At 46.7% G+C, this 142,781-nt stretch overlaps 4 protein-coding genes across 14 annotated transcripts in view; 2 read left to right on the top strand and 2 right to left on the bottom strand.

Annotated features, from left to right (window-relative positions):
* The first annotated feature begins 34,756 nt into the window (after window positions 1–34,756).
* Ercc6l (ERCC excision repair 6 like, spindle assembly checkpoint helicase) lies at window positions 34,757–58,547 on the top strand. Its single transcript, XM_006996050.4, has 2 exons — window positions 34,757–34,945; window positions 54,625–58,547. The coding sequence occupies exons 1-2, from the start codon at window positions 34,878–34,880 to the stop codon at window positions 58,304–58,306; spliced, it is 3,750 nt and encodes a 1,249-aa protein (XP_006996112.1). The 5' UTR covers window positions 34,757–34,877; the 3' UTR covers window positions 58,307–58,547.
* Window positions 58,548–70,284: 11,737 nt separating this feature from the next.
* Pin4 (peptidylprolyl cis/trans isomerase, NIMA-interacting 4) lies at window positions 70,285–78,797 on the bottom strand. Its single transcript, XM_006996051.4, has 4 exons — window positions 78,647–78,797; window positions 76,553–76,626; window positions 71,141–71,260; window positions 70,285–70,466 (listed from the first exon to the last, which is right to left on the bottom strand). Exons 1-4 carry the CDS (start codon window positions 78,687–78,689, stop codon window positions 70,308–70,310), a joined length of 396 nt encoding a protein of 131 aa, XP_006996113.1. The 5' UTR covers window positions 78,690–78,797; the 3' UTR covers window positions 70,285–70,307.
* Window positions 78,798–111,801: 33,004 nt separating this feature from the next.
* Nhsl2 (NHS like 2) overlaps window positions 111,802–142,781 on the bottom strand; it is a 254,154-nt gene continuing 223,174 nt past the window's right edge. For 5 of the 11 annotated variants that reach the window (XM_015989442.3, XM_015989443.3, XM_076561838.1 and 2 more), the window contains 7 exons: window positions 128,947–129,102; window positions 126,911–127,038; window positions 126,426–126,618; window positions 124,081–124,212; window positions 120,602–122,938; window positions 118,465–118,597; window positions 111,802–117,674 (listed from right to left, as the gene is read on the bottom strand). In XM_015989442.3, coding sequence (XP_015844928.1) covers window positions 117,353–117,674; window positions 118,465–118,597; window positions 120,602–122,938; window positions 124,081–124,212; window positions 126,426–126,618; window positions 126,911–127,038; window positions 128,947–129,102 — 3,401 coding nt within the window. In that variant the 3' untranslated portion in view covers window positions 111,802–117,352. The remainder of the gene's footprint in view (window positions 117,675–118,464; window positions 118,598–120,601; window positions 122,939–124,080; window positions 124,213–126,425; window positions 126,619–126,910; window positions 127,039–128,946; window positions 129,103–142,781) is intronic. The other 6 variants (XM_015989444.3, XM_076561840.1, XM_076561841.1 and 3 more) reach the window with 2 other exon arrangements.
* On the top strand, window positions 129,099–133,615 carry Rtl5 (retrotransposon Gag like 5). The gene is made up of 2 exons (XM_015989445.3): window positions 129,099–132,813; window positions 133,235–133,615. The coding sequence occupies exon 1, from the start codon at window positions 129,563–129,565 to the stop codon at window positions 131,321–131,323; it is 1,761 nt and encodes a 586-aa protein (XP_015844931.1). The 5' UTR covers window positions 129,099–129,562; the 3' UTR covers window positions 131,324–132,813; window positions 133,235–133,615.

Consider the following 142,781-nt stretch of genomic DNA (forward strand, 5'->3'; position numbering starts at 1 on the left):
CACGCTGGGCTCAAACTTGCTATACAATTGAGGATGACCTTGAGTTTCTGATCCTCTTTCCTCCACCACCCAGGTGCTGGAACTGTAGATATGCACCACCATACCATACCCAGTACATGTGATGCTTGGAACTGAATCCAGGGCTTTGTGCATGCTAGGCAAGCACTCTACCAACTAAATGACCTATGTCCCCAACAAAAGACAAATTACTACGGAACTATACTCCCAGGTTCCAGCCCTCCTTTTCCTCTTTATTTTGAGAGAGAGTCTCAATAATATCCAAAATTGTCCAAACTGACCTTAGACATACTCTGTAGCAGTATCTTAGTTTCTTTGCTCATCGTGGTGATAAAATACTGTTACAAAAAGCAAATTAAGGGAGAAAAGGTTTCTTTTACTTCACAGTTCAAGGTACAGGCCATCATGGCAGGGAACTTAAGCAGTTGGAACTTAAGGAGAAGCAGCTGGTCATATCATACCCACCATCCAAAACAGGGAGGGATGAACATATTCATCGTTTGCTGTTCAGCTCTTTCTCCACTTACACAGTTCACTGGCCCAGTTAGGGAATGGTGTTTCCCACAGTGAGTGAATCTTCCCACTTCAATTCATACAATCAAGATCACCCCCACAGGCCCCCACAGGCCCCCACAGGCCCCTCTCTCAGATGATACTAGATTCTATCAAGTTGATAACACCATCACAAGTCTACCCCATAAAAATGGGCATCCAAACACATCACTTCTAATCCATAACCTTTCACCTTTGTCCCCACAGGGTTATGATCATGCTATAATATAAAATTAATTCACTCCAACTTTAACAGTCTATATAACCTTAACAATTCCAAAAGTTGCTGGGCAGCGGTGGCTCACGCCTTTAATCCCAGCACTTGGGAGGCAGAGGCAGGTGGATCTCAGTGAGTTCGAGACCAGCCTGGTCTACAGAGCGAGTTCCAGGACAGCCAAGGCTACACAGCATGTCTGAAACAAAAATAAGACAAAAAGTAAAACAACAAAGATACAGATGTTGGAAGTTCACACATTTTCAATGACGTAAACAACTTCTTTGCTGTACCAGTTTTTAAACACTGTAACAGTGTTTCCTTAATTTTTGTACATTCATGTTGTAATGGCTACAAAAGACATACACTTATTATGTTGTTTGGCTTTTTTGGTTCAGTTTGGTTTTTGTTTTGCTTTTTTTTTAAGACAGAGTCTCGGGCAGCCCAAGCTGACCCCAAACTTGATATGATGTAGCCAAGGATGACTCCTGATTCTCCTTCCATGTTGGGCCACTATGACCAGAGACAACGGCAATGCAGTCTTCCTCTGTAGCCCAGGATGGCCTTTAATTCACAATCCTCTTGTCCTAGCCTCCCAAATACTGAGATTACAGACATACACCAGTGTGCTTAACCATAACACACTTCACATCTAATCTTTTTTTTTTTCTTTTTGATTTTTTGAAACAGGGTTTCTCTGTGTCTGGAACTCACTCTGTAGACCAGGCTGGCCTTGAACTCACAGAGATCCGCCTGCCTCTGCCTCCCGAGGGCTGGGACTAAAGGCATGTGCCACCACCCCACTCTAATATGCACATTTAACATTCTCTCCATCACGTCCTCCTAGAGCAGTGCTTCTCAACCTTCCTAATGCTGCGACCCTAACAATACAGCTCCTCATGTTGTGGTGACCCCCAAACATAAAATTATTTTTGTTGCTACTTCATAACTGTAAGTTTGCTACTGTTATGAGTCCTAATGTAAATATCTGTGTTTTCTGATGGTCTTTGGTAACCTCTGTGAAAGTGTCAAAAGACTCACCCAGAAGTGGGTATGACCCGAAGTTTGAGAACTGCTGTTCTTGATAATTAGCCAAGCACTGATTTATAATGTTTGGCAGCTACAGGTATGATTTCATTAAACAGGGCGTTGGGAATAGACCCCTGTGGCACCATGCTCTAGCAACCTTGAGGGCATGGATTATAGTAAACTATAGCATCATAAATATGAAGTGATGAGGGCTGTTTTTACTTGTATTGGTTTTGGTGCTGGGTCTTTGGTCCGTTTGGTTTTTGCTTGGTTGGTTTTTTGTATACGGGCTGAGCTCAGGTCCTCATTCATGTTAAGCACGTGCCCTACCAGCTGGGCCTCACACTCAACTCCAGGAAATAACGTGTTCAGTATTTAATGTCTTCGTGTTTAGTGTAATTTACTTAATCTTAAGTTTGTCTATTCAAAACTTTTTAAATGTCCCTAATATTTTTAGCATGATAATAGCTGTTTCTAAACCAGTGATTGTCATTTTTTTTTAAAAAAATAGGGTCTCACTATGTAGCCCTGGCTGACCTAGAACTCAAAGAGATTTCCTGCCTCTTCATCCTAAGTGTTGAGGTTAAAGGTATGGATCACCATGGCTGGAGACTGAAAAATTAAGTTGTCTCTGCCAGTCTGGTACAAGCCTGTTGTGGTACACTGTACTACCAGGCTACAAGGGCTATCTTGGTCCTGTCCAAGTGTGCTATCTCAGTACCTTTTAGGAGGGTCCTCCTCTTCTACCTGGCCCATAGAGCTCTATAGAAAGCAAAGCTACTTCATCTGACCCCAGGCCAGTCTCTCCTCTACAGTATGGTCCCATCCTCAGCCTGAATCCTGTTACTTGCTCTTAAACACCTCTTGGTTCAAAGGCATTGACTATTCAGTCAAAACCAAATTCCCTGGGCTTCTTGCAAGACCACTTCTTTTTTGTTTGTTTGTATTTTTTTGAGACAGGGTTTCTCTGTGTAGTTTTGGTGCCTGTCCTGGATCTCTCTCTATAGACTGAGCTATGCAGACTCTCCCTGGAGTGCTAGCATCAAAGGCGTGCACCACCACCGCCCAGCCTGCAAGACCACTTCTTTTACAGTGGCCCTAAGCTACTTATCTGTTGAATGACTACACAGGAACTCCCAATTCATAGCTCACTACTACATCTTTCTTTTTCATAAGATTTATTGTTTTTTTCTTTTTTTCCAGAGCTGAGGACCAAACCCAGGGCCTTGTGCTTACTAGGCAAGCGCTCTACCACTGAGCTAAATCCCCAACCCCTGAGATTTATTTTAATGCTTTAATTATGTACATGTTTGTAAGTCTGTGTGAATATATCATAAATATATCATTTTCTCCCCCATCCCATTTTCAATGACCCTTCTATTCCTGTAGTTGTTGACTTTTTCTTTTTTCTTTTCTTTATTTCACCCCTTTTCTTATATTTCCTTGCATTTATTTACTAATTTATTTATTTTGCAACAGAGTCTCACCATGTAGCTCTGGCTGGCCTAGAACTTGATATGTAGACCAGGCTCAAGTGATCCACTGGCCTCTGCCTCCTGAATGCTAGGATTAAAAGAGTGCACTACCACACCTAGCACCCTCCGTTTCTTTCTTTCTTTCTTTCTTTCTTTCTTTCTTTCTTTCTTTCTTTCTTTCTTTCTTTCTTTCTTTCTTTCTTTCTTTCTTTCTTTCTTTCTTTCTTTTGTCAGGGTCTCACCCTGTAGTCCAGGCTGACTTTGAACTTGTGGTTCTCCTATCTCCCTGCCTTCCAGGTTTTACAAGTGTATAGCATCATGCCTGGCTCCTAACTTTCCTTTAGGCTCCCCAGTTCACCCTGTCCCCTTCTTTCTTCAGCTTTTTGGACACCTTTCCCTTCAGGAACAGTTTTTCTTCACTCTGCTCTCCTGCCTACCGTCTTCCCTAACTTTGCAGCTGACTCTCAACTGTCCTTCAGACTTCAGTTGAGATGCTGCTTAGTCTGGCAAATCTCTGGAAAATTAGGAGCCCATATGCACTGTTTCCTGCTCTTCCAACACATATGACAACTGTCTGCTTAGCTTGGTACATGCCTGTAATCCTAGCACTTAAGAGATGAAGGCAGGGAGATCAGAAATTCTGAGAACAAACTTGGCAACTTAGAGAGTTCAAGGCCAGGCTAGGCTACAACCCAAACTATTTAACAAAATCCACCCCCCCAAAAAGTCTGTCTCCCCTGAGTGACTGTGAGGTCTATAAGATCAATGTCATCCACAGCTTTGTACCAAGCACTTGCCCAGTCACTGGATCTGAGCAGAGGAGTTTGTGAGTGAATGAATGAATGAGAGGTACATCCTGAATTTTCCCTAGAAGTTTCCCCTCCATCTGTCTGTTTTCCTTACTGTGCCGCCGCCGCCAGTACTTTCTTGCCGCTGAAAACAAAAACAGAAATCCATAGTTTTTACTTGTGCTTAAGGGGACATAGTTGGAAAATGTCACCTTCTGAAATTGGAACTAATAGAATCAGGATTGAATAGATGAGATCAGCCATCTGCAAAATAATCCACTTTAAGAGTTGTTTGTAAATATGATACCACTGAGACAAGGGTGCTTTTTCTGTCTCTGTGGTGATCCGTGTGTTGCTGCAGGCTGGGAACCTGGCAGATATAAAGAAAGTGATAATGTCAATCAATTGTAACCAGATTGCAAGTGATATTGCTGTACAAACAGGACAGCCTGTGTCCATATGGGGGCTTGAAGAGAAGTGAGCCAAAGAACACATTTTCCATGTTCGATTATCAGTGAGTACTATGTGCAGCCCTTTTTGTAGCTTACAAAGCATGGCTGAGTATGTTACCTCAGAATCTCCAAGTAACACAATCTCCAAGAAGATTCCAAAAGAAAGCCATTTTACAGATTAAAAAAAAGTCCACTGCTGGGCAGTGGTGACACATGCCTTTAATCCCAGCACTCGGGAGGCAGAGGCAAGCAGACCTTTGTAAATTCAAGGCCAGTCAGGTCTACAGAGTGAATTCCAGGCCAGTCAAGGCTACACAGAGAAACAAAACAAAACAAATGTCCACCCCTTCACTAAGAGTGAGAGTGTTACAAACTCAAGGACAGAAATACCTCTGGAGGGTTGGGAATGTGTCTCAATGGAAGAGTACTTGCCTAGCATGCATGAGGTCCTGAGTTTGATCCCCAGAACATAACTTGGGTGTGGTAGTATACACCTATAATCCTAGCACTTGGTGGAGGATTTTATGTAGCTTCATCCTCAGCTACATAAAATGTTTGAGGTCAGTCTTAGCTGCTTGCAATCCTCTCTCACACATAATTATATATAATATCTGGGCAGATACAAGAAGTTCTCAGAGTGATCAGGTAGTCAACCCATCCACTTTTGTTCAATCTCACTTTGTCATGCTTGGGGCTTTGAAGAAGCTTGCCTTAGGGCCTAGGACCCCTTGAAGGGAGGTGGAGTTAGAGAGAACACCGCTCACTGCCAAGTGGATCTTTTGTTCATTCAGCAAACATTGATGGGTTTATGGACCCAGCAGAGTGCTTAGAATTCCAATATGGTGGCAAATAATTCACAGGGTTCCTAGCTGGTTCAGTGGCACATATCTGCAGTCCCAGCTACTCTGGAGGTTGAGGCTGGAGGATCCCTCGAGCCTAGGAGTTTGAGATTAGTCTAGCTAACACAGAAAGACCCCATCTAAAGAAAATAAAGCAAGATATCCAACTCCTTATTCAACCGATGACCAGAATTCCAAGGGGCCAAGAAGGAAATGATTACAATATAGTGCAGGAGATGCTCTGTGAAGAAAAGCTTGTGTGTGGGACCCACAGACTGGCCATCTCCACTAGTCTGGGGTAGGCTCTTAGCAAGACAAAAAGGGGCTGCAGGAATCAGCCAATGGTGCAAGAAAGGTGTTCCAGGAAGAGAAGAGATGATGAGAAGGTCTGGGGAGAGAGAGACTGTGACAAGTCAGTGAAGGGAAAGGGCTGGAGAAGCGAAGTCAGAGAGAGAATCACAAGACCCAAGTAATATCAGAACGACTTCCTCCTAGTAACAGGTTACACGACAAAAGAACAAGAGCTATCTTGTTAAAATCCTCATCACTAGTCTACTAAATCAATACTGACTTATCTTACTAGTCTTGAGAATTTTATTTACACAATTATTTTTTCTTTTCTTTTTTTCCACTTTCATTTTCATTTTTGTTTTTGAGACAAAGTCTAAATATGTAGCCTTGGCTGGCCTGGGACTCACTATGTAGACCAGGCTGGTTTGAAACTCAGAGACAGCCACCTGCCTCTGCCTCCAAAGTGCTGGGCTGGGATTAAGGGTATGCCATAATGCCTGGCCCCTGCTAGGTTTGAAATAAGCAGAGGTAACTGACAGCATATTATTAAGGTGTGTGATTGCCAAAGCTGGCATGTGTTGTGTGTGTGTATTCCTGTGGTTCAAGTCACCCCTGAGGCCGAGGTAGGAGGAGCCCATGAGTTTGGTGTCAGCCTCAACAACATACTCGGATACTGTCTCAAAAAGAAAAATGTCTCCAGGAAACTGAGAGTATAGATCAGAAATAGAGTGAGCATATGCCTAAAATTTGCTAGGCCTGGGTCTCAATCCCCAGTACTGCAAAATAGTAAAACAAAAATCCTTGCTATGAGGTGTTGCTGAATATTACTTTAACTAGACAAAGATGTATTACATTTGTTTATGCTGAGTTTGTTTAGCTATGTAGAGATGTGTTACATTTGTTTATGATTCATTTGTCCTATGATGTAAAGATGTGTTGCTGTTTCACCTTGCCTGCCTAAGACACCTGATTGGTCTAATAAAAAAGCTGAACGGCAAATAGCTAGGCAGTGGAGGGATAGGCAGGGCTGGCGGGCACAGAGATTAAGTAGGAAGAGGGATCTAGGCTCGAGAAAAAACGGAGAACAAGAGAGAAAGAGAGGGAGATGCCTGGAGCCAGCCTGGCAGCCACCAGCCAACCAGATATGGAGTAGGACATACAGAATGAAAGGTTAAAAAGCCCTGAGGCAAACAGTAGATGAAGAGAAACAGGTTAATTTAAGCTATAAGAGCTAGCGGGACAAGCCTAAGCTAAGGCCGAGCATTCATAACTAATAATAAGTCTCCGTGTCATGACTGGAGGGCTGGCAGTGTGAGAAAGCCTGCTACAATGAGGTGGCTGGCCTGGCATCAGAACCAAATTTTCAATGGACTCCAGAAGCCATCCTCTAAGTTTGTCTAACGGTACAGCACCTCATCACACAAGTATAGGAATGTGGATTTAAATAAAGCCATCAAAGGATTTTGGGTCAAAGAATCAACATTCAAATTTTGTTCTAAAACTCACTCTGGCTGCCGAGTAGGGGAGAGGCCAGAAGGAGAGAAGAGACGTAGTGAAGGCGGCAGAGGTCTGTGTCTTGGACAGCTGGGCCTTGGACTAGGTAAGCAGTCCGGAGGGTGAAGAGACAAGGGTGACACACACACAGCAGAAGTCACAGGACTTGGTACCTGATAGGATGTGAAGAGTGAGGGCAAGGAAACAGGAGGCCTACTCCCAGCATCCTGGCTTCAAGAAAGGGACAAATGATTCCCGGGTATATGGAGAACTCTTTCAATCCCAATACTCAGGAATGTGAGGCAGGCCTGTGCTACACAGTGAGACTCTGCCTCAAAAATAAACAGATAAATGGATGTGCAGGCTAGTTTTAGGTCAACTTGACCCAAGCTAGTCATCTGAGAGGAGGGAACCACAGTTGAGAAAATGCCTCCAGAAGATCAAACTGTAGGCAAGCTGTGGCTATTTTTTCCTTCCTTCCTTCCTTCCTTCCTTCCTTCCTTCCTTCCTTCCTTCCTCCCTCCCTCCCTCCCTCCCTCCCTCCCTCCCTCCCTCCCTCCCTCCCTCCCTCCCTTTCTTCCTTTCTTTCTTTTTTCTCAAGATAGGGTTTTTTTTTTTTGTGTAGCCCTGCTGGCCTGGAACTCAGAGATCTCCCTGCCTCTGTCTCCTGACTGCTGGGATTAAAGGTGTGTGCCACCACTGCCCAACTGCTATTTTCTTAATTAGTGATTGATGGGGGAGGGCCCAGCCCATTATGGGTGGTCCTGGGTTCTATAAGAAAGCAGGCTGAGCAAACCATGAGGAGTAAGCCGGTAAGAAGCATTCTTCCATGGCCTCTGCTTCAGCTCCTGTCTCCAGGTTTGAGCTTTGAGCCAGGTGATGGTGGCACATGCCTTTAATCCCAGCACTCTGGAGGCAGAGGCAGGAGGATCTCTGTGAGTCTGAGGCCAATCTGGTCTACATAGCAAGATTGAGAACCCTGCCTCAAAAAAGGCAAAAAATGCAAAATAAAAACACACAAATAAAGACAAGCGTAGTGAGTGGTACATGCCTTTATCTCACCACTCAGGAGGCAGAGACAGGTGGATCCTGTCCAACAAGGGTAGGTTTGGCCCTTTATGGCTTCCAAATCCATTCTCCAATCTGACTGCTCAATAAAAACACTCAAGGAATTTGTATAAAGCAGGGAAAATAACCAAAATGCTTTGGGATATAATACAATTACTGCTATTTTAAAGATTCTATCAAAGTATTTACTCATCAGAAGAGAACTTTGAGCTTGATTCCCCTTTCTTCAATTTGACCAGTTTTGACATTGTGTCACATCATGGTAGTTGTGTACTAACTGTGGAGAGTGTTAGGCCTCAAACCCAGGACAAACAGCTGAGGTGCCTATTTGACATATCAAAGTGGACCTGGCCACCAGGCTCTCCCAGCATCCCTCGGTCCCTACCTGTTACAGGTTATGACTGGCATACTCCACCCTCTACTCTGAACTCTCCAGCCCAGGGGCTGGGCTGCCCTTCCCCCATCTGCCCTTCCCTGTATCATCCAGCCATTTTGGTTCCCTGGTCCTTTGTCTCTTGGCCAGGTTGCCCCTCTTGGTCGGCAGCTCCTCTCCTCTCTTCCTTCCCCACCTCTCCTCACATAGCCCAGCTAGAACTCTCCCAGATGTCTCTGCCTCCAGCTCTGCTCTCCCTTTTATCTATAATCAACTTTCTCCTCTGTTATACCTGGGACCAGTCCTGTTCGTTCCTTTGTATTTCTTTTTTTTTTTTCAGGGAAGGAGTAGAAGAGCAAGGTAAAAAATACATTTTTGTTGTTGTTATTGTTTTTAAAAATATTATTTGTTGTTCTAGGCAGTGTTGGCGCACTCCTTTAATTCCAGCACTTGGGAGGCAGAGGCAGGCGGATCTCTGTGAGTTTGAGGCCAGCCTGGTCTATACAGAGAAACCTCATCTTGAAAAATCAAATACACACACACACACACACACACACAGAGAGAGAGAGAGAGAGAGAGAGAGAGAGAGAGAGAGAGAGAGAGAGAGAATTTATTATTATTATTGTATGTGAATGAATATGTGTGCATGATGTATGTGGGAACACATGCCATAAACACATGTGTGGAAGTCAGAAGGCATGGAGTCAGTTCTCTCTTTCACCTTTATGTGAATTCTGAGGCTCAAACCCAGGTCACCAAGCTTGCTTAATTCAGTAATTGTCTACACCCGTGAAGCTTTTCTTGCTACCCCAGCTTGGTTTCTGAGACACTCTCACTCTGTAGACCAGACTGGACTCAAGCTTGCAGTGATTTTCCTGCCTCTGCCTCGAAGATGCTGAGATTACAGGTGTGCCTACCACACCCAGCAAAGTCCCTAAGTCCTAGTGTCAGAAAATCCCATGGGAGCCTGCCATTGAGCCTGGGAAAGGGGACTCATTTACATTCTTTTTTGCAGAGGTAGAAAAGGCGGCCTGGGGCGAGACAAGTCTGAGGTTACAGAACAAACGGGAATGAGGCAGGATAAAAATCTAGACAGTCTGACGTCAGATAACCTGGGGCAGAGGGGTTGGCGCGTGCAGTTCGAGAGGAAAGTCATGTCTCCTCGGTGGGGGACCTAAAGGTACTAAAGGTCAGAGAGACTCAGGCTTCTGTGCAATAAGCAGGAGCTGAGAGTGAGCAGCGTGCGGCCCGGGGCGGTTCAGGTCAGAACACAAAGATAGTTCTCAAAGCCTCTGCCCTGGGGGCTGTATGTTTGCAATTAGTATGTCTATGGCTGGTGGGAGAAGGTCCCCCCGAGTCTGGAGTCAACCCAGATATTTGTTGTGAGTCTACACAGTGATAACCTCTGCAGCTTCTCAGCCTGAGAATCTGCCCTGCCATAATTACAACTAGCTTCCTCGTGTAACTCGGAGGGCTTCAAAGGTCTTCCTGGCCAGGCCTGGTCCAAAGCAGAGCTGGGGAGGGGGGCAGCAAAAGCCTGGCTTCCCAATCAACCTTCAACCTTCCATTGGGGCCCTTTGCTTGCACGATGTAAGGATTCTGTCCTTAATTACGTCCCAGCCTGCGACGGCGTCCCAGCCTAAAAAGCGGGCGTGCCCTCTCTGTGCCCTCTTTCCGCACTGTCTCCCTTATTCTCCCCGCTCTGCGCAGTTTCTCTCTCTCTCTCTCTCTCTCTCTCTCTCTCTCTCTCTCTCTCTCTCTCTCTCTCTCTCTCTCTCTCTCTCTCTCCTCCCTCCCTCCCTCCCTCCCTCCCTTCTTCTCTCCCCCTCTCTCTCCCAATCGTGATTCTTCCACCACCGCAGCATCCAGTAGTTGGCATGGCTGCCGCCACCGCCGCTTAACCAACACACGTGACTTTGGGTGTGTCAGACTTTCTTCACACCCAGGAACTCCATGTCCTCACGCAGTCCCTCCAGAGAAAGGTCTTCCACAAGGCCTGTTCGCATGCCCACTGGTTTCATCTCCCCTGCCTGGGAGAAAGATAACCCCCTTTACACCTCTTCTCTGCCTAACAGAGCCCCACTCATCCTTCTACACGCAGCTCCACCCAGAAGCTTCTCCAGCCGCCTCCCACAGGGGAGGTCAAGAAGGCAGGCAGCAAGGGCTTAGAAACACCTAGTTTATGCCAGCTGTCCAACTGGGGTTTTTATGTAATCATCTCATTAAATCTTCATAAACTAGCAGAGAAGTCCACACCTGAGTCTCAGTAGACAGAGGCTGAGATGGGAGGATCCTTTGAGGCCAACTTGGGCAACATAAGACACATTTCAAAAGCAAAAAGAATTCCTCACAACTGTCAATGCAACAACACCCCACAGCTCTCATCTGAAAGGGAACAAGAAGATAGTTTATTCTGGAGCCATTTTGAGTGACCATAGTACGGGAACACAGATTTAGGCTACCCCAAATTCCATGTTCCAATGGGGAGCAGCAGGGTTTTTGTAGTTTTACAGAACAGAGAAAGTCATAAATCAAGGCAAATATGAAATACACTGGTGGGGAGCTGGAAAGACAGCTCAGCACTTAAGAGCGTGGGCTGCTCTTCCAGAGGTCCTGAGTTCAATTCCCAGCAACCACATGGTGGCTCCCAACCATCTATAATGGGATCTGATGCCCTCTTCTGTCATGCAGGTATGCATGCAAATAGAGCACTCATACACATAAAATACATAAATAATACATCTTTAAAATACATTGGTGGGAGTATGGGCATGGTGGCGCATACCTTTAATCCCAGCACTTGCATGGCAGAGGTAGGAGGATCTCTGTGAGTCTGAGGCCAGCCTGGTCTACAAGCAAGTTCTAAGACAGCCAGGCTATATAGAGAAACTGTCAAAAAAAATACATTGTTGGTACATGAAAGGCAGATAAATAGAGATGGGAGAAGCCTTTTTTTTTTTTGAGACAGGGATTCTCTGTGTAGTTTTGGTGCCTGTCCTGGATCTCCCTGTGCCTCCCAAGTGGTGGGATTAAAGGCATGTGCCACCACCACCCAGCGGGAGAAGCCTTTCTATAGGCACAGAATACTATCTGTGGTAGTTTGAATGTATTTGGCCCCCATAATCTCATAGGGAGTGGCACTATTAGGAGGTGTGGCCTTGTTGGAGTAGGTGTGGTCTTGTTCGAGGAAGTGTCACTTTGGAGGCAGGCTTTGAGGTCTCATATATGCTCAAGCTACTCCCAGTGAGACAGTTCACTTCCTCATGCCTGTACAATGTAGAACTCTCAGCTACTACTCCAGCACCATGTCTGCCTGCACACTGCCATGCTCCCCATCATGATGATAATGGACCGAACCTCTGAAACTGTAAGTGAGCCACACCAATCAAATGTTTTCTTTAGCTAGGCGGCGGTAGTGCACGCCTTTAATCCCAGCACTTGGGAGGCAGAGCCAGGCAGATCTCTGTGAGTTCAAGGCCAGCCTGGTCTACAGAGTGAGTTCCAGGACAGGCACCAAAACTATACAAGAGAAACCCTGTCTCGAAAAAAACAAAACAAACAAAAAAAAATGTTTTCTTTATAGGGGTTGCCATGGTCATCTCTATGAGTTCCAGGACAGGATCCAAAGCTACACAGAGAAACCCTCTCTGAAAAAAACAAAAACAAAAACAAAAACCTGCCATGCTCATGGTGTCTCTTCACAGCAACAGAAACTCTAAGACACAATCTGACGGCATTCTTAGCTTTTGAATTGGTTGAAGTTAGTTACCTGCTGGGGGGAGAGGCAAGGAATGGCTAGTCTCTGGTCCTGCAAAATTCTCTAAATTAAATTAAATTAATTTAATTTAATCCCCTGTGGGCATTCACTATGTTTCCTTATAAAAGGCAGGCCTTGTACACCTCCCATCTCTCCTTTCTCTTTCCTTTCTTCCTCCCCAGGGACTGGTCCCTGACCCCTTCCCTCAATAAACCTCTTATGTGGGCCCTGTTGTATGGCGTGACTCCTTCCCGCCGTTTTTTTAAAGTACAACACTATATAATGAGTATCTGCCTCAATTAAAAACAAAAACAAACAAACAAACCACAGGCCAAAGTGGGTCACTGCCCCATTCTCAACTCTGCAAGGGCTCTCACTGGGAGTGTAGTATAAATTCCTCTGTCCACTCAGATCGCTTTGGTGAGCCAGTCTTCCGCCTTCATACTTCTTCTTCATCTTCTTCTTCTTCTTTTTTTTTTTTTTTTTTTTTTTTTTTTTTTTTTTTTTTTGGTTTTTCGAGACAGGGTTTCTCTGTGTAGCTTTCTGCCTGTCCTGGAACTCACTCTGTAGCTCAGGCTGGCCTCGAACTCACAGAGATCCGCCTGGCTCTGCCTCCCGAGTGCTGGGATTAAAGGTGTGTGTCACCACTGCCCGGCTGCCTTTCTACTTCTTTCTCCCTTTTACTCCAGATGGACTGGGTTCCTTGCCTGTCCAACCCAACATGACTCTCTTGCCTCGGGGCTTTTGTACCTAGTGCTTCTGCCTGGAACACCGTTAGAAAGCTGTGCGCTTGCTCACTCACTGCTTTCTTTCTTCTTCTTTCCTGTTTTTTGAGATAGGGTTTCTCTACATAGCCCTGGCCATCCTGGAACTTGCTACATCGTAGACCAGGCTGGCCTCGAACTCACAGAGATCCACCCATCTGGGGATTAAAAATGCTGGGATTAAATGTGTGTGACCCCAGGCCCAATGTCTCTTATTGCTTTCAACCCTTCATTTGAATGACACCTACTTGGTAAATCCTGCCCCATCCTCCAGGACCAGTGTGCAGCCTGCATCCCACCAGCACAGTCTATTTTCCTGCCCTTCTCACCAACTGCGATGGTTTATTTGATCTGTCAACTTGACAACACCACAGGGAAGACAGCAAAAAGAATTCGAAACTAGGTCTCATGTTACCCAACTCGGCCTCATTCTCACTGTTTAGCTGACCCCAAACTCCTGACTCCCCTGCCACCACCTCCCAGGTCTTCGATGACAAGCATTTGCCTGGCTCTAGAAACTTGGTTAAATATTATTTCTGGGTGTCTATGAAGCACCCAGAATGATAGAAACACTTGAATTGGTAAGGCTGGAGGTATTAACTCAGAAGCAGGACCCTGGTCCTGAGGCCCTGGATTCAATCTTCAGTTTTGTTAAAAAAGAAAAAGAAAGAAAGAAAAAAAAGAACGAAAAAAGAAAAGCATACTTGAATTAGCAGAATAAATAAAGCGGATCACTCTAGCTGATGTGAGTAGGCCTCCCTCCCTCAGTCCCTTGAAGGTCTGAGTATAACAGTCAAGGGCTGAGAAGAAAGAATACCTTTTGTTTTGTTGAGGTGGGGTCTTGATATGTTACCCAGGCTGGTTGAACTTTTCTGGTTTTTTTGTTTGACTGATTTGCTGAGACAGGGTTTCTCTGTATAGGTTTGGCTGTCCTAGAACTAGCTCTGTAGACCAGGCTGGCCTCGAACTTACAGAGATCCACCTGCCTTTGCTCCCGAGTGCTGGGATTAAGGTGTTCATCGCCACCACCCAGCAAACGTTTCTTCTTCTTTCTTAGACAAGGTCCCAATATTGTAGCCCCTGGATGGCCTAGAACTTTTTATGTAGACAGGCTGGCCTAGAAGTCAGAGGTCTACTACCGAGTTATGTGTATATGTGTGTGAGGGTTAGTGTGCCCACATACATGCCAGGTGCTCGTGGAAGCCAGAAGAGAATATCAGATATCAGATTCCCTGGAGCTAGAGTTACAGGCGTGAGCTGCACTCTGAGTGCTGGGGACTGAACCAGTCTCCTGAAAGAGCAGCAAGTTTAACTGCTTAACTCCTTCCTTCCTCCCTCCCTCCCTCCCTCCCTCCCTCCCTCCCTCCCTTCCTTCCTTCCTTCCTTCCTCTATCCAAGATAGGGTCTCATTATCTAGCCCTGGTTGACCTGGAACACTATGTAGGCAGGCTGCCTCTGCTTCCCAAGCACTGTGATTAAAGGCCTGTGCTACCACACCTGGCCCCTGGTTACAGCTCTTGAGTCTCTCTCTGCCATGTATGCCTGTGAACCACGGGCATGCAGTGCTCGGAGAGGCCAGAAGAGGGCATCAGACCCAGTTGTGAGCCACCACGCAGGTGCTGGGAACTCGACCTGGGTTCTCCAGAAGAGCAGTCAGTTTTTTGTAAGCACTGAGGCATCTCTTCACTCCCTGCTGTTGCCTCTCGAGTGACAGAATTATAGGTGCATGCCAGCATGCTTGTCAGAATTCCTTTTCTCTGTCTGACTTCAAGCTGTGGCATCCATCTTCTCTGCCTTTAATTGGGACTTAAACTGGAACTAGACCATGGGTCTGGCTGGTCTCCCAACTGCCAACTGCAGATCTTGTTCTCAGTCTCTAAAACCGGTTGAGTTTGGGACTGGTGAGATAGTTGGGTACTTAGGAGCACTTGTTCTGGCAGAGGACCCAGATTTGGTTCCCAGCACCCATGTGGCAGCTCACAACCATCTATAACTCCAGTTCCAGGGGATCTGATGCCCTCTTCTGACCTCTGTGGGTACCAAGGCACACACATAGCGCACAGACCCATATACAGGCAAAACACCCATACACATGTAATAAAAATAAATAAATCTTAAAACAATATTTCTTAATTGGCTGAGTCCATTCCTTATAGTAAGAGGGTTAGGTGTGTGCTGCCACTGGGCTGGTTCTGGGTCGCTAGAGAATGTGGATGAACACATCTGACACTGTTTTACTTTTATAATTTGTCCCTCCCTCCACTTAAAGTAAGCTTCATGACGGTGGAAATTCTGTTTTGTTCACTGCTACATCCTTAACACAATGTCTGCCACATAGTAGGTGCTCAATAAGTAACTATCGAAGATGGGTGTGCTGGCTCACACTTGTAATACCAGCCACAAGTTTGAAGTCAGCCTGGGCTATGTAGTGATTCCAGGCCAGCCTGGGCTATGGGAAGAAGTTGTTTGTTTTGTTTTGTTTTTTTTCAAGACAGGGTTTCTCTGTATAACAGCCCTGGCTGTCCTGGAATCCCTCTGTAGACCAGGTTGGCCTCGAACTCACAGAGATTCACCTGCCTCTGCCTCCTGAGTGCTGGGATTAAAGGAGTGTGCCACCACTGCCTGGCTGGGAAGAACCTTGTTTGTTTGTTTGTTTATTTGTTTTTCTCCAGGAGCTGAGGACCGAACCCAGGGCCTTGCGCTTGCTAGGCAAGCACTCGACCACTGAGCTAAATCCCCAACCCCAAGGGAAGAACCTTCTTAAAAGACAAAATTCCAAACCAAAAACCAACTAAGTAAATAAACCCTGACTGAATGAACATAGTCCTCTGACAGGAGCTTTCTCTACAGCTCACTCTCACAGGAAGCTATGAGTCATGCAATGGGCAAGAGCTGACATTCCCTGGCTCTGCAATCCCAGTGCCAAGCAAAGTGCCCCCTACCATAGGGGCCCAGTATGTAATAAAGGAAATGCTATGCTTGTCCAAAAGAACATTCCAGTTTCCAGACAAACAGGACGGAGGAGCCCTCTTCAGTGTCTGAGCCACCCCCGCCCCCCACCGCCTGAACCCCTCCCTGAAGCGCCCACCCTGGCAGGGCCACTCGTCTAGGACATCTACTTCCCTCTCTTCTCCAAGTCCTTTCCCTCCCCCTAGCTCCTGCTTCTCACCTGTCTGGGTACAGGCTATTATCTGGGAGGCGGCGGCGGCGGCGACTGCTGCTGCTGGTAAATTGGAAGTTGTTTTGCTCAGGGCTATGTCTCACAGGGGTCCATTTGCATGCTTTCTGGCATTTCTGACATTCCAGGGAAATGACCTAGCAGCTGCCTGGGCTCCGCGAGTGCATGAGAGATCGGGCAGGGAGCTGGGGTGCTCCTGGACTAACTAATAGGACAAAGGCAGCAAGGAGGCCATTGCTCCTTGTCACCTCACCGGCCCCAGCTTCTCTGTCGGTGTCAGTCTGGGGGTCGAAATGAGGTCTGGGATAGTTTGCAAAACAAGGGCCTGCTAGCATTATAATAGGTAGTCATCACCGCAGCTACCATTTCCCTGGAGCTGCCTTCTCTGCATCTCTCAGCTTTCTGCCTCATCACAGCCTGCCATTGTAGCACAGCAGGAGCAAGGCCCCTGCTAGCTCTCTCCTATTCTGCACAAAACCACCACCATTGGAACATCTTTTAGGGACAAGGCCCACAGAGACAACCTCAAGCTCATCCTGCGGGGGCGAGCCACTGATCAAATTCTATTCACTCTGCCTTCCGGTTGTTCAGATCTGCTGGGATGAGGCCAGCTGGAATTAGTGACAAATTTGAAGCAGAGAATATTGACAAAGAGGTGCTGTTTTATTGCCTGCAATGACTCACTGTTTAATTCAAAGGCGATAATTTCCAAGGCAGCTCTCCTAGTCAAGGAGGGCCTCAGTTAGTGAATAGGTATGACTGTGCTAATCACTCAGCCAGATCCAGACCTTAAGACTAAAATCAGCTTTGTTCCCTTCAAGGAGCTGAAAAATAACCCTTCCATCTCCAACCCCTTCTTCCTTCTCCAAATCGGAGAGCCTTGTTGGAAGACTTTGAAAACGAGACAGCACCCGAACCAAGTATGTCTTGCTCCAATCACTCTGTACCAGAACTCTAAGTAGGCTATATAGCCCAGGATGGCTTTGTACTCCGACAATCCTTTTGCTTCAGCCCCCTGTGTGTTGGGATAACAGGTATGTGCCATCACGCCAGGCTAAGATTTATATGTTTTAACGTTAGGAATCGAACCCAAGACCTTACACGTGCTAAATGAGTATTCTACCTCTCAACCTAGATTCTTAGCCCTGGGAAAAAAATTTAAAGTATCTTTGCTCAGGCCCTACCTCTAGGGATTTTGATTTAGTCAGGGATGGGACCCTGATATTTTTTTAAATTGAGGTATAATTTAGATTAAAAAAAATGCATAGGTCTTAAGTGCCTGTCCTGGCTGCTTTTGTTAGTCATCTGAGAGGAGAGAGACTCAACTGAGAAAATGCCTCCACAGAATCTGTCTGTGAGCAAGCCTGTAGAGCATTTCTTAATTGGTAATTGATGTGGAAAAGCCCAGCCCATTATGGGAGGGGTCACCCCTGGGCTGCTGGTCCTGGGTTCTTTAAGAAAGCAGGCCGAGGGAGCTATAAGGAGCAAGCCAGAAAGCAGCACGCATGCTTTTGTCAGCTCCTGCCTTCAGGTTCCCATCCAGCTGGAGTTCCCCGTCCGTGGCTTCCTTCATTGGACTGTGGTTCCGGACATGTAAGCCGATAAACCCTTCCTCCCCAAGATGCTTTTGGTCATGGCGTTTCATCACAGCAACAGTAACCCTAATTAAGACAGTGTCCCAGTACAAACATCCCCATTGCTCTAGCTGCTTCGCCTGACCCCTGCCAAAGACAACCTCCATAGTGAGTTCCATTAGGGATTCATATTGATTGTTCTTAGACTTCTTAGAAACCAAATCAAGCAGTGGTAACATCTGGAGACTGGCCTATCTCACTTAGTATAGTGCCTCTGAGATTCATCCAAATCATTGCACTGATCAAGCAGTTCATTCTTTTTTGATGAGTGGCATTCCTTTGTGTGTTTTTTTTTTGTTGTTATTTGGGTTTGTTTGTTTTTGCTGTTGCTATAATGATATAATGAAATACCCGAACCTATGTAATATATATACATAGGTATATATATATATTACATAGGTATATATTACTTTTTTTTTTTTTGGTGACAGGCTTTCACTATTAGCCCTGGCTGTCCTGGAACTTGCTATATAAACCAGGCTGGCCTCAATCTCATAGAGATCCATCTGCCTCTACCTCCCAAGTGCTGGGAATAAAGCCATGTGCCACTATTCTTGGCATAAATCTATGTAATTTATAAAGTAAAGTAGGCTTCTGGGGTACACACCTGTAGTCCCAGCACTCAGGAGGCTCAGGAAAGAAGAGCTCAAGTTCAGGGTCAGCCTGGGATACATAAGATTTTTGTCAAAAGTGAGGGAGGAGGAGTGAGACCAACAGACTGTTTTGGTTCATGAGTCTAGAGCTTGGGAAGTCCAAAAGAGCAGGGCCAGCATCTGCCCAGCTTTTTGTGAGGATCTTGTATTCCTCAACTCATGGCAGAAAGTCGAAGGGTAAGAGTGGGTATGGGAGAGACAAAATCTAACGGCAACTTTGCTGGACAGAAAAGCAATTGCGTGCTAACTAGTCCCATACCCCACAAAAGTTAAGAGTTCACTTGGGTGTGGATTCCTCATGAAGAAGAGCACATCCCTTGATTCAAATGCTTAGATGATTCACCACCCCTCAATACCATCAAGAATCAAGGCCTCAACATCAGCTTCAAACCACTGCATGCGGACATGCCAAGGTATAACCCACATATTCAGGGACACTTTGGGCTGTTCTCAGATTTTGGCTATCAGAAATAAAGTTGCTGTAAATATTCTTGAGTAAAATCAGAAGATTTACATTTAATTTTTGAGACTGCCAGTTTCCAAAGAGATCATACCAATTTAGACTTCCACCAGTAAAATAACAAAATTACAGATGTGCACCTTTGCCCAAACTTGGTATTATCTGGTTTTCATGTTTTGTTTGTTTGTTTGGTTGGTTTTTTGACATAGTTTTGAGATAGGGCTACCCTGTAGTCTAGTCTGGCCTGTATCTTACTATGTAGCCTAGGCTGACCTCAAACTGGCAATTCTCCTGCTTCAGCATCCCAAGGCCTGGAATTAAAGGCAAGGCCTGGAATTATAGATATTGAGACACCATGCCCGGCCTTCACTATAGTTTTAAATTACATTTCTCTAAGACTAACTATTATGATAGATATTTCATGTGTTTATCAACCGCTCATTTTTTTCATAAGGTATCTATTCCAGTCATTTGCTCATATTTTGGGCTACAATTTTATTATTGGTTTCCAGGAGCTCTTTATAAATGCCATTGTGTATTGATCCTTTGACAGACAATTTTGTATTATAATTATTGAAGATCTCTAGTGGGGCTGGGGAGGTGGCTCAGTGGTTAAGAGTGTGCACTGCTCTTGCAGAAGACCTGAGTTCAATTCCCAGCACCCATGTCAGGCAGCTCCCAACTGCCTGTAACTCCAACTCTGAGGAATCCAACACCTCTGGCTCCCAAGAGCACCTGCAAACACACACACACACACACACACACACACACACACACACACACACACACACACACAGAGAGAGAGAGAGACAGACAGACAGACAGACAGACAATAAAAATAAATTTTTAGCTGGGCGGTGGTGGCGCACGCCTGTAATCCCAGCACTCGGGAGGCAGAGGCAGGTGGATCTCTGTGAGTTTGAGGCCAGCCTGGTCTACAAAGTGAGTTCCAGGAAAGGCGCAAAGCTACACAGAGAAACCCTGTCTTGAAACCACCACCACCCCACCCCCCAAAAAAAGAAAAGAAAAAAGAAAAAAATCTTTAAAAAAAAGATCTCTAGTGAAAGAAGCTGGGTATGGTGGCACATGCCTTTAATCACTGGAAGAAGCAGGCAGATCTCTGTGAGTTTGAGACTACCCTGGTCTACATATCAAGTTTCAGGCCAGCCACAGCTACACACGAAGTTCCTATCTAAAAAAGAAAAGATCTCTAGCACACCTACTATGAATCTGAGGTTGAAAATCCCTGGCAAGGAGCTGGAGAGATGGCTCAGAGGTTAAGAACACTGACTGTTCTTCCAGAGGTCCTGAGTTTAATTCCCAGCAACCACATGGTGGCTCACAACCATCTAGAATGAGATCTGGTGCCCTCTTCTGGCCTATAGTCATATGTGCAGGCAGAATACTGTATACATAATAAACAAACAAACAAACAAATAAATCTTTAAAAAAGGGGGGGCGGGAGGGTGGAGAACAAGGGAATCCGTGGCTGCTATGTAAAATTAAATTAAATTATAAAGTTAAAAAAAAGAAAAGAAAACAAAATTCCTGGCAACTTAAGATCAGCTCCAGAAGCTCTCTACTTTCATGGGTTCCAAATCTATCTCCTCAGGCTGTCTGTTCACTGAAAGGCATGATCATTATTTTCTTGCCACCTGGGTATCTGGTCTCATTGAGTCTGCCAGACACTGCTGTATGACCTTACACAAGGTGACTCACCTCTGTCTGAACCTTGCTTCCTTCATCTGGTAAAGGACACACTGATTCTGGGAAAAAGCCTTCCATCAAACAGCTGTTCATACCACATCACTTTTTGAAAGGGATGCTGAGAGGTGTGGTTCTGGGATCTCCCTGCTCTGGGCCCTGCCATACTGTAAATACCCCCTGGTGCCAGCTGTGTGCCTTTGCTCTATACCTGCAGAGACCTAGACTGGCCACGGTCCTGGCTGTGGTGTTCTCACCCTGCCTTGATGAATTTGAACATAACATCCCAAGGGCCCCGGGCTCTTTAAGCTCAGAACAGATGGCTAACAAGCCAGTTCTCTAGGACATACAGTCCCAGACTCAGATCCAGGCAGGGGGCCAAAGCCTTCAAAGGCTCTAGAAAAGCTTACCCCTCATCCCATTTCCCTCCCCCAGTTGTCTCTGAGAGCTCAGAGTTTTACTCTAAGCTGCTCTCAGTGCCAGTGAGGAAGCAGGAAGAAAAACAAACATCAAGATTAGGTGCCTATGTGGAGGGAGGGTTCTCCACCGGAGAGAAACCAAAAAAAAGCTTATGACATTCCCATGAGTGTCTGTGGACTAGGAAGACGGGATTCTGGGTACTTGGTGTCCACCAACACCAGGCAATGGCTGGAGCTACCCATCTTGCAGCCAAGTATGGGTGGTTCTGTCCCAGATCTAGGAAGGAAACAGAAGGATGTCTGTAGCTTGATTTTTTCGCCTTGCCCACTGTCCGGACAAATCTCTGTCACCCGCCAGTCCCACAGCCGCTCAGACCCAACCAAATAAACACAGACACTTATATTGCTTGCAAACCGCATGGCCGTGGCAGGCTTCCTGCTAACTGTCCTTATCTTGCTAACTGTGCTTTTATCTTAAATTGATCCATTTCCATACATCTATACCTTGCCATGTGGCTGGTGGCTTACTGGCGTCTTCACATGCTGCTGGTCATGGCGGCGGCTGCAGCCTCTTTGGTCATTGCGGCGGCTGCAGCCTCTTTGGTCATTGCGGCGGCTGCAGCGTCTCCTTCTGCCTTTCTGTCCTTTTATCCTGCCTAGCCACGGCCGATCAGGTTTTATTTATTAACCAATCAAAGCAACTTGACATACAGACCATCCCCCAGCACAGCCAAGTGCAGACCATCTCAAACACCTGCACTCAGGCCCATGGTCCTAATCATCCTCTATACGGACCTGCTGGGTAACGCCACAAGGAACCTGAGAATGGGCTCCCACAGGACATACAGAACATCCCACAGCACTTCCCCTTTCTTTTTTTTTTTTTTAAAGGAAGGTTTTAACTTTTACACATCTCCAAAGTTAGCTTGGTATATTTGGGAATTTGGGCGTAGCTTCTCTTAACTACTTCCTGCTGGAGGGGGGCGCTGTATCTTATGGGGATGCAAAGAAAATTTTAGGATCATGGAGTAGTCCGTGAGACCGTATCGTCTGAGCCAGTTGCCTTGAAATGATTCTGGATGTTGGATCATCTGGGCCATGGTGTCATCGGAGACCTTCAGGTGGTCTTGGCTGGTCAAACCTGATGTATCTTAATCTGGAACAAATCCATAGCCTCTGGCTTTCTGTAGAGACAAAAACAGAGTCTCCTTTCCAAAGTAACACATCCTTATATCCAAATTTTAAAGTCAAGATATCTTTAATATATACATATTGGTTTAACTCAACATCTTTTACGATCAAATGTTTTTCTGCAGTTAAAAATCCCAAAGACAATATAATCCAAACTCTCTGTGTGATATCCATTTTTACATGGCTTATTAAGTCTCAGAAATAGTGGGTCTACACTTTTATCCAAGCAGTGTGTAGCCCAGAAACCTCCTTTTTTGTTTTGTACTAGCAAAGGCTAAATCCGCCACGCAGCTTAATGTTCCATTTGCAGAGGCCTCATTCCCGCCATACTGCAGGTCAAGCGCACACGCCAGGAACCCGCCAGTAACTCAAACCGGCGGCTGCCGCTCATTTGAGAAAGAGAATTAGGAACTGTGGGGCGTTTACCTACGTCACCGTTCCTGGAGAACTTACCGACGTCACCGCTCCGTGTGTTGAGTTCTGAATCCTCTTTACCACCACTCGAGGATTCTTCTCAGATCACACTTTATTGGAGCGCCTCTTGGTTAAGGGACTTTGTCTTTAGTATTTTTTTTTTCATAACACCGGTCTTTATCCCTGTTCATTTGTCCTTTTTCTTTAGTCCCTTTTTTTTTTTTTTCTTCCCTTTTTTTCTTTAACCCCTTTTTTTTCTTTAGCCCCAAGTTCGGGCGCCAAATGTAGCTTGATTTTTTCGCCTTGCCCACTGTCCGGACAAATCTCTGTCACCCGCCAGTCCCACAGCCGCTCAGACCCAACCAAATAAACACAGACACTTATATTGCTTGCAAACCGCATGGCCGTGGCAGGCTTCCTGCTAACTGTCCTTATCTTGCTAACTGTGCTTTTATCTTAAATTGATCCATTTCCATACATCTATACCTTGCCATGTGGCTGGTGGCTTACTGGCGTCTTCACATGCTGCTGGTCATGGCGGCGGCTGCAGCCTCTTTGGTCATTGCGGCGGCTGCAGCCTCTTTGGTCATTGCGGCGGCTGCAGCCTCTTTGGTCATTGCGGCGGCTGCAGCGTCTCCTTCTGCCTTTCTGTCCTTTTATCCTGCCTAGCCACGGCCGATCAGGTTTTATTTATTAACCAATCAAAGCAACTTGACATACAGACCATCCCCCAGCACAGCCAAGTGCAGACCATCTCAAACACCTGCACTCAGGCCCATGGTCCTAATCATCCTCTATACGGACCTGCTGGGTAACGCCACAAGGAACCTGAGAATGGGCTCCCACAGGACATACAGAACATCCCACAGCAGATGTCCTGATCCTGGGTGTAACTCACTCTTCTGCACTACCTCCAGCGCCACCTTGAGGCAGGCCTAAGAGGGAGATGGGGTAGTACTGGCAATGGCCAGAATGGGCAGGTGCTGCCCTGCCCCATTCCTGTCTCCATTATGGCTTTGAACGTGTCAAACCCACCCAAGGTTTTATTCTGACCCTAACATGGTGCCCCCTGCTTCCTTGGTGGAGTAAGATGCTGAAAAATCATCCATTTTTTTCATTTCATCTAACACATTTGCTGATATGCTACTATACACATAGTTCTGTGCTAGGCCAACACTTTGAAAAGAAGAGCTAAACCTCCACAGAGCTCTCTTGACCATGGGGGAAGGGTGGATATAAGTTACCAGGCAGCTATAGTCCATGGAATCTATCCATGTAATAAAAGCAGGATGTGGGGGTTACGGGGGAGGACTCTTGGGAAGGAAGAGGGAAGGGAGTTCTTGGAAGGGAGAACTGAGTGAATAGGAGATGCTAGGGAGACAAGGAAGAGTCCAGGAATAGGAATAGTGTGAGAAGGCCCAGAGGAAAGCTGAGCAGCTGCAGACACTCAGCTTGAGCAGAGTGTGGGCATATGTGTGTACGGGGTGGGAAGGAGTGTGCCATGAGGGAGGAGAGCTTGGTGGAAGCACTTGTAAGTCGTAATGAGAAGGCAGGACTTGATCGTGAAGGCTGGGAAAGCTGAGACGAGGGCAAGATTTGATCCCTCTAGTTTCTGGGAGATCCGACAGTGGAGAAAAGGTACAAACAGAAACTGCAACACCAATCAGTGCTCCACTACAGTGGAGGCTTGGGATGCAGCTCACTGCTGGAGCAATTGCTAGCATGTGTACTACCCTGGGCTTCCCCTCCAGTAACAAACACCCACACACACATATGTGAGCCACATAGTGAGATCCTGTCTCCAAAACCTGTCTTAGTAGTAGAGTACTTGCTTAGCAGGCAGAAAGCCCATAGTTGGATCCCCAGCACTGAAACAAACTAAGACCACTTAGACTGGGGACCTTGTAGCACATCCTGTAATCCCAGCACTTGGGAGGTAGAGTCAGGAGGACTGAGGGCTTCGGGCCAGCCAAGATGGCTGCAGTGGTCCAGGGAAGTGATGATGGTGGCTTAGAGCAGCATGGTGGCGGTGGAGATGGGGAGAATTGGTTGGTTGGACTGGGTATGTGTTTTAGAGGTAGAGCCCCAAAACCTTCCAGATTTGTTGAATGTGAGTGGAGAAAGGACAGGAAAGTCTCCAGGATGCCTCTCAGTTCCTTCCCCTCTCTCTTCTTTCCTTCCCTGTGTTGTGAATGGAAGCCAGGACCTTTTGCACTTTAGGTAAATCCCTACCAAACACGGAGCCACACCGACAGCCCTGCTCCTCTGTCTGTTATGGAGAACTGAGACGCCGTAGTGCTGTTCATGGAGATGAGGAATATTGAGGGAGGATATCTATCTAGTGGAGGATGGGATATGGATTCAGTGTCATGCTGGATTTGAGTTTCTGAGATGACATTATCTTATAGCCAACTTGTCAATGAGGTCTGAAACTCAGGAGAGGATGAACAGACGGAGTTCTGAGGTCTTGGGAGTGAGTGACTAGCCCAGAGTGGAGGACACCATGCCCTGGATAGGGACACTTTCCTATGAAGGGTTCCTTACCCTTCGGCACCCGGTTCACATCCAGCCCTGGAAGGCAGATTGAGGAGGCACTTGCATTAGTTAGAATTCTCTAAAGGAACAGAACTGGGGCTGCAGAGATGGCTCATCAGTTCAGAGCACTGGCTGCTCTTCCAGAGGTCCTGAGTCCAATTCCCAGCACGCACATGGTGGCTCCCAACCACCTATAATGGGATCCAATGCCTTCTTCTGGCATTCGGGCACACGTGCAAACGGAGCACTCATACACATAAAATACAAAAAGTAAGTCTTGAAGAGGGAAAGCAGGCTAAAAGTAGCAGAAGTCCCTTCTTCCAGGTCCTTTGATGTGGGTTGCCAGCAGAAGATATGACCCAGATTTAGGTTGATCTTCCCACTTCAAATGACCTAACCAAGAAAGCCCCTCACAGGCATGCCCAGCTGCTTGGATTTTAGTTGATTTCAGATGCAGTCAAATTGACAACCAAGATTAGCCAGCACAGCAAAGACGCTGCAAAGACCCCGCAGGAAATCCTCCTGGTTTCCTCCTTTACCCTCATTCCTATCATTCTGGCTGCTGAGCTGACTTGAGTTTGGAATAAGAAAGAATTCATCCAACCCAAGGGGCCAAGCCCACTTCCATTCTCAGGAAATTCAGTTTATGCCTCCCCCTGCTGGCAGAGTTGGAAATGACTTGCAGCTGGGGTCCTCACTTGAGCCTTTTTTTTTTTCTTTCTTTCTTTTTTTTGGTATTTTCAAGACAGGGTTTCTCTGTGTAGTTTTGGTGCCTGTCCTGGAACTCACTCTGTAGCCCATGCTGGCCTGGAACTCACAGAGATCCGCCTGGCTCTGCCTCCTGAGTGCTGGAATTAAAGGCATGCGCCACCACCGCCCGGCTGAGCTTTTTCTTCACCCTCCTGAGAAACCCTCTTGTGGGGCGGACCTTTAATCCTAGTACTCGCTGGCAGAGACAGGCAGATCTTTGTGAGTTTGTAGGCCAACCTGGTCTACACAGTGAGCTCCAGGCCAGTTGGGGCTACATGGTAAAACCTTGTCTTAAAACAAACAAACAAGCCGGGCGGTGGTGGCGCACGCCTTTAATCCCAGCACTCGGGAGGCAGAGGCAGGCGGATCTCTGTGAGTTCGAGGCCAGCCTGGCTACCAAGTGAGCTCCAGGAAAGGCGCAAAGCTACGCACAGAAACCCTGTCTCGAAAAACCAAAAACCAAAAAACAAAAACAAACAAACAAACAAAAAACATCAGTCCTTCCTATCCATTCTTTTAGAACCCCACCTACTTTACAAGAACACTAGCTAGAAATAGTGACAGCTAACTGATTATGTGGAAGCATAATTTAAACTCCTAATTTTTAAAATAATTTTTCTTGTTTTTTAGTTTTTCAAGACAGGGTTTCTCTGTGTAGCTCTGGCTGTCCTGGAACTCACTCTGTAGACCAGGCTGGCCTCAAACTCAGAGATCCGCCTGGCTCTGCCTCCTGAGTGCTGGGATTAAAAGGCATGCACTACCACCACCCAGCAAGGTAACTGTTTTAAAAAATGGTTTGATTTGATTTCTGGGTTAGGTATATGTATCTGTGTTGGTAGTTGAGCATCAGTGCAGGTACCCATAGAGGCCAGAAGAGGGTGATTGGATCGCCTGGAGCTGGAGTTACAAGAAGTTGTGAGCAGCCCGAAGTGGGGGCTGGGTACCCTCAACTTTGGGTCTTTGGCAAGAGCAGCAAGGGCTTGTAACCATCTAAGCCATCTCTCTGGGCCCCCATCATTTTCTTTTTTGTCCTTCCAAACTCATTCCATTCCTTGGCCATGAAGGCTTAATTTCTTCTTTAGAGCTAGCTCCAAAAACTTTCTCTTGTGCTGCCCTTGGTGGTATATGCCTTTAATCCCAAGCACCCCAGAGGCAGGCAGATTTCTGTGAATTCCAGGCCAGGCCAGTCTTCATAGTGAATCCCAGGCTATATCCACGGCTACATAATGACAAAACAAAAGCCTCCTTTGGTCTTAGTCCCCAAGAGTAGTATTTTGCTGACACTTAACTTTGCCTTCTGCTTCTTCATATGCAGGGAGCCATGAACTATGCTGGAAGAGTTCTGACAGTCTCAGAACCCAGGCTGGAGTCTAGTTCTGCTTCTGAGCCTTCATGGAGTCTGTCAGTTCTCACATGTTTGTGTGGTTATTGTTTTTTACTGGGACATATTGTCCTAGATGAGGTTTGTGTTGATTGATGAGGTGACAGGTGTACCTGCCATGTCTCATTCTTTTTTTTTTTCTTTCCGGAGCTAAGGACCAAACCCAGGGCCTTGCACTTGCTAGACAAGCGCTCTACCACTGAGCTAAATCTCTGAAAGCAATGACCTGCCTTGCCTACCACTTTATCCCAGCACCTAAGGTCCTTGCTTGCTGCTTGCTAAAGGCTCACCACAAAATTGTTGAACAAATGAATTTGTAAAGGGATGAATGAATCCTTGTCTTTGCCCGTCATCATCACCACCACCACCACCACCACCACCACCACCACCACCACCACCACCACCTCCCTCTTCTTAAAGGATGAGATTATTCATTCTCGATTATGGCCTTAGAGGTTGCACAGTCCATGCTTGCCTGGACAGAACATCATGATGGTGGCAGTGTGTGGCAGAAGAGGTTTTCACCTTGTAGTGGACAGGAAGCAGAGAGGAAAAATTTTTTAAAACCATTATTCTCTTGCAGTGCTGGGGATTGAACCCAGGGCCTCACACATGCTAGGCAAGGAAAACAGCTTGGACCTGCTCTAGGTTCCTCTACAGTGTACAGAACTAACTGTAGTTTCCAGGCTGTGCCTCGCCTTCAGTTACTCCATTTTAAGAATGAGTGCCAAGGCAGAATGACGCTACATCTTGTTTAGACAAATCAACCTCCATTTGCTGACACAACAGGAACACAAACTGACAAATAATTTATTTGTACCAATAAATAATCACACCTGTTAATATAGCAAACCCTGTAAAATACACTAGACACAGGAGTGTACCAATCACACAAGATATAACCCCACTATCTGGGACTATAAAGAAAAGAAAGTACTGTAAGAATGAGACATGGCAGGGTTGGGGATGTAGCTCAGTGGTAGAGTATTTGCCTAGCAAGCTCAAGGCTCTGGGTTTGGTCCTCAGCTCCGGGGGGGGGGGGGGGGGGGGGGGGGAATGAGACATGGCAGGTACACCTGTCACCTGGTCAATCAACACAAGCCTCATCTAGGACAATTGTCACAGTAAAGGACCTTTGCCATGGTACCCTGGTTTTTGTTTCCCTTACCTGTGACACATAGCACATTGTAGATTGATACTCCAAACATCCTGCCATGCTTTGCATGGTGGCTCGTGCCTATAATCTCAAGAGGAATGCCATGAGTTCAGGGCCAGCCTGATTACCAAGTGAGTACCAGGCTAGCTAGAGCTACACAGCATGTCAAAAAAATTATATCAATAATAAAGAGACTGGAGTGAAAGAAGCTGTGATTACTAACAGCCATGACTAACAAGTAAAATCAGGAGTACTTGCTGAATTAAAGCCAGCACAATTTCCATAACTTGTCATTAAATAACTCTGACATTGTACAAACACATCAACATGGCTAGATTTCTGATACAGCTCACTTAATACACCAGGTAAATGCTCAACCCCCACGTACAATGCCAGGCTCCCATATTTTAGGAGACAAGTCTCATTATGGAGCTCAGGCCAGCCTGGCATTCTTTTTGGAGTTCAGCCTGGCCTGGAACTCTTGGTCCTCCCGCCTCACTTTCCTGCGTGCTGTGATGGCAGGCATGTGATGCTGCGCCTGGCTTCCTCTGCTCTCTGTAGCTAACTAGTGGAGAGTCTAGAGAACTCAGTTGTATAGTCATTCCCTCACATGGTCTGCTCCTCAGATTAGATCACTGCACGAAAAGAAGCAAGGGGCTGGGGATGTAGCTCAGGCAGTCAGGTGCTTGCCTAGCATACACAAAGATCTGGGTTCGAGCCTCAACACCAGAGATAACTAGCTGTGGTAGTACACACCTGTAATCCCAGCACCTGGAAGGTGGAGGCAGGAAGCTCGGAAGTTTCAGGTCATCTTCAGCTACATAATTTTCAAGGACAGTCTGGGTTTTGTGAGATCTTGTCTCAAAAAAACAAAAACGAAACAAAACACAAAAGGGTGGATGAGATGGCTTAGTCGGGAGAGGCGCTTGTCACCTGAGTCCCTGGAACTCAACATGGTGGAAGGGAAGAACTGACTCCTGCAAGTTATCCTCTGACTGGCCTGTACCATGAGCCCACCACAAACACACCTGCCACCCCTAAATAAAGAAATAAATATGTTAAAATGATTTTTTTTTTTTTTTGGTTTTGCAAGATAGGATTTCTCTGTGTAACAGCCCTGGCTGTCCTGGAACTCGCTCTGTAGACCAGGCTAGTCTTGAACTCACAAAGATCCACCTGCCTCTGCTTCTTGAATGCTGGGATCAAAGGTGTGCGCCACCACTGCCTGGCTTTAAATGATTTTAAAATGCCAAAAAAAAAACAAAAACAAAAAACAAAAACAAAAACAAAAAACAGACTGCCTGAGTTATTTTTTAAAAAAATGTGTTTTTTTGGAAGAGAAGTCCTAAGGCCTGTCAAAACCCCTTAGGATTATTTGTTTTGTTTTGAGATAGAGTCTCATGTAGCTGAGGATGACCTTGATCTCTGGTCTTCCTACTTGTACCTCCCAGGTGTTGAGGCCACGTATGTACATCACCACACCTAGGTTTATGTGAAGGCTGGAGCTCAAACCCCGGGCCCTGGGTACTAGGCCAGCACTGAAACAACTGAGCCATAGTCTCAGCCCATGAATTTGTTTAACTCTTCTGTGCTTCAGTTTCTCATCTGTAATGGGATGATGGGAATAACAATGTCCAGACAGGAAGAAGCAGCTTAGCACAGATAGAGTGGGTACATCAGGGCCTGGCCAGCACTGCTGCTCTTCCTCTGCCTCGTCTATTTCACATTCTGAACTCTCCCACTAAGCCTCATTATCTTATTTCCGTTCTGTGAGCCGAGGTGACTCAGTGCAATTTGCAGATTAGATAATTTTTTTAAAAGGACTGTGTTACAGAACTCTTCAAACACACTCAGAAGTCCAGAGAAGAGGATCACAGAACTCTGTAAGGAGCCCCAGAAATTATCAACAATCTTTGTTTACCCCTCTCTCTTTTTTAAAATTAATTAATTTTCATTTATTTATTATGTACACAGAAGAGGGTGCCAGATCTCATTACAGATGGCTGTGAGCCACCATGTGGGTGCTGGGAATTGAACTCAGCACCTCTGGAAGAGCAGTCGGTGCTCTTAACCTCTGAGCCATCTCTCCAGCCCCTACCCCTCTTTTTAATGTAAGTTCCAGGATCCTATCATTTTGCCTAAAAATAACCCAATATGCTTCAAACAGATAAGGTTTTTTTTTAAATACCATTATCACACTAATAATTATTATTATCTAATTAATAATAATTAGAGAGATCTTTTCTTTTCTTTTTTCTTTTTTCACAAATGGGTCTCACTGTGTAGACCTGGTTGGCCTTCAATTTACAGAGGTTCACCTGCCTCTGCATACCAAGGGCTGGGATTAAAGGCATGCGCCACTATGCCCAGTTTAGGGAGAGCTTTTCTTTCTTTCATTCTTTCTTCTTATTTCTTTTCTTTTTCTTGTTTGAGACAGGGCTTCTCTGTTTAACCCTGGCTGTCCTGGAACTCATTCTGTAGCCCAGGCTGGCCTCAAACTCAGAGATCCGCCTGCCTCTGCCTCCCAAATGCTGGGATTAAAGGTGTGCGCCACCGAAGCCCAGCTAGGGAAAAGCTTTTCAAACCCCATTCCCTTGGGGCAACAGGAACCCTTGATTCATTGTAGATGTAGAAAAGGGGATAGCCCTGAGAGTTAATGTATGCAAAGTGCTTTGAATAGTACCGGTCACGTGACAATGGGATACAGAACTGTTATTAGGACTCTTTTATCCATTCTAAGTTCCCCCTCGAACTGTCTTACTTCTGGCTTCTGAGTGAGGATAACCAATACAGGAGATACAGGAGAGGATTTAGAGCTTTAGTGAGGAGTTCCTTGAAGCATTGGAGCCCTCAGGCGAGCAACTGGGACTCTGGAAGGCACTAGAAATGGCCCAAAGGAAGCAGCAAGGTTGGGGGATGTAGCTCAGTGGAAGAGGCTTGCCTAGCAGCATGTACCACCACTCGGAGTTTGACCCCAGTACTCTCTGACAAAACCCAGGAAGCAGCAAGTACAAGGCTTTGAGGGAAAGGGGAACCCCCTCCCCAAGCAGAGTGACAATGGCCTGAGAAAATCCAGTCACACAGAAAGGCACTGATGACTTGAGTCTGATCCCCAGAACGCACATGGAGGAAAGAGAACCACGTCCTGCAAAGTTCTCCTGTGACCTTTACACATATGCTATGGCATGGGCGGGGGCGCGCGCGTGCGCGCGCGCGCACACACACACACACACACACACACACACACACACACACACACCCCAAGCAAATAAATGGAAATATGTTTTTGTTATATTTGAGACTGGGTTTCTCTATGCAGTCCAGCTTTCCTGGAACTCCCTAAGTATACCAGGCTGGTCTTGAACTCAGAGGTCCTCCTGCCTCCCCAGTGCTGGCATTAAAGATGTGCATCACCATATGTGGTATGTAAATGTTTTTAAAGTTTAACAGACAAAGGGAGGGTTAGGCCTTCTTCCTTCTCATTGACAGAGCCTTTGGGGATCACTTTGAGCTAGGAAGGCAGATCTGCAGTGGCTGCCCCTTTACATATACGGAGGGGCGGCCACTACAGTAGCAACTAGGAACCTGCTTTGCTTCTTGAATTCTGCAGGGCTATAACTGACAATGGAAGAGCCCCAATCAAAGCACAGCTAGAAACCTAGAAACGGCCTCCCTTAGACTCCATATGACGATCTCTGTTTGGAGATAGGATATCATTATGCAGTACAGGTTGGTCATCTTTTGGGGTCCATTGAAATTTGTTGCAGTTCTGGAAACTCAGAAGTTCAAAATCAGAGACATGGTAAGATTGGTGTGGTAAAGGGGGATCCCTCTCCTTCCAAGATGCTGCCTATCTACTTCATCCTCGGCTGGGGAGGGAATGCTGTGATACCACATGGCAGAAAAGCAAATAAGGCCCATTAGAGGCTTCCAGACTTTTCATAAGGCACTAAACTATTCAAGAGGGTCGAGCCCTTATAACTTAATCATGCCCCAAAGGTTTCACTTCCTAACCTCCATCACAGGGAATTTCAATACATAATTTTTCTGGGGATTCAACCAGAATTGAGGTAGCACACCTCAGGAAAAGATGTGATTCAAACACTTCCCCAGGGTAAAGAAGCCTCCTCCAACCAGCTCACTCACCTCATTTCTCAGAACTCTCCTTTGCAGCAATGGACAGTGTGACGGGTTTGAAAGAGCACACACTTACATCCATATCAACTCAGTAACAAACTCTGCCTCTGCAATTTCCGAGTTTGGGATTCTGAGGTAAAGTCGCCTTATTTCCTGTAGCATATTTCCACAAAAAAGGGACTAGCAAAACATTAAAGGGCCTCTTAATAGAGAAACTGAACTCACAAACATGAGTTCAAATCCTTCAAGCTGGATGTATGGCATGAGCCTGGGATCCCAGCACTCACAGGACTCCAGCAGGAAGATTAAGAGCTTGAGGCCAGCCTGGGCTACAGAGTGAGACCCTACCGCACTAAAAAACAAACAAACAAACAAAAAAACTAGTACTTAGAAGCAAAGCCTAACACAGTGGCACACACTTGTTAATTTAATACTAAAGAGGCTGAGGAAATAAGATTTGAGTGATTGAGACCAGCTCTGGCTACATAGTAAGATTCTATATAAGTATATAAAAACCATCCCAGCATGGTGGCACAGGCCTTTAATCCCAGCACTTGGGAGACAGAGGCAGGCAGACCTTTACGAGTTCAAGGCCAGCCTGGTCTACATAGTGAGTTCCAGGACAGCCAGGGCTATGTAGAGAACAAGTTTCAAAAAACAAAACAAAAATCATATAAGCAAAAAAAAATAAATAGCCCATATTCTCTAAGATCTCTTTTGCTTCCTAATGATCTATGACATTTATTAAAAAGTCTCAAATCCTCAGGACAGACAGTAATAGGAATCCTCAGGACAGACAGTAATAGGACTGTTCCGTTGGAATCATGATGTCCATGTCTTCAACAGTGTGTTTTCAGTCCTGGCTGATTGAACTCATCACAATCCTGCCTCAGTCTCCAGAGTTCTGGAACTTCAGGAGTGAACCACTACAATGGCTTTCTTACCAGTATATAAACCAGAATAATTTTTGTTGGCACACAACTTCCTATTTATCACTCTTTCATATTTTTCTAAGGCCTGAGCTTTGCCTTTGAAAATGACTGCATCTTAACTAGAACTTCTAAAGAGGTGACCACATCACAATTGTGTTTGTTTAAGGAACCTAGAGCCTCACACATGCTAGACAAGTGCTCTGCTGCTGAGGTATATCCCCAGCACTCTTCATTTCTTAAGGCAGGGTTTCACTAAGTTGCTCAGGCTGGCCTGAACTCTTTCTATAGCTCATGCAGATTTTGAACTTGCAATTCTTCTACCTCAACCTCAAAGGTGCTGGAATTCTAGGCTTGTGCCATGAAATCCAGCTATTTCTTCTTTAAGTTTAATTTTTTCAGACTTTCTTACATTAGTCCTGTGTTAACATGATTCCCACTCCTTTCCATTCAACTCCTATCATGACCCCTTTCCAAACCTCTCAAATTCATAACCTCTTCTTTATAAAACCTACTGAATTCATTTAGTATTGCTTAAAATAATAAGAGCTTTAGTCGTTGGTTTTCGTTCCCCTACATCCCTCTTAGTTTTTTTTCTGAGACAGGGTCTTGCTTATATGTAAGCCCACTGTGGGCTGGATCTTCAGATCTTCCTGCCTCTGCTTCCTAAACACTTGTGCATCACCACCAACAGTTTAGGCGCTGTTCTTGAAAACCTACAGTGTCTGTTTGAGGTGCAGGAAGGACTTGGTCTCTTAGGTGTTTGAATTCCAAGTATGTTCAGTGCCGAGCACTGGCAGGGAGGGAAAGGGGCAATGGAAACCTCTCCGGGCCATTACAATAAGATAGCTTCCACTCACGAGTTCAAGAGAAACACGCGCACATTTTACTCACTCTCTCAACTCCTTCACTTCGCTCTCAACACTCTCACACCGCCGCACAGTTTGGAAGGGAAAGAAATCACCAGCGGTCACGTGAAGACGTAGCCCAACACGCAACGCCAAACTAGCTAACTAGCCAGCTAGCGCCAGTGCGCGAGGGCGCAGGCGCAAGACCTTCCTGGGCGGGGCTCCGGAAACAGCGCTGGAGCACCGGATCCCGGATTGGCCAGCCTGGAGGCGGACGGTTGGTTCTACCAGTCTGGTTCGGGCGCCGAGCTTGTGTAAGGCGGGAGCGAGCGAAATTCAAGCGTGGCTTTACTGCGAATTCATTTCCCTTGATCATGGAGGCTTCCCAAGGCTCAGCGGAAGTGGAGGCTTTGAGCCCACAGCTGGCTGCGAGTTATCTGAGGTATGCTTGGGCATCCTGGCGGGTCTGGCTCGCAGTTCCTGGCCTGGGGTGGGGGGTGGAATGGCTCCCACGCTCCCCTAGGAACCGCTTGTGGATTTGACCAGATTTCTAACCTGGGGAGCGTCTTCCCACCCCTCACCCCACCTCCCGCCCTGCCATATTAGTCAAATAACTCTGCAGTGTGAACTATTTAAGAGCCCGAATTTCAACTAACCGATGAAGTCCTTGAGTCTTTCTTAACCTGCCAGCCGTCAGACCTGGGCGGAAAAGAGGGAAACTGGTCCCCAGGTTGTTAGTAAATGGGATCTGAAAAAGAAATGCTATGTAGTGTTTGATAGAGGCTGTAAAATGCTTCATTTCCTGACCAGAGTGTTGACATTAAAGGAAAGAATGGCCAGTTATAATGGTCGGTGAGCGACGCATCATCCAGAACAGGAACCGTTAAGCTGTGTGACTGAATATATGCTTTCACCAGATGGCCGAGTCGGAGCTTGGTAATGTGGAGGGGAATATTTAACTATTAAAATTGTAGTACAGGGCTGGAGAGATGGCTCAGAGGTTGAGAGCACTAACTGCTCTTCCAGAGGACTCGGGGTTCAATTTCTAGCATCCATATAGTGGCTCACAACCGTTTGTAACTCCAGTCCTACAGGATCCTGTGCTCTCTTCTGGCTTCCACAGTCACTGTACCCATGTGGTGTACAGACATACATGCAGGCAAAACACCCATGCCCATAAAATTAATTTTGAAGAACGACATAAAACATAAGCAAAGGCTTTTTCTTAAAAACATGCTAATAGTGGCAAACAAATGTATGAAAGGATGCTCAAACCCACTCATTGTTATGCCTGGATAGCGGGGACCCCCAGAAGGCCACCACGGAGACCAAATCCCTTGTATAAAAGCAAAGAGCCTTTATTATCAAGCTCAGAGCTTGGACTCTGTCCAACACAGCAGTGAGAGCAGAGAGCCCTGAGCTCAGGCAGGGTAGTGTTTTTATCATAGCAGAGGTTGGGGCGAGAGGATTTCTAGGGTTCAGGACCCTGATTGGCTGACATTTGTCTAGGGTTGTCTGTAAAAGGGAAATAGGTGTGTGCTAGGCTCAGGGACATCTGGTGATCTTATTTAATCTAAGAGTTGAAACGTTTGGGGATGCCTGGTACTTCCCCTTAGATGCTATCTCATCCCTGGGTTAACTTATGGCTTTTCCTGGATCTGGGTTTTGCCTGCCAGTAAGCCTGTCACAGAAGCTGTGTCTGGGCCTCTAAGCCTGCCATGGCAGCTCCCTACCCGCCCCCCCAACTCATCAGTAAAGGGAAGAAAATCACAACTACAGTGGGGTGTGGGGCACCCCTCCCCTCCCCTCCCCCAGACTGGACTTCCAGATGGTTGTGCTGGGAATTAAGCCCAGGTCCTCTGGAAAAGCAGCTAGTGCTCTTAACCACAGTCAGCTCTCCAACACATAGGTGTATGTTGTTAACTTGTAGATTTTTTTTTTTTGAGACAGGTTTTTACTGTGCGTAGCCCAGGCTGCTCCTGAACGCTCATCCTTTTCTCTCAGCCTCCAGAGGGATGGTATTACAGGTGTGTAACTTCAGGTCCCACTGAATTAAAGTTCGGTGTCAGGGGTGGACAAAGCTACCGGTATTCTGAGGAGTTTTCCCTCCAGGGACTTCCTCTGAGGTAAAAATGTAGAAAAAAAAATTCAAGACAAACCAGAGTGAAGCAAAGTTAGTGAGTCTATGAATATTTAGAGCTGGAGTCAAGTAAGAAAAGGACAGTGCGTGGGGGTATATTTCATAAGACAGTTGGCTCCCCTGTGTCTTCACAATGGCTGTCTCTGTATAAAAGTCTGTGACTTTCCAAGTCAGATATCTCAAAGGATGTAGTTTACAACAGGGTTTGATTAAATCATGCTTAAAATGTAATTAAATTAAGAATATATGAACTGTTTTTTTTTTCTTTTTATTTATTTATTTATTTGTTTTTTGAGACAGGGTTTCTCTGTAGCTTTGGAACCTGTCCTGAACTAGCTCTGTAGCCCAGGCTGGCCTTGAACTCACAGAGATCCGCCTGCCTCTGCCTCCTGAGTGCTGGGATTAAAGGCCTGCACCACCACTGCTGCAGGCCTACTTGTTTTTCTTAAAGAATGTTCTTTTGCAAGTGAAAGGTTTTATGAGGTTCACTGTTTAGATTTAGGGCTGAGACCAGTGCTAATTCAGGGAAACTCAAGGTTACAAACTTCCGGCCAGTTTGTTTGTTGTTTTTAACATTCTTGTTTGAAATGCCTTTAGAAAAACACATTCTCTGTAGGGAGTTTTGGCTTTGTCAATGTGTTGAAGTTTCTTGATGCTCCATCAGCAGGAAGGGCAAACTAGGTATCTGAACATTAATTCATCAGATTTGCAGATATTTCCCCCAATTATGTAAGTTGACTTTTAGCTCTTTAAATTTTGTCTTCCCCACACCCAGGGTATTGTCTGTGTACACACACACACTAAGTCGGTTCCAGGGGTTGCACTCAAGTCCCCATGCAGGGCTTTTACCCACCCGAGCAATCTCACCAGCCTGCCTTTTCTCTACAAAACAGTTTATTGTGGAAGGTGCCTTCTTACTGTGTTGTTTGATGAACAGAAGATTTTACATTTTGCCCTTATTTATTTAACTCATAAAATAGCCTGGTTTCCTAAAGTAATACCACGAGCTATTTGTCAGGCTAGAGCAACCAGTCCTTATGGTAGTGCATCATGTCTTTAATTCCAGCACTCACAATCAAAATTCACAATCAAAAGTTTAAAGTAGTATAAAATGTTAGGAACAAAACAATTTACAATGTTCATTTTTTTGTGTGTGTTTTTGAGATAGGGTCTCATTATCTAGACCAGGCTAGCCATGAATTCCTGGATGATCTTACTGCACTATGTCCTGAGTTCTGGGATTACAGGTGTGTGGCAGCAGATCCAGCAAGTATTCGAGTTATGTTTCGTTTTTAGGACAGAAAGGGTTTATTTTAGCTTATACTTCCAGGTTACAGACCATTACTGTCACATTATATTCACAGTCAAGAACAGAGAGAAATGAATGAATGCATGCTTTTCAAGTTTTGCTTTTTTGTTTTTCAAGACAGGGTTTCCTTGTGTGGCTTTGGCTGTCCTAGAACTCAATCTATAGACCAGGCTGACTCAAACTCAAAGGTCTAACTACCTGGCTTTGCCTCCTGAGTGCTGGGATTAAAGGTGTGCATCACCACCACCTGCCACAAGTAGTTTGTTTTTTGGTTTTTGTTTTTTGGTTTTTTTTTTGTTTTGTTTTGTTTTTGGTTTTTTGAGACAAGGTTTCTCTGTGTAGCTTTGTGCCTTTCCTGGAACTCACTTTGTAGACCAGGCTGGCCTCGAACTCACAGAGATCCACCTGCCTCTGCCTCCTGAGTGCTGGGATTAAAGGCATGCGCCACCACCGCCCAGCTACAAGTTTTTAATAAATAAAAATATTTATTTTTCTTAAAATGTAAATAAAATATATACAATATTCCAGGTATAGCAACACCAGAATTTCACTTATAAAAGAGGTATAGTTTGTATTTATTAATAGTAAGTTCAATTTTTTTTTTTTTTTGGTTTTTTCAAGATAGGATTTCTTTCTGTAACCTTGGCTGTCCTAGAACTAGCTGTGTAGCCCAGGCTGGCCTCGAACTCACGGAGATCCACCTGGCTCTGCCTCCCAAGTGCTGGAATTAAAGGCATGCACCACCACCACACAGCTAAATTTACAATTTTTTTTTATGTATATGAACAAATCCAGGTCCTCTGCAAGAGCAGTAAGTGCTCTCAATCATTAGGCAATGTCTCCATCCAGGTAAAGTTTTTTCTATAAAAATGTATTAGTGCCTGTGTGTACATTATTTGTGGGTGGTGGCATGGGTGTGGAACTAGAGATCCTTAAACGTCAGCCTTCTGAATACCAGGATTAGAGACATGTGCTACTATGCCATGTTTAAGTTTTACTTTTTCTGGGTAGAAATTCTGTTATTTATTTTCACAAATATGAGTGGACTAAGGGGTGTGTATGTGTGTGTGTGTGTGTGTAAAAATACATGTGCATGCTTTATTGTATATATTGCTAGTGATAGCAATTTTGAAAAGGAAACAGCAGTCTCCATCCTGTTTTGGCTATGCTGAAGGTTGAACCTGGGGCTTTATGCTTCACATATGCTAGACAAGTGCTTTCTCATTGAGCTACAGCCTCAGCCCAATCGACATACCTGTTGGTAGGGAAATTGTGAAATAAAGAATAGTGCATCCATGTCCGTACACTGGAATACCATGGAGCTGTTAAGGAAATAGTGTATAGCATGAAGGCATGGCACATTCTTTTCAGTTTCAGTGTTTGTGCAGATTATCCTACCTTACTCTGTCCTTTCAGTTTCTTCATCTCCTTTTTTGAGGTTCTCTTATCCTTTTCCTTTACACCAGTTAACGTCACAGTTGTACCGTATGCCCTGCACTACTAGTTAACATCACAGTTGTACCGTATGCCCTGCACTACCTGTTAACGTCACAGTTTTACCGTATGCCCTGCACTACCTGTTAACGTCACAGTTTTACCGTATGCCCTGCACTACCTGTTAACGTCACAGTTTTACCGTATGCCCTGCACTACCTGTTAACGTCATAGTTGTACCGTATGCCCTGCACTACCTGTTAACGTCATAGTTGTACCGTATGCCTTGCACCACCAGTTAATGTCATAGTTGTACCGTATGCCTTACACTATCAGTTACCACAGCACCTCCTGTATTGACCACCTTGCAGAGACATGGATGGATCCTGCTGTGGTTTGACGAAGGCTTGATCCCACCGAAACTCAGGTGGAGATTTAATTGCCAAAGTAATGGTCTTGAGAAATAGTGGGGCTCTGGGGCTCTGATGAAGGGATTAACTGTCAGAGCAGGTTTGCTTCAGTGTTAGTCACTTTCTGTTGCTATAACAGAATACCTGGGGAAAAAACAGCTTAAGATTTATTTAGGCTCCCAGGGCAGTGGTGGCGCACACCTTTAATCACTTGGGAGGCAGAGGCAGGTGGATCTCTGTGAATTTGTTGCCAGCCTAGTTTACAGAGCAAGTTCCACGACAGTCACACACTGTCTTCCTGTCTCCAAAACCAAAACAACACCAAAGATTTATTTACGCTAACGATTTTAGAGGTTTTGGTACATAGTTGGCTGACTGCATTGCTTTTGGGCCTTCCTTGGGTAAGGCAGAAGCTTCACGAGGGAGTTAGCATAGCAGAGGAAAGCGGAAGGGGCGGCGAGTGACCTGGGACAATGTGGACTTCTCCTGCGCAGTCTCATGCTTCCTGGGCTCCATCTTCTAGGTCCCACCCACTCCCAATGATGCTATCAGATACTGATTTCATCAAGGGATTCATCAATCGATCCTTTGATTAAATTAGAGTCATCAGGATCCAGTTTGGGGCTCAAAAGTCTCCATCTTTGAACATTACATGGTTACTAGGCCTTCAGCGCAATTTTTCTTTCTCTTAATAATTAGGGTTGTTTTTTTTTTTCTGTGCATGTGTGTGTGCATCTTTACACACACATGTGGAAGTCAGAGAGCAACTTTTGTGAGTTGCTTCTGTCCTTCCACGATGTGGATTCTGGAAATTGAACTCTAGCTATCAGATTCGGTGTCAGGTACCTTACCCTCTGAGCCATCTTGCTGGCCTGAGGTTTTAGTTGGGGGTGGGGATAGTTGTGAGTGTAACACATGTGCATGGATGTGTGCAGATGCCTGCATCTGTGTGCAGATGTACAGAGGCCAAAGAAGGACACTGGGTATGTGCTCCGTCACTCTCCGTTCTATTTCTTTGATATAGATCCTTACTGAAACTGGAGATGGGTTGGTGGCCAGCAATTCCCAGGCAGGCCTTGTGTCTGTTCCCAACAGCACTGCAATTACAGGCGTGCACATAGTCAGACCCAGCCTTTGACGTGGATGCTGGTGGGTCCCTAGAGTTGGGCATTAAGTGCTCTTACCCACTGAGTCATCTCTCTAGCTCCAGTATATGAGTTTTTAAGATACGAATGCATTTCTTATTTCTTATTCAAACCAGAACAATTCCTTTTGTCCCTTGTCTGTCTTTCCTTTTGTTTGGTTTTTCCCTTCTTTCTTTTGCATCCTGTTTCTCCTTCTACTTTTCTGCCATGCATAGAGCATCTTGTAGTATATACCAGAAGCTGAACAAGTACTAGTACCGTATTCTTGGATTTCCAGAACTGTGAGCCAGAAATTAACCTTTATAAATTATCCAGCCTCAAGTATTTTGTTATAGCAACAGGAATACACTGAAATGGACCCCCACTCAAATTTGGTTCATATACCAAGACTTCTGGTGCCACACACCCAACCAAGATGATATAAAAGTATATTAGATACATATGGGGCTTTCTGGAGAAAGAACAGATTTCCAACTCTGATTTGAAAGTGACTTGAGAAAACAGGCAAAGGATATATATTTGGGATTTTATCATGGCTGGGGTGGTACTAAGGTGAAGGTCCCTCCCTGTGGAGGCGCTGAGACATGGCATGGTTTGAAATTCCTTCTGGTGACAAAGGAGGGTGTGTTTTCTGCTTGCCCAGCACAAGCAGACAGAGAGGTGGGGGTGGAACTGAAAAGAGTCAGCAGTGTGTTCAACTTTCTCATTGCTATGACAAATGGCTGGCAGAAACCATTGAAGAGAAGAAGGATTTTATGATTTATTTAGATGGACTCTCATGTAGCACTGTGTAGCTGAAGCTGGCCTAGAACTCCCAAAGCTAACTATAGGTGTGTGCCCCCTTGCCTGGCCGGGAGGATTTATTTTTGTTCACAATTCCGTAAGTTTCAGTCCATTATAACAGGAAGAGTGTGACAAAGCAGAGCAGTAACATGTCCCCAAAGACATACCTCCAGTGATCCGCTTCCTCTAAGGAAGCTGTTTCCCAATAATATTATTATAGTATGGATCCACTAGGGGATCAGTCCTTTCATTATGTCAGAGCACTCGGTCTTACTGCTCCAGGAACTGTTCTTTACAAGCCCAGAGTTGTGTTTTACTAACTTCTTTTTCTTGTTTTTTGTTGTTGTTGTTTTTTTTTTTTTTTTTTTTTGGTTTTTTGAGACAGGGTCTTTCTGTAGTTTTGGTGCTTGTCCTGAATCTCGCTCTGTAGCCCAGGCTGGCCTTGAACTCACAGAGATCTGCCTGGCTCTGCCTCTCGAGTGCTGGGATTGAAGGTGTGTGCCACCTCTGCCCAACTTTTACCAACTTCTTAAGCATTTCTAAATTCAATTAAGTTAAATTAACCATATTAATTGCAGCTATACTTCATTAATGGAATATCACACACACAAACACACACACACAGGGCCTCATGCTTGCTAGGCAAGTGCTCTGTCGTTCTTTTCACTTTTTAAAAAATTTTGAAGTAGAGCCTCATTAAGATACTTAGGCTGGCCTTGAACTCAGGTATCCAGGTAACCTTTAAAACTTGTCATCCTCATGCCTTAGCTTTTCTAGTGCTGAGGTTATGGGTATGTACCACTAGACTTGGCTAGAATCACATTTTGTTGTTTATTTTTGAGACAAGGTCTCACATAGGCCAGACTGGCCTCCAGTTGAATTTCTGGTCCTACTGTCTCTACCTCCCAAGTGCTGGGATTATAGGTGTGTACCACTATGCTTGGCTAGACTCACTTTTTTTTTTATTTTTTTTTTCGAGACAGGGTTTCTCTGTGTAACAGCTCTGGCTGTCCTGGAACTCGCTCTGTAGACCAGGCTAGCCTCAAACTCACAGAAATCCACCTGCCTCTGCCTCCCGAGTGCTGGGGTTAAAAGTGTGTACCACCACCGCCTGGTCATTGACTCACTTTGTAATTACACTTTCCTTATCTAAATTTTAAGCATTCCACTCTCCCCTACCTTACTTAGTGTAGGATGCCAGTGTGAATAACCATTTGTTATCACTGCATCACTGGGCTCTACAGCCCTCTCATGGGGTCTATTCACTCTCCCTTACTCAATTTGGGCTCTCATTTTTCTTTTTACATAGCCTGAAGTTCAGAGTCAGTAATATAGAAACTTTCTTGTATATAATTGTAAATTTCTCTTCCCTGACCCCCTGTATTTTTATCCTCTTGGCAAGACTACAACCTTCACGTGGATATTATCTTATATGGTAAGAAAGTGTTAAGGGCCATGGTAGAATCAAGGTCACCAATCAGTTGGCCCTAAAATATAGAGATTTCCTCCAGATAATTGCAGGTGTCCTTAAAAGTGGTGGAGAAAGGTAGGAGATCCAAGTGATACTAAGTAAGGAGGACTCAACAGATTTTTGTTGGCTCATGAGATGGAAGGAGCTGTGATCTAAGAAATGTGAGCAGACCTAGAAGCTGGAAAGAAAAGATTCCTCCTGGACCCTCCAGAAAGGGATGCTGTCCTACTGACACCTTGAATTTTAGCCCATGAGACCTGTGGCAGACTCCTACAGAACCACAGGATAGAAGGTAATATGTGGCAATGAGCATGGTGATACACACCTGGAATCCTAGCACTTGGAGGCAGAAGCAAGAGGGTTACTGGGAGTTCATGCCCAGCCTGATCTACATAGTGAGTTCCAGGCCAGCTAAAGTTACACGGTGAGACCATATCTTAAAACTAACAGAAAAGATAATACGTGCCTATATGGTAGTCTGTGCCTATAATCCCAATGCTCAGGAGGTTGTGGCAGTTGCATTAAGTTTGAGATCAGCCTGGACAACATAGTTCCAGTCCAGCTTAAGCCATAGAATGAGACCCCTGTTTCAAAAATGATAATACAGGGTTGGAAAGATGGCTCAGCGCTTAAGAGGTCTGAATCCCAGCACCTACATGGCAGCTTACAACCATCTGAAATGCCGGTTCCAGGGAATCCATAGGCACTATGTGCACATGGTGCACAGACATACATGCAGGCAAAACACAAAGTGAGGGGTTGGAGAGATGGCTCAGTAGCTGCTCTTCCAGAGGTCCTGAGTTCAATTCCCAGCAACCACATGGTGGCTCACAACCATCTGTAATGACGATCTGGTGCCCTCTTCTGGCCTGCAGGGACACATGCAGACAGAACACTGTATACATAATAAATAAATTTAAAAAACAAAATAAGATAAACATTTTTAAAAAGATAATATAGCTGTCCCTCTCTGTGTGTCCTTAGAGATCAGTTCTAGATTTCCCTTGAATACAAAAAGCTGCAGGTACTCAGTCTCTCATTTAAAATGATATCATATCTGTGTCCTAGTTTAAATCATCTCCAGATTACTTACAATGCCTAATACAGTGTAAATCTATGTACATAGTAATTAAGCTATTCTGTTTAGGGAATAATGATAAGGAAAAAAAGTATGCATATTCAATACCTGTCATTTTTTCCTAGTATATTCTTTTTTTTTAAATCAAGTTTATTTTATTTCTTAATTATTGGTATGTGTGTATATATGTGTAGATGTGTATGTGAGTGCAGGTGACCTCAGAGAACAGAAAAGTGCATTGTATTTGCCTGGGTTATGGGCTGTCGTAGCTTCCTGATATGGGTGCTGGGAATCATAGCTTGGTCCTATACAAGAGCAGTACACGCCCTTAACCACTGAACCATTTCTTCGGCCTTCCATATATTTTCAGTCCACTGTTAGTTAAATCTGTGGATATATAAACCATAGCTATGCAGGATCATCCATAATTATTGTCAGACAGGCTCATAACATTACTTGGCAGTCATCTGTTCTACTAGATAGATGTTTCTTTTTTTTTTTTTATTATTATTGTTATTATTTTATAACACCATTCAGTTCAACATAATAGCCACAGAATCCCCTGTTCTCCCCCTCTCGCCCACCCCTCCCCCCAGCCCACCCCCCATTCCCACCTCCTCCAGATCAAGGTCTCCCCCGAGGACCGGGGTTGACCTGGTAGACTCAGTCCAGGCAGGTCCATTCCCCCCTCCCAGACCGAGCCAAGTGTCCCTGCATACGTCCCAGGATTCAAACAGCCAACTCATGCAACGAGCCCAGGACCTGGCACCAATGCACAGCTGCCTCCCAAACAGATCAAGCCAACTGACTGTCTCACCCGTTCAGGTGGCCTGATCCAGTTGGGGGCCCCTCAGCCTTTGGTTCATAGATCCTGTGCTTCCATTCATTTGGTTATTTATCCCGGTGCTTTATCCAACCTTGGCTTCAACAATTCTCGCTCATATAAATCCTCTTCTTGCTCACTAATTAGACTCCCAGTGCTCCACCAGGGGCCCAGCCGTGGATGTTAGATAGATGTTTCTTATCATTCTGCTTTTCAAAGCCTCAATACCCCCCTCATCTCTGACCCTGTGACCCTGCTTCCAGTTTCACTGGATTGATGGAAGCAGTCAGAAGAGACTGTCCACAAGCTTCTCCCTGCCGACTCATGTCCTGATGTTGTTCCCACTGTATTTACTGCCTTGTGTCCTGTTAGTATGGGTAGACTCTTCATGTGTCTAGTTGAGGCTCTGGTATAAGGACTTTGGTCTAACTTTTGTTGTTGCTAGAAAACAACGGACAAGAAGTACTTTCGTTTTGTTTTTTATTTTTCCCAGACAGGGTCTCTCTGTGTAGCCCTGGCTCCCCTGGAATGAACTCTGTAGACCAGGCTGGCATCAAACTCATAGATCCATCTGCCTCTGCCTCCTGGGTGCTGGGATTAAAGGCATACACCACCACTGCCCAGCCAAAAAAATACCTTTCAAGCTGGTGTGGGAGGTAGAGGCTAGTCTGGGCTACCTAGAAAGACCCTGGCTTTTTAATTTCTTTTAAAAAATTTTTTTTAAAAATTGAAAGTAGATTTTTTTTCATACAATATATTCTGGTTACCATTTCTCTTCTCCCAACTCCTCCTAGAATCTCCCCACATCCCTACCACCCAAATCTACAACTTTTCTTTCTCTTTCTCATTAGAAAACAAACAGGTTGCTGGGCGATGGTGACATATGCCTTTAATCCCAGCACTCAGGAGGTAGAGGCAGGTGAATTTCTGTGAGTTTGAGTCTAACTTGATCTACAAAGCGAGTTCCAGGACAGCCAGTGCTACACAGAGAAAACCTATCTTTTTTTTTAAATAATTTATGTATTTTTATTTTATGTGCATTGGTGTTTTGCCTGTATGTCTGTGTGAGGGTCCCCTGGAACTGGAGAGTTACAGACAGCTGTGAGCTGCCATGTGGATGCTGGGAATTGAACCCAGGTCCTTTGGAAGAGCAGTCAGTGCTCTTAACCACTGAGCCATCATCCAGCCCCGAGAAACCCTGTCTTAAAAACCAAACCAAACAAAAAGAAAACAAACAGGTATCTAAAAAATAATAATAAAAGCAAGGAAGTTTTCCAATTTTCAGTAATACTAAGATTGATCAGAGGGCTCACTGGTCATAGTTTAATTCTTCCTTTGCAAACTTGAATTCCCCCTTTATGATGAAGTAATATGTTGGAGAAACGTAGCATTCTGTGAATATCCTGTTTTCTGCCCACCTTTCATCCTTCCTTAATTGATTTCTCTGGAATTTTGTCACAATAATGAAAAAGCTAAGCAACACAAAATGGTACATATTATCAGTGTGACATATTTCTATTGATTTTTTTTTTTTTACTTTGACTTTGCCTGGCCTGGAGCTCACTATGTAAATCAGTCTGGCTTCGAACTCAGATCTGCCTACTTCAGCCTCCTAAAGGCTTATAGATTGTACCACTACACCCAGCTCTGTTGACCTTGATCACCTGGCTTAAATTTTGTTTGCCAGTTCATCAATGTATAAGGTTAATTTCCCTCGGAGGGACCCTTTTCCATACTGTACCGTTTGTTAGTGTGTTAGTTAGCACGTTATAATGAACAGCACACATTTAAGGAGTAGCAATTAGTCCTCACTTCATTGAGGGTAGAATGTTTACCTTATTTGACATTCTCTGTGGGAGATTTGTCTCCATATTTATTTACTCAATTTTATTGCTGTGGGCTCATGAACATTATTTCATACTTTTGAGTTATATACTACAATTCAAGGTGTTCTACATCTAAGCATGGGGATCTGCTTCAGTTGGTTCCTGAGTCACCTTGACACATCCACATCTTTACAGAGTTAGGTTTTTTTGCTTTTTGTTTTTGTTTTTGTGATACAGGGTCTCTTGTAGCCCAGGCTGGTTCTGATCATCTTCCTTTACCTTTGGAATTCTGAGATTATAGCCGTGCACTACCACACCCATTCAAGTTAGCTTTTGTGGGTTTTTTTTTAAAGATTAATTTATTTATTAAGTATACAGTGTTCTACCTACATATATGCCTGCAGGCCAGAAGAGGGCGCCAGATCTCATTACAGATGGTTATTAGCCACCTTGTGGTTGCTGGGAATTGAACTCAGGACCTCTGGGAGAACAGTGCTTTAACCTCTGAGCCATCTTTCCAGTCCCCCTTTTGTGGGTGTTTTTCTACCTCAGTATTCTGAACATATCTCTACCAGTGCATTTAACTCAGTGTATTTAAATCACAAAACAACCTACTTTTCTTGGACTCCAGGTTCATCTTTCATGGTTTATTTCTCACCATGGTCCTAGAATCACCCATGTTTTCAGAGAGCTGGTTCCTTTAGTTGTGGAGTTATATTAGAATCCTTGATGTGGTACTAAGTGTGCTTGTTGCTACTATCATTGCTTCTAGACCCTCTTTGAGGACAGAGAGCAAGTAAGCAGATGTGTATACTAACCCATGTGTGTACCTGTCTAGATATTTCTCTCTACATTAAAGTAGACATGGATTTGTACTGTTGTCCCCAGCTCTGATCTGTCCCTCCGTAGCTATCTCTCACCATGTCTGTTGTAAACTCCTACTCCAGCAGTCAGAAACTTGGCTCCTACAATCTGTCTGTCATCAGTCACTCACCTGTTCAAGTCCACTATCCATGAATTATTGCTGTTAAAACAGAAGTTCTGCTGGGCGGCGGTGGCGCACGCCTTTAATCCCAGCACTCAGGAGGCAGAGCCAGGAGGATCTCTGTGAGTTCGAGGCCAGCCTGGTCTACAGAGTGAGCTCCAGGAAAGGCGCAAAGCTACACAGAGAAACCCTGTCTCGAAAAAAACCAAAAACCAAAACGAAAAAAACCACAGAAGGTCTGGTGATTGTAAGAAAAACGAGCAGCAACCTCGTTCTCAGTTTGTCCTGCACTGTCACAACATAGATCATTGCTGACACCAGATGGGTGGAGGAGATTCACACATTTGCACACACACTTTGAAGCAATTCCAACAGTTTCTATTGCTGGGATAAAGCACCATGGCAAAAACCACTCGGGAGGGAAGGGGTTTATTTAGCCTCACAGCTTAGAGCCCGTCACGAAGGAAGGCAAGTCAAGGCAGGAACTGGAGCAGAGCCCACGGAGGAGTGCTGGTTACCGGCTTGTTTGCTAGTGTTTGCTAGTGCCTTCCTCAGCCTGCCCAGGGGTGGTACTGCCCACAGTGGGCTGGGCCCTCTCACTAAAACACTACATCTACAGACTTGTACGCAAGACCACCTTATGGGAGCATTCTCAATTAAGAGTCCCTCTTTCCAACCAGACTGGTAGTGTGGTGCACCTTTAATCCCGGCACTTGGGAGGCAGAGGTAGGCATAGCTCTGTGAGTTCCAGGCCAGCCAGGACTACATTGAGAGACCTTGTCTCAAAAAAAAAAAATCCCTCTTAGATATGCTATAGGTTTGTATATATGTTATGTGTACAGGTTTGAGTCCTGATCCCTTGATCTATATACTTCTAATAGTCTGTGATGATGTGATGATTCCTCTCTCTCTCTCTCTCTCTCTCTCTCTCTCTCTCTCTCTCTCTCTCTCTCTCTCTGTGTGTGTGTGTGTGTGTGTGTAGTGTTAGATGTATAGGTGTGTGGGTGCATGTATGTGAGGGTGCATGTGCATATATGTATATATCATGTGGAGGTCAGGTACAGCCTCAGCTGCCATTCTTCAGGCTCTATCCACCTGCTTTTTGAGATAGGATCTCACATTGATCTGGAACTCACCAATTAGGCTAGGTTGACTGGCCAGCAAGACTCAGGGATCCTCCTGTCTCCATCCCTCACCCAGGTTTGGGATTACGAGTCCTTGCCACTACTCCCACTTTTTTTTAATTAGTTTTCCGAGACAGGGTTTCTCTGTGTGACTTTGCGCCTTTCCTGGAACTCACTCTGTAGCCCAGGCTGGCCTTGAACTCACAGAGATCCACCTGGCTCTGCCTCCACCGCCTGGTCACTACTCTCCCTTTTTGCATGGATACTGAGGAGCAGACTCGGGTCTTCATGCTTGTATGGCAAGCCTGTTCTGGCTGAACTGTTTCTACAGCCTTTGTAGCTTTTGAAACATTTTATGTGTGTGTTGTACCAGACTTTTGCTTTTGGGCCACCAACCAGCTTCCAAATCATCACACGGAGACTTACTAGTTATGAAGCTCGGCCAAGGCTTAGGCTCGTTTCTTGCTAGCTCTTATAACTTAACCTGTTTCTCTTCATCTATGTTTTGCCTCAGGGCTTTTTACCTTTCTTCTGTATATCTGTGGCTGGCTGGCTGGTGGCTGCCTGGCTTCTGGCCCTAGACGTGTCCCCCTCTTACTCCCTCATTCCTCCTCCTCCTCTCTCTCCAGCTTATTCTCTCTGCCCATCAGCCCTGCCTGTCCCTCTCCTGCCTGGCTGTTCAGCTTTTTTTATTAGACCAATCAGGTGCCTTAGGCAGGTATGGTGAAACAACACATCTTCCCATCGTTAACAAAGGCAGCACAAACAAATGTAACATACTTTCACATAGTTAAAGTAATATTCTGCAGCATACACAAATGTAACCCATCTTTGCCTAGTTAAAATAATATTCCAGCCAGGCGGTGGTGGCGCACGCCTTAATCCCAGCACTCGGAAGGCAGAGCCAGATGGATTTCTGTGAGTTCGAGGCCAGCCTGGTCTACAGAGCGAGTTCCAGGACAGGCACCAAAAGTACCCAGAGAAACCCTGTCTCGGAAAAAACAAACAAACATAATAATAACACTCCACAGCAGTGTGTGCCTGAGTGTGAATGCACCATGTGCATGCAGGAGCCTGTGGCAGGCACTTCCCACCTTACACATTTTTGCTTTGTTTTGGAGATAGAGTCTTTCCATGTAGACCTTGTGATTCTGGAATTCACTGTATAGATTGGAGTTAAGGACAGAACTGAACCCATGATCTCTGCCAAGAGATCTTAACCACTGAGTTCCCTGTGATGATTTTAATACATTGAGTTATTATATAAATGCACTGTGTGCTACACAGTTTTATGTCAACTTGACACAAGCTAGTCACCTGAGAGAAGAGAACCTCAAGAAAATGCCTCTATAAGATCAGGCTGTAGGGGCTGGAGAGATGGCTCAGAGGTTGGGAGCACCGACTGCTCTTCCAGAGGTCCTGAGTTCAATTCCCAGCAACCACATGGTGGCTTACAACCATCTGTAATGAAATCTGGCGCCCTCTTCTGTACACATAATAAATAAATAAATTAAAAAAAAAAAAAAAAAAAAAAAAAAAGATCAGGCTGTAGGCAAGCCTTAGGGCATTTTCTTAATGGTTCATGGGGGAGGGCCCAGCCCACTGTGGGTGGTATCTTCACTGGGTTGGTGGTCCTGGGTTCTTTAAGAAAGCAGGCTGAGCAAGCTGGGGGAAGCAAGCCAGTAAACAGCACCCCTCCATGGTCTCTTCATCAGCTCCCGCCCTCAGGTTCCTGCCCTGTTTGAGTTCTGTCCCAACTTCCTTCAGTGGTGAACAGTGATATGGAAGTGTAAGGTGAAGAAACCCTTTCCTTCCCAAGTTGTTTTTTGGTCATGGTGTTTCATCATTCATCATAGCAATAGTTACCCTAACTAAGACACACTAGTGCACTTCTGGGAATATTGAGGCAGAACAACAGATCCACCCGGGACATGGGGTAAGAAAAACCTTAAGTGAGGCCTCAACTGTATCTTTTTAAAAACTTCTTATTGGTATGTATTAATTAAATAAATTGTGGTTTCATTACGATACTTTAATGTGTGTGTGTGTGTGTGTGTGTGTGTGTGTGTGTGTGTAGACAGTACTTTGATGGTCTTTATCTCCTTATTACTCATTTAAAATGATTTGTAGTACCATCTGGTTATTTGTTTGTTTGTTTGTTTGTTTTTTGCAAATAACATAATTTCCTTCTCTTCCTCCTTCTCTTCTTTTTTTTTTTTTTTTTTTTTTTTTGAGACAGTATTTATGTAGCCCTGGCTGTCCTGGAACTGCTGTGTAGACCAGACTGGCCTCCAACTCACAGATCGGTCCGCCTCTGCCTCCTAATGCTGGAATTAAAGGTATGCACCACCATGCCTGGTGACTTTCTTCTTAGTAATATCTGAGTAGTGCTCCATTGTGCATATAAATATATGTGAAAAACATTAGTGTCAATCACCTGGCTACTTTTATGGCTCTGAATTCTTACATCCCAATACAGAGTCAGAAGATCTGATGTTGAAGCCCAGAGATCTGTGTCTTAACAAGCCCCCTCCCAAGAAAGTGTATAGAAAATTGAGAATCGTTGTCTTATTTTCTTTGTGGTACTGGAGATTGCACCTCGACCTTTGTGAATGTTAGGCAAGTCTCTACCATTGAGTTATATCACCAGCCTGAGAATCAACGGGTTGTTTGTTTTGTTTTTGTTTTTGTCTTTTGAGGCAGTGTGTAGCTTAGGCTGGCCTTGAACTAACGATGTGCACACTGGAGTTGGTGTGTCACTGCCTCCACTGGAACTACAGGTGTGAGGTGTCAGACCTGCCTCTGAAAATCTGTAAAGGATGAGTGCGGTGAAGTGAGCGTCGTGCAAGAGCAGAGTGTTCTAGGAAGAGGACGGCGGGGTGAGCCTGCACTTAGAGGACACAGAAGCATGACGGGTGTAAGCGCTTGGAATAAAATGGATAAGGCGCAGGCCTTCGATCACAGCACTCAGGAGGCAGAAGCAGGCAGACCTTGGAGTTTGAGGCCAGGCCAGTCTGGTCTAGTCTACACAGTGAGTTCCAGAATAGCCAGGGCTACATAGCACTATCTCTAAAACAAAAAATGTGTAAGGTGGGAAGTGACTAGTAAAGGCAGAGGGGTCATAGGTTGCTGGCTATGTCAGAGAGGACTTGTAATACCAGATTAAGCAGCTTAAACTTGGTCCACCAGAGACATTTTTAAATTATCGCCATCATCGAATGCTTATGCCGGGCATGTCGCCTATTGACACTATCCAGTTCAGTGACATCCATTATATTCCCATAAGTGTGTGGTGTGTTCAGGTAATTGTGCACCTTTCACTAGCTAATTTTAGGACATTGTCATTACCCTCCAAAGAAATCCATACCTGTTAAGCCCTAGCGGGTTATAAAGTGGTGCCTCATTGTGGTTTTGCTTCCAATTTCCCCATAACCAACATGGAGTTCTTATTTACCTCTTATTTATTTTGTTTTATGTTTTGGGGGTTGGTTTGTTTTTGTTTTTAGTTTTCGAGACAGGGTTTCTCTGTGTTGCCCTGGCTGTCCTGGAACTCACTCTGTAGACCAGGCTGACTTTGAACTCACAGAGATCTGCCTGCCTCTGCCTTCAGAGAGCTGGGAATAAAGGCGTGTGCCACCGCACCCAGTTCTAGAAAGTGTTTCTATTATCATTTTTTAGGAACCTCTGTATTACCTTCCATAGAGGCTATACTAATATACATTCCCAGCAGTATGTAAAGATTGCTCCCTCCCCAGAATTCTTGCTTTATTTGTGTGTGTGTATGTGTGTGTGTATGTGTGTGTGTGTGTGTGTGTGTGTGTGTGTGCGCGCGCGTGGGTCAGGATGGAGTCTCATTGTGGTTTTTATTTGCATTTCCCTGATGACTAATATTGAGCATTTATTCATATAATCCGTTGTCCATTTTTATTTTGTGTTTTTTGAAATAGAGTCTCATGTAACTCGGGTTGGTTGTGTAGCTCAGACTGACCTTAAATTCCTAGTCCTGTCTCTACCTTCCAAGTGTTGAGATTATAGGCATAACACTAACTGTATTTCTTCTTTGTTTTGAGACAGGGTCTTAACTCTAGCCCAGGCTGGCCTAGAACTTTAAAAAGGCTTTTTTTTTTTTTTTTTTTTTTACATCTGTCTGTCTGTCTGTCTACCTATCTATCTGAGTGCAGGTTGGTAGATGCACGTGACACAGCATGTTTGCAGGTCACAGGACAACCTGAGGAAGTCAGTTCTCTCCCTCTACTATGTGGGTTCTAGGGATCAAACTCAGTGGTCACACTTGGTGGCAACCCCTCTACCCTATTGAACCATCTTATCAGCCCTGGCCTAGAACTCTTGATCCTCTTCTCTCAGCCTCTGAAGTGCTTAGAGTGCAAGTGTGTATTTTTTCTTTTTTTTTAAATTTTTTTATTTTATCTTTTTTTATTTATTATGTATACAGCATGTATGCCTGCAGGCCAGAAGAAGGCACCAGATCTCATTACAGATGGTTATTAGCCACCATGTGGTTGCTGGGAATTGAACTCAGGACCTCTGGAAGAACAGTCAGTGCTCTTAACCTCTGAGCCATCTCTCCAGCCCTAAAGCTTATTTATTTATTATTTTTTGTGTGTGGTATTTCAAGACAGGGTTTCTCTGTGTAGCTTTGTGCTTTTCCTAGAACTCACTCTGTAGCCCAGGCTGGCCTCGAACTCACAGAGATCCACCTGCCTCTCCCTCCCAAGTGCTGGGATTAAAGGTGTGTGCCACCACTGCCAGGCCTTTTTTTTTTGAGACAGGGCTTCTCTGTGTAGTTTTGGTGCCTGTCTTGGAACTCACTCTGTAGCCCAGGCTGGCCTCGAACTCACAGAGATCCACCTGGCTCTGCCTCCCGAGTGCTGGGATTAAAGGTGTGCCCCACCACTGCCTGGCATGTGTGTATTTTTTTTTCTGTGCTAATATCTGCTACCCTGAATTAAGGGCTTTAGAAACCCAACTTAGTTACAGGGCTGGATGAACCTCAGCTGGTAAAACAATTGCCTAGAATGCACAAAACCCTGAGTTCGACCCCCAGCACCACACATAAAATTGAGCATAGCACATGACTATAATTCCTAGCACTCATGAGAATGGGTTAGAGGCTGGGGGATGACAAGTTCAAGGTCATCCTTGGCTATATGGTGAGTTTAAGAAGAACTTCCTGAGGTGCTTGAAATTGTCTTTAAAAAAAAAATCCCAGCCGGGCGGTGGTGGCGCACGCCTTTAATCCTAGCACTTGGGAGGCAGAGCCAGGCGGATCTCTGTGAGTTCGAGGCCAGCCTGGGCTACCAAGTGAGCTCCAGGAAAGGCGCAAAGCTACGCAGAGAAACCCTGTCTTGAAAAACCAAAAAAAAAAAAAAAAAAAAATCCCAACTACAGTCTGGATTCAAAAATGGCCTCTGAAGCTCTCATAGAATATTCAGTCTGTTTCCTTTCTTTCTGTTCCCCTCCCTTTCTCATATTGGCAATTGACCCCAAGGGCTCCTTCAGGCCAAGCAAGTATTTTACCACTTGAGCTATACCCCTAGTCCCATGTCATATTTCTTTTCCTTTTTTTAAATAGATATGTGCAAGAAGCCAAAGAAGCAGCTAAGAATGGAGATCTGGAAGAAGCATTGAAACTTTTCAATTTGGCAAAGGACATTTTTCCCACCAAAAAGGTGATCAGCAGAATCCAGAAACTAGAGGAAGCTTTGGAGCAGTTGGCAGCAGAAGACGAAGATGATGAATTCACAGATGTGTGCAACTCTGGCTTGCTGCTTTATCGAGAGCTGTATGAAAAACTCTTTGAGCACCAGAAAGAAGGCATTGCCTTTCTCTATAGCCTATATAAGGATGGAAGAAAAGGGGGCATCTTAGCAGATGATATGGGACTGGGAAAGACTGTTCAGATCATTGCTTTCCTGTCTGGTATGTTTGATGCTTCACTTGTGAATCATGTGCTGTTGATCATGCCAACCAATCTCATTAATACCTGGGTCAAAGAGTTTGCCAAGTGGACTCCAGGAATGAGAGTCAAAACCTTTCATGGCTCCAGCAAGGGTGAGCGTACTAGAAGCCTGACACGGATTCAACAAAGGAATGGCGTCATTATCACTACCTACCAAATGCTAATCAATAACTGGCAGCAACTTGGAAGCTGTAATGGACAAGCATTTGTATGGGACTATGTCATTCTTGATGAAGCCCATAAGATCAAAAGTGCCTCTACCAAGTCAGCAATATGTGCTCGTGCTGTTCCTGCAAGTAATCGCCTCCTCCTCACAGGAACACCAATCCAGAATAATTTGCAAGAGCTGTGGTCCCTATTTGATTTTGCTTGCCAGGGCTCCTTGTTAGGAACATTAAAAACCTTTAAAATGGAGTATGAGAATCCTATTATTAGAGCAAGAGAGAAGGATGCTACCCCTGGGGAAAAAGCCTTGGGACTTAAGATATCTGAAAACTTAATGGAAATCATAAAACCCTATTTTCTCAGGAGGACCAAAGAAGAAGTGCAGACGAAAAAGGCAGACAACCCAGAGGCCAGACTTGGTGAAAAGAACCCAGGTGTTGAAGCCATTTGTGAGATGCCTTCCCTTACCAGGAAAAATGATTTCATTGTTTGGATACGTCTTGTGCCTTTACAAGAGGAGATTTATAGGAAATTCGTGTCTTTAGATCACATCAAGGAGTTACTAATGGAGACACGCTCACCTCTGGCTGAGCTGAGTGTCTTAAAGAAACTCTGTGACCACCCCAGGCTGCTGTCTGCACGAGCCTGTCATTTGCTAAATCTAGAGACTGCCACGTTCTGCGCTCAGGATGACAATGAGCAAGAAGGTGTCTCAGATGTGGACAGCATTGATCACTTAACTGACAATGCACTGATGCAAGAGTCTGGAAAAATGTTATTCTTAATGGCCCTGCTAGAAAGACTTCACGATGAAGGACAGCAAACGCTGGTGTTTTCTCAGTCAAGACAAATTCTCAACATCATTGAGCGCCTCTTAAAGAATAAGCACTTTAAGACATTGAGAATTGATGGCACAATTACTCATCTCTGGGAACGAGAAAAAAGAATCCAGTTATTCCAGCAAAATAAAGACTACTCTGTTTTTCTACTTACCACTCAAGTAGGTGGTGTTGGCCTAACATTAACTGCAGCAACTAGAGTGGTCATTTTTGACCCTAGCTGGAACCCTGCAACTGATGCTCAAGCTGTGGATAGAGTTTACCGAATTGGACAAAAAGAGAATGTTGTGGTTTATCGGCTAATCACTTGTGGGACTGTAGAGGAAAAAATATACAGAAGACAGGTTTTCAAAGACTCACTAATCAGACAAACTACTGGGGATAAGAAGAACCCATTCCGCTATTTTAGCAAACAAGAGTTAAGAGAGCTCTTCGCAGTTGGGGATCTGCAGAATTCTGCAACCCAGATGCAGCTTCAATCTCTGCATGCTGCTCAGCGGCGATCTGATGAGAAACTAGATGAGCATATTGCCTATCTACACTCGCTGGGCATAGCGGGAATCTCAGACCACGATTTGATGTTCACCCGTGACCTGTCTGTCAAAGAAGAACTTGCCGTGCTGGAAGACTCTCTATACATTCAACAGCGAGTGCAGAAAGCTCAGTTCCTTGTTGAATCCGAATCTCAAAATACAATGGGAAGACAAAGACCTGGAAATGAGGAGGCCTGGCTCAAAGCACTCGCAGTTCCTTCTCAACAGAAGAAGAAAGGTCCTGAACTGAACAAACCCCAGCCTCGACCTTCACACATGCTCACTAATCCTACCCAGGTAGAGGCTCTCAGTTCTCAGATGGCCAATATAAGCATTTATGACCAGTCTGCAGAGAGTGAGCCCCAAGATCACTCCACGGCACATGATGTCACTCTGCTGCAAGGTGATCCGCACCACTGTGAAAGTACATTTGATGCTGGTACTGCAGCTACTTCTCCCCAGGAGCCTGGAGATACAGGAGGAGTTTGGACTGACTCTTCACTGGGACCTGCAAAATGTTTTGCAGCTGAAAATGAAGCTGTGCAAAAGAAGGCATCACAAGTGTCGCCTGGGCAGGAGTCCCTGCCAGAGAACCTTCTGGGAAGTTGTAATTATTCACCTAGACAATCCATCAAGGCTGATCTGGGGGCAAATTTAGATCTCCAGCATAGTGTGCTTTCATCTCACGGCAGTCCCACAGCAAATGAAAATCAAAACGTAGAGTCAGATGTGCATACGATTGAAATATCTGATGTCTTGTCAGCATCCTCTAGTGCACCGCAGGGTGCTCAAGCAAGCGAGGCCCAGTTGGAGTTGGAAGAGAACCTTTTAGAATCACCACCACAGTTCGCGTGTGACTTCAATCTTCTCCTGGAAGACTCTGCAGACACTAGACAAAATCTCTCCAGCAAGCTTTTGGAACATGAGAAAGAAAATAGCTTGCAAAGCCCTGCAGCTAACTCCAGGGCAGAGTCAGCCCTTAATCTTAGTTTGGATTCTTCTAATAAGAGTGATGAAGAACCAGAAGTGATTAGTGTGAAAACCAGAAGCAAAGCTAGAAGGATCCTCTCAGACGATGAAGATGAAGAAGATGCTTTGAAAGGTATTTCCAGCACAAGTTCATTAAACACCTCTCCCTTTCAGTTCTTCTCATCTGTGAAACAATTTGCTTCAACTCCCCAAAATGACACCAATCCACCTGGAAGGTTCTTTTCACCCAAAATCCCCGATAACGTGAATACATCCTTGAATTCTAGGAGATCTCTGGCTTCCAGGAGGTCTCTGATCCATGTGGTTTTAGATGACGTGGAGGATATGGAGGAAAGGCTTGGTAACAGCAGTGAGGAGGAGAGTGCTCCAGGTCATTCGGAAGAAGAAGAGAACAGCGACGACGACGACAACAACAACGATGAAGCCTCAGCGTGCACAGAACAGGGTCCTTCTGGGGAAGCCCAGGCCTCGGGAAACAAGCCCAGCAGCTTGTCTGTGTCTGAGCCTGGTTCTCAGGCCCCAGAGAGCTCTGCCTGTGCCCCTGAGCCGTCGTCGTCCAGTGAGCCTTTGGTTGACCCTCCCCAGGATCCGGCAGCGGAGGCTGCCGATGACTACGAGACTCTGGTAGCTCGTGGCAAAGAACTGAAAGAGTGTGGGCAGATCCAGGAGGCTCTTGACTGCCTGGTTAAAGCGCTCGACATAAAGAGCGCGGACCCTGAGGTCATGCTCATGACTTTAAGTTTATATAAGCAACTTAACAGTACCTGAGGGCTTCAGGGCTGGTCAGTATGTCTAAAGTGAAACAATATAAAAGTTTAGTTCAGTATTTCTTCTCTTGAATATTTCATTTTTTCCTTTTAGACATATTTTACAAACTTTTAGAAGTTTTTTATTTTTCATTAATACTTTCTAAAGTTTTTGTGAAACTATTGGGTTATTTTTTACTCTGAAAAGGACCATCTTGTCTTGTCGGTTCAGATCAGAAAATTAAAGTGACTTTTCTCAAGTGTTTTCTTTTCCGTTCATTTTCTTTCATGAAGTGATAGGCAGAAGTACACAAAACTCTCTAGTTAGAACAAGAGTTTGTCGTTTAGCCTTTCCAATCCTAAGACATCCTAGGAAAGTGGAGTTTGTGCTCCCGGCCTAGCTGCAGACAGTACCTTTGCTGGCATCCTCAGCTCCTCTAGTCTGCCCTGGAATCTCCTCTACCAACTCATCAGCCATTCTTCTCTCACCCTCGACTGTCTGCTTCGCTTCAGACCAGTTATGCTATGGGTTGGGGTTTTGTTTTTTGTTGTGGTTTTGGGGTTTTTTGTTTGTTTGTTTTAGTTTTTTGAGACACGGTTTCTCTGTGTAGCCCTGCCTGTGCTGGAACTCACTCTGTTGACCTGGCTGCCCTGGAACTCAGAGCTCCACCTGCCTGTGCCTCCCGGATGCTGGATTAAAGGTGCTTGACACTAGGCCCCATTAATGCTGGTGTTTTAATGTTGTCACATCCTCTCTGTGGGTGGTAGACTAGATAGAATCTGATTCACCCTCAGAAACACATGCAGCATGGTGTACGCTGTCACCCCAGAACTAGGCTAGTGTTTAGAAGGTGCCTTCTGGATATTGATCAGATCACACAGGCTCTTGTTTCATTCTTACCGTATCCTTTGAGGTGCAGAGTGAGTGAACTGCCCATGATGAGACAGTAAGACAGGAAACAGACTTAACCTTGTGCTGAATGAAAAGCAACTATGTAGCACTGATCTCTTGGCTTTCATCACTTTTGACCCGGGTGGTGGTGGGAGTCCATATTGAAACAGTTCTCTGGACAACAGCCAATGCTCTGCTATTCAGTTCGGCTACTACCCAGAGTTAGCACGAGACGACAGGTTTTAGGCCTCAGTTCCCCAAAGACTGCCTTCACGGGGTAGTGTTAGAGAATTTTCTCCCGTGTGGGAGGACTAAGCAATGTCTGCCCCTCCTCCGAGGTCCTAATGGCAAACCAAAGTAGGACTCATCCTGGCGAACCAGAGTGTCTGGGCTTCCTTACAGTGCGTAGGTTGGGGGTGTTTGAGCGGATTGTGGGTCAGCCAAGTAGTCCCACTGGAAAGTCCACCCACCCAGCATGGGTGGTGACTTCCCCTTGACTGCAAAGACGGAGCCCCTTCCCCGAATCCTTTCCAGCCTGTACACTGTAGCCCCTCCACGAAACTAGAGGCCATATACATAAATTAGAGCAGCTGTGAGTGCTTGGGGACGGGCTCGGCAGCCCTCCCCCCTCCTGCGAGGGGACGTCGACAAGCCCAGCTGTGGTGCGCTTCTGCAAGCAGGCGCAGCTGCTCTGCTCAAAGATAGTGCTGGGTACCACATGGCTACAAATTGGGTTCTCATCACCCTCCAGTTCACCGAACTTCCCCAAACGGTTTACTATACTTAGTTTATTAAAGAAAATGAACTTTAGGAACAGGGAAGGGAACGGACTATTAGGCATAGGTATGAAGGAGGTTGCAGGGAGCTTCCACACACACACACACACACCCCCCAGGCAACATCACAACCTCAGCAACTAGGTGTATTAACCTAAACCTTCCCAAACTTGTCTTTTTTTTGCGGGGGAGGTTCAAGACAGGGTTCCTCTGTGTAGTTTTGGAGCCTGTCCTGGAACTCTGTAGACCAAGCTGGCCTTGAACTCACAGAGATCCATCTGGCTCTGCCTCCCAAGTACTGGGATTAAAGGCGTGCGCCACCGCCCGGCAAACTCTGTTGTCTTATCCGGTGCTAGGGATCTATGTTAGGGTAGTTTTGGATGATTAATGAGATAAGTAAGCGTGCTTGACTGAGTAGTTGGCCGTTACTGATTAATTAACTCAAGTCTGTAACGGCTGAGGTTGGGCAGCTCCATTCCTCTAGGGAAACCTTGGTCTTATGACTACCTGCCTCCCATCCCAGAGCTGGAGCAGGAGGTGGGGTGTCTAGCCACCATTTTGTCAGAAACACTGTTCAGGAGGTCTTCAGGGGTTTAGGAGCCATGTGCCAGGAGCCAAGAACAAAGACTAACTTTTCACAGCTCCCCCTATTTAAAGCTCCCAACCCTGCTCCTAAGAGACCCCCCCCCCAATGAGTGGGTTAACTATTACCCCACTCAGGCTCCGTGAATGCAGGGACTCCCTTTGTTTGGTGCACTAAATGTATTCCCAAGGTCTAGAAGATTCAGTCTAGTTGACAGCTGTTCAGTCACCGTCTGAAAATGAAGTCACCTAACGGGTTTGTTGAGCACCTTTCCCAGCAAGGTGGTTAAATGAGGACAGGACACGGTCCCTGTTCTAGATGCTCCACACAGAAAACTACACCGGGCAAGTGTTCAGAGGAAGAAGCTTGGGCCTGGCCCCTGAGGCCAGTTCAGCTTGCTACCAATGAGTTTATCAGTGACTTCACAGAAGCTATTTCCTAGGTCCCCTGAAACCAATGGGTCCCACTAGATCTCCAAGCCTGGGAAAAATACTTGTCCAAATATCCACGGCCGGGTACCAGGCTGAGCTCCAGGAGTCCAGTCGATGAGAGAGAGGAGGGGTTCTATGAGTGGGGGACATCCTGCAGCTTCTTAAGCTTGTGCATCTTCTAAGAGTGGGCAGAGAGTGACTGGTGTGGTGGCACCTCTGCACACTTGTAATCCCAGCATTTGGGCGGTGATGGATGGCAGGAGGATCAGAAGTTCAAGCTCATTCTTTCCTACATAGTGAATTCAAGGCCAGCCTGGGATATATAAGACCCTGACTCAAAAACAGAACAAAATAAAACCTGTTAGTGTGTCTCAAGTCTAAAGCACTGGGAAGGCAGTAGTGGAGAATCATGCCGGGCCAGCCTGGGCTATCCAGTGAGGTATTGGTAGAGTGTGCCTAGCATGCACCCTAGTGTGGATTCCCAGCACCCCCTCCCCTGGCAAAAAAAAAAAAAAAAAAAAGAAAAGAAAAGAAAAAGAAAAAGAGGGCTGGAGAGGTAGCTCAGCCGTTAAAGGCTAGGCTCACAACCAAAAATATAAGAGTTCGGTTCCCAGGTTCCCAGCACCCACGGCTGTCTCTCCAGCCACCAAAAAAAAAAAAAAAAAAAAAAAAAAAAAAAAAAAAAAAAAAAGAAAGAAAAAGAAAAAATGCCACAAAACAAACCCAGCTGGTGGCACATGACTTTAATCCCTACACTCAGAAGGCAAAGGAATCAGATTTCTTTAAGTTTTGAGCCAGGCTGGTCTACAGAAGAATTCCAGGCTACCAGCCAGGCTTACAATAGTGAGACCCTCTCAAAACAAAGCAAAGCAAAGCAAAACAACAACAACATCAACAACAACAAACAAACCCAGAAAACCCATGAAGCAGGTAAACAGGGCTGGGAATGTAGATCGACTGGTAGAGTGTGCCTAGCATGCACCCTGGTGTGGATTGCCAGCACCCCATAAACGGAGTGTGGCCATGCAGGCCTGTAATCCCAGCAGTAGGGAGGCAACGGCAGGAGTATCCCGAGGTCCAGACTAGCCTGGGCTAAATACCAAGGTCCTCTCTCAAAACAAAAGTTTCCTTATAATTTATTTATACACTGTTGCCATGTATAATGGTAAATACGAAAGACTTTTAAAAGATAAGCTGAGATTTAAACAGGTTATTGTTACAAAATTTTGCTTAGTGAAAACAATTATTACTAGTATGTTATGGTAATATAATCGAATATAAATCTTTTTTAAAGTTTTTATTGTGTGTATGTGTGTGCATGTGTCTAATGTATAAATGTGTGTGGGTGGAGGTCAGAGGTTGACATCTTGTTGTCTTCCTCAGTTGCTTCCCCACCTTATTTTTTGAGACGGGGTCTCTCACTGAACCCGGAGCTTCCCATTTGGGCTCGGCTGGCGGACCACTAAGGCCTCAGTATCTGCCTGCCTGTCTGCTCCTAGTGCTTGAGTGCTTTTCACACGGCTTCTGGAGAGCCCAATTCGAGTCCTGTGCTTGCACAGTAAGTACTTAGCAGGCTGGGCCAGGGCCCCAGCCCCTTCAGTCAGTGTTGTTGAAAACACTGATGTGCTACCGGGTGAGTCAGCATTCAGTCTGCATCTAAATCCAGTCTGTTATTTCTGACTTTCCATAGCCATGCAAATAGAGTGGCCCCGACAACTTTTTAGTCCCTCCATTAAGCATACAAGTATGTGTGGAAACCCAGCTAACAAATTCCTCTCTCCTGATGTTTTAAAAAAAAAAGTCAGCCTATGAGTTATTTGCCTGCCATGAGGCTTTAGGTGCCAATATTCACTTGGTCTGAACAGCCAGGCAAATCTTAAGTAACAGTTTTCACTGGAAAAATAAAAGGTAGCCAGGTGTGGCAGTACAGGCCATTAATCCCAACATGCAGAGGCAGAGGCAGAGGCAGAGGCAGAGGCAGAGGCAGAGAGGCAGAGAGGCAGAGAGGCAGAGAGGCAGAGGCAGAGGCAGAGGCGGAGGCAGAGGCAGAGGAGGCAGAGGCAGAGGAGGCAGAGGCAGAGGAGGCAGAGGAGGCAGAGGCAGAGGAGGCAGAGGCAGAGGAGGCAGAGGAGGCAGAGGCAGAGGAGGCAGAGGCAGAGAGGCAGAGAGGCAGAGAGGCAGAGAGGCAGAGGCAGAGGCGGAGGCAGAGGCAGAGGAGGCAGAGGCAGAGGCAGAGGAGGCAGAGGCAGAGGCAGAGAGGCAGAGGCAGAGGCAGAGGCAGAGAGGCAGAGGCAGAGAGGCAGAGGCAGAGAGGCAGAGGCAGAGGCAGAGAGGCAGAGAGGCAGAGAGGCAGAGGAGGCAGAGGAGGCAGAGGTAGAGGAGGCAGAGGCAGAGGCAGAGGCAGAGGCAGAGGCAGAGGCAGAGAGGCAGAGGCAGAGGAGGCAGAGGCAGAGGTAGAGGAGGCAGAGGCAGAGGCAGAGAGGCAGAGGCAGAGGTAGAGGAGGCAGAGGCAGAGGCAGAGGCAGAGGCAGAGGCAGAGGCAGAGGCAGAGGCAGAGAGGCAGAGGCAGAGAGGCAGAGGCAGAGAGGCAGAGGCAGAGGAGGCAGAGGCAGAGGTAGAGGAGGCAGAGGCAGAGGCAGAGGCAGAGGCAGAGAGGCAGAGGCAGAGAGGCAGAGGCAGAGGAGGCAGAGGAGGCAGAGGCAGAGGAGGCAGAGGCAGAGGTAGAGGAGGCAGAGGCAGAGGCAGAGAGGCAGAGAGGCAGAGAGGCAGAGGCAGAGGCAGAGGAGGCAGAGGCAGAGGTAGAGGAGGCAGAGGCAGAGAGGCAGAGGCAGAGGAGGCAGAGGCAGAGAGGCAGAGGCAGAGGCAGAGAGGCAGAGGCAGAGGCAGAGAGGCAGAGAGGCAGAGAGGCAGAGGCAGAGAGGCAGAGGCAGAGAGGCAGAGAGGCAGAGAGGCAGAGGCAGAGGTAGAGGAGGCAGAGGCAGAGGTAGAGGAGGCAGAGGCAGAGGCAGAGAGGCAGAGAGGCAGAGAGGCAGAGAGGCAGAGGCAGAGGCAGAGAGGCAGAGGCAGAGGCAGAGAGGCAGAGGCAGAGGCAGAGAGGCAGAGAGGCAGAGGCAGAGAGGCAGAGAGGCAGAGGAGGCAGAGGCAGAGGTAGAGGAGGCAGAGAGGCAGAGAGGCAGAGAGGCAGAGGCAGAGAGGCAGAGGCAGAGGCAGAGAGGCAGAGAGGCAGAGGCAGAGAGGCAGAGAGGCAGAGGCAGAGGCAGAGGCAGAGGCAGAGAGGCAGAGGAGGCAGAGGCAGAGGCAGAGGCAGAGAGGCAGAGAGGCAGAGGCAGAGGCAGAGGAGGTAGAGGAGGCAGAGGCAGAGGCAGAGGCAGGCAGAGCAGGCAGAGGCAGAGGCAGAGGCAGAGAGGCAGAGAGGCAGAGGCAGAGAGGCAGAGAGGAAGAGAGGCAGAGGCAGAGGCAGAGGCAGGCAGATCTCTGTGAGTTCCAGGACAGCCAGAGTTACATAGAGAAACCCTGTCTCAAAAAAAAAAAAAACAAAATGGTTTCTTTGGGGCTAAGGAGTCTGAGACAGGGTCTCACTATTTGGCCCAAGCTGGCCTGGAGCTCGCGAGCTTCCTGCCTCAGGCTCTCAAGTGCTGGGATTGCAGGTGTCTCCACCATGCTCAGCTTCCTGCCTCAGGCTCTCAAGTGCTGGGATTGCAGGTGTCTCCACCATGCTCAGCTTCCTGCTCCCACATCATGGTACTTGTGCATGCTAACAGCTGTCCTACCACTAGTCTGCATCCCCAGCCCACCAAATGCTCTTTGGGCTTAGCTGTAGTCACTATGACATCTTTTTGCTGGGAAACAAACATACATATGATAAAAAAAATATTCAGACAGCATCCAAAGCAGGGATTCACAATCAAGTTCATGGGGAAAATTCAAATTTCTGAATTGAGACAGGAAAAATGTCTTTCCTTCTATTACCCTGGGTCTGGAACTTAACATTCCTTTCATTATGGATGTAGGCAACCAACTGCAGAAGCATTACCTGACTTTGTGATCCATAGAAATCACAAACTTTATGTCTGTAGATATCTCAAAATAACCATCGATAGTCATGACTATCAAGGTAGAGCTTGTGTTTAACAAGCACAAGGTCGCCGGGCGGTGGTGGCGCACACCTTTAATCCCAGCACTCTCGAGGCAGAGCCAGGTAGATCTCTGTGAGTTCAAGGCCAGCCTGGGCTACCAATGAGTTCCAGGAAAGGCGCAAAGCTACACAGAGAAACCCTGTCTCGAAAAAAACAAGACAAACAAACAAACAAAAAAAGCACAAGGTCTTGAGTTTGATTCCCCATCTAAGTTGTTTTTAGATCTACCATTAGCTGCTATGAAATAAAGATACACACACACACACACACACACACACACACACACACACACACACATACTACAATTTTAAACTTTCAATTGTATTTCAGTATGTGACAGCCTTGTAATCTTACGTATTAAGGTGCAAAGCTACACAGAGAAACCCTGTCTAGAAAAACCAAAAAAAAAGTTATCTATTGTTTATGTGTATGGGTGTTTTGCATATATGTATATCCATGCACAGTGTGCATGCTTGGTTCCTGGGGAGGCCAGAAGAGGATTTCAGATCTGGGACTGGAGTAACAGATAGTTGTGAGCTGCTGTGTGGGTACTGGGAATCAAACATGGGTTCTTTGAAAGAGAAGCCAGAGCTCTTAACTGCTGAGCCATCTCTCCAGCCCTCTACCTTGTGTATTTTTATTCATGCATTTAATCAAAACTCTGAGAAGCAGGACCATAGAGATAGCTCTTATTGCTCTTACAGAGGACCCAGGTTTTGTTCCCAGCATCCATATCAAGTGGCTCACAACTGCCAGTAACTCCCCCCTAGGGGATCTGACACCCTTTTCTGGCCGCTGAGGGCACCTACATGCCTGTGGTATACATAAACTCAGGAAACACACACACACATACATAAATAAAAATCTAAAACAACAACAAAACCCTTTTGAATACATGGTATAGTAGCACACACCTTTAATTCCAGCTCTGAGGAAGCAGAGGCAGGTAGATCCAAGTTCCAGGCCAGCTAAGGCTTCACAGTGAGAGACCTCATCTCAAATAAATTAAAAATTAACAACAAAACTGTCTCAACTCTCAGAAAGGATACACTGACAAAGGATTTCATGGCACAAAATATTTAAGTCCACTGGTCTAGCGGGGTGTGTCGATGCAGGCCTTTAATCTCAGCACTGGGGAGGCAGAGGCAGGTCTGAGTTCAAGGCTAGCCTAGTCTGCATAGCAAGTTCCAGGCCAGGCAGACCTATACAGTGAAAACTCATCTCAAAAACAACAACAAAATCCAAATATAAGGGTATGAAGTCAAAATTCTTTTTTATTTATTTTTTTCTTCAAGGCAGGCTTTCTTGATGTAACAGCCTTGACTGTCCTAGAACTCAGTTTGTAGCCCAGGCTGGCATTGAACTCACAGAGACCCATCAGCCTCTGCCTCTTGAGTGCTGGGATTAAAGGCGAGTGCCACCCGAGAAGCCTGAGGTAAAAAAAAAAAAATTTTTTTTTCGAGACAAGGTCTCTTTGTGTAGGATTAAAGTGCCAGGATTAAAGGTGTGTGCCATCATGCCCAATGATTATTTATTTTTAAACTATTTATTTTTATTTTATGTGCATTGGTGTTTTGCCTGTATGTGTGTTTGTGTGAAGATGTTGGAACTCCTGGAACTGGAGTTACAGTGGTGAGCTGCTTTGTAGGTGCTGGGAATTGAACCCAGGTCCATCTGGAAGAGCAGCCAGTGCTCTTAACCACTGAGCCATCTCTCCAGCCCCTGACCCCCAGGTCAAAATTCTTTAACCAGCTTTGCCACCTCAGTTCTAACTGACATTCCCAGAGACTGTCTACATTTGTTTTGCAGCATTGGGGATGGAATCCAGGGTCTTTCCTTTCCAGGCCAATGTCAACACTGAGCTATATATACCCCAAGCTCTTTGTATACATTTCTTCCGACCCTAGTGATGGTTTGCTGTGTACACTGTAGCACACCTGGCTTTAATCGTTTCATGTTACTCTACTGATGAACATTTAGTTTCCTTCCAAATGATAGAATGAATATCCTTGTGTCTTTTATGCATGATTACACTTAGGCATTCTAAGTTCCTAGAAATGGAGTTTGTGGGAGGCTAGCTTCCGCCTTTTCCAGGGTTCCTATGAGGAGGAGAGAGGGATAAAAAAAAAATCAGGTAGAAAGACAGACAGAGACGAGAAGAAAGACAGAAACACAGGATAGCTTTGGGAGGATCTGGATCAAAATCCACAGGCCCAGAAGTTTATTCAAAAGGGCTTTTTATAACAGTGCCAAGGGGTGAGGGTAAAAGACCTCCCCCTTGCTAGATCAAAGCATATTGCACAGCCAAGTGTAGACCCTTCCAAACACCTGGTAACCATGCCCGTGGTCAAGTCATTCCCTTATACTGCTCTGCTGGGTAAAGCAAGCTCAGACTCTCTGACCCTGAGTAATTTGGGCCTCCATTGGAGTTCCAGGATCAATGGGTGTATTTCTAAATTATAGTTCTGCCAAATTACTCTCCATAGAGGTTTAAATTCACATTCCCACTTCCCTCATACATTCACCAGTTATATTAAATGTCTCAATCTTTACCAGATAAAGAAGTACAATCTTAATTTGGTTTTACTTTGGCAATTATTATGAGGTCCTTAGTGAAAGAAACAAAGTCTTAAATGTACCCACCATGCTGTGTATAAATCTGTAAAACTTCAATGTTGTTTTTCGAGCCAGGGTCTCTCTCTGTAGCCCTGGCTGTCTTGGACCTTGTTATGTTGACCAGGCTGGCCTTGAACTCATAGCAGTCATCCTACCTTTGGCTCCCAAATGCTGAGATTAAAGGGAGCTACCACGTCCAGCCTAAAATGCCTCCACTTTTCCTTCATCAGCTCCTTTCAGAATCGTAGTTACCAGCAAAGCCTGACTCTAAGGGACACTTGGTGTAAGAGGCCTGTTCCTCCTTACTCCCAGGTTCGTTTTGATTGCTCCTCAGGCCATGGAATCTAGTTTTTCCGGTTCACTTTTCCTGCTCCCTGATTTCTCGTTGGGGGTGATATCCATACAACAGGGATTCACAAATACACTGAGTAAGCCAATATCCTCAGGAAAAGACCAGGAGTTTCAAGCTTTTCAGAATTTATTGCCATTATTCATTGATATAAACATGTATGTGAGATTATTTACTCTTTTGGTGGGGGGCTGAGGGGTGGACTGGAGATGGAAATCGGGGGCCTTGCTTATTCTAGATGAATCCTCTACTACTGAGCTATATGAAAGTGGTTTAAGGAGTATTATCTTACGTGAAACTACGTCAATAAGTACTTTCATTGCATCTTAGCTGAGCTCTGATTTGTGTTTTGAGACAGAGCCATGCTATTATACCCTAAGTTGACCTAGAACTTGCTATGTTGTTCTAGATTGACCTTGAACTCAAAAGCCACCAACCTAAGGCCCAAGATTCTGGGATTACAAGCACATAGCACCATGGCTAGCTTACTTTGAACACTGTTCTGTCATAGTGGTCAGTGTGCTCAATGGCAGAAATTCAGAACTCCTAAAATGGGAAACTTGAGTCTCTAGGCGAAATCATCATTGCTTATAAGCTGAGGTAACACAGGGCTACCACTGGATGTAGTTGAGGGAAGAGCAGGTTGTGTTAAAAACTGCCACTCTTGAGAATCACAGTTATCAGCCAGGGCTACACAAGGAAACTGTCTTGAAAAACAAAGTCACAGTTATGCCAGGCACACGTTTAACCCCAGCACTTGGAGGCAGAGGCAGTTGGATCTCTGAGTTCAAGGCCAGCCTGGTCTATAACCAAGGCTACACAAAGAAATGCTAGGGGTGGGGGAGAGAGAAGAAAGAAGAGAAAAAAGAAAAAAGAATCACCGTTTTAGGGGTCAATGAAACGGCTCAGCAGATAAAGGTGCTTGCTGTGTGTGGTGGTTTGAATAAGAGTGGCCCCCATTCAAGGGGTCATGGTTAAAGCGGACCCCCTGGCTGTTGACAGAGGAGCTGCCTGTAAAACAGAGAGCCATTGTTAGAGGTTAACCTTCAGTTGTTGACAGAGCTGAAGACTGTCAGGTTTCACTTTTCAAGGTTTACAGTTTTATATTTTTATATCCCTGGACCCTTCACTTGTACCCAGACTGCCTCTCCCTAAGATGAGGTTCAAGAGGTCAGCATTGGATGTGAGGAAGAAAAGAATTTAAGACTTCAGAGCTCATTGTGGGTGGTTCCACCCCTGTGCTGGTGGTCCTGGATGCTAAAAAAACAAAAAAGCAAGCTGAGAAAGCCACGAGGAGCAAGCCAGTCACTACCAGTCCTCTGTAGCTTCTAGTTCAGTTTCTGCCTCCAGGTTCCGGCCCCAACTTTCTTCAGTGATGAACTATGGTATGGAAGTGTAAGCAAAATAAACGCTTTCTCCCCCAAATTGCTTATGGTTATGGTGTTTTATCGCAGCAGCAGAAACCCTAACTAAGGCAGGGGACGAGTTATGGTTACCAGTTCTCTTCTACCATGTGGGTCTTAGGGACTGAACTCGGGCTATCAGACTTGGCAGTAGGCACCTTTACCCGCTGAGCCATCTGGCAGCCCCCCCCCCCCAGTACCTTCTTTGACAGACATTTATTTAAAGAGAAAGTTGAGGAGCAGGAGGCATGGCTCACAAGGGTGTTTGCTGCATTTGTGGAGGACCAGTTTGGTTCCCAGTACCCATGCCAGGTGGCTCACAACCACCTGCAACCCAGCTCCAGGGGATCTGATGCCCTCTTCTGTTCTCCATGGCTCCCCACACACATATGCACACTCACAAACACACACACATCCCTTAATAATAAAAATGACCTTAAGGAGAAAGTTGTCGTGGGATGGCTGCTTGGCTGTCGGGTACTGTATTAAGACAACGGAGCTAGTTAGAGATACCTGTCCTGGCAGATCAGAGTTGACTAACTTGAATTATGCTTTTCGTATACTAATTCACCTACTAGTGCCCAAGGTTTTCAGGGGCCGAAGATTTGACTCCTCTGAAGATGGTTTCATTATTTCTGGGACACACTAAGGGTCAACGTTAGTCTGGGGAAAATGGGAACTCAAGGTAAAAGGAGTCTGCATGAGTCGTCATTGAGAAGTGTTAACTGAAAGTGACTGCAGAACATACCGGTACCCACCTGATCAAACCCACACTGACAGTTCACCCAACATGAGCTAAACAAAACACAAAACCTTTATCCAGTCTTCCATGTGATTTTATTTTCTCCCTTCAACCATAATAATATGATAGCCAAACTTTGTCTTAACAGGTGGGTCTGTAAACACAGGCTTATCCATCCCACTCACAGGCAGGGCAAATGCAGCTTCTTGAAACGGTCCTACCATGGACCCTCTGGTCATCCATCCCAAGTCACCCTGAAAAATCCAAAGGACACATGGTATCAAGTAACCTTAAAAAGAGAAGAGTTCTCCTGTAGCTTCAGAGAATTTTCCCATTATGACTACAGTGGCTCGCTGGGTTGTACTGATTCATCTGGGCTGTGTAGGAGCTGTCTCACCAGGGACAGATGGGAGGAGAAGTCTAAGACCTGCTGGAGCACAAGCGCTCGGGATACTGCTGCATTCTGAAGTGACCTGTGGAAGGTCGCTCACACCTACATTAGACATAGGTGACTCTGTGTCCTTGGTTTCGTAAGGACATGTCTCACACAAGTATAGAGTGTTCTTTGAGCATATTCCCCTTCCCCAACTGCCCTCCTCTTTCCTCCTTCAGTGTAGATAATTCTTATGCAACCCCTCATAAGTTAGAATTGGTGGGACTAGGAATCAACCCTGGGGCTTCACACATGCCACACAAATGTCCACCATGTAGCTACATCCTTAGTCCCACAAGCTAGACATTTCTACTTTTCTTGAAATAAAGATATGGCTACAATTAATGACAGAACATAGGAAACAATTCCTGCTTTTGTATTTCCTTTGTGGAGGAAACTTCCTTTTTTTGCTGGGCCTCAAACTCAGGGTTTTATGCATGCTACCTTATACCCCTATCGTGACCACAGAACATTCAAATGATAAGCACAACATACCCCTTGCCTGGCTTTATCTTCACTGTATTGTGTAGCCACTTCACTGAATCTCATTCCAGATTTTAACTTTTCCATGGCTTCCATGATTTTGCCATGTTTTTCACACAGAATGTGTCTGACCTACAAGGGAAAAGCATGTCCAGTTAGTGCTTGGAGAGGAAACTGATTCTTCTTGGCACAGGAGTCACATCTGAATTATCCCAGGTAACTACAAAACAACACATAACTCATATCACTGCACGTCCCACAAGTCTGCCCAACTGGCTGACTGCCACAACCCCATTTCTCTATCAAGCAGTATCTCAGAACCCCGAGTTAGATGGAAAGTGGGCAGCTGCCTGTGGGAATCTCCCACCTTTCCCCACGTACTTCAGTGGTAACTGGAAGAGAAAATATAATGGTTGAGCATTTGGGTCCCGGAGTCCAATCCTGGCTCTGTTGTGTGACCTTGGGCATGCTTTTAAGCCTCCAAGATTGTCTCCCATGGGATTGTGAAGGAAGCTATACAAACAGCATTCAACAAACTGCTGCCTATTTTAATCAGAGTGGGGGGAAAAACTCTGCTTGGAAATATTTCTTTCCTCTCTGAGACAGGGTTCTTATATAGTCCAAGATGGCCACGGACTCAATATGTAGCTGAGGATGACCTTGAACTCCTGATCCTCCTGTCTCTTCCATGTTCTAGGACTACAGGAATATCCCACTCCACCCAGTTTCTCCCTTCTTATTTAGAGACAAGTATCCTTAGGGTTAACTATTGAAATCTGGGGTAAGATGGGTCTAGAGAGTCCTTGGCCCAGGGATGGCTTTCCAACTAATGGAAGTACCCAGAAGCTACCAACACATCAAAAATGGGGCCTACCGGGTCAGTGAGACGGCTCAGCAGGCAAAGGCACTTGCTGCAAAGCCTGATGACCCGAGTTAGATCTTTAGGACTTACATGGTGTGAAGGGAGAACCAATTCCCACAAGTCGTCATCTGATCTTCACACATGTGCCATGGTATGCACGGATGCACACATGCATGAGCACACACACAAACAAAATATATAAATGTAAAAAAACAGGGCTTGGATAGACAGGCTTCTTTGAGGTTTATTTAAGTTATCTATCTATGTGGGTGGGTTTGTGCAAGTGCACAGAGGTGCCTGCAGAGGCCAGACGTGTCAGACTCCCTCGAACTGGACTTAGAGGCAGTTGTGAGCCACCTGACTTGGCTGCTGGGAACTGGACTCAGGTCTTCTAAAAGAGCAATACATACCCTTAATCACAGAGCTATCTATCTAGCCCAACAAACACCTTTTAAAAGAAGCTTAATCCACTTGTTGATTTTGTATGTATGCATGCGTGCCATAATACTCAGGAGGAGGTCAGGAGACAATTGCAGGGGCCAGTTTTTCCTTCTACCACGTGGGTCCTGGGGGTTGAATTCAGGTCATAAGGGTTGGTGGCAAGCACCTTGTGCACAATGTGTCTAGTCCTATCCAGAGACAGGTAGACAATCTGGACAGCAAAGGGACGGCGGCCTGCTGGAGGACAATGGCTCAGCTCCCAATCTGACTGAACCACAGCTTCTAGACTGCCTCTCTCACTGAGCATGGTGCTGTATACCTATAAACCTAGCACCTGAGAGGCTGAGGAAGGAAGATCCTGAGTTCCAGACCAGTCTTAGCTACATGAGTTCACAGCTTGGGCTACAGCGTTAGACTTTATTTATTTATTATCTCCAAATAAACAGGAAAGGGAGGGGGAAGATAGAGGAGATGCTGGGGATGTAACCCACAGGCCCAAGGAAAATAACTGTTGATAAGGGCTGAAGATCAGGGCATTCTACTCCTTTTAAAAATATGTTAAGTAATTGGTAAATTATTAAATATAATAGTCAGCAATGAAACTAGTTATCAAACTAAGTTGATTAATGGCTAAGTAACTTAATTATTATGAAATATTATTATGAAAATACAAGTTTTTATTGTGAAACCAGTAAATTTTTATTTAAGGGATTTTCGATTCCTTTGCTGTCCATCCAGGTCACTTGGGTTCAAGATTTCAGAAAAGAGCCCTTTTCTCAAAGAAAGATGCTTAGCCCAGTTATGCTATTAGTCCTTTTGATATCTTCTTGAATTAAAGACACATAGTCAAGACAACTTCCAAGTGCTAAGTGCTTGACATGAATGATCTCATAAGTCCTCACACGAACCCCTGACACTAGATTGGTGTTCACTGAACTCCGGCAGCACACTTGCGAAACCTCCAGAGCTTCTTCAGAAGACATTCCGGCCCAGGCCCCAGGCCCAGAGACCCTGACACAGCAGACCCGAGGTGCCACGGGCACTGGAGGGTTGACCTCTCTCTCCGGTGTGTGATGAGCTCAGTCAGCCCTGAACGTCCAGGTCGAGAGCCACTGGCCCAAGTTGCCCGCTAACTGCAGCAGTGCTTGGTGTTTTGAAGGAGATAGGAATGGCTGCTGAGCCGCACTGAGGGCCACGCTAAGGTTACAAACCAGGTTCGGGGCTCCCCTCACCAAGACTGGGGCTCCCTAGCAGGTCCTAGCAGTTTGGGTTCAGTGCGGAGAAAGTGGCCTACTGGATTGACCCCAAGTTGAGGTCTGGCAGGTATGAGAGAAAGCAGTCAAGGCTCCTCAGTGTGGGGATGAAGCCCTGAGAGGCATTTCCATTTCTGAGGAGAAGCGGAGGACAGAACATATGGCCTAGGAGGCACCGGGGAGCAGGACGAGAACCTGAAGTCTATGAGAACAGGTGGGGAACAGAAGGAGGGAGGCTCAGCAGGGGCAACTCAGATTCAGCCCTTAGTGACTGACACAGGAGCAGCATGTGGGTACAGGGGTGTCACTGGTGCCAGGGCCTTTGGAAACATCAGAGACCCAGCTGTCCTTTAGCAGATAAATGTTCAAACAGACGTAGCACTTCCGTATCATGAAACAGAACGCAGCAACACAGAACAGTAAACTACTGTCATGACAGTCTGAATGAAACCACCAGAAAATTACACTGAGAAAAAAAATCCCCCACCAAAGGTCACAAACTATATGATTCCATCCATCTAACATTCTTGAAATTACTAATGCACACAAGAAGAGAGCAGATTAGTTGCTGCTTTTAATTAAAATGGGGTAGAAACCCACTGGGCATAGTGGCGTACGCCTTTGATCCCAGCACTTGGGAGGCAGAGGCAGGCTGGTCTCTGTGAGTTCAAGCTCAGCCTGGTATACATAGCAAGTTTCAGGACACCCAGAACTATATAGTGAGATCCTGTCTCAAAATAACAGCACAAAAAATGGGGTAGAAAAACAGGGGACAGGTAGAAGCCTATAATTTCAGCATATGGGAGGTGGAGACAGGAGGATCAGAAATTCAAGGCCATCCTTTGCTACATAATGAACTTGAGACCAGCCTGGACTAAAGAAGACTCTGTCTCAAAAAGAAAAAGTAGCCAGGTGGTGGTGGCGCATGCCTTTAATCCCAGCACTCGGGAGGCAGAGGCAGGTGGATCTCTGTGAGTTCAAGGCCAGTCTGGTCTACAGAGTGAGATCCAGGACAGGCACCAAAACAACACAGAGAAACCCTGTCTTGAAAAACCAAAAAAAAAAAAAAAAAAAAAAAAAAAAAAAAAAAAAAAAGAGAGAGAGAGAGAGAAAGAAAAAGTATGCGTGTTGGGGTAGAAGTAGCAGGAAGGGGTAGGGAGCCTAGTTATAAAAGGGCAGCAGGAGTGGTCTTTATATAGGGTGGAAGGCTTGGGGTGTAGGTCAATGTTCTATGACAATGTCAATATTCTCACCATACTACTGTGCTACTGAACTATAGTTTTAGAAGATGTTACTATTGAGGAAACTAGGGGAAAAGATACAGGCATTAAACAAAAAGCTTAATAAAATTTTAATCCCAATCTACCCTCCTACCTAATTACACGCCACTCCTTTCCATGTATCTCCCATACAGCAACACTGGACATGGACACAGAGGACAGCATGGCTACTTAGAGCTGTATGTGCTCGAGTAGCTCATAGGTTGGGTGCTTGGATGGTCAGCACATTCAGTGAAGAGTGCACATAGCCCAAATGACCCTAGAGTATCTTTTATGAAGATGCTATGCTGGAGACCAACATGCCAGCTCTCATGAAGCCCAACAGAGCTAGATGTCCTCCATCCCATGCTGTAACCATGACCACCTCTACAGATGAACACAAGATGCTTTATGAAAACTCTCCTTGGGACACCAGAATCCCACCTGACACAATTTAATGCTCATACAAAGACAGAGAACAAGGGGTGGAGAGATGGCTCAGTGGTTAAAAGCACTCGCTGCTCCTGAAGAGGACCTGGGTTCGGTTCCCAGCATCACATTACTGGCTAACAACCATCTGTAATTCCAGTTCCAGAGAATCTAACACTTTCTTCTGGCATCTGTGGGCACTGCACACACACAGTACAGACATACATGCATCCAAAACACCCAGAACAAGCCCAGAAAAGCAGAACGGTTCAGATGACACCTTTTCTCCCATTTTCTCTTCCTTTTATGCTTCATGTATATGGCTGAATTTGCAGGCGGAGGCAGTGACATCTGAAACCTCCTGTACCCTGACCCACACATGGAAACGACTTGTTACACAGCTACAGTAGTACAGTTCTGTTTGCAGACTCTCCTCTGGGACTGGGTGGATAAGTACTTCAAGTACTTATTTGCTGACTTATCTCCACCCACATTTGCATGGTCAAGGCTAACAAATTGGTGAGTGTGTGTGTGTGTGTGTGTGTGTGTGTGTGTGTGTGTGTGTGTAGGCCAGAAGATAATCTAGGGTGCCATCCACCCCCTTTTTCCTTTGGAGACAGGGTTTTTCACTGGATTGGAACTCACCAATTATGCTGGGCTGGTTAGCTAGCCAGTGCTGGAATTTTAAGTGTGTGCCACTATCTCCAGTTTTTTTTATATGGGCTCTGGGGATCAAACTTAGATCCTTTTCCAAGCACTTTACTGACTGACCCCAGTTCCTAAGTTAACACATTTTAAAGAACAGTGCTAAAAGTGTGAAAATTCTACTTTTTAAAGTGAGACTGAGCCGGGTAATGGTGGCGCTCACCTTTAATCCCAGCACTGGGGAGGCAGAGGCAGGTGGATCTCTGTGAGTTGAGACCAGCGTGGTTTACAGAGTGAGTTCTAGGACAGCCAAGGCTGTTCCATAGAGAAACTTTGTCTTGAAAAACAAAACAAAAAAACCCAAACAACAAAAAAGTGAGACTGGTCTTTGGTCTCCAGTTTTGCATCATCTTGTCTGTGCCCTTAGTGTTCGGCCTGGTCTCTATGGACAAGTGACTCACATTGCCGTTTCCATGCATCCTGACACCCACCTTAATACTCACCATGGGACAAAAGGATACGTGAGATAACTCACCTTTACTGCATTGCCACCACCTTTAGGGCCCTGAGCCTTCTTGTCAGCACTGTCACTCCCAGAGGCTGCACCACCTTTGGAAAAGAGAGGACAGGTACTCATTCCAAATGTACTTTGACATTTATAGATAGGTCCAACTCATAATACAAGGTGATTTTTCCATTACAGCCTCAAGCTCCAAAAGGCTACATGGTGAGTCACACAATCAAGTTAACTTACAATGACTCATCTCTAATAACAGGAAATGTGCCCTCCAAAACACTTCACCGAAAATAGACAAAGAAATGAATGTGGGCATGATGAACGAGCTCCAGAAGCCTGGTCCAAATTCTCCCAACCCTACCCCAAATCTTGCCTTCTAATGGCAGAACACTAAGCACTGCCATTATATAAAATTATATAATTTCTATTATGTTCTGGGACAGTGTGTTTGACATTTGCGATTCTAATATACGAACTCTCCAAGAATGAAGATACTACAAAGCATATATACCTAAAGAATGTATTTATGCCTAAATCTTTGCAGTCTACCACGGTGCCTCTGATGGCCTCCTGGCAAGTTTTTGACATCTGAGTTATCAAGCATTGGAAGCCCATCTTATTACTGCTAAGTTTTGTGTCAAAAAGGCAGCACATTAACTGTTAGAGGCCAAGACGTCTAAGTACACTCCCTGGGTTAAGTATTCAGTTTAACAAATGTTTCCTAAATAATTCCTAAGTTCCAAGTCTTGCGGGTATAAGGTGAATAGGGTTCATAACTGCCACCAACTCACATTCCAGTGAGGAAGACAGATCACTTCCTGAGACTCCAACAGGTGAAAAATTGTGGAGGGAGAATTTGGAAACTGACAGACATTTTAGTCAGGAATGTGTGATGGAGGAACAGGAGCTAACCAGCCAAAGGAGGACAAGAAAGAGGATCTCCAAAATAGAGGAAACAACTTTCTCCTGGTCCTTCACTGCCCACGCATCAATCTGTTTTCACTCATTTTGGTTTTTGTTTTGAGGCAGGGTCTCTACGTACTCCAGATGACCTCAAACTCAGGTCCTCCTGCCTCAGCCTCCCAAGTGCTGTGGCACAGGTATGTGGCACCTCACCCATCATCATACCTTCTTTCTTTAAAACATCTTAGTCCCTTGGGCCTCTGGGACATCACTCAACTGCACTCACTCCCTTTAGTTGTCTCTTCTCTGGGTTTCCACAACCAAAGAGGTCAGGCCACCTCTATCTCTCCCAAGAACTACTGAAATGACCTCTTTAAAGGGCTTCCTGGCCCTTAGCCGACCTTAATCAACATCGCATACAGGACTCCCAGTGATTTAGTCCTCCGCTTTAATTTGCCCCAGTCGATCATTTGTCTGGAGGTTGTATTTCAGCAATGCTATGCAACACAAACTGTGCTGTTTCCCATCAGTGCTTTCGGGGCTGGACTCTCCCTATTGTCGCCGCTTAGCTTGGCCTGCCTGACGCATCTCCAGGTTATTTCCTTAACCCTCTTTCCACCTTCTACAATAGACCCCTCTCTCAGCACTGAATTCAGTACAGTACTTTCTGGCTACTATCTTCTCCACTACTTCCAGGGATGACGAAGAGTAAGAGCTGTGTCTTATTTTTCTGGCCTGAAAGCACAGCGGTGTGCCCAACATTTGTCTTCAAGAAACGAGTCCCTCCTCAATGGGGGTGGGTGGGACACGTCATAATGTTAGTCGTTAAAGAGACCTGTACTGACCGCTAGGGTGGGCTCCTTTTATTGCTGGCGTTTCATCAGATTAAATTTTAGTGGTAATAAACTCTCTCTCTCTTTTTTGGTAATAAACTCTTAAAATAGTTCCATGTTGCGAGGAACCATCCCACCAGCTATTACCCGCCACGACGGTGCCTGCACTGAAACCCCATGTGTTCCTCGAACCCCAGCAGCCCCTCGCGCACTTATATTTTCTGATTTACCGGAAGAACCCCAAACATAAACCATAGCGGCTCGGGGGGAGGGGGCTGGCCACCTGCTGCCAGGCTTATGACCCCCATAGCTGCCGGCCTACTCCCGCCCTTCTTCTTACCCACCCCACGCTCCCTGATTGTCTCGGCCGCTCTACCTTTCCCCCCTTTTCCAGAACCACTTTTCCCCTTCGGCGGCATCTCCTAAGCTTGCCGTTGAACTCTCAACTGTTCCGGGTACTGGAAAAAGGCCCCTTCAGGCCCCTAAGGTATGTCCTAAACAATGCCTGAAAGCAACTGCACAATGAACCATTTCTGCCGCGGTTCCGGAAGCAGGCATAGCTTGGGGCAGACCCAGTCCTTTGGTTCTTTGACCAACCGGAGCTGCAGCTGTTTAACCAATAAGAAACTGAAAGCCCTGCGGGGAGGCGGAGACAAAGGTTGCGTAGAGACCAGAAAGTCCCGCCTCTGTACTCCCCATTTTTTTCCTACGCACTTATTTGCACCCGCTCTAAACTCTCTCTCGCCCCCGCCCACTTCCTCCGTGCGTGCGCACTGCGAGCCTTAGGCTACTGCAGTTCTTTGGCGTGGGCTCTTGGTGTTGCCTTGGGGACGCCAGACAAAGGGAAAGCAGGGAGGGCTGAGGTGATGGTCCCTTTCTCCAGTCCTCCCGCCAACATAGGTCTGCATTTCCTAGTGGCTCTTCGTTATTGTTATTGTTATTATTATTATTATTATTATTATTATTATTATTATTACAGCAGCACCAGTGGTTGACAGGGTACAAAAGGTTGAATTTTTAAAGCCTCTATCATCCCATTGCCTGTGGCAGACGTCATCATGAAAGCTGGGTATGGTGGTACACACCTGTAATCCTAGCACTAGGGAGACTGAGGCAAGATTGAAAGTTTGAGGTCAGCCTGGGCTACACAGCCAGAATCTGTCAACAACACAAAACAAAACAAAAACATGGGGGGAGGGAGATCAAATCAGTCTCTGGAGATAAATAGCTCAGTAAAGTCCCGGCCATGAAAGCCTGAGGGCCTGTGCTTGATCCCCAGTGCTGGGGAGCCAGTCACAGGAAGGTCACTAGTCTGTCTGGAACAGTGAGTCCCAGGTCCCAATGAGAGACTTGATTTCAGAAGAGTGGAGAACTCTTGAGGAGTGAGCGACTCTCAAGGTTGACTTCTGGCCTCCACATGCATGCTACACACTCGTGTGCATATATATGTGCATACACCCACACACCTACAGGACACGACAAAACAACTATAATGAATAGATGATACACCTGGCCTGGAACATTGTGAAACTTATGTGTATTGCAGTAGATAATCACACTTACAAGGAGCATAATCAAGCCTGTATGTATGACTGGATTTGTCAAAAGCAGTGCCTGAAGACGGATAGCTCCAGAAAAAGATCCACTGCAGGTGCAACCAGATACATATAAAGTCCTGTACTAGGGCTGAGGAGATAACCCAGTTAGTAGAGTGCTTGCCTAGCATGTATTAAGCCCTGGGCTTGAGCCGGAGCACCATGTAAAAGTGGATGTGCCGGCATATATCTATGATCCCAGGACTTCGGAAGTAGAGGCAGAAGTTCAAGATCATCCTCAGCTACATAGTGAGTTTGAGCCTAGCCTGCGTTATGTGAGATCTCAAAAACAACTATATATGATGTCAACTATGAAGTATACATCACCAAAAGATTGGATGGAAAAATGGTAAAAATTGCAGTATTTTGAAATGCAAATTTATGACTTTCATTTTCTTCTGTTAACATGTTCTGTTATATCTCTTGGTATGTATTTTTTTTTAATTCAAGAAAAAATCAATAGGCAGGTATGGTGGCACATGCCTGTATTCGTGGCACTTGGGAGATAAAGGCAGGAGCATAAGAAACTTCAAGTCCAGCCTTGGCGCCACAGCAAGTTCAAGGTCAGTCTGGGCTACCTGAGAGCCTATCTCAAAAACACCGAAAAGGAAAAGGGCAATGTCATCTGAGAAAGAAGCAACAAAAAAGCCTGCTTCTCTACAGAGTTAAGTGTGCATCAGTCTGTGGAGCCCGACTGTGGAGGGGTGTGAAGCAGAGTGACAAATTAACTGAGCAGAGGGCAGAGTGAGCAAAGAGACGGAAGATGCAGCCTTGAAACCATGGCAACATCTGCTGAGTGCAGGAGTGACTCAGAGCGGCAACGGCTGCTACTCGTATTTTCTAGTAATTATCTCCTCTGACTGAGGCTTGTCCGTGTTATTTGAACAAGGGAAATCAGGAAGAGAAGCTGGCAGCCCTCTTCCCAGAAAAAAAAAAAAAGCTTCACAAACTTTGGCCCAGACTCACTGCCCCCCTCCACCTGCACCAAAACCAAGAGGCTAGGGTTTCTCATCTGTTCGTGATCCCAGCAGTACTTACTCTGAAAAGGAAAGCTTGAAGCACCCACACAGAGATCTCGTTAAGCCCATTCCAGGTGGACAATATACAGGGATCTTGGGGGCCCCACACTCTGCAGTCAAGAGTAAAAAGAGCCGGGGGTGGTGGCACATGACTTTAATCCCAGCACTCTGGAGGTAGAGTGGTGGATCTCTGTGAGTTCAAGGCCAGCCTGGTCTACAGAGCCAGTTCCAGGACAGCCAAAGCTACATAGTGAAACCCTGTCTCAAAAACCAAACCAAACCAACCAATCAACCAAAGAGTAGAAAAGGGTCACAACTGATGATTGAAATCAGGAAGAAAAAAACCGTTGTAGGATGGATGAGAGCCACCAACGGCAAAACTATTGGCTATTGAGGCAAATAGATGCAGGGCCACTGCTGATACGACTGATGTGTCTTTGTGACTACAGCCAGCAGCTCAATAATTTTAGAACCCACTTCACACTACTGTAACATGTCTGGAGAGGAAGACCCCCATCCATGTTTGTCCAGCATCGTGTAAGCCATGTATCTAGTGGGTAGATTTTTTTTCTAGAGGTAGTGTTAATTTCACAGTAGAAAATAATCCATATCAATGGCATAGGTACTATGAACCGGAGGCGTTCTCTTCAGCTTCTGTCATAACTTCTGTTTTGGTTTATTTGTTTGTTTAGTTGGTTGCTTTGGTTTTGTCCGTGTAGAGCTGGGAGTTAAACTCAGGACCTCGAACCTGCTCTCCACCCCTGAGCTACAACTCTTCGTTTTCACAGCAGATTTATTTCTAAAATGTCTCTGTCGTTTTAGAGAAAGAGACTTGGAGAAGTCAGTGATCAGCTCCAGGTTTTCTGTTCGCTGAGCTCTGTGGTAGAGTTGGGCTCTTGGTATATGCATCTCCCAGATGGTGTTTCCAGCTCCTAAATGAAACCTACAGACCCTTAATTCCCTTGGTTCCCATATATGTTCCCTGAGTCAGCTACCCAGCAGCCTCGAGGCCTAAGAGGACAGTGTCAAAGGCCTAAGGGCCAAATTGTGCTCCGCAGCAGGACATTGAGAGATTAGTCTCTGGCTTATTCAGGAGTATATATCGGTCATGAAGAGTCTAGCATGCATCCTCCCCATCTGGCGTTCCGGACTTCCCAGGCCACAGAAGTGTAGAGGTCAGGAGAAGCCGGGGAGCTGATTTGGGGAGCATACACGGAAAACAAGAGGAACTGTGTATCTGGGCTTCATTTAGGGGCTGACAAAGCCAGAGCAGCATGGCATTCTAGGGGGTACCAGCTGAGGGTGATATGTCCTCCTGAACAGCTCTCTCTTCGCACTCTCCAACTCTCTGACTCCCCCCCCCCCCCCCCGGGTGTACGGAGGCCAGAGGTCAACTTCAGGTATTGTTCCTCTTGGTTTTTGAGACAGGGTCCTTTACTGGAATCCAAGGCTCACAGGCTCACAGATTAGGCAAGGCTGACAGCCAGCAAGCCCCAAGGAGCCTCCTGTCTCCACCTCCCCCCCCCCAGATTAAACTGCACCAACTTTTTAAAAAATAGTTATTTTTTTTATTTTCTGTGCATTGGTGTTTTGCCTGCATGTACGTCTGTGTGAGGGTGTCAGGTCCCCTGGAACTGGAGTTACAGACAGTTGTGAGCTGTCATGTGGGTGCTGGGAATTGAACCCGGGTCCTCTGGAAGAGCAGCCAGTGCTCTTAACCACTGAGCCATCTCTCCAGTGCCCATACCAACTTTTTTTTTTAACATGGGTGCTGAGGACTAAATTTCAATCTTCATGCTTGTCTGGCATAGACTTTATTAACTGAGCATCTCTGTAACCCAACTCCCTTTTTGAGATAGGATCTGCTATATTACCCAGGCTGGCCTTGAACTGTGAGTCTCAATCGATCATCTTGCCTCTGGAGTACCAGAGACTACAGGCATGCATCATCAGACTGGGCCTGCCCTGAACCAATCATTAACAGTGAACGCGTTAGATTTATCTTTTCACAAACACCCTTCAATCCATCTGTTTTGGTTGTTATTGGAGCATCTCTTTTCTTTCTTTTTTATATGTAGCATAATTCTTTATTGATTCTTTGAGAATTTCATATCATTCACCCCAATCCTGCTCATCTCCCAGTCCCTCCATATCTGCCCCTCACCGCTGCAGCATCCCCCGCAAAAGAGAACTCCAGAAAATTGATTCAAAACCAAACAAAACCCAAACCCCCCTCCTCTATCTTTCCCACCTCTCCAGCACCTCGTCATTCATCCTAGTGGCATGGGGAGCTGTGGTGAGGCATGAAGTATGTAGACCCTTTTGTCCCATCAGCCCCACCCACAAAGGAGCATTTCTTGTTAAAAAAACATCCATTCAGGGCTGGGCCTAGTAGCACACACCTTTAATCGCAGCATACAGGAGAAAGAGGCAGATGAATCTCTATGAGTTCAAGGCCAGTTTGGTCTACGTAGGGAGTTCCAGGTCAGCCAGGGCTACATAGTGAGACCCTGACTAAAAAAACAAAACAAAACAAAACAAAACAAAACAAAACACTACAATGGGCTCAGCGGTTAAGAGCACTGGCTGCCCTTCCAGAGGTCTTGAGTTCAATTCCCAGCAACCACAGACAGGGTGGCTCCCAACCATCCCCAATGAGATCTGGTGCCCCCTTCTGGCATGCAGGCATGCATGCAGACAGAACACTGTATACATAATAAAATAAATAAATCTTTTAAAAAAACCACTACAAATGAAAACGTATTTATTTATTTGTTTGTTTATTTATTTTCTCTCTCTCTCTCTCCCCCTCCCTCCCTCCTTGTGTGTGTGTGTGTGCGCGTGCGTGCGTGCGTGCATGCGTGTGTGTGTGTGTGTGCGCGCGTGTGCGCGTGCGCGCGCGTGCGTGCGTGCGTGCGTGCGTGTGTGTGTGTGTGTGTGTGTGTGTGTGTGTGTGTGTGTGTGTACGCGAATGAACCACAGCAAGTGTGGAGGTCAGAGGACAACCTGCAGGAGTTTGTGTTCTCCTTCTACCACGTGAGTCCCAGGGACTGAGCCCGTCATTAGGCTCGGCAGGAAGTGCTTTTACTTGATGATTCATCTTGCTAGGCCCTTTTGTGCATTTCAAAATGACATGCAGACTTGAGTGAACTCCGTTCCCAAACATTTCATTCGTTGTATTGTTAACTCCCTCACTAATGGCCGTAGGCACTGTCCTGTGTCCTCCCCCTCACTGTCCCAGCTTCCTGCACATTTTGTATACCGTTGGAGCAGTCTCAGCAGGGATCCTTAGGCCACCGGTGACATTTAAAGGGAGTTCTAAGGTACAGAAATCTGACACTGTCACTCTTCTAATTGAGGCCACCAGTGGTTCTCCATTATCTAATAGGATTGTAACGCACTGTTTAGTCTGAAGCCCCAAGGCTATTATGCTGACATCTGCAGCCTGGCGTTCGGCTGCTCCCCTTGAGCCCCAGACACCCAGTTACCATTTTACAGCCCCTTCCAGCCTCCTGCTGCTCTCCCTACCTGGGGTGCTCTCCTTTCCTTATTTTTTATGGTTTTTTTTTCTTTTTTTTTTTTTTTTGAGACAGGATCTTTCAATGTAACCCAAGCTGGTCTCAAACTTGTGACCCTACTGCTTTGCTTACTGATGCTCAGATTACTACCATCCTGTGATGCTAAGACAGACCAATCTGGATAACTCTGCTCACCCTTCAAGACTGAGGGATTTTTTTTTTATTTTATTTTACAATACCATTCAGTTCTACATATCAGCCATGGGTTCCCCTATTCTCCCCCCTCCCACCCCCTCCCCTTCCCTCCAGCCCACCCCCCAATCCCACCTCCTCCAGGGCAAATCCTCCCCTGAGGACTGCGATCAACCTGGTAGACTCAGTCCAGGCAGGTCCAGTCCCCTCCTCCCAGACTGAGCCAAGTGTCCCTGCATAAGCTCCAGGTTTCAAACAGCTAACTCATGCAATGAGCACAGGACTTGGTCCCACTGCCTAGTTGCTGAGGGATTTGTTTTTAAGGTTTATTTATTTATTATGTAAACGGTGTTCTGCCTGCAGGCCAGATGCTATTATAGATGGTTGTGAGCCACCATGTGGTTGCTGGGAATTGAACTCAGGACCTCTCAGAGGAGTTGTCAGTGCTCTTAACCTCTGAGCCATCTCAGCCCCCTTAGTTTTTTTGTTTTCGTTTTTTTGTTTTTGTTTTTGTTTTTGTTTTTAAGACTAAGCTTACTGGAACCAAAGAAATGGCTTCCAGAGGTCCAGAGTTTTGTTCCCAATACCCATGTCAGTGGCTCACAACTGCCTGTAACTTCAACTTCAGGGGGAGTACGCTGGATAGTTTTATGTCAACTTGACACATAGTCATCTGGGGGGAGGGAAACTCAATTGAGAACTTCCTTCATAATATCAGGCTGCAGGCAAGCTTATAGGGCTTTGTTTGTTTTGTTTTTTTTTTTTTGTTTTTTTTTTTTTTTTTGGTTTTTTCAAGACAGGGTTTCTTCATAGATTGAGCTGGCCTTGAATTCACAGAGATCCACCTGCCTCTGCCAAGTGCTGGTATTAAAGGTGTGTGCCACCACTGCCAGGCCTGTAGGGCATTTTCTTAATGAATGATTGATGGGGGAGGGCCCCAGTCTATTCTGGGTGATTCCAACCCTGGACTGGTGGTCTTGGGTTCTATAAGAAAGCAGGCTGAGCAAGCCACAGAGAGCAAGCCCATAAGCAGCACCCCTCCATGGTCTCTTCATCAGCTCCTGCCTCCAGGTTCCTGCCCTGTTTGAGTTCCCGTCCTGACTTCCATCAGCAGTAGACTATGATGTGGAAGTGTAAGCCAAATAAATACTGTTTCCTCCCCAAGTTGCATTTGGTCACAGTATTTCATCACAGCAATGATGACCCTAACTAAGACAGGGGGCCAACGCCTTAGGCTTCTGTGGGTGCTTACACTCATTGCATGCGGACACACCCAGGCATGCACACGGGCGCGCACGCGCGCACACACACACACACACACACACACACACACACACACACACACACGCACACACACAATCGAAGGGAATGAAAGGCTGATGAGCTTAGAGACAGTGAGATCCATAATGTTAGTACTCTAGAGGCAGAGGCAGGATGATCTCAACTTGGTGATTTACCTGAGCTGTATCGTGAGACTGTCTCTCAGAACTAAAAACAAAAATCAAAAGGATTAGCCATGAAGCTCAATGGCAGAGCACTTGCCTAATACACAGGAGGCCTTGGTTCAGTCCCCAGAACTGACTGAGTTTAGATTCTACCTTGGCATGGAAGCTTTCTCCAGACCTCTTCTCCCTTCTCCAGCCCAGTCTAGGCACACCCCAAGGCTCCCAAAGTACCCTAACATTTTTAATTTGTAAAATTTTTCTGATCCATCATATGCTCTATCTTGGTGAATTTATCATAAACTCTCGAGAAGAATGTGTACCCTATTGGGTGGAAGTTTCTTTTTAATAAAAGAAGGTTATTCATTCATTTGTTTAATTTGTGAGTGTCTCTGTGAGTGTATCCACGTGTGTCTGTGTATGTATGCCTATGTGCACACACAAAGGCCAAAAGAGGGCGTTTCGTGTCCTCCCCCATTCGTCTCCCCCAGTTTCTCTGAGGCAGCATATTTCCCTGAACCTGGGGCTTGTGTTTTCTCAACTAGGCTGGAAAGACTCAAGCTCCAGTGAGTCCCCTGCCTTGTCTTCCTTCAGAGCTGGGACCACAGGCATGTTTAGGATGCCTGCCTTGTTACATGGTGCTGGGATCTGAACTCTGCCTCACGAGGTTGTACAGCAAGTGTTCTCAACTCCTGAGCTATCACTTCAGGCCTGGGTGAGGTTTCTATACGAGGCAATGTTATCCTATCATTGAGGGTGCTGTGTAATTCTTTTATATCCTTGCTAAATCAATGTCGTTACACTAATTGTTGAAAGGGGAATATTAATTTTCTCTAATGTTACTGTGGATTTGTCTATTCTCCTTTCAGTTGTAATGGTTTTCGCTTCATATAATTTAGAACTCCATTACTGGGTGCATAAATGTTTAGGATTACTTTATCTTTTGGATGAATGGTCATTTGATCATTTCGAGATGACTTTCTTTAATCCTGGTAATATTTGCTCCTATGTTTATTTTGATGTTAACATAGCCATTCCACATTTCCCTTTATTAATGTTAACATGTTTTAGGCTCTTTATATTAGTCAGAGTTCTGTAGAGGAACAGGACCAGTAGAATATTAAAAGGATACTCATTAAATTGGTTTATGTGATATGGCCTGGGCAGTCCAACATTGGCTGACTTTCTGCAGGAAACGCCGAGAACCTAGTAGCTGCTCTGTCTACAAGTCTGTCATAACCTGCTGCTGAAAGTGTGGAGGATCTGTGGAGAGCCACTGGTTTTGACAGCAGCAAAGGAAAATGGCAATAGTGACCCAGTAACAGGGTAGATGGACACACTATTGTTACTTGAGGGCAATCAGTCCAAAAGCAAAGCTTTGCCCTCAGTCTTCCATTTATTGGGCTGCCACCAAAAGGTGCCATGCACACTGAGGGCAGCTCTTTCCATTCCAAGTAACTTGATCAAGGGATAGAGAGATGGCTTAGTGGTTAAGAGCACTGATTGCTTTTTCAGAGGATCCAGGTTCAGTTCTCAACAGCACCCACATGCTGACTCATAAACTTCTGTAAATCCAGTTCCAGGGGATCCAAAACCTTCTTCTTCTCTCTGCAGGTACTGCTCATGCAAGTGGTATACAGATATACATGCAGGCAAAACACTCATGTGCCTAAAATAAAAATTAACAAATTAAACAAATAATCAAGACAATCTCTCCCATGTGTGGTTTCTCTCTTAGCTGATTCTAGATTCAGCCAAAGTGGCAGCCAAAATTAGTCATTTTAATCTTCCATTTTTTTTATTTTTTTTTATTTTTTAAATTACACTCATGATATTAATCACATTTGTGGTATTCATAGATTACATTCACAGTATTCATTCAATTTTATATATATATATATATATATATATATATATATATATATATATATATATATATTAATTTTAAATGCCAAATGTCATTTATTGAAGGGGGTGGGAGGTCTTAAATACAGGCTTACAGCACAATGGGAGAACCCCGGAGGGCAGAAGTTCGCTACTGATGTTTTACAATCTTGCATCTAAGCTGTTAACTCCCATTATGCAGAATACACAGACAAGGAACTTCCCTTAAGCATTCAGGAGGGTGGAACCCAGGAGAGAATTAACATAGGGAGGATATCAAGGTCAAGGTCAGCAAGCAAGGCAGCAGTTACCCAAAACGGGGGCCAGGACCCTACAGGTCCCCCTTTTATTAAAAAAATGAGCTTCTGACTTGGGTTGTGTGGGATGTCAGCAGGTCACCTTACCCGTCATGGAGATGCCTGCCCAGGCCACACAGGTGCTCTGTCTTAGGTTGGCGAGTGCCCCCAGGCATTACCGGTCTCTGAATACTCATTATCATACCGGCTCAATCTTGTGTGAGCTGCAGAGTTAATTGCTGCCAAAGATCTCAAAGTGGCACTGGGCTTGCAATCTGTGTGTTCAACACAGAAAAGACCAACAGAGGTCCTATCTCACCCATAGCCAGTAGGCTAAAGGCAACTGAGCCATTCCCTTCCTTAACGAGCCATACTGTACATTGGAGTCCTTGTAAGATGGTATTCCAAAAGCAACTGGAACTTGAGTTTATAAATTTATAATTTTCAAAGCCAATCGAGATGTATATAACTACTGAATTAAATTTATCAAGCCCAATAGAATGAAAGATTAATTAACTGTGGTAGCTACTTTTGTTGCCAGGGTCTCCACTGTGCTAGCTGTAGTAAGCAATTATGAAATGGTAATCCCAGAAATAGTAGCAGCAGTGGCCGCCATTGCTATAACAGCAAGAGTGGCAGCTGCAATGTCAAATTCTCTTCTGGATTGTGTGGACATCCACTGGCATGGATACAACTCCAGGAACATGAACCGCCAAGGCCCGTTTTTCTTGATCTCGGCACGACTTTAGCTGGCAGCTCTTCTGGAGAATCCAATCTCATAACTACAGTTCCTAGGCTTACATTAATGCTTGCCAAAACTGGCAATATTGGGCTCTCAATCTCCATTGGCATCAGAAAGGTAGATTTTTCTCATGAAGACCCATTAGGTCTCTGTCATGTTGGGCTTCAGCAGCAGCCACAGGGCGTGTTCCGTGCTCAGGAATTCAAAGAGGAACCTCATTGTCCTGAGGAAAGACATAAACAGAACCCCGGGGCCACGCCAACACTAGATCGGGTCTCCTCCATGTGCTAGTAGAAAGATCCTTTCATCACTCCAGAGGGTGATTTGCAACAGGATTCCTCCAGTGCTTATCTGCATCGGATACTCCAGCAGAATCTACCAATAAACTCCAGCAGAATCCACCGATTAAAAAATGTAAAATATATAAAACAAGGGAAAGAATAGATTGTGGAGAGGAATGATGAGTCCCTAGTTCTCCCTTTTTTTTACTTTAGTAAAATGTTTGTGTTTGTTTGCTTAATATTTCAATTTTTTCTTTTATTTTTATTTATTTTTTATTGTTTAAAATTAGTTAATTTATTTTTCTATTATCAGCTTGATACAGTATGTATTCTTATCTTAAGAGTGAGATGTTGGGCTGGAGAGATGGCTCAGTGGTTAAGAGCACTGACTGCTTTTCCAGAGGTCCTGAGTTTAATTCCTAGCTTCCACATGGTGGCTCACAACCATCTCTAATGAGATCTGGCACCCACTTCTGTATACATAATAAATAAATAAATCTTTAAAAAAATAAAAAAAAGAGTGAGATGTTTCATTGAGGCTTGCTCAGTAATTGAGTAAAACCGAAATTTATTATAAGCCACAGTCGTCCTAGGGACCTCCATGCTATATATATATATAGTCTCCATGGTTCTGTGGGTTGTAGTCTGATTGTTCTTTATTTTATATCTAGAATCCACTTATGAGTGAGTACATACCATGTTTGTCTTTCTAGGTTTGGGTTACCTCACTCAGGATGATTTTTTCTAGTTCCATCCATTTGCCTGCAAATTTCATGATGTCATTGTTTTTCTCTGCTGAGTAGTACTCCATTGTGTATATGTACCACATTTTTTTTCATCCATTCTTCCGTTGACGGGCATCTAGGTTGTTTCCAGGTTCTGGCTATTACAAATAGTGCTGCTATGAACATAGTTGAGCATGTATCTTTATGGTATGAATCAGCATTCCATGGGTATATGCCCAAGAGTGGGATGGCTGGGTCTTGAGGTAGTTTGATTCCTAATTTTCTGAGAAACCGCCATACTGATTTCCACAGTGGTTGTACAAGCTTGCATTCCCACCAACAGTGGAGGAGTGTTCCCTTTGCTCCACATCCTCTCCAACATTGACTGTCATTGGTGTTTTTGATCTTAGCCATTCTGACAGGTGTAAGGTAGTATCTCAGAGTCGTTTTGATTTGCATTTCTCTGATGATTGAGGATGTTGAGCATTTCTTTAAATGTCTTTCAGCCATTTGTGATTCTTGTTTTGTGAATTCTCTGTTTAGCTCTTTAGCCCATTTTTTAATTGGATTGTTTAGTATTTTGATGTCTAGTTTCTTGAGTTCTTTATATACTGTGGAGATCAGTCCTCTGTCAGATGTGGGGTTGGTGAAGATCTTTTCCCATTCTGTTGGCTGTCTTTTTGTCTTATTGACCGTGTCTTTCACCCTGCAAAAGCTTCTCAATTTCAAGAGGTCCCATTTATTAATTGTTGTGCTCAGGGTCTGTGCTGTTGGTGTTATATTTAGGAAATGGTCTCCGGTGACAATGTGTTCAAGCGTACTTCCTACTTTCTTTTTTTATTAAGTTTAGTGAATCTTCCATCTTTTTACCCTTTTTTTCTTTTTCTTTTCCTCCTTCCTTCCTTCCTTCCTTCCTTTCTTTCTTTCTTTTTTTTTTTTTTTGAGATAGTGTCTCATTATGTATCCCTGGCTGGCCTGGGACTCCTCTATGTACACCAGACTGGCCTTGAACTCACAGAGCTCTGCCTGCCTGTGCCTCCTGAGTGCTGAGATTAAAGGCGTGCTCCACTTCTTACTTTAAAAAATATTGTTTGAATTTAGATTTATGTGCATGTGTGTATGCCTCTGTGTTAGTATGCTTACATGTGCCATGGTGCATGCAGGGGTCAGGGGAAGACATCGAGTTCCCAGGCGCTGAAGTTACCGACTGCCAAAGCGTCTCTCTGGCCCTCCCTGACCCGTTGTTTTAACTTGCATCTTTCTACAGTGATGGTGCCTGTGCTGTCATGGGTTCGTCTGCCAGCTATCGACAACTTCAGTGCAATGCCTTTTCGAGTTCTTTGCCCATTTCATGTTTGTTGGTTTGAGACAGGATCTCTCGTATCACCGGCTTTCCTCAAAGTTGCTGTGCTGCCTGGGCTGGTCTTGAACTACCGATCCTCCTGCCTCTGCCTTCTGAGTGCTGAGGTGACAGGCGTATGCCACCATGTCCAGCTTTCTTTGCCCATTTTTAAGTTTTAAAGTTATTTTATGATTTTTGTGTATAAGAGTGTTTTGCCTGCATGTATGTCTGTGTACCACTTGAATGCCTGGTGCCCTCAGAGGCCAGAAGAGGGTGTCAGATGCCCTAGAACAGGGTTACAGACTGTTGTGAACTATCATGTGGGTGCTGGGAATCAAACCCTGGTCCTCTGGAAGAGCAGCCAGTGCTCTTAACCACTGAGCCATCTCCCCAGGTCCTAGCAAGCACCTTTACTTGCTGAGCCATCTTGCTAGTCCTGCATTTATCTGTCTGTCTGTCTGTCTATCTATCTATCTATCATCTATCCATCCATCCATCCATCTATCCATCCACCCATCCTTTACAATTCAGGATCCAGGCCACTGTGGACAGCAGCATTTCACAGGCTGAACCCTGAACTGTGTAACAGTGAAGAAAGCCACCTGAGCATACGCAGCAAGCACGGATCCATGTGTTTGTTTTCTCTCTGTTCTTGCCTGTGAGCGTGAAACTTTGTGTTCTTGATTTGACTTCCCTCACATAATGGACTGTAACTTGGAGTTGTAAGCCAAATAAAGCCTTTCGTCCCCTAGGCTGCCTTCTGTCAGGGTGTTTTATCACAGCCGCAGAAAGGGAACTAGGATGGAAACTGGTACAGAGGAAGTGAGGTGTGGCTGTGACGGACCTGACCATGTCAGTTTTTATTGCCTTAGACGGTTTTTATGAAAGGACCATGGAAGCATTTGGGAATATGGGCTGGAAAAGCTGCTGTATGCTGGAGGCAGCGCTTAATGGGCCTTTCTTGTTGGGACTTGGCAGACTGAGAGCAAAACAGATAATAAGGACCAAATGTTTCATAAGAGAGCAGGGACTTCATCAGGGCCGGGGCCGCCGGCCGTTTGTGGGATACTTTGTCTACGCACTCGTGTGTGTTGCTCGCGCTGGTGCTGAAGCGGCAGCTGTGATTGTTGAAGAGAGCAGCGTCCTGGAGGTGGAACTTCTGTGTTTCCTGGGACGACAGGCAAGCGTTTCCTCTGAGTCAGAAAACAGACGCTGCGGACACAGCTGTGGTCCAAGGGGACCGGACTACATCGCAGGCTGCACTTGTCAATGTAAACATCATCCATATGGTAAGAGCTGAAGGCACAAAAGATGCAGAACTCAAGTGTTTATGACGAGCAGCTGAGGGGTGGCACTGTCTGTCTGGGTCACAGTTCCTGCAGAGAGGCCCCGAGAGAGCATGGGTGAGGTGAAGCCTCCCTTTGAGACCCCAGGATATTGAAGATGCCAGGCCCGTAGGCTATCTCTCAAGGAGAGCTTCAGGTGTGTAGTGGAGACAGCCTAAAAACGTATCCATGTCTACTCCAGGTAGAGGGAGAAGTGGTATTACTCGAGCCCTTTGAGCCCAGAAGATCATTACCAGAGCCAGATGTTGGACCTTGAGCTATAGGATTTGGATTTATACTGCTATATTAAGCTTTGGCTTTGGCGTGATTGTGTTTATGCCTTGGTTCTTCCTTTTTGGAATAAAAAGTTTTTATGTAACTTGTTTATTTTTTTATTTAATTTTTATTATATGTGCATTGGTGTTTTGCCAGCATGTATGTCTGTGTGAGGGTGCGGGTCCCCTAGAATTGAAGTTACAGACAGTTGTAAACTGCCACGTGGGTGCTGGGAATTGAACCCGGGACATTTGGAAGAGCTGCCAGTGCCACGAACTGCTGAGCAGTATCTCCAGCCCCTTGTTTCTTTATTTTATAGGAGCCCCAGCTAAAAAGATTTTGGACTTTTAAAGGGAATTTGGATTTCTTTTTTCCTGAGACAGGGTTTCTCTGTGTAGCCCAGGCTGGCCTCGAACTCCCAGAGATACAGCTGCCTCTGCCTCTCCACTGCTGGGATTAGAGGCGTGCACCATCACACCAGCTAAGAGAGGGACTGTTTTTAATCATTAGTCTCTGGAGCCTCATTCTACTGGTAGCTTATTACTTTTTATTGCTGAGTAGTGTATCACGCCATAGCTGCACCACAGTTTAACCATTCACTTTGTGTATGTTGTTTTTGCCCATGTGGATGCACCTACCTGTGTGGGTGTGTGTGGAGGCCAGAGGTTGATGTCCAGATGTCTTCCTCAAACACATTTCCACCTTATTCTTTTAAAATTTATTTTATTAAGCTTGGAGTGGTGGCCTTTAATCCCAGCACTTGGGAGGCAGAGGCAGGCAGATAGATCTCTGTGAATTCAAGGCCAGCCTGGTCTACAGAGTGAGTTCTCAGCCGCTCAAGGCTACGTAGTGAGACTCTGTCTCAAAACAAAAACCAACAAAAAGGCATTTATTTTATTTTTAATTAGGTGGGCATGTGTGTGGAGAGATTAAAAGGTGTCATTGGGTTCCCTGGAGCTCGATTTTACAAGCAGTTGTGAGCCACCCAATGTGAGTGCTGGGAACTGAACTCTGGTCCTCTGCAAATGCAGCAAGGGCTGTTGACCATTGAGCCATCTCTCCAGCCCCTCCACCTTTCTTATGCTGAGACAGAGTCTCTCCCCAAACCTAGAACTTGTTCCAGCTGGACAGGCTGTCCAGAAGGGCCTGGGATCCATCTATCTCCATTTCCCAGCACTGGAGTTACAGATGTACCCCATCACATCTGGCTTTTACATGGGGGCTGAGGGAGGATCCACAGTCAGGTCCGTGTGTTTGCACAGCACTAAGCCATATTCCCAGCCCTAATTATCCACCTTGAAGAAATTAATTCAACATTTTGCATGTATGGGCTGGAGCAATGCCCCAGCAGTTAAGAGCATATATTGCTCTTGCAGAGGACTCAGGCTCAATTCCTAGCACCATGTCAGGTGACTCACAACTGCCTGTAAGTCTATCTCCAGGGGATCCGACACCCTTTTCTAGCCTCTTCTGGAACCTGTGCTCACATGTACACATACCCCTACACAGACACATACACATATCCATAATTAAAAAATAAAATATCTTCAAGTTTACACGCATGTGGTGTGTGTGTGTGTGTGTGTGTGTGTGTGTGTGTGTGTGTGTGTGTGTGTGTAAGTTAGAGGACAGCTTGTAGGAGTCAGTCCTGTCCTCCCTCCATGTGGATTCTGGAGCTTGAACTCCTCAGGTTATCAGGTTGGTGACAAATGTCTTTATCCATTGAACTATCTCAGTGGTCTACCATTCACTTCTTGAAGACCATTCGCTCATTGGATTCCAGTTTGGGGTTGTTACAGATATACGTGTACAGTTCTTTGTATGAACAAAAGCTTCTCATTTCTTTCAGTTCATTTCCCAAGACCACAATTTCTGTGTTGCATAAAGCGTTCATATTTAGTTCTGCAAGGTGTTGACATATTCTTTGTTTGTTTGTTATTTTGTTTTGAGACAAAGTCACACTATGCAGCCCTGGCTAGCCTGCAACTCACTATGTAGAGCAGGCTGGCCTTGAACTCACAGAGATCCTCCTGCCTCTGCCTCCTGAGTGCTGGGATCAAAGGCTGTACCACCATGCTTGGCTCCCTGTCTCACTCTTTGCCAGAGTTGCTGTACCACATCTCCAGTAGAGCTGTATGAGTGATACAGTTTCTCCATCTACTTGCTAATATTTCACGTTGTTACAGTTCTAAAACTTGAAAGTTTGGCGTAGGTGACTCAGGCTACTGCATCGCCACAAAAGCCTGCGCCAGCGTGGGTGACAACTCACAAAGCTACATCGATGGAGTCCCCCACGCAATGTGCAGGTAGCCCTACACAAAAGTGTCTCCTGTCCTTCAGCAATTGCTTACCACTGACAGAACCCCAGAGGAGGCTGGGGAGATAGATGCCTTGTGAGGTAAAAGTGCTTGCCACCAAATCTCAGGATGTGAATTTGATTCCCGGGACCCACAGAGTAGAAGGAGAGAACCATTTCCTACAAGCTGCCCCGCCCCCCTCCACACACAGCAATTGCACACAGGCTGAATAAATAAAATGTAAAAAAAAAAGCCTTTTGAAAAACACCTCAAAGAAGGGCTTTGATTTGTAAATTTCTTGTGAATTTCAGAAGCCTTGTAAGCCTCCCACTGACTCCAGAAAGGAATGTTTCCATCCCCAGAAAACAGCTATACATTTACCCCACTGAGCACAGCTTGAGCAAAAGAGATCTAGAAGCCCACAGTGGCACACTTCCTCCTACAAGGCCACACCCACTCTAACAAAGCCACACCTCCTAATAGCGCCGCTCCCTTTGGGGGCCTTTTTCTTTCAAACCACCACAGTCAGCCCCGCCTGAGCTCCCACAGTGATTCCCCGTGCCCATCCAGGGCATTTTTAAAAAGTTTCTGAGATTCTATTTTAATTACATTTCTTCCTCCAAGTCTTCCCATATACCCCTCCTCACTCTCCTTCGAATCCACAGCCTCTTTTTTAACTAATTGTTACTGTATGCATTTAAGAATATGCATATACATACATATTCCTAAATATAACCTGTTCAGTCTGTAGAATGCTATCTGTATGTACGTTTCCAGGGCTGACCATTTGGCACTAGACAACCAATTGGTGTGCTCTTCCCTGGGGAAGGCCACCTCTCCCACCCCCAGCTCTCCTCAGTTGCCTGGGGTTCTTTATATAGGGTGGAGGCCTCCTGGGCTTTTCTCCATCCGTTTTTGCATGTGTATTGGTGGCGTCCTTGTTAGGCTCACATTTGGGTAGCCATATTGGCGAGACTTTATGGGTGTGGCTTCTGATATTCCTCGGAGACACACAATCTCACAGCAAACTCCCTGATCTGCTGGTTCTTAACCATCTTTCCACCCCCTCTCCAATGTTCCCTGCGCCTTAGGTGTGGGAGTATTTTGTACATGTATCCACTAGGAATGAGCTCCATAACTCTGCATTTTGCTTGGTTGTGGTTTTCTGTCGTGGTTTCCATCTGTTGCAAAGAGACGTTTCCTTGATGAAGGATGAAGGCTACACCCATCTGCAGATATACGGACAAATGGTTATAGGTTGTTGTTAGGGATTAAGCTGGTTTTAGTAAATTACTACCACGACTTCATTAACAGCACTGAGCTAGTGTCCGTTCAGTCTACCCAGGGCAGAGAGATCATCTTTGTGAGGCAGACTCCACTGGAGCCTTTCTAACAAAAGGTTTGTGTATGTATGTGTGTGTGTATGTATGTGTGTGTGTGTGTGTGTGTGTGTGTGTATGTATATGTGTGTCTGTTTGAGTTTATGTATACCACATACATGCTGGTGCTCTGGGAGGCCAGAGGGCCTCAGATACCTTGGAACTGAAGTTGTAGGCAGTTGTGGCATGTCTGATATGGGTGCTGGGAATCAAACCCAGATTGTCTACAAGAGCAGCAAGAGTTCTTAACCACTGAACCATCTCTCCAGTCCCCAATGGAAGCTTTTATTCCAAGGATTTGCTGGTGCCAAATCCAGATGCTAGAGAGAACTGAGCTGAAGCAGGAAAGTGTAAACAAACAGGGTTAGAGTTCCTAGGTAGGAAAGACTCTGTGTGTGTGTGTGTGTGTGTGTGTGTGTGTGTGTGTGTGTGTGTGTGTGTGTGTACATGTACACATGTGTATAACTCATGTGTATTAGTTAGGGTTTTGATTGCTGTGATAATACACCATGACCAAAAGCAACTTGGGAAAGAAAGGGTTTATTTCTTCTTCCAACTCTCAGGTCACACTCCTTCACCGAGGTGAGTCAGGACAGGAACTCAGGGCAGGAACCTGGAGGCAGGAGCTGAAGCAGAGGCCATGGAGGAATGCTGCTTACTGGCTTGCTCCTCATGGCTTGCTTGGTTTGCTTTCTTATACCATCCAGGATCACCTGCCCAGGGATGGCATTACCCACAGTGGGTAGGGTCCTTCCACATCAATCATTAATCAATCAATTAATCAGCACTTAGGAGGCTGAGGCAGGAGGATTACTGTGAGTTTCAGGACAGCCTGGGTGATATAGTGAGTTCGGAGGCAGCCTGCCATAGTGTGAGACTCTATTTCAAAAAATGAAAACTAAAACTAAAACAAAACAAAACAAGAAAAATAAGTGGGCCAGGAATGCTGTCCAGGATTTTAAAAGAACCCATGAGAGAGCAGACAGGATAGAGTGGCTGAGGCTTCTGGGAACAGAGCCCCTGAATGCAGCAGAGACAGATGGATGCACAGATCTGGCAAAAAAAAAAGCTATTAGAAAAAGACAACACATCACCAGAAACGTGGGAAATTACTTTCAATTATATAGCACTACTAACAACTGCTGTTATTTTTTTTAAAAAAGGATTTATTTATTTCTACACTTATGTTTATACTTACAACAGCATGAGTTTGGAGGTCAGAGGGCTACTTGTAGAAGTGGGTTCTTTTTCTCTATCACAGAGTTCCTGGGATTGAACTCAGCTCATCAGGCTTGGTGTTAAGTACCTTTACTTGCTGAGACAACTCATCTGTCCTTATTTATTTTTATTTTATGTGTGTGAGAGTTTGTCTCCATGTATGTACGTGCAACACATGTGTGCCTGGTGTTCACAGAGACCAGAAGATGGTGTTGGGATCCCAAGGAACTGGAGGAGTTACAGATGATTGTGAGCTGCCATTTGGGTGCTGGGAATCAAACCCAGGTCCCCTGAAAAAGCAGTAATTTTCTTAATCACTGAGCTATCTCTCCAGCCTCTAATTGCTTCTTCCCTCTTAGAGTATTAGCTCACATCTATGTTCCTTTCACTCATTAATTCATTTTTTTTTTTGGTTTTCTGAGACAGGGTTTCTCTGTGTAGCTTTGCGCCTTTCCTGGAACTCACTTTGTAGACCAGGCTGGCCTCGAACTTACAGAGATCCACCTGGCTCTGCCTCCTGAGTGCTGGGATTAAAGGCGTGCACCACCACCGCCTTTTAAAGAAAGATTTATTTATTTTTATGTGCATTGGTGTTTTTGCCTGTGTATTGTTTACATGAGGGTGTTGGATCCCCTGGAATTGGAGTTATAGACAGTTGTGAGCCACCATGTGGATGCTGGGAATTGAACCTGGGTCCTCTGGAAGAGCAGCCAGTGCTCTTAACCCCTGAGCCATCTCTCCATCCCCCATTAATTGACTTTTAATTAATGTCTATTGAGCACACATCCAGGTATGTCCTTCACATGGTTGAGCATGGTTGTGAGCATTGTTTGCATGCGGTTTTGCAGCCTCTCTGTCCAGTACTGCAGTGAGACATCACTTCTCACAGTGTGTTGCTGTGCCAACTCCTCCTGATGGAGGCTGCATGATCAAGATGTTAAAGCCCTTCTCACAGCACGTTATAGCTCTGGTTCCTTCCTGCTCTTTATGCGGTTGCCATCTAAGCCCTAGACTTCCCAGGGCTCTCTCCTCCTATGCTCACTCCCCCACAAAGCCATCCAGTCTCAAGGCTTCACACCATCCTCAGCTTATGGCTTTCTCTAGTTCCATGGTTCTGCCTTGAAAGTCGGCTCCCTCCGTTTAAATATGGAGGAAGGCTGGAGATGAGATTCAATGACAGTGCACGTGCCTAGCAGGTGCTAAGTCTAGGGTTGAGTTCTGATTGCAGCAGAAGAGGGGAGGGGGCAATTTAAGCCAGATGTGGTGGCACATCTGTAATATGAGCATTTGAGAGGTGGAAGCAGGAGGATCTTGCGTTCAAAGCAAGATTGACTTACTTGTAGAGCAACTTTGAGATCTGAGGCACATAGTGGAATCCTATCTGAAAAAGTCAAGACCTGGGGATGCACCTCAGTGGTAGACTGCTGCCTAGCAGGTACAAGCTGTTGAGTTTATCTATATGCAGCACAGGTAAAACCCAAACCCAAACCAAAAAGTAACAAATAAAGTCTACATATATGGAGAGACTGAAGCTCGGAGAATCAGTCATCTGCCACAGATGGCACAGAACACAGAGTCAGAACACAGGAATATGCATTTGCCTGCACACGAAGCCTCTGTTATTTAATGTAACAATGTAAAGTTATTTTCATTACATTACCTCGAAAAGTACTTCTTCTGCTAGTATTTCCTGAGGCAGCCTCCCCCCACCAACAAGCATCGCTAATAGATTTTTTTTTACAAATGCAGGATCACAAGGGTTCTTTACCTTGGCAGAGCCTTTATTATACATTCATTCATTTCACGTGAACATTGGCACTTAGGTATTGGGGATCCGGCCCTGAACCAGAGACACGTAGTCTCTGTTCTCAGGAAGCTTGCATTCCAGTTAGAAGACGCAGAAAACAGGGCTCCCTGCAAATAAATACCTCCTCCAGTCACTCCAGGTCGCCTCAAGTGCTTGGAGAGTTAACCTGAGGGAGGGAGGGTGCTTTAACAGAAGTTCACAACATGTGGGGCTCGACCCCTGTGGGGGTTGGAGACCTTTCACAGGGGTGGCCTAAGACCATCAGAAAACACAGATATTTACATTGCGTTCATAACAGTAGCAAAATTACAGTTATGAAGTAGCAACGAAATAATTTTAAGGTCGGGGGTCATCACAACCCGGGGGACTGGATTAAAGCACTAGGAAGGTTGAGAGCTACTGGTGTAGAAGGCTAGACCACAAACCTTTCTCAGCAAGCCTGGGACGGACCCCCAAGAAGTCTAGAGGGAGAGGGAATATTCTGGACAGGAGGTGGCAGGTACAAAGGCCTGGAGAAGGGAGAGAGTTTGTTGTTGTTTTCAAGGGATGACGAGAGTAAGAAGCCCAGTGTCGGGGTGAAGCAGTGTGGCTGTGGGTCTGCCTTCTATTCGGCACAGTTTTAGTGGGATCTGGACATGGCCTTTTTGTTGATTTTTTTAAAGGCCAGGCTACCTAGAACTCTCAATCCTGCCCCAGTCTTCAGAGTTCTGCTATTACAGGTGTGAGCCTGTCTTTAGAATGCTTTAAAGTTTCTAAAACATCACCGAGAAACCCTGTCTTGAAACAACAACAACAACAAATTCTAAAACGTAGTGGAGCCAGCGTAGGCTACACAGTGAGACTCATATTTCAAAACAAAACAAGGGATTGCTATGTGGGCAACAGACTGGACAGAAGCTAGAGTGAAGGCAGGTGGGAAACCGGGAGATTGCCGCAAGGGTCTGGGTGGAGAGGACAGTGGTGTGGCCCAGGATGGTAGCCGTTTGTCGGGATGATGGGAAACAGCTGGCTTGGGAAGGACCAAGGAATCCGTGACTCCGTTTTAAACATATGAAACCCTTGAGTATTGATGCTAGATAGACATTAGCCACACCGCAGGGGTTGGGGTGAAAAGTGAGCTTTGGGACTCATGTCTAGACTCATTCATATAGCCTCTTCTTTCCTTTACATAATTTTCCTAGAATAGACTCCCAGAAATAGGATCACTGAGTAAAATGATATGAGCATTTAAAACTCCCCAGGGCATACTGGCAGCTTTTATTTTCAAGGCTGGTATTTGTTTAGTGTTGGCAGCCAATAACCATGCATCGATTCAGTACTCTACTCAGCCTGACGTATTGCCATCTCCTCCCCCTTCCGATTAATTTTCACTAGTATAATTGGCAAAAAAAAATGACCATTGGGTTTTTTGAATTGCGTGCGTATTTGCTCATTAGGGAGTGGAGACGGTTCCCCATATGCTTGCCTCCTGATAGGATTATTTTCTGTCTGTTTGTGTCTCAGCTCATTTTTCCCAGTGCGCAAGAGTATTCTCACCATGGCCTGGCCCTGCTCCGTGTTCTGCAAAGCAGGACATGCTGATTTCCTGGTTTTCTGCTGTCCAGCCCCCCTGGCTGCCCCTTCCCCATCTCTCTCTTAGGGATACAAATCTCCCCCTGCCCTGGACCAGAAATTTAGGGTAACTCAGAAATGTATTCCGAGTCTTTAAAAATTATCTAATTATGGGCTAGGCATGCGTAGCTTGGTCCTAGAGTGCTTGCCTACCATGCACGAGGGTCTACATTTTATAACCTAGCACTACGGAAAAATGTAATTACAGCATACGGCATACATGTATAATCATCACATGCCTAAACCAAAGCTCCACTTAGCTGGCACACTTATAAAACTAGTCACAAATGAATATCATGGCCACGACTCAGAAAATGGAACGTGGCTTGAGAAGCCTTCCATGTGTCCCTTTGAGCTCACAAACTTTGGCTTCTGGAGCACTGGGATCATAGCTGTGCGTCACCATGCTTGGCTCATTTTTGAAATTTCTTTCTTTCTTTCTTTCTTTCTTTCTTTCTTTCTTTCTTTCTTTCTTTCTTTCTTTCTTTCTTTCTTTCTTTCTTTCTTTTTCTTTCTTCCTTCCTTCCTTCCTTCCTTCCTTCCTTCCTTCCTTCCTTCCTTCCTTCTTCCTCCTCCTCCTCCTTTTTCTTCTCTCTCTCTCTCTCTCTCTCTCTCTCTCTCTCTCTCTCTCTCTCTCCCATCCTCCCCTCTTTCCTACCTTTCTCTCTTTTTCGTCTCTGTCTCATGTTGACCGCAAACTTGCTGGCCTGCTGTGAGTGAGGAATGGCCCCCACAGGCTCAGGTATTTGAACACTTGGCTCCCAGTTTGTGGCGCTTGTTTGGGGAGGTTTGGATGGCACGTCCTTCACCACCATGCCTGGTTTATGTGGTACTGGGGATCGAATTTAGGGCTTCGCGCATGCTGGGCAAACTCCCCACCTACTGAGCCACATCCGGAGTCCTCCCGTGTGTCTCTGGAAATTGTAGTTTATCTCTTCTCTTAGAAGCAGCCAGTTTCTTAACTTTTGAAAAGCAGGGCCTCTTTATATTTCCCAGGTTACCTTTCCTTTTTGATCTTCCCTCCTCTGTCCCCCAAATTCTGGGATTACAGGCATGTGACACCACTCCTGACATCAACTCCTAACTTTTTTTTTTTTTTTTTTTTTTGAGACAGGGTTTCTCTGTGTAGCCCTGGCTGTCCTGGAACTCACTCTGTAGCCCAGGCTGGCCTGGAATTCAGGGATCTGCCTGGGATCTCTGTCTGAGATTAAAGGCATGAGCTTTATAGTTGTATCTTCATATACACAATCCTTTTAGTTTTGCTTGATTTTGGACTGTGTGTAAATGGAATCATTGCCTGTGCATTCCTTTGTGTCCTGATTCTTTTGTGTGTGCGCACATGTGCGTGCGTTTGCGTGCGCACCCCCTCCCACACACAAATTTGCTGTTGTTTGAGACAGAGTCTCACATTTCTAAGGTGGCCTAAAATTCCTAACACAGCTGAGGATGACCCGAATTTCTGATCCTCTTGCCTCCATCTCCTGAGTGCTCCTATTACAGGCATGTACCAATTTGTCCAATTTTATACAATGCTAGGGATTGGACCCAGGGCTTCATGCATTCTACTGAACTGAGCCACACCCTCAGCCTGCTCAGCTTTATATTTGCATGATTCATATACACTGTCTATGGTTGTAGTTGTGGTTATTTCTGTACAGTAGTTCATACTTTTTCCATTCTACTTTTTTGTTCTTTTGTTTTGAGAACCTTACTGCATACCTGGACTGGCTTTGAGCTCCTTGGCTTCAGGAATCCTCCTCAGCCTCCAGAGTCACTGGAACTACTGGAGCACTTCACTATATGCAGCTTACCCATCTACTTTATAAACAAGAACAACGAAAGCCAGGGTTTGACTCTGTAGTCTAGGCTGGCCTCAAATTCTGCCCCACCCGCCACCTTTCAAGTTCTGTGGTTACAGGAATGTGTCCCGGTGCCTAGCTCTATTCCGCTTTTGATGGCCATTGGACAATCTGGGTTATTGAGTGCAGTGCTGCTACAGAGAGCCCATGCCTTTGGAAACTCCACCCACACTTCCCCAGGATGCATATGTGCGAGTGGATGGAACTGCTGGGTCTTTGCAATGTGAATCCTTGTCAGCATTCAACAGCTGCGAGATGCAGTGGGAATGGGGAGGGGTCTGCTCCATCCCCACATGTGGATGACTACAGGAGGGCAGGATGCCCTGAGGAGGGCCCCACAGAAGAAGTGGGTTTCTCAGGAGCCTGCCGGCCAGGTAGTATTGAGGGAGGCTTTCTGTTGGGGCCTTTGGAGTTAGTTATCAGCTGCCAGAACTCAGGTTCCCATGGGCACTGATGAAAAGAAGTGGGAGCAGGGTGCTTGCTTAGACCACTGGGGGGGGGTAAATGCTGAGAGAGGGGAGGTGGTCACAGGAGCACAGAGCTAGAGTGCTGACTGTGTAATAACAGGACTGTGGGCTGGTCGGCTCTGGCCCCAGGGATGGCCCAGCTGATGGCACACTCAACGGAGTGGGCATGGCCACGACGCTCCTCAGCACCTAGTGCTGTGTCTGGTGTGCAAGCAGGAGCTCGTCACTTAGGTGATGAATAAAGAGTCGAAGACAATGGAGGGGCAAGTGGAGCCTGGACCACAGCCTGGACCATAGCAGGTGCTTGGGAGATATTAGCACCATTGTATTCATGGTACTCTATAATGGGTAGACTAGTCATTTGCTTATGTGACGTGACATTCCCTTGGCAAGGATTTCCTAATGGGTATTAGTGGAGTATGGGAAATACCAAGTCCAATGAAGGTTTGCTGGTATGTCTCCCAAAATGATGACTATGACTTTAAAAAGTTATAAACGTAGTCAAATGAACTTTAATTGATCTGGAGTGTCAACTGGATGAGATCTATGAAAAGGAGAACCAGACAATAGGAATTTGTTATTGTGTAATGTGTAGTATTCTGGAGAGAAAGATGCCTGTGATGAATGTATAATCTGTCTCCTGGATCCCCCTCTGCCGTGGTTGCAATGAGAACAGCCCTCACAGACTAATATGCTTGAATGTTTGGTTCCCAGTTGGTGGACTCTTTGGGAGGGACTGTGTGGCCTTGTTGGAGGTGTGTTACTGGGGGTGGCCTTTGAGGTTTCAAAAACCCACCAGGCTCAGTCTCATATTCTCTCTCTCTCTGCCTCCCACTGTAGATCAGATGTCAGCTCTCAGCTACTGCTCCAGCGCCATGCCTGCCTGCCTGCCGCCATGCTCCCCACCATGATGGTCATGGACTGAACCTCTGAAACTGTAAGCAAGGCCCCACTGAAATGCTTTGTTCTGTAAGCTGTCTTGGTCTTGGTGTCTCTTCACAGCAATAGAAAAGTAAACAAGACATCCTCCCAGGAGGACTTAATGTCCTGTTGCTGGGACTGCTGTAGCGAAGTGTAGTGGAATAATTTCTCCAATAGCGCAGGGCTTTCTTCGACTGTTGGCTCCTTCAGAGCTACTCTGACCCACAAGGCCATGTCGTTTGTGGGCTGTTTCAGAGCCAATGTTCTACTGAAGCAGGAGAAGAGGGGTCTGTTCTGTGGCCCAGCACAGAACAACTATTTGTTTGTTTGGTAGTGCTGGGGATGATTCCAGAGCCTCCTGAGTGCCAGGCAAGTGCAGGCAAGTGCGCTCTCTCTCTCTATGCTAAGCCACATCTTGTACACTGACAAGCCCCTTGGGCTTCAGAGTCCACCATTAATCTATGAAGTGAGCTGAACCTTTGCTGTGCTTCTTCTCATCTGCTCTGGCCTAATCCTGTTTCCTTTTTCTCTCATACTCAGCTGTGGAGCCCTGAGGCATTCTCTGGAAACATGTGCACAGTAAACTCCATCTTAGAGGCTGCCTTCCAGGAAATCCACCCTTCATTCACACATTAAAATGCCTTCAGGAAATCTTGGAGCCAGCTGAATTTAGTACATCCCCAAGGTGCTGGGAATGAGGTAAATTGGAGATACTCTGTCTTGTGTGAAAATTTGAAACATGGCGAACAACCTTGTCCTTGAGACAATATTTGTGAGTCTACTTAGTCCGGAAGTCCAGGCATGCCCCGTGCCCAGGGGATTCTTTCTCTTCCCTAATTACTATGCCAGGACATGCCTTTGGTGAGACTGATCAGTGAGGGTGAATCCCTAAAAGCACCACTAACCCCTGGGGCAGTGGCCACACTGAGCCTACCAGAGTGAAACCCCGATGCGGAAGTGCGAGGTCTCACACAGGAAGTGCCTGTCGTGAGGTCAGCCTCCTCCTCATCTACACAGCCTTGATTCTACACACCCTTTGGGGGTTTGTTTTGTTTTGTTTTTTTTCTTCGAGACAGGGTTTCTGTGTGTGGTTTTGGAGCCTGTCCTGGAACTCACTCTATAGACCAGGCTGGCTTCGAACTCACAGAGATCCACCAGGCTCTGCCTCCCGAGTGCTGGGATTAAAGGCGTGCACCACCACTGTCCAACCCTCTATACAACTTTTAAATTATAGTTTATTTAGTGCATGTTGTGCATGTATGGGGATCAGAGAAAGTCCCTGAATGAAGTCCTCCAAAATCAGGGTTTCTTGGTTTTTGTTTTTGTTGTTGTTGTTGTTTTTTACTTCAATTAATCCCAGGGTTTAACACACACCGGGCAAGCACTCTTGTCAACAATGTGTAATGTTGACGTGGGCACAGACAGCCATGCCAAGGACGCCAAGGCCTCAGTCCTACGAGAGTGAGAGTCTTTCCTGTGAGGTTCATTGGGATGGCAAAGCTTCCCTTAAGACTCTGAGGATGAGTGTTTGGGGATGATAGACCAGTGCATGCAAAGACTAGCAGCTACAGCTTCCTTCTTAGGGATGTGGAAAGCCTGAGACTGTTTGTCTGCAGAGACCTCCTTCCAAGACGAGCCAACCCATCCCTGTGCTGGACAGAATAATCGCTTTCAAGTTCTTGGTTGAGGTGAGAGCAGAATCCCACGTGGTCCTGGCCTTGTTTATATGCGTCCCTCAACACCCTCAACACCCTTAGTCGGGGCTCCAGGACCCAAGCCACACAGCTCTCAGTCCGTATGTTTGGGGCGCACAGGCTACAGGGCGCACATGGAGATCAGAGGACAACTTTCCCTTTCCCATGTGGGTCCCAGGGATCAAATTCACATCAGGAGGCTTGTGGCAGGCCCCTGTACCCATAGAGCCATCTCGCCGGCCCTTCGATCTGTCCTCAGTTTTAACAGCTGCTGTGCCGAGGGTAGCCCTGCCCTCTCCTTGCCATGCTGGCTTTGGGAGTGGTTTGTGGTTCTGGTGTTATCTTTTAGGAAGAGCAAATTGGGGGTACCAGGTGACAGAAGCTAGCCCTGGGCTCCGGAAACACAGGAGGTGTGGAGCTGCAAGGGCCGCAGCCTTCAAAGCCAAAGAACCAATTTATCCCAGCACTTGGAGGCAGAGGCAGGTAAAATCTCCGAGTTTGAGGCCAGCCTGGTCTACACAGTATGTTCCAAGCCAGCCGCGGCTGCGTAGTGAGATTGTAACTCAAAAGAAGAAAAAGGGCCGGGTGGTGGTGGCGCGCCTTTAATCCCAGCACTCGGGAGGCAGAGGCAGGCGGATCTGTGTGAGTTCGAGGCCAGCCTGGGCTACCAAGTGAGTTCCAGGAAAAGGTGCAAAGCTACACAGATAAACCCTGTCTTGAAAAACAAAAAACAAAAAACAAAAAAAGGAGAAGAAAAAGGAAAAAAAGAAAGAAAGAAACGCCAGGGAATAAAAATTCTTTTATTTATTTTTTGTTGTTCAAAGACAAGGTCTCTCTATGCAAGCTGGCCTTGAATCTGGGACCCTCCTGCCTCAGCCTCCCAAATGATGGGACTCCAGGCCTGTGCCACCACGTCGGGCTTTGAAGCTCATTTGAGAAGTGGGTTGACTCATAGAGCTGTTCCCACACAGCTTCGTGGGGGGACCGTAGTCTTTGAGGACTAGAAGCGACTTGGGTCCCCCCCGTGTGGTCTGGGTGTTTTGCTCTTGGTCAGTCACTGTAGTCTCCCTTGCTGAGGGGCTTTATTGAGCCACAGAACAAAGCAGGGAGAGTGCTGCCCAATTTCCTGGTGCTGTACACAGCTACAGCTCTCCTCATTCAGGAGCACCTGAACTTGAGGCGTTCAGATAAAGTCTCAGAACACGAATCACCTGCCTAGATGCCCTTAGAGCCTAAGGCAGGTCCATCTGGGCATGTTTCAGGAAGACATTGCTGGTCACATATCTCAAGGTTTGTGAGCACCAAATGCAATGTATGTGAGCCCCACATGAAACGGAGGGAAGCCATGAATAAACTTTCTAGCTTAGTAGAACTTAAAAACCACTATTTTAGGTCTGGAACTCTAGCCTAGTGGTAGAGTACTTGCCTAGCATACGTAAAGCCTTGGGATTGATCAGAAGCAAAAATCAAACAAGAACCCCTGATTTTGGAGGTCATGCGGCTGAGCCAAGCATTTAGTCTCTACCAGCTCTGCTACAGATACCTCTTTGGCTGTGTGCTCATGATGATAATGGCTTTTCCAGTCCTGAAGGGTTGCTTCTGCTGACTCCAGACTTGCGCCAGATGTCCACTGAGTGGCCCCTTGACATCTGAGGACATCCGGCCTCCTTCTCTGCTTCGTCAATACGTTCTGTTTCACAAAACTCGCCTCCATGGTTTGACATGTTGTGAGCGGGGAAAGCAGGCTGGTTCCGTACCATTTGTGTGGCTTGTAAAACCAAAGCACAAACTGGGCCTGTCCCGGAATTCAGGCATCGGCCCAGTGAAAGCAAGGGACGGAAGCCGAAGGTGGTTTCAACAGAAAATGTTTATTTTAAGAAGACACAAACAGCTCTAGCTCTATAAAGAATACAGTTCAATTGCTGGTAGCAAGCCAGTAAGGAATCTTAAAACAAAACCAAACAAGAAATCAAGGAAAAGAAAGACAAGAAACCACCTTTGCAATATCACCCCACAGACGGCTCCCTTCTGGTTTGTGTTGGAATCCTACAAAGGCAAGGTTGGCGATCTCTCCTAGCTAGTGCCTCTCCTGGAATTGGAATCCGAGACACAGTTCCATCCCTGGGGGCGGGCCTTATCCCTGCCTTTCAGTAGGCCATCACTCTGTACACTCCCATCTGGCATTTGTCTTCAGGGCAAATGGGCCCAGGAGCACGGACTGCAGCGGCCGCGCTAACCCGACACAACTCTGCGGGGCTGCGCAGCAGTTACTTCTCAGCCCTCACTGCTTCTGAGCCTGCAGCTACTTGTGTTCCTCTTGGGTCCAAGGCACAACCCTTTCCTTTCCTTCCTAATTCTGGAAATCCCAAAGAGAAGGCAGAAATGAACCATTTCACGGGAGCTTTGAAAAAGGAAACCCTGAAAATCACTCGATTCTGACGTTTGAAAATTTAGGTTTCAGGAAATGGGTGGATCCCTGGGCTCAAATGACAGAAATCAAGTTAAAGGGCCAAAGATGCTTATGTCCTGGTAACTGAGTCCACATGCATTAAAAGAAGTCCTGGCAGGCCGGGGCGGTGGTGGCACACGCCTTTAATCCCAGCACTCAGGAGACAGAGCCAGGCAGATCTCTGTGAGTTCGAGGCCAGCCTGGTCTCCAAAGCGAGTTCCAGGAAAGGTGCAAAGCTACACAGAGAAACCTTGTCTTGAAGAACAAAAAACAAAAAGAAAAAAGATAAAAAAAAAAAAAAGAAGTCCTGGCATAGAGGAGTTCTTTTAAATGGCTCCATGCAAGAGGAGCTGGAGCAAGCCAATGCAAAGAGGCTCTCAGAAGACAAGAGCGATGCCTCAGGACTCCTGCTCTGCCATTCCCTGCCTTGATCAGTCCCGGACCAGAGGGCCAACGAGAGCGCTGTATGTTGTGCACACGCTCGGGTGTGAGTCACAGCCAGGTGTGGAAAATACGCTCACACAGGTGCACACTTTTGCAGCGGCTGGTTTTACCCCAGTCCGCACACAGTTAAGTGGGAGAACTGTGAATCTCAACTCCAACTCCTGAAAGTGTGAGGGGTGGGCTGGGAGCAGCCCATCGGGAGAGGTGAAGCAAACAGGATGGGGTGTGTTGGATGCCTATTTTTTGGAGGGGTGCAGTGAAGCACTCCAGGGGATGGGGATTCGGGAGGCAGGGGACCCTGTGGCACAGATACTTCCTGTACCCCACTGGTTTCTTGCTGGGGTTCCATGCTGGCTAGTGCTAGGTCTCAATTGCTTTAGGACAGAGATAAGTGTGTATTCTGGGTTTTCAAACCAGTCCGTGGAAGCAGGAAGCTGGTGATTTTTCCTGGAAACTGTAAACTGAACTGGATCTTATGGTGTGTGCTATTAGACTTTTGAATGACAGCACCCTAAACCGGTGACAGCAGTGTGGGATATGACCAGGCGGCCCAAGACAGGGAGAGCAAGGACAGGACAGAAGAACTAAGTAAACTTTCCTACCAGCTTACCTCAACCTTGGGCAAACAGAGCCACAATGGATGGGGCAGCGCCAGAGAAGGAAATAAGCTGTTCTAGATCAACATAATTAGTGATAGGGGGACACAGAGAAGACTGTCGCATGCAGCCCCTCTCCACCTGTTCCTGTCCCGATGTGAGCAGACTGATCTGATGGTACGGCATGGTGTATGTGAGGCAGTTAGCCACAGACTCTGGTACAAGACTCAACTTAGAAAACCTTCATAAAGTATTACATTTATCTATTTGTGTGTGTGAGTCTGTGTGCATGGACATGTGCAGAGGTCAGAGGTCAATTTGCAGGGCTTGATTCTCTCCTTCTACCACGTGGGGGCTACTAAAACCTAGATCAGATTGTCAGGTTTGGTGGTAGGTGCCCTTAGGTGCTGAGCCGCTGTGCCAGCCCTCACCCACTTTTCTCATGGGGGTGGTCCCAAAAATGGTAGTGTGGATCCGGGGCCAGTCTTGCAAGGCCTGTGAGCTGAGAATGGTTTTCGTATGTTCTAAGGGTTAGAAAACAAGTGAATGGCCAGGTGGTGGTGGCGCACGCCTTTAATCCCAGCACTCGGGAGGCAGAGCCAGGTGGGTCTCTGTGAGTTCGAGGCCAGCCTGGGCTACAGAGAGTGATCCAGGACAGGCACCAAAACTACACAGAGAAACCCTGTCTCAAAAAACCAAAAAAAAAAAAAAAAAAAAAAAAAGAAAAGAAACAAGTGAATGAACAAAGAGCCACAAAAAAAGAATCTGCTACAGAAACTATATTTGACTCACAAAGCATAAAACAATTACTCTCAGGCCCTTTGTAGGAAAAGCTTATCGATTTCCTGAAACAATGGAAAAAATCCCACCAGTCTCTGGTGAGAGAAGCCTTTGAGTCTAGAAAGGGAGGTCAGAAGATCCGAGAGAAAGGGGAACATGGGGGTAACTGGAAATATTGCTGAGGATGAGTAGCCTAGCCCTCAAGGTAGAGTGCCCGGAAGTCCACAGGACAGTGAGGTATGCGTGATTTATGGAAGGAGGCCTGAGATGACTAAAGTGAGAGCACACTAAGGAATACTGGGCAAAGAATGTTCTGGAAAAGAGACCACATATACTGATTAGGGAACTCTGTTATTATCTGATCAGACAGAGGTGGAATTTGAGCCCAGGGATTGGTAAAATGTCAAGTCAGGTGAAGTTTCTAGAATACAATTGAGTAGCTACTCATAAGCATCTAACAGTCTGAAGATTTCTCAAAAAGATTAGGAAGGTAAGGTTCTAGTTAATTCTATGAAAGCTAACACTGGTTTGCCCTACTTTAAATAAAAGCAAGTACAAAAATTCACACTAATAAGTAATTAAAGACCTTAAGGAACAAACAACAAGAAGAGTCTGTTTTGTTTTGTTTCTCCAAAAAAGCCCCTAGAAGATTCCCTTACACAGGGAAACTTTCCTACTAAAAAATGAAATTTGTTCTATATAAATCCATTGTCCCCCACATAGCGTTTAGGGAAAACATCATCCACTGTACACAGTAGGGCACAGATAGTAAACATGGAGGGAAATGAATTTCTAAACGAAAAACCAGATTTTCTTTGGATTCATTAACTGAAGAACGCTTGCGCATGTTCCCTTAAAGCATATAGATTTTTTTTTTAAATCACTGAAATACCTGGGAAATTAATGAGTCAGACAAGTAGAAGCCAGTCATGAGTCCTTCATAAATATAGTGCTTTAAATGTCAAAACATTCATCCCAGAGGCGGGAGACTCACTGTGTGACCTGCAGCAAGCCATCTGACCCATCTAGGCCTTCATTTCCTCTATGAAATGAGGGAGGTTGGTCCCTTTCAGCTCTTACTCTCTGTGATTATAGATAAATATAGAAATAAGAGAAATACAACAATCTAGAAATAAGAAATCCCCCCCCAAAATAAGCCTTAGAGTCAGTAGAAAAAAGTAGCAATGAAAGATAATAAAAAGAATAAAATTTTAACTGCTAGCCAGAGTAAATATAGCTCATTTAAAAATTAATGAAAATGTAATTTACAGTTGATCAGGACACAACAGAACATACATGTTGGTATTTCTTCACCAGCACACACATGAAGGAGGAATGCCTTTGAAGTGACTGGGTACAGTGACCACAATGCTGTGTTTGCATGCAGAACATTTTATAAAATTGGACATAGAAAATCTCAAGACCACATAGGGAATAAATTTCTATAAAGCTTAGCATTACAAAGAGGCTGAGAGGGGAACTGGTTGTTCTGGTTCAGGGGTTTGTGTCCCTGTAGGGGGAGGTCAATACTATCAAACACCACACTTCATACGTGAGGCAGAACCTCAAAAGCGAATCTGTCTCTACGAGAGCCCTCCTGGAGAACAGCCACCATGGTGAGGACATTCATTTAAGGTCTGGTAACACCAAACACAACCACCACCACCACCACCACCACCCCTTTTTTGTTGTTACTATTTAAAAAATCCAAACCAGGCCAGATGGGCCCGATTCAATCTGGCAGTTTCTTAACAGCAGACAAATGTGTAACTGAACGAGAAGATGGTACACACACTTCTTAGCCAGACTGATAACTCTAACGGTAGGAAAGGTAACCTGTTGGAGAGGCGTGGCTCTGGTAATTTGGGGGGCTTAAAGGCGTTCTCTCTCTCTCTCTCTCTCTCTCTCTCTCTCTCTCTCTCATGTTGCTCTAGGTGGTTCCAAGACCATACTTTGAGAACCAGTGGCCTAGATTTGGGCCTTTATTGGACAAAGGTATATATTTACTTCACACAATCTTCATTAGGCAAATTTCTTTTTGCTAAACCTATTAAAGCGCCTCCAACATGTGTTCAAACACCATTCACAACCATAGTCCTCCATAAACCGATTTCAAAGTATTTTAAAATAATTTGACTTCGCTGACTTCAGGTCATTTTCAAGTCATCATTCTGTTTGCTGACCTTTGACAAAGGCACTGTCTTGTACCTCTTTCCTTCTCCTTTCATATCTTACTATCTTGGTCACTTACAGCTGAAATACATGCAAAGGCATTAGGGACCGGGGGCTCTGCTTTAGATAAGGTCTCATTCTCACACCAAGCCGGAGTCATAGCACACAAGAGAGACAAATGGCAGACGGGGCAGTGGAGGCCTGTGCTTAGCGACTATACCTCCACCCAGTTTAATAACCACCACTGAGAGTGGACGACTGACATCAGTAAGGAATGGACTCGACAGGGTCACCTTGCACAAACAGGACACATTTCACAAACTTCTTAAATCTTTGTGTCTTTTTACCTACGTGGTAAGTAGCAGTAATTCCATTTACACAAACATGTTAATGTACAGTGTGAATACTGATCTAGGCCTTCTCAGAGGCTTTTCAGTAGCTTTTTCTCAGAGTCCCTTGGTGGTAAAGTAGCACAGGGTTATCTAGATAACTGACCATCAGCTACCAACTACAATGATTCCAGGAGAAAAGCGTGTATTCTAGACTCTGGAGTCAGCTGTCAGGGAGTCTGGTCTTTCCACGGTGAAAAAGAACTCGGACAACTAGTTGACGCCTAACATTCTGTAAGAACTTCATTCCTTTGGCTTAAGGCTGTTCCCCTGTTAAAATGCAAGCAACCCTTGAAAAAGGTAGCATTAAGCCTCCCCGTCTCAAAGTCAGTGAATTCATCCCTTTCCTGAGAGCATGGATTTTCTTAGGAGGAGAACAAAGCAGGAGGCACTGAGGAGAATCGGTGCTGGGCCACAAGGACTACAGGGGAGGGAGGAATGGAGCAGAAAGAGCAGACACAGGGTCACAGGGGCAGACCTCCAACTTCCTGCTGAAGTTGTCTGGCTGGGGTGTTCCTCCTGAACCGGGTGCTAACTTGCCAGCTAAAATGTTTGCGATAATACTGAAGGTTCTTTACTGCATACAAAGGCTTCTAGCAACAAATGGAGGAACACCAAGAAAACATTTGGCGCCAAACCTGCCCCCACATCAGAACTACACTCAGAGGAAGAGCAACTGATACTACTTTACAGAGTGCAAATCACAGGGCCGTGGCAAGGGTAAGGCACTGGCGGGGCCTTGAGAGTGGGCGTCTCCCCAATCGCCTCACCCTAGTCCTGGCCCTGGCAAATCAAATCAAAGGAAAAGCTCACCATTGTGCCACAGACTCGGCAAACAGAGGGCAGAAACAGTGAGCGACAGAGCACTGAGTGATAGCTAGTCTTTTTTCCCCCCGACGGGTTCGGGGGTGAGGAGTAGGGCGGGGTGCATGGGTAGATCTGCTGAGAGTTGACAGATACGCAGAGACAGCAACTGGATCTCTGTTGTCTGGAGAAAAGATGCCAGGCAGGATGCTTGTTGGGGGAACCTTGGAGACTTGCCCATCTTTGTACATTCAAGGTCATTTTTTTTTTTCCAAATCAACCTTGTGGTCATGAGGCTAATGTGAATGAATTGGCCGCCTGTGGCCTTGACTCCTTTGTGGTCGAGCTGTTGGTATGGGTGCAGCTCCTGGGTGTGAGGACTGAAAGACAAGCTGGAGCCAGGAGGGAGGCCCAGGCAGGCCGACAGTGCAGGCAAAGGGGAGGAGGCGCAAGCCAAGTCAACCTTGGTACTAAGACTAACCTGCTCTCCATTTGAACCACAAATGTATACCCACCAAGGGCAAAGCATGTACATACCCATTAACTGCCTCTGGGGGGGGGCTCCCCCACCCTTGACTATACTGAAGCTATTCTAACAGAGTCTAACTAAGGGCTGGAGCTAGAGAGAAACAAGGGGCTAGGAAGAGCTTGAAGCAGAGGCTGACCACCAGGGGCCAATTTCATTTCCCTCCAACGTGCTGTGTGTGCCATCTGCAGAGACTGCTCTCTTTCCGTATGTGTGCTGTACATCACAGGAGTGGTAGCAACTTCCCTGAGACCTCCCTGGAAGGGGTTTCCCCCTTCTCCTCCAGTCTCACGGGCAGCACACCTTATACTCAGGGGAGAGAGTTGGTGTTTATGATATTAAGGACAGGAGAGAGGTTAAGTATTAGAAAGATGCTTGGTGTCGTGCTAACCAATGACTGGTAGTTACTATTATTATTTAACAATCTGGTTGCTTGTTTAGGACTAGGTCCACTCCCTGCAAAACCTGGAAATGCAGAAGGACTACCCCCAGCCCTAAGGGTTTCCTCTGGTTGTAAAGCCGCTGCCCCAAATCCTCTTGTGCTAATAGCCTTCTGGGGGTGAAATGATGCGGAAAGGTTCTAAACATCCCAGGCATACAGACTGGTAGAGAGGAGAGCAAGGGTTTAGGTACCAGAAACAACCTCAAGCAGTCTAAGCATCCAGTTTACAATCTTTTGGGGAAATCTCTGGAGGTAGCAAGGTGAGGGCAGAGGCAAAACCCATGAGAAAGAACAAACAAGACACTTCCAAAAAAAAATCAGCAAAAGTAGCAAGCCCTATACAGAGTCCCACACGCTCAAACTTTAGAATTCAACAATTCACAATGGTTCTGAGGAGCAGACTGGGGGGGGTTTGCTTCTGATAGGCAGAAGCAAGGCACCCCACTCCTTCATTTCCCTACAGAGGAAAACCTCTGTCTTTTAGAATTCTGGGTTAGGTCAAGTGTGATACTTATGTAAAAACCAGGCAAAGACTGAAATTAGGATCTCACTATGTAGCCTTGGCAGCCTGCAACTAGCTATGTAGATCAGGCTGGCCTCAAACTCACAGAAATCTGCCTGGCTCCATCTCCTAGGTGCAGTGATTAAAACTGTATATACCACACTCCTGCCCGACTCTTGTTTAAATTCAGGCAAAACTCATGAAACTTGGTTAAGACCTCCATGTCAAATGGTTTAAACACTTTCAAAGTAACTGGAGTTTCCCGAACTGTTTATTATTTCCGTGGCTTCTTTCTAAATCTGAGAGAAGACTAGTTGCAAGAGAGTTGGTGAGCTTGATCTCCTTCCATTTGTCTAGAATTCAGAACTAGACCAACCCAAGCACCGATCTCAGCCTAGGGCTTCTATGCCAGAGACCCGAGTCTTCTCAGGACTCAGTGTAGTTTTTTCAGCCACTTTGCCTTGCTGGAGTGTGGGCAGTTGAGCTAAGAGTTTGCTTCTCATTGGTAAGGAGCGTGACCTATCCAAATGGAGACATGCTTGTCTCTGGACCTCTTACTGCTTCCTCCAGGAGACCGAGCAAGGAATCTGTTAGGGCAGGGGGTGCGGGAGGGATGGGTCAGGGGACCTTTTTCTGTTTTTGCAAAGCACACTGCAAGTTCATTTCCTTTTGGCCTTTCGGGACCAGAAGACCATGAACTTTCCAACACTGGCCATCAGGCTCTCTGTTCAGTGCTCTGCTTATCTTGTCCCCAGCCCCTCAGAAACCCAGGTGTATGGAAATCAGGCGCTCTTGCGCTGCTTACAAAGTTGACAAGAACAGCCAGTACCTGTTGCCTTTGGAAGGGAAGGGGGAACTGTGATTGTTTTGGAACTCTTTCAGGGTGCTCTTTATCCTAGCTGCTCTGCTCCTCCCCACCCCCCACGGCTAGCTGAAAGCTGGCCAAACAGCAGTACCCAAATGGCAAAAAGTAGCCTTCTTGTAATTACGGGCCATAGCAGGCTGCCTTTTTGATTTTGCGTAGATCTTTTTTTTTTTAGTCTACAGGTTCTTGATTTTCGAAACAGGGCCAGATTTCCTTTAAACAAAACCCAAACAACCACAAAAAGCATACTCTGAATCAACTGGTATGGGGCAAGGTACACTTACTTTCTCCTCCTCTGATGATGCCAGCCCTCCAACCTAATTACTTCCTGTAATGAATGTTACATGGGAGTGGAATGAAGTTCTTGGCATATACAGCATGGGCTGGGCACAGATCTTGGCTACCCACGATGACAGACATTCCAAAGACCTCAAGGCGCACATGCGAGTTACCTTGGCTAGATGTGAGTGAACAAATGTCCCATTCGTTTGCTGAGCTTGCATCAGCCAAAGCCACCCAATCCTATCTATTCTAGCTAATGGGGGAGGGGGGGACGTCCTGGAAGTTTATTAAAACTCATCACCCTGATCTCCGCATAGACAATCAAACTGAAAAAGGCATGGAGTTTTGGAGGAGTCACATTCGTATTTTGCACCACAAAAGCCATCCAATCAACCCCATGCTGAAATGAGTGCACGCCTCCTGCAGAACTCACTCCGGAGGAAGTCACACCGTGGTTGAGGAGGCCTCAGTGTCTGTCTGTGTCTTCACATAGGGCCATCAAGGCCACCCCAGGAGAGTAGATAATCAGCAGTGGAATTGGCACCCTCTGTCCCCAGCCCTGGTTTGGAAGTCCCCAATCCGTTCTCCCACTGTGCCTCTCAGTGACAGGAGCCAGTGGACAAAACAGCTAGGACACTGAAAAGATGGCAGACAGGCTCTCAAATCGGAGACTCTCTTCTTAACGCACAGCGCTGGGAGATGATAAGAAGGGACCCCAGTGTTCAGTCATGGGAAGGATGGGAGCATGGAAACACAGATGGTCTGAAGCCTCTCAGAGTGCCCGCTGAGCTCAGTTGTGTTGCGTTGGCCTCTCTGCTGTCCAGAGTGTGAGTTAAGGTCAAGGACATATAGATGCTTTTGTCGTTGCTGTGGTTGGGTCCTTTCTGAAGCCCTCTCTCTCTCCCCTTCTCTACTCAGGGCTAGTAAGTAAGAAGCAGGGCTTAGGTACTGGGGTTGTCGGTGGGTTCATAGTCTTTTGAGAACTGTGCAATGATTCTTCGAGCCAGAGGGTTAGTGGTCTTCAGCAGCTCGGCCGCCGACGGGCGGGTCTTGGGCGTCGCCTTACTTCCCTTCTTCTGGAGCAAGGCCTTGAAGTCATCATTTCTGCCAGCATCTAGGCTCGCACTGCCACTTGGCCCTGTGGCAGCAGCGGACTCACTGGTGGGAGAATCAGCTGTGTTCTTCACTGGCGAATGGGAGCTGGGTCTGCTGCCTGGGAAGGCCTCCCCAGGCTCTTTCCAGCCGAGTAGCTTTCTTTTGGACCTAAATGAGAGAAAGACTGGTCAGGGAATTCAGGGAATTCGGGGAGCAGACAGCTAGCAAAGCTTTGATGAACTGCCAGCCAGGGATGTGCTCAAGATCGGGCATATGACAGCTTTGTGCTGATGGGCTGTTCCTCACCACTTAGCTTCCAGGTCCCTTGCAGGGCCCTCTGTTCTCCACATGCTCTTCAATACCCTCAACTGGAGTCGCCTGCCCTATGCTACGGGTTCAGTCCTTATCAGTTCTGAGCTCAAGTACGAACTTAAAGAGTCAAGTCCAGTAGCTCAGCAACTGACTCAAGACAGCCAGGGGTTTGGAACTGGTTTGAACTGGTGCTCCAGCTCCAGGAACTGGGTGCGCAAATCCAGGTACCTCATTAACGAGCCCCTTCCCTCATGCCCCGAGGCCCACCTCTGTACCCCATCTGCCTAAAGTCCCTGCTCTCATATGCTGCCCAGTGTTCCATATCGTGATAGAATTCTGTGGTACAAGAAATTCTGTAAAGGGTTAAATGTCTCTGACTGCAGATAGAGCTGTGAGGGAGCAGATGGAGACACAATAGGCCAAGCGGTTGCTAGGAGACGAGGGGCCTCTCTCAGCACCTGGTCCTCCCCTCCTCCTCCGCTTCAACCAAAGATATCGGTGAATTTGAGATGTGAGGCCCCAGACTGCGCTCACATATGCAGGTACCTGGACTTAATCTCCTGCTGCAATTGCAGGGGCAGCAATTTTCCTTCCAGTAGAAAAGGGGAAAGCAATCACAATTACAATGAAGGAAAATGATTCTGACCTGTGGATCACAGTAAACAAATCTTCAGTTGTGCGAGAAGCCACAAACACGTCATCATCCTCCTCCGAGATCCATTCGGCTGTTTTATCACTGATTAAACTTTTCTCTTCGGTGCTTGGTTCTACAGGCCTCCCTAGGCATAAGAACCGAAAGGAATGACTTTGACCATGATAGCTAGGACAGAGTACATGCAATCTCATTATTTCCCTCAACACTCAAAGCAACTCTGGATGGACAGCAAGGCAGACTTTTGATTTGATGTCTCCATTTTGCGAGGAACATGAAGTTCAGAAGGTTAATGATTTACCCCCAGGCCTTTCAATGCCCACATGGTGAAGACTGGCCCAGATCCTTGTTCTCATGCATTCTTTTCATTAAAACAGGTGATCTGAGCATGCTCATTTTCTTATTTATTTAAAAAAAAATTAGTGCTGGGGATGGAACTCAGGGCCTTGCACACACTAGATAAGCTCTCTGGCACTGAGCTATATCTCCAGGCCCCCTTGTTATAAATACATAATTAAAAAACTCCAGATACTGAGAGAAGGGTAAAGCAATTATCCTCACCCAGTGGGTGGGGAGTGAGACTTGCTTGAATCTGAGGGAGCCTGTGGAGTCGGAGGAAGCATATTGGAAAAGAACCTGTGGCTTTGACATGCCCGCTTGCTTTCGTCACAGTGATTCACTTACGCTGAAAGTCTGAATCAGCTTAAAGAAGGTCATGAGATTTTGATGTTTAGTATTAAGGGTTCAAAAATGATGAGAAACACAGTTGAGCCTCGAGGGCATTAATAAAAATAAGCAAGTCATAAAAAAGACACCAAATCTATGACTCCACTGGTATCCAGAGCAGTCAGATCCACAGACCTGAGAAGTAGAACTGTGGAGAAAAGTGGGGGTGGTAAGGGGAGGAGGAAGTGGGGGAGAGGGGGAGTTGTTTCAAGGGTATAGACCTTCAATTCCCCAAGATCAAGGGCATTCTGGAGACGGGTTACTCAGCGTGAATGTTCTTAAACACTAATGAACTACATGGCTAAAGACGGGCAAAATTAAGCCAGGGATTGAGGCACATAGCTACAATTCCAACATTTGGGGGTGGGGGTGCCGAGGTAGGAGAATTGTGACTTACAGGCCAGCCTAGGTACAAAGTGAAATTCTGTCTCACAAAAGGGGCCGGTGCCCGGAAGTTGTTTGAGCTGGTAAAGCACCTTCCATACAAGCATGCAGGCCTGAGTTTGGATCCCTGGCACTCATGTAAAAGCTGGACACTGTTGGGCATGCCTATCACCCTAGTAATCCAGATCTGGGGGAACAGAGACAGGCAGATGCCCAGCGCTTGCTGGTCAGCCACTCTAGCCAATAAATAAGCTCTGGGTCCTGTAAGAAACTCTGTCTCAAAAGATAAGGTAAAGAATGATAGCCAAAGACACTCAACAGACCGGTGCGCCGCCGCCGCCCCCCCCCCCCCCCCCCCCCGCGCGCGCACACGCGCGCTCATATGTAAGCGGTTAAAATATGTGTTGTGTGTATCTTAGAATTAAAACAAAAAGTCACAGAAACAACAGCAACCAAAAAGGAGAACCATTAACTAGCCTAGTCTTATTGGTCCAGGAAGAGTTAGAATCAAACCATCCAGGGGAAGATTGTGCCCTTTCTTCCGGAAGACACGGACAGTGTGTGCAGGTGGTAACACAGCACATCATTTCAGAATCCCATGAGCCTTCCAAGACACTTGAACTTGGACTTATAGAGTCCCGAGTCCCGTGCATTAATCTAAATCTAGTGTGGCTAATGAAAACTCTTGTCTGGTGAGTAGGACTCCTAGGGCAGGGGTGGCATGCCAGGCTGGGCAGATGGGGTCGGGAAGTCCCAGTGTGCTAAGGCTTTGATTTGTTATTGTAGTGCCTGTGCCAAGGGTAGGTTGTCCGGACTTAGCCTTGGAGACCTGTCCTGGGTCAGTCCTGATCTCCTGGACGGTAAGGCCAAGCCGCAGTTCCTTTTTCAGAGTTACCCAAGCCCTCTAGATGTGCTCCCTACAGATTTGGTCACACTGGGGCATTTGGTCTGTCTTTGAACTCCAGCCTCACCCTCATCCGTCCTGGGGCTGAAGGGAAAAGCCGAAAGATAGCTTACTCACCTGGAGAGATGGCCTCCTTTTTACTGTCAACGGGAGGAGCCGAAGCCACGCTTTTACCAGGTGACTTCAAGTCATCACCAGTGGAGGGACACTTGGCATCTTCCTCCAGGGTGATGATGGGGCTGAAAGGCAGCCTTGGTTCTGCCGTGCAGGCATCCGTCGGAGCTACAGGCGAGGTGAGAGGCAGGTAGAGCACACTGGGCTTTTTTGGTACCGGAGGTGGAATCTTGCTGATCTTTTTCTCAGCTTCTTCCTGGCTCTGGAGGCTGATTCTTTCAGGCAGGGCTCTCACCTTGGCGCCCCCATCTTCTACAGTGGCCTGGGGAGGTTGCTGTGTTCCTGAGAAGAAAGCACCAGAGGAACCGGCAAGAGGTGTGCAGACGAGGCTGGAGGGCGCTGTTGACTCCCCCGGGCTCCTGCTACTGGGGAAGCTGGGTGACTTTGGTTTCCGCAACACTGTGTAGCTGTCTTGGGGGAGCTGCTTCATGTGTGGAACAGAGCTCTTGGGTGTCATAGCCATGGTAGGAGAAGTTAGTGGATGCTCCCCGGAGAGAGAGGGCGGCCTGTGAATCAAACTTGGAGGTCTTCGGGCCAGTGGAGGTTTCTCGGCTATCGGAGGTTTCACTTTTTTCTCTGGCAAGGTGAAGACTTCCTCGGCGCCAGGCTCCTCGGTGTAATCCGGGCTCTCAACGTCATCTTCCGGCTCCGACTTGCTGATGGATCTCAGGCGAACAGAACGGAGGTCAGACGGCGTGACCATGGGCATGATTGGCTGGTTTGGACTGCTTTTCTGTGCCAGTTTGGCCCCGAAATTGGTATCAGAGTGATGACGACTCACCTTGGTTTTGCTGCGGATGGAGATATTCATCCCCGACAGATCCAGGGTAGTTGAAGAGGTCAGTGGTAGGTCAAATGATAACCGTGACTTGCAGATTTTTTCCATTGGCGAAGTTGGAGGCAGTGATGACTTCCTTTCTGGCACCACTGGACGTACTCGGCCACTGGTGCTTGGAGGGGGTAAGTGGCCCAGGGTCAAGGACATGGAGACAGTGGGCGTGGGTGTCTCTGACTGGCTGGAGTACCCACTGGAAGGAGACATCAGTCCAGTGGGCCTTCCAGGGGAGGCTACTTCCCTGGCTTCCACCTCAATGGAGAGCTGGGAGGGGGTTGTCGCTCTGGAGGTGGAAGGGGAGGCCAGAGACTCGGAGCTTCCCTGAACTTGAGTGCACTCAATGACCGTGGTACCAGTGGCAGTGCTGGAGCTGGACAAGGATTGGCAGGTGTCACCAGACTTCCAGTCAGTAAGATACCAGTGGTGAGAGAACTGTGTACCTTCCGGATCTTTGAGAGTTGGCACAGAGCTTTGCGCGTGACCTTGAGCATCAGGCTGAGATGAATGATGCCCTTGGTGTTCCAAGGAGAGGCAAAGGCTCCTGGGCCTCTGGTCCTTGGGCATTGCCAGTTCACCTTCTGGTGGGAGGACTGGTTCGTCTTTGACTAGTGAGACACTGCGCATGGGTGGAGAGGGCTTCTTTTTAGCCTTCTTGAGTGAAATACTTTTGGATCTTTGCCTTCTGTGCCGCGCCTCTTGCTCAGTGCTGAGGGCCGCAATGTTGTCAGTACTGTTGCTACCTTCAGAACTTGTACTGGCATAAGGCAGGATGCAGGCCTCCCCAGCCTTCTGTTCTTCATCATAGTCCACTGAGGTGACCCCGGAGTCTGTGGGCACAGACAGTGACCGCTCCCGGAATCTGTTGGTCCCGCCTGGGCCTGTTTCCAGTCTTGAGGTACCACGGGCCAGAAGGCCAATCTTGGGAGGTCTTTCTGGTATTTGCCTTCGCTGAGTGAGGTGCTCAGAGTATCTGGGTAGCCCAGTGCATCCTGCTGGGTTATCCCGGGTGACAAAGAGGGTAGCCGCCTCCTTAGGGACCAGAGGTGGGAGTGTGTTCAGAGACACCCAGGAATTTCCAGAGGAAGGATTTTTTCCATTTTCACTGCCTTGATTGCCCTGGCTGCTGGCACTTGGTGTCATGTATGTGAAAGCTTCTCCCTTCCAGGAGGCGGAGAACGTTGACTCTGTCGGTCCATTGCAAGAACCGGGGACACTGTACACCACTGCCATGCTCTCCATGCCCGGAGGGTCTGGGCCACCACGTGCCTGGTGTGGGTCTGCAGGCTCACTAGAAGAGTGTCTCGGTCCTGGCGAGGTGAGACTTGGAAACCGAGCTTCCTGCCCAACAGCAACTCTTCCCTGAACAACTTGTGGAGCCGAGTGGCCGGGCCTGACGTCTGAGGTGGCGGAGCAGACCAGGCTGCCCGCTGGGCTGTTGCTGTGACCTGGAGATGGAAAACACGTGTTACTACTACAGCAAGGGATCCCCCATCAGCTGTTTTATGACAAGAACATCAACTTGGTGCCAAGCAGCATTTGCCAACAGCTTTGTCAGAATTCCTTGGTTCTTCCTTTTCACAGATGAGGATGCTGGGGGAAGTTGGGATCTTGCCCATCACCACACAGTGAGTCACAGGGTGCCCTTGAATTGGCCAGATGGCTGCCAAAGACTTTCCAGCTTTGATGACTCTTTTCAGAGGAGAAGCGTCACATATGGGGGAACCTCGGGTTTCCCCTCTACTTTCTTCTTTCTCCCTGGGTCCATGAAAGCAGCAGACCTCAGGGGTCACCAGTCCTGAGGTGAGAGCAGAAGTTTCTAAACTGACTCAAACCAAAGCACCATGTGGCTCACAGCCCAGCAACGAATCTGTAGTTTGGGCATCTGCTCCCTTTTGCCTTTGAACATACCAGGCTTAGGATAACTCACAGATGTGACAATACCATTCAGATGTCCAATCTCCAGAAGTTTTCTCACATCCACAGCCATGACTATTCTAGCATTACTATTATTACTACTTTACTGACATAATTCATAATAGCCAGCATTTGTTGAATACCGACTATATCCCAGGCACATGGTAGGCAGCCTACATGAATATCTTCAGTCACCACAATGACTGTATTGGGTCAATACAAGATAACGATTTGGGGAGGTGATTCCCCACTTTTATCTATTTGCATAAATTTGGCATACTCTTTTTTTGAGACAGGACCCCATTATGTAGTCCTTCGCTGGCCTAGAACTCATGGAGACCAAGCTGGCCTTAAACTGGAGACAATCTTCTCGCCTCTGCTACTGAGTGCTGGGATTAAAGGTGTGTACTTCGTTTCTAACTTACATTTGTAATGGAAAACAATAATGTAGTAGATTTATTAGCCCGAGATCCTTGCTCTCCATACTCAATTGCTGGTCTGGTCTTGCCAAGGGCCCTTGGTTTACAATAATCACCACACTGGCTTTTTCAGGATATTCCAAGTCCCTCTACCCAGACTTATTCCAGTTCCCCAATGCCACAATGGCACTTGCATGGCAGGAGATGTGGGAGATGGGGAAAGGGTTGGAGGGAATCAACTGTATTGGGGTCACCTGGGTCTCGCTGAGAAAAGTTAGAGAATCCAATAATGGTCCGCCTCCGCCTCAGGGTGGACTTGGGGTTCACGGCTGTCTCTGTGTTAAACAACGAGTGTCGAAAACTTGCATGTCTATCAAACTGCTGCCCTGTAGCCAAAATAAAGACACTTGGGTGCATCCTGGTTCCTGTTTAAAGTATAGTGGAAACTGGCCGAGGTAGAGAGAAGGGTGACGGCAGTAGCAATGAGCATGAATAACAGCATCCGAGAAGGTGGTACTTCTTCCCCCATCCCTCCCAATTTGATTCTGGGCCCACACACTTGGTTTTACAGGCTACACTCAGCTCCCCTGCACTTCTTAGGTGCACCAGGCAGTATTTTTCAGCTCCCGCTCCGTACTGAAATAAACTGGGTAGCATTTGAAACTCCACAATCTGAACTCCAGAATATTCAACTTCATGGGAGGAGGGCCTAGGTAGAAGCATTGCCTAGGAATCCTTGGGTGGTTTTCCAGATGCCTGGCCAGGGGCAAGCATCACTGCTTGTGGAGTGATGGGCTGGGGCCAAATGGTATTTGATTGTGATCATCATGTTTTTCCTGGGGTGCTGGGGATGGAATCTAGAGCCTTCTCTATTCAAGGCAAATACTCGATCACTGAGATGCATTCTGTACTTCTGGTGTTGCTTTTGGTTATGGACTTGTCCTCATCACCCTGCCTCCGCCTCCAGAGCGCTGCGATCACAAGTACGTGCCATCATGCCTGGACTGACTTCACAGGGACCAGGTGAAGATGGTATCTCAAGAAGCTGTCCTACTGACCTCAACATTTAGGAAGCAGCCCGATCGTCTGTCTTACGGCCGCCTGGCCACATTACCAAAATGGGCAGGGTGTGGTGACTGAGCTCTATCTCATTCTCTTAAAGTGCTGGGTCAGCTTTGAGTTCCGGGAATTCATTGGGGGCAAAATCAGGGTGAAGAGGTCCATGGGGCTAAACAGGCAGTTCCCTTGCCTGCCTCTAGCTCGGTGGCTGGTTGAGCTGGACCCCCGCCCCTCCTCCAGTCACACCACGGCAGCCCCTTCCCAGCAAACGGCTCCGCGGGAGAAATTCAAGAACAGCCTGAAAGTGAGACAGCCCTTTAGACAGAGCACGTCGATGTTGCTGTGTGAGTCTCCCCTCACAGTTTGACTTCCCTTGGCAAAATTTCCTAGGCCATGAGCTCCACTTCCTGCCCCTCTTTCTCAAGGTGACTCTAAGAGCAGTGGATGAAGCCGTATCCAGGGAGCATGATCACACAGAGACAGAAGAGTCCTCATTGCTTTCACCAACCTATTCCACCACAGCAGGGCCCATGCTAGCTTCCAGGCCTCCTCTGGCATACTCCCTTCAAATTACTGAGGTCTTGCCTTCCTCAGGCCCCTGCCGTGTTTCCTGAGATTACTGGCCCTTTTCCTTCCAGCCACGGGAGTGGGAGGCAGGAGTGCCACGTGACCCCAACCTGGAGACTGTGAGAGTGCTGTCCACTTGACAGAACCTAGAATCATCTGGGAGATGTGCCTCTTGGCGTGAATGTGGGGATTCGCTTGATGAACTGCTATGAGAAGACCCAACTTAACTGTGGAGGGTACCAGTCCCTTGGGCAGAGAATCCTGGACCCCATCGATGGAGAGAGGGAACTGAGCATCAGCAGGCAGCCATTGTCTTGTCTGTGGATACAACGTGACTAGCTGCTTTCCAGTTCCTGCTGCCTCTGATGAACTGACCTTGAACTGCGAACCGGTATACACTCTTTTCCCCTTAAGTTGTTTTTGTTAGGGGTACCTCATCACAGCAATGGGAAACGAAACTAGGAGGCAACTATCCCCCCACTACTTCCAAGGTCGTCCTGGGCCCCCTTTTGGTCTCTCTGTCTTTTCCCTCTGTGCCCTTTGCGTCCCCGTTGTCCCTTGTTACATTACAGTTAAACGGCATGTGCTCGGGTTCCCTCGCCTTCTGTCTATTGTTCATATATTCCAAAGCCAGCTTTGTGTTTCTAACATTATCTTTACCTGGAACAGACAAAGTTCACAAACTTTGTTTCCACTGAAACTCAAAAGAACACCCAAGTTCAGAAGAAAATTTGGCCCATTCTGCAAAGACACTTGTTTGCTAACTCAGGGCATCATTTGTACCGGCAGTGCAGATAGAGAGTGAGGGGGAAGAGCGGCCACAGTCCCCTCTCCGGCCAAGCCTCCACTCCCCGGGGAGTCATGACCTGGACAGTGCAGTGTGAGCCCGCAACAGACAGAGAGGCCCTCCCTCCCCAGCACCCAGCGCGTTTGGAGAGGATGGGCCTTTGGCGTGAAGGGGAGCAAACTCTACCCGAGATGTTGATGGGCACAAGGTCAGACTGCGTGGAGCAGGGCTGAAGCCAGCTCTTCTCCTTTAGGACGGGTAGCGGGAAGGGACCATTCCAGGAGGTTTGCTTGTCGGCTGTAGACAGGCTCAGGCAGGCCTCGGGGGCCCTCACACCCTGGGTGGTGGTCTCATCCTCGCTCAGCTGCCGTTGTGCAGGCTGTTGGGAAAGAGGGTGATGGAAAGGGTATGCTTCTGACTGGTGAGGAGCTGGTGCCCACAGGATGGCTGCTTAGGCAGACTAGGTGGAGGCGTCCTCTTGAAGGCGGAAAGGCATGTACAGGCTGCCTGGCTGGGCAACTGCTGTGCAGGGCCCTTCCCAGGGGGACCTCGCGGTAGCCCTGCTAGTAAGCAGTGACGAACAGCAGCTTCCAGAGGAGCGCATGAACAGTTCAAATCCCCTGTCGGCAGGTGCACGCTGGCTCTCCCAGGTCGGGGAAGAGGCAACTCACCATCAACACAAACTCCAGACGCTTGGCCGACTGGGGCCTTTGGCTGGGAGTAGGCTCAGGAGCCTCATCCGAAGAGCGGAAGGTCTGCCCCAGAATTCTGGCCTCCGAATACTGTTCCTCATATTCTTCTGAAAAACAGCATAGTGGAGACACACTCTAGAGGCCTCAGCCACGTGCCAGGCTGGGGGAGGAAAAAGAGCCAGGCCCCTGCACTACGCTGCCCGGACTGACTGACTCATAGCGCTTCTTTGAGCTATTTCCTGGCCACTGAATTCAGAAATAGAAAAAGTGCTTGATTCCTGGGACCATGAGGGCAGAGGAGGAAAGAAAGTCAGTAAATCCAAGCTGCGCTGCTTTGGGACCACACCCTCTCTTAGTGGCCCTCACCTTAAGGGCTCAACCAGGAGCTAACACTCGGGATGTAGCTATCCTTTGATAAAAGTTCTGTTTTCTGAGACTCTGCCGCTCTTCGGGCGTTCTGCAGCGCTACCAAGAACCAGTGTGCGTGAAGCAAGAAGAGACCCACACCGAGAAGTCCAGTCTGGAACTTGGTCTTGGATTGCAAGAACTTTTACATTTTCGTTGTTTTCTGTGAGACAAAGTCTTGCGTGTGGCCCAGGCTGGCCTCAGGACTCAAGATCCTCCCGCCTCAGGCTCTTGAGTGCTGGAATTACAGGCTTGTGCCACCATACCTGGCCACAAGAACTCATACTCGATGTTTCTTAGGTCTGGTTCCACTGTGGATGGGAGCAGGTCTAGGGCGACTAAAAGTGAGGAAATTGAAGGTGGTGGCAGAGAAGACAGCGAAGTTCACGAGCGATGCGAGGAAATCAGTATGTGTAAGATTTCAGCAGGGTTGACCAAAGTAGTGGTTTAGGTGAAAGGCAGAAAGCGAGAGCTCAGTACGAACATTCAAGGCTTGGTGTGCTTTGAACAGACTCCGACTCTGGTAATGGGGCTTGCTCTCATGGCTGATTCTTTGCAGCAACATCCGCTACTCTATGCTCGGACCCCGTCTTCAGAAGCCCTCCCAGGTGCCATATCAGTCTTAGGGCAGACACCTGAAGAACATTCACTCCTTCCTTTGGACTGTGGCTACTGAGCATGTCAGAAATTTTTTTCTTTGTCGGGAGGTGGAATGTGTGCTCTCTCTGAATTTCTGCTCACTAGTCCTAATTCTGCCTGTGGTAATAACAGCACATTCACCCCCAACTTGCCCAGTAGCTCTTCCTTGCTGGACACAGGGCTCATGATTATCTCTCAGCATCTTGCGTCTCTAAGGTCACCCTTTGCAGAGAGTTAGGGGTTTGGGCTGCATCCCAGTTGGGAGGTCCATCAGGTATTCTCTATTCTGCACTGAAGTTAACGTTTGCTGTTATGGCAAAATCAGAACTGATAAGATCTTTTGTACGTTTAGTATTCATTAGACACCTCTCGGGGGATCCAGCTCTGTGTCCAGTGTTCCTGAAGAACTCAAGAGGAGGAGTAAGAGAAACTCAAGGGTAGCAAGAGGTGTGTGTGTGTGTGTGTGTGTGTGTGTGTGTGTGTGGTATTGGACATAGAACCTTGGGCCTTGCACGTGCTACCACTGAGCTACACGTCCAGCTTGGGGATGTGATTTCCACAGAGAAGCTCATTGTGATTGGGAGGTTATGATAGGAGCAGAGTGTGTGGGGTCCAGGTTAGGAGACCCCACGGCTGTTCCCTTTGTTTTCTGGTGCCAGACTTCCAAGGCATGGGAGATATGAGAACAGGAGGGCTGGAGGGAGTATGGGTCTCCATTGAGGTAGTCTCCCATTCCCCTCTCTGTGCATTGCTAGACCCACTGGTCTGCCTCAGCTTGTATCCTTTCCCTGTGTGGACTGCTGATCGAAAAGGGAGGGAGAGGAAACAGAGTCTTAGTTAGCATCATCAGTCTGGAAGGTGCAAAGAGAGATGCTTTGGAACTGTTTTCTTTCTTTCGCGGCTCCCCGTTTCTTCTTTGCCCTCCTCCTGCTGCACAGCCGCCTCTAAGCAGCCCCCCTCCCTCGCAGTACCTTGCAACAGGCTCTGGAGATTGAGCTGCGCCTCGCGAAGCAGTTCCTCTACACTCGGGGGCCTGCCCGAGGAGAGGAACACGTTCACTGGCTGTCGCCATGACGACCTCGAGTGGGCAGTCGCTGTCGCATTTTCCCGACCCGAGTTAGCTGCAGCTAGGGAAGGAAAGAGTGAGTGAGAGCGCAGCCGCGGGAGCCAGTGGGCTCCCTCAGTTCCCGAAGGCCCGCCCCTGCGGGGGGCGCGCGTGGCTGCGCTTAAAAGGCGAGAGACCGCTGTCCGCCAGCTTTTTCCTCGACAGATCCTGCCGCAGTCCGTTCCCTCCCGCTCCGCCTGCTTCAGTCTGCTCCACCGCTGCCAGCATCTCAGCCGTGCCCTGTGCCTGCCGCCTCCAGGTCCCGCGCCGCTGCCCGCCCTCTGCGACCCCTGCTGCGAGGTAACGCGTCCCCGGACCGAGCCCCTGTGGGTGTGGTCCCCGGGCTCGCTTGCGCCCCGTCGCCCCGTCGCCGCACTTTGGTCGCCTCCTGCGCCCCCCTCCTCATTTCGGCCTCCTCCCGCAGTCCCTATAACTCCCTGCCCCCAACCGCGGGACACTCAAAGCCCCAGGAACTAGTCACGATGTCCGAGGCGGCGGGAAATCTCAATAGCCTCCTCTTGGCGAATGTGGCCCTGCGAGAGGAGTTAAATGCTCTTCGAGGAGAGAATGCCCACCTGGGCCTGCAGCTCGGAAGAGCCTTGGCCGAGGTTAATTCCTTGCGGGGCTACGTCCACTGGCAGGGGCCCGTAGTGCCCGTCCCTGCCGAGGAGAACTTTGAGTTACCGCTCAGTGAGACCGATCCCGCTCCCGAGGAGGAGGTGCCTTTCCTGTGCTGGCCTCCTCCTCGCACAGATCCCGAGTATGTCTCAGACGATCTTTTGATTAACGTGGTCCAGGACTATACCAATCCCGACGGGTCCACTGACCCTCCTCTGTCACCCGGCCTGTCCCAGGTGGAGCTGCACTTCCCGGCGGCGTCAAAGGAGCCACCCCTACAGGCCCTTCTGCCACCGCTGGAGCGGCCAGACATAGAACCCTTTTCCGGCGACCCAGTCTACCTGGCTGAATTTCTGATGCAGCTAGAGACTTTCATAGCATATCACGAGGATCACTTCCCCGGGGGCGCGGAACGGGTGGCCTTTTTGATTTCTTTTTTCACAGGGGAAGCGAGGGACTGGGCTATCTCAGTCACTCAGGAAGGAAGCGCCTTGCATGACAACTTCCCGCGCTTCCTCGATGAAATCCGTAAGGAATTCTGTGGCCCCATCCCCTCACGCGTGGCTAAAAAGGCCATCCGCAGGCTGAAGCAGGGAGACTGTACCCTGGCCAGCTATGCTGATGCTTTTCAATTCTTGGCCCAGTTCTTGTCCTGGGATGACTGTCGCCTCCAAAACCAGTTCCTCAAAGGCTTGTCAGATTTTTTCCGAAAGGAACTCTTATGGTCAACTGAAATGGCAGACCTGGATGAGCTGATTCTTGAGTGTGAGGAGATAGAAAGGAAAGTGCGTGTCCCCAAGCCAGTCCCCCTCCCTGAAGTCCAAGAGAGCTTCTGCCCTTTTACTCCGGTGCTTATCAAGGATGAAAGTGAAGGTGTGGAGTGCTATTGTGAGGATGAGGGTGAGGCAGGCGGGCACAGGCTTTATCTGATGGACCAGAGGATGCACATGAAGGCTTTCTCCCAAGAGCTGAGGGAGGAGGAGGAGGAGGAGGAGGAGATGAGGAGAGAGGAAGAAGAGATGGAGGATGAGGAAGATGAGGACTATGAAGAGGAGTATGAGGATGAAGAGGAGGAGGAGGAGGAAGAAGAGGAGGAAGAAGACAAGGAGGAGGAGATGAAGAAGGAGGATGGCGGTGAATATAAGTATGAGGAGGAGGATGAAATTGAGGTTAGGGTCGTGGAGCTAGAAGAGGAGGAGCCAGGGAGGGAGGAGATCCAGCATGAGCACGTGTATGTGCACGACTACACCCCTGTACACATGCACGCACTTGCTGCCCCCCATCCTGGCCTACATGGAGAGCTGGTGCAGATGGAAGAACCTGTCCTCGTTGACAGTTCAACCCAGACCATTGTCAGCTCTGCGATAGGCTACCATGCTGAGAATTACCTGGGCCTATCACCTTTCATGATCCATTCTAGCAGCCAGAGGAACCAGAATCGCGTCCCACTTCTGGAGGGTCTTCCAGACGCCAATTCTCCCTTCTACAGCCCACCACCACCACCACTACCGATTCACCATGCAGGTCACCTGGGGCAACACCAAATGCAGACACACCCCTCCGTGCTCTTCTGCCTCAGCTCGAGACAGGGGGGCCACCGCACTCAAGGCCGAATTCGCGTGTGAAGGCTGGCGTGAGTAGGCCACAGGGAACACACCCTTCTGCTGCACCCCTTGCCCCTGGCCATTGCTGCTTTACCTGCCCCATCTACAGACCAGGCCTTAGGAGAGCTCCAGGCCGGAAGAACTCCACGAAGACCTGCAGAATTCCAGACTGTTCCGCAACCACAACCACAGAGAGTAAAATGGGCCCAACCAAGGCCATCTAGGAAAGGAGAAGTCACTGTCCTCTTGCCATGAACTGCTGCTCAGTCCTCGCACAAGTTGGAGAGCAAGTGTCTGGGCCTGTTCTTGTCAACGCGCTGGTCACCTTTGTTTTCTCCTCTAGTGGTCCCCAATCGTCGCCTCTCCCGTGTGTCTTTGCCCTGTGTTCTACAGTTTTATCCTCAACAGTCCTGACGAGCTCAACAGGACTTCACCCAATGCCTCATTGATCTGCCCCAGTGACCTAAAGGGCAGGCTACATTAAATTCTTGATGCCACTGAGGCTACTTACTAGACAATGAGCAGGATGGCACCAAGAAATACATACTTGCCATGTGTCCAGCAGAAGGGCCTGAAAGGGGAGTGTGTGCCTAGTGGAGTGAGAATATAAAGCCACGTGTGCAATGGACCGCTTGACTGAGATTCGCTCTCTCTGCCTGACGGTGGCAAACTGACTCCACTTTGAGTGCTGGGCTGACCTTCCCTCAGACTCCTGCACCAGGACACTCAGAACAGGCTTTGGCCACTTTCCCCTTAAAGGATTGCTAGAGGGGGAGAGGGTGGGGGAGGCAGAGATGGCAGCAGCGCCACAACTCAGTTTGGTATCCTAAGGAGTGAATCGCTTTAGGAACATGGCCCTTCTGGCCCAGCTCGAGGCCACTGAGGAGACTGTGTCCTCAGGGCGGTGGAGGTGGCGCTGCTGGCCTGCTCTTGAGGCCCCTGACTCTGCGGAGTTCTGAAAGACGAAAACAGGGCCAGCCCCTTAGAGACTGCACCCATGCAGCATGGCTGCCCAGCACCTCCAGGGCTCGCACACGAGGGCCGGTCTCTCCCAGCCAGGCCTGTTGCTGAACTGCAGTGAGCCAGCATGGCGTAAGGTCTGACTGCCTCCTACACACTCCAGGGCCTTCTTGGGCACACATTCAGGTGCCCTTAGAAAGAGACCTGTTGTTCAGTGTGGGTCCAGAAAGTACTGCTTCTCCAGTGAAAACCACACGTGTACTCCATCAGTTCTGGCCACAAAAGGGCAGTCCAATTCACTGCTGGCCCAGCTTGTCCCCGGACACTGAACATGCTGCACAGTGCCTGGCAGCTGGGCAAGCACAGCCCCAGGGTCTGTGGCCAGCAGGAAGGACACTGGAGATGAAGGATGTTCCTCACTGGAGTCGGAAGAGGAGAACCCAGCCCTAGAATCTGACCTAAGACCAGAGGAAGGAACCTGGGAAGAGGAGTCTTAGGCAGACCTAGTCCTCAGACTGGTTTAGGGTGAGATCTCTATTCATCAGCCAAAGGTAAGGTACCCTTTTGCTTTTATTACTTTTGTTTCTTAGCCTGAGATCAGTGGGACTGGGTTCCTCTAACCTGTTGCCACCTTTTACAATGGTTCCCTCCAAGAGAAGAGTTAGCATATAGTCATCATGGAAAATGACGCAGAGAACACTTTAAGGACAAGAAATCCCCCTTGCACACATGCAGGATCCCATCGCACAGAAGCATCATTTGCTCATTTCTTTCTAGTGGGTTCTCACTGCCGTTTCTCCAAGCTGAGGTCAGCCTGCTGGAGGGCCAGCAGCAGGATTGAATGGCCGTCACCTATGAAATCATTTCCCCCTCCTGAGCTGTTAGACATTTATGTTGTGTGGCTTCCCCATTCCCACGAGGGCAGGAGTGAAGAACCATGTGAAGACTTTGTTCTGTGTCTGTTTTTTCCAGCTTATTTCCTCAGACGAGAGTTCCAGAAGGGGAAACACCACTCTTCGAAGCTATGGACCCTGTCTGCTGATGTCAACATGCTGGTCATGCTGCCCGTGTGCTTGTGGAGAAGGGCAAAGGGCAGGTGCCTTGTACCTCAAATTCCAGAGACCTCCTGGGCACAGGCCTTGCCTGACCCCGTAATGCATCTCACTCTGAACACGTGTAGCCTCAGCCAGGGAGAGCGCACACGAGCAGGAAACTGGTTTGTAGGCCTCTGGGGGCAGAGGGGGCTTGGACTTCCTTTTCCCTTTTCCCTTCTTTCCCAGATCTTCAATATTTTTTGTGATGTGACAGCTACAGGAGCTGCCCGAAGCTTTGAGTGCCTCCTTGGGTTGAGGGTGGGGGGTGGGGGGTAGGGATGGGGGGTGGGGGGGTGGGGGTGGGGGAATGCATGCAGGGTATAAGGGTAGCCCAAGGACACCAGAGGCTTGGGAAAAACAAATATGTTACTGTCGTGACTGTTACTGGTGTATTATTGTGTTGTGAAGATAAATTGTTCTGTACGCTAAAGCTTTCTCTCCTCAATAAAAAAAAAAAGGGTGTGTAAAGATTGTGTCTGTCTGTTACCGAAGGAACATAGATGGGGACCTGGGGTACTTACTTCCCAGACACCTTAGCTGATCTGTGCTAGCAGCCCAAAGCCTTGAAATTCTCTTGGCAAAGAAGGTCCAGCAATACCAAGCAGTGGAAGGAAGGAAGGAAGGAAGGAGGGTAGGCAGGGTGGAGAGGGAGGGCCCTTCCACTTTCGGACGCTAGATGGTGCTATGGGACTCCACTGAGCTAGCTGGAAATAAATTCCCAGAGCAGGCCGACCAGGGCCAGCAAGACCTCCCTGCTTCTTTCTCAGAGACTGTGGAGTCAGAAAAAAAACTGCACCCCATCCTGGGACTCGCTCAGCTTTCTCAGAAATGAGTTCAGACATTTTTTTTACCCGCTGAACCCCTACTACTTGTGAGTGCTGGGCTAGGCACTTAGGGGTTACCATCATCCTTCATCCTGAGAACCGCCCTGGGCAGCAGGTGATTTATTATTCTCACCCTCTAAAAGGATACAGGCTTAGAAGTCACTGCCCTGGAGGTGAAAGCGAGTGGCCTCTTCACAATCCTGTAGTTGTTGGTAGACATCCCAGAACAGCTCCTGCCTGCCCCCACTCCAGCCATCCAAGTGTTTAACAAGCCAGGCCGGTCTCCTGATTCTGCCCTGCGCTGCTACCTCCTCTTAGGATTCCCGTGGAGAAACAGTCCTAGTTACACAGGCATGCTTGCCTTGACCCTTTCAGAGGAAGAAAGGGAGGAGAACCATTTCTCCAACATTGCATTGCTACAATCCAGGCAGGCAGGGGTGTCTTTTTTTTTTTTTTTTTTTTTGAACTGAGGAACCCAAATCTCAGGAATCTTAGGTTCGATGGGTGGGGGGGGAGGACTCTGGGTCAAGCATACTGCATCTGGGGGCTCCCGTCAGGTGGTGGTTCCGTTCCTCAGAGAAGCCCGGCGAGGCTGGCCCAGGGGCCGTGCTGAGCACGTGCAGATTGTCCGTTCTGGGGAAGGACGAGGCTATACAGGCTGTGAGCTGTCCCCGTGAGCACCGGGACTCTTTCTAGAATTTTAGGAGGTCAGACAGGGTACCCAGCAGCCCTGAGGTTTCTCAGGAGGTTGCAGGTGGGGGCAAGTGGGGTCAGTTTGTATAAAGACTAATGAGAGCAAATAAAGGACAGCAGAAAAAAGGGTCCACTGTGTGCCAGCCCTGCGGGCTTCCGGGGCTGCCAGCAGCCCTCTTGTTGGCCACGCCCTCTTTGCTTGTTTACACTGTTGAGTTGACAGAACCAGCGCATGGCGTGGTACCCAGCAGGCTAGCAGCAGCAGTTTGGTCCAGAACTGAAAAAAGCAGGTGTATAAACAAGCCTCTGTGTGCAGAACTAGAAGTGACTGCTAAGGATACCTGTCGATGTCACAATGCTTAGAGGACTAGAGGATGCCAACCTCTAAAATGAAAACGCAGTCAGGATTTAAGAAGGAGAAAACAACCCCTCCCGCCTTACACAAGCCTGAGTGTGGGAGATGTGGCTTGAAGAGGCTAGTGGGAAAGCTCAGGAGAATGGGAACGGATGGGGCTCAGTGCACGCGGGCAAGTCGGCAGGGCGTCCAAAGACACCACTGCTTTTCTGGGTTGTTGCTGCCACCCAAAGGTGGACAGGCCTGCCTGGGATCCTGGACACCCAACCTAAGGGAACCTTGCACCTCACAGCAGCCATTTGTATGCCAAGAAAAAGGACATGCCAGGAGAGAAGAAAGGAAGGAGGAAGTGGGGTAGAAGTATGGAAAGGGTCTTGAGGCTTCCCCAAACCCTCTTCCCAAGAGATGGAGGAAGACGGAGAAGAGTCTGCTGCCTGGGATACTGGCTTGGCTCTTCATTGTTTACTCAGTCTGACCTTTAAATGGTCTTTTTGTGAGGAAACAGATCTGAAAGTTCACACAATCGGCTCAGGGTCACCCCAACAGTGTGACATCCAGAACCTGTGTTCTTAATCTCTACCACCGATAGAATCAATCTCTGTGGTCCCCATTTCTGAAAAGCTTCCTAGGCGATTCTAATGCCAATCTAGCTGTGGGGACTAAGTAGCCCAGATGACATTTCCTGGCCAGTTTCCTCCCAGCCTTCCCATACAGCTCCCAAAGCAGGGACCAGGCCGGAGATACTAATATATATAGTTCTAATATATAGTACACGATTGAGAAATGTATGTAACAATGATTCCTCAGCAGATACCATAGTCTGGTGTAAGCTCATCCCTCCCCCGACGACGACGACGACGACGACGACGACGACGACGACGACGACGATGCCTGCCTCAGCTTCTAAGAGGGATGGTCCATAGGATGGGTGCAGGCATTTGTTTTGGAGAAGCTGGGCCTATTGATGTGAAGCCTGTGCCCTCCATGGCCAAAACTGCCTTATGAGGCTAGGAAGAGATGGCGTAGGCGCCTCCTGGGGATAAGCACCCAAGGAATGAGGTGAGAAATTCCCCCCTACACAAGGACCTCCAGCTAGTATGTCCTGCATCTTGCCCAGACTAGGGAAAGCTCAGCGGGCCATCTCTCCCCAGGGACCCCGGGCAGAAACACAAAGCCTAGAGTTCTCAAGTTGCCTTGGTAACAGGGGATCTACTTGGAAGAAAACAGTTTCTTAAAGGCTTAAAAGGGTGGCTATTTCCTCTGACAGCGAGCAGGCCCTGACCTGTTCCCTGCACCCCCTCCTCTTCCTGCCTGCCACACACAGATGGAGAAGAGGGGCCTCTTGCTTCAGCAACCCTCCTAATGGGGAGGGGTGGGGGTAGGGTGGGGACTGGGAAGTGGGGCCCTGGATGTTAATATGAGAAAGGTTAAAATGGAATGTGTGAGGTGCTGGGGAGGGGCTTAGCTCACAGGACCCACACGTAGCCAAAACAAGGAGGGCTAGTTCCCTCGCAATCCCTTTCTCCCCACTTTGCGCACACAAACGAAACCTGGCTGGGGAACGGACTAAGCCAGACAACCTAGCCAGTCCAGACCCTCCATCCCCTCAGCTGAGTCTCTCATCTCTTCCCTGGACCACTGTAGCTCCTTGCTGGTTTAACCAGCCCCTAATTTCTGCTCCTACTAATCAACCCACTTTCCATGTATCTGAGGTGGTGTTAGGGATTGTGTGCGTGTGCGCGTGCGTGCACATGCACATGTGCACGGACACACGTGCTGTTTTGAACTTACAAATCTTATCCTCAATGACTCTCCTTCTGGAGAGGAGGACTCCTGGCCCTGATTCTGACGTTATGACATTCTCTGTCTGGTCATAAGGTAGGCATGCCCACTCATCTGCCCAGCCGTATTCCTTCCTTCTGGTCTGTCCTATCTCCAGACATGTCGAATCACTTCCTTCTTCTCCTTACACACCCTTTCATGCCTCTAGGCCTTTGACCATCCCATTCTTCTGCTTTAAAAACTCATACACATTCTGGATGCAATGGCATGACCCTACAGTCTTAATTATACGGGAGGCTGAGGCTGGAGGATTGAGTCCAAGAGTTCAGGACCAACCTGCACACTCTAAGGAGAACCTTCTGAGGAATGAGGGAAGGGAAGGAAAGAGGGATGGAGGAAAAGGAAAAAGGGGAAGGGGAACGGTGTAGGATTTACAAGCGTTCTTGGCTCCACTCCAGCGGCAATCTGCTCAGCTCCAAGATGACTTCATGAAATCACCTCTGCTCCCAAACAGCCCTGCCCTTCTCAGTTCCTCCTTGCTGAACCATGAGCCTGGAGCTCCAGTTCCGAACAAGGGTATTCTGGTTGCAGCATGAGCTTATTGCTGCAGGGCCGGAGCAGCGTGAGAGCGTGGGTTTTTCCCCCCGGGAAGACGGATGCTGCATTGGGAGGAGCCTTTGGAAGGAGGGCTGGCCCCTTAGGCATGGCTGCTGTTGTGCCCATGAAGCTGGGAGGTCCCTATAAAAAGCTGGAGGGGAGACAACAGGGACTGGAACCATGTAAGCAGGAGAGGGGCTATTCTAATGAGAAACCCATGCCCCTCCCTTCTGCCATCAGACTTCTGAAACAATGAACCCCAAAGAATTCAAAATTTCCCAGGAATCCCAGAAGGGAAGGGCTGAAGCCCTGGTGGCAGCCAGAGCAAGAACCTGCCTCCCAGGAAGAGTTCTGACAACTTATCAGACCAAGCTGCAGGACAGACCAGAGCCCAGACTGTAATGGGTCAGTGACGACTTCCCACGTCTGTAGCCCCAAATATGGACTTGGACTCGCTGTTCCTCTTCTCACTGTGGCCACACTGAAAACCACTTTTATCTGGTTTTCATTATTTCTTCTTTCTTTAATTGGTATATTGAGGACAGGGGGCAAAGACTAGCTTCTTCAGACTGCCAGGCAGCCAGCTGTTCCTCCTCAGCTGAGCTCCTTGGCAATGTCCATCATCTCTCTGAGGGCCATGACCTCCTCTCACTCTGTAGTGAAGAGCGGCCTCCACTGGGCTTACAGACTTAGCTTTGAACTCGGCCTCTGCCGTTCTTGCGATGCACACCCTTGAGTTGATCACTGTGTTTCTCTAAGTCTTGCTTTCTTTTTTCTAAAAATGGAGGTAATAATAGAACATATTAATGAGCTCATTGATAGGAACCAGGGATGATGATAATAGCCAATACCTAGTTAGCACTGACCGTGAGTCAAGCCCAAATGCTTTACATGTATTAATCATTACAATATTCCTATGAGCAGTGCCACTGGCCCTGCTTCGGTAAATTAAGACACAAGGCACAGAGGTGAAGCTGACCAGTGTCCAACATTAGCCTGCAGATAGGCAAAGTTGTGTGGTTCAGAAATGAAGCCCCAGAGAGCTGGGCATGGTGACACACACCTGTAATCCCAGCCCCGAGGCAGGTGGATGGCAAATTCTAGGCCAGATTTGGCTACCTAGTAGGGCCCTGTCTCAAGAAAATCAAAACAATGACACATCAGGACTCAGGCATGGCGGCTCATGCCTTTAATCCAAGCACCTGGTAAACTGAGGCAGGAGGACCTCGAGTTCAAGGCCAGCCTTGGCTATATAGTGAGACCGCCCTCTTGTAAACAAACAGGTGAAAGCCCACAAACACGAAAACAAAACAACAAAAGTAGGCCCACGGAGCAGAGTTGCTCTAAGATCTAGGGTGGGTCTTAAGCTTTCCCAAGTCACATGTGGACTCCTCTGGCAGTTCAGCAAACCTGGATCCTTTTCCAAAATTTCCAGTTTTAAGAAACATTCTTCCTTGCCTTGCATGCATAAAATGAAATAAAACATGCAGTATGACAAAGGAGATCAATCATATGAGACCGTCATTTTTTTTCATCATTTTGTGATCCAGTTCTATCTCTAATAACAGATTAATCATAGGGCTTAGTGGCAAGTCTAGAGATTAGAGTCTGGTGATTTCGGAGATGTAACAACTGTATCATGATATGAAGACAGTTGTGATTTCTGTTGGTGAGAAAATCCGGATTCAGTTAATATTCTTGTTGCCTACATTCATACTTCGAGGAAATGCTAACATTCTGTTCATGGTTAGGGGAGAGAAGATCAAATTGTTTTTCTACCCCAGTTCTCAGATCTCCTAAATTCTAGCTGTAGACTCACTAGAGATCCATGGAGTTAACATTAAAGAGTCCTGCCTGCCAGAGGGTATCAGAGGAAAGACAATGGCTGCCCTGTCAGCTGTGGGGACAAGCTGCGGTTGGCAGAGGGACAAGTGTGTGGTTTCTCTTTCAAGAACTGTTTACAGAAATCATGAAGTCTGGCAGCTCCCTCTTCCTCTTGGTCCTGAGTCAGCAGCCCGGGGTGGGGCTGCTGCCCGACCCGTCACAGTTGCTTTGGGTTTCTAGCTCACCACACACCCATCCCAGAGAGTTGATTCTTTTTTTTTTCTTTCTTTTTTTCATTTTCTCACCAAGGAAATGGTGGTGTTTGCTTTGTCTTAAAATGAAGACCTGCTTGCAGGAGACACAGATGTTTCAATAGTCTGGAAATAATCTAGAAGTAGACATGTTATCAACTCTAACCACATTTTCTGAACTCATGAATGCTTTACCCTAGGACCTGGGCCAGACTTGGGACATGCAGAGAAAAGGGGGAAAATTACCAACTGGGTCAGTCACCCTAGAGCATCAGTCAGAATCAGCCATTGCCCTGTGTCTCAAATGCCTTTTCCTGCCTTCCCGAGTCCCCCACCTGTCATCTGAGTCCCTGCCAACCAGGACAGCACAGTACTGGGCACTGTGACCAAGAAGACGTATGGTCAGAACAGTAGGACGCCTTCCTTGCCTCAGCTCCCATTCAGGACACAATGTAGACGGTGCTCCATATGATCAAGGCCAGGGCCTATCTACCAGGCTTTGCTTGAGAGTCCCTGCTGTTAGAACCTGGTGCCTTAGGCTCTGTTCCAGGCCCTCATACTTACTCAGAAATGAGCCACTCTGGCTGAGGGCCATGTACTAAAAAGCTGCAGCTTCATTCCCACAGTGAGAGGTAGGACTGTGACAGCCCTGTGCACCATAACCACTGTTACTAAAGACACTAGTTCAGAATAATCTGCCTCCGTTAGCACAAGGAACAGAAAAGTTCCTTGGGGTTCAGGCTGAAAGCTACATAAGCAGGAATGAGGAGACTTACTTTCTTGCCTGTAAAGGACATGCATATGCATTCTTAGATGTTCAAACACAGGCAGAAGGAGGCCAAATGGGGTTTCACAAACTCTTGGTTAGACTGACCAAGAATAAGAGACAGAAGGCTCTCAGTAACTAAACTTCAGAAGTAAACATGGGGATATTATTACAATTGGCCTTATAGAAGCAAAAGGAATAGGCAGGAAGAATCTGTGAACAGTTGTATGCCAAAAAGACAAACTAGATGAAATACTAAATTCCTAGAAAGACACAAACTGTCAAAAATGCCTGAAGATGAGGCCACCAATATGTTCCAGCAGATAAAAGTGTTTGCTGTGCAAAGCTGATGACCTGACTTTTATCCCTGGAGGCCATGGTAGAAGGAGAGAATTGACTCTAGAAAGTTGTCCTCTGACCTCCACATCTTGTAGTGATTTGAATAAGAATGGCCTGCATAGGCTCATGTACTTGAATCCTTAGTCATCAAGGAGTGGAACTGTTTGAAAAGATCAGGAGGTGTGGTCCTGTTGGAGAAAGTGTGTCACTGGGGGTGAACTATGAGGTTTCAAAAGCCCATGTTAGGTCCAGTCTGTCTGTCTCCATCTTTCTCTCTGCCGCCTCCAGATTAGGATGCAAAGCTCTCAGCTACTGCTCCAGAGCCATATGTGCTGCTGTGCTCCTCGCTGTGATGACAATGGACCAATCCTCTGAAACTGTAAGCAAGCCTCCAATTAAATGCTTTCTTTTATAATCTTGGTCATGCTGTCTCTTTATAGCAATAGAACAGTGACTAAGACACACATGTTCTGTGGCATGCTCATGTCTGCACTTACACACACACACAGTACTGAAAAATAAAAAAAAATTTAAAAGTGACTAAAGTAATAGAAACTTCAAATAATCTTATAATAACTAAAGAGACTAAGTTACCTGTGGTGATATACTATGTACTCTATTAAACTTTGACTGAAGATCAGAGAACAGAACAAGCCACTAGATTAAACATAAAGGCCAGGCAGTGGTAGCACACACCTTTAATCCTAGCACTCGGGAGGCAGAGATCCATCTGGATCTCTGTGAGTTCAAAGCCACCCTGGACTACATGAAATTGACTCAGTCTAGGAGAGAAAACAGCTAGGCAGTGGTGGCACACTCCTTTGATCCCAGTACTAGGAAGCACACAGATGCCTTTAATCTCACACTAGAGAGGTTAAGACAGGAAGTGATATTGTGGAAGGACAAAGTTATATAAGGTGCAAGGAGACAGAACTAGAAGACTTTTCAGCAGAAGCATCCCTTTCACCTAGAAGCCCTTTTGGCTGGAGCTCTTTCAGGTTGAGGAGTTGGTGAGGTAAGAACTAGTGGCTGGCTGCTCTGCTTCTCTGATCTTTCAGCTTTCCCCCTGATATTCGGCGCTGGGTTTTTATTAATAAGATCTATTAGAATTTGTGTTACAGTTACCTACAAAGAAAAGCCCAGGGAGCTGGGAAGATGGCTTATTGTTGCTCTTGTAGAGGACCCAGGTTCAGTTCCTGGCACTCACATGGCAGCTTAGGTCCAGGGAATCTAACACCCTCTTCTGGCTTTCATGAACACTGCATGCATGTGGTGCACAGACATACTTACATGCAGGAAAGGCATTCATACACATAAAATACAATTAAATAAATCTTTAAAAAATGAATGGATAAATAAAATGTAGTATATATACACAAAATGGAATTTTTTAAAGAAGAAAAGGCCAGAAACATATGGATTCACTGGTGAAGACTACCAAATATTTAAAGAAAACACCAATTCTTTATAAACTTTTTCAAAATATTGATGAGAATGTAACACTTTTCAGCTTATTCCATTAGGCCAGTACTACTCTGACACTAATACCAACAATAAACAACATAAGTACAGACCATCATCTCTTATCAATATGAATGCAAAAAGTCTCAATGAAATATTAGCACACCAAATCCAGTAATATATGAAAGGAATCATATACCACTACCAAGTAGAATTTATCCTAAAAATGATTGTTTTAACATCTGAAAATCAGTGTAATGCATCATATTGATAGAATGAAAAACAAAATCATGATCAATCTTAGAAGGTATGGTGATGTATTATGTATCCTAATAAACTTGACTGAAGATCAGAGGACAGAGCCAGCCATTGTATTAGACATAGAGGTCAGGCAGTGGTGACACATACCTTTAATCCCAGCACTTGAGATCCCATGCCTTTGCTTAGGAAGCACACATGCCTTTAATCCCAGGAAGTAATATGGCAGGGCCGAGAAAGGTATATAAGGCGTGAGGAAACAGGAACTCACTCTC

This window comes from Peromyscus maniculatus, chromosome X, assembly GCF_049852395.1.
Source record: "Peromyscus maniculatus bairdii isolate BWxNUB_F1_BW_parent chromosome X, HU_Pman_BW_mat_3.1, whole genome shotgun sequence".
Taxonomy (NCBI): Eukaryota; Metazoa; Chordata; class Mammalia; order Rodentia; family Cricetidae; genus Peromyscus; species Peromyscus maniculatus.

Bases quoted from the DNA above. Each gene is read 5' to 3' on its own strand.
- Ercc6l (XM_006996050.4), top strand. From the start codon at position 34,878: ATGGAGGCTTCCCAAGGCTCAGCGGAAGTGGAGGCTTTGAGCCCACAG. The intron at 34,946-54,624 runs GTATGCTTGGGC...TTTTTTAAATAG, and splicing joins CTGGCTGCGAGTTATCTGAG to ATATGTGCAAGAAGCCAAAG.
- Pin4 (XM_006996051.4), bottom strand. From the start codon at position 78,689: ATGCCGCCGAAGGGGAAAAGTGGTTCTGGAAAAGGGGGGAAAG. The intron at 76,627-78,646 runs GTAGAGCGGCCG...TCTTTTCCAAAG, and splicing joins TTCTGGAAAAGGGGGGAAAG to GTGGTGCAGCCTCTGGGAGT. The intron at 71,261-76,552 runs GTGAGTTATCTC...TTTCCCTTGTAG, and splicing joins GTGGTGGCAATGCAGTAAAG to GTCAGACACATTCTGTGTGA.
- Rtl5 (XM_015989445.3), top strand. From the start codon at position 129,563: ATGTCCGAGGCGGCGGGAAATCTCAATAGCCTCCTCTTGGCGAATGTG.